Source organism: Pongo abelii, chromosome 3 (assembly GCF_028885655.2).
Source record: "Pongo abelii isolate AG06213 chromosome 3, NHGRI_mPonAbe1-v2.0_pri, whole genome shotgun sequence".
Lineage (NCBI taxonomy): Eukaryota > Metazoa > Chordata > Mammalia > Primates > Hominidae > Pongo > Pongo abelii.
This window is the reverse complement of record NC_071988.2, coordinates 131,638,371-131,756,757: the sequence shown is the minus strand read 5'-3', so window position 1 is coordinate 131,756,757 and position 118,387 is coordinate 131,638,371. Positions and strand designations below refer to the sequence as shown.

General features: G+C 39.1%; 1 protein-coding gene and 1 non-coding gene across 11 annotated transcripts; both read right to left on the bottom strand.

Moving 5' to 3' along the window:
* Positions 1-1,130: 1,130 nt before the first annotated feature.
* EGF (epidermal growth factor) lies at positions 1,131-106,614 on the bottom strand. Of its 10 annotated transcripts, XM_063723568.1 has the most exons (25): positions 78,152-78,373; positions 72,518-72,717; positions 70,228-70,409; positions 69,594-69,821; positions 68,343-68,545; positions 54,163-54,288; positions 52,632-52,754; positions 51,629-51,751; positions 50,302-50,427; positions 49,093-49,229; positions 44,416-44,564; positions 38,732-38,836; positions 37,302-37,525; positions 33,400-33,567; positions 32,564-32,713; positions 29,997-30,116; positions 25,666-25,782; positions 24,804-24,929; positions 20,159-20,281; positions 18,620-18,767; positions 13,565-13,732; positions 8,753-8,870; positions 5,156-5,237; positions 2,094-2,200; positions 1,131-2,008 (listed from the first exon to the last, which is right to left on the bottom strand). In XM_063723568.1, exons 1-25 carry the CDS (start codon positions 78,255-78,257, stop codon positions 1,955-1,957), a joined length of 3,513 nt encoding a protein of 1,170 aa, XP_063579638.1. In that variant the 5' UTR covers positions 78,258-78,373; the 3' UTR covers positions 1,131-1,954. The 10 variants fall into 10 exon arrangements, with proteins under 10 accessions (XP_063579638.1, XP_002815105.3, XP_054410286.1 ...); XM_002815059.5 differs by lacking the exon at positions 78,152-78,373 and adding an exon at positions 106,058-106,614 and having other exon boundaries at positions 1,131-2,200; XM_054554311.2 differs by having other exon boundaries at positions 1,131-2,200.
* On the bottom strand, positions 21,092-21,198 carry LOC112133173 (U6 spliceosomal RNA). The gene has a single exon (XR_002914860.1). It is a non-coding gene; the product is annotated as a U6 spliceosomal RNA (small nuclear RNA).
* Positions 106,615-118,387: the final 11,773 nt, after the last annotated feature.

The following is a 118,387-nucleotide window of genomic DNA, read 5'->3' as shown; positions in this document are numbered from 1 at the left end:
AGTTTCTAAGGTACCAGAGTCATTAAGAAGGAAACAAGGATTTTCTGGTACAAAGATAATGGTATATTATGGGTAGCTGTGGTCTCGTGTCATTTCTTTTGTCATCATTGAACCCCTAAAAGAAAGAGGTGCTAAAATACAAAAATGTAATCTAAACCCAAAAGTGAGCTTTTGGAGGAATAAAAAATATTCACACTTAGGGAAAGAAAACCTTGGGGGAAATTATGGTTATTATTTTTCTGAGGCCAGTGACTCAGCAGAAATAGACAAGTCTTCTGATTAATTGTCAATGAAAGCAAAACCAAATATAGAAAAATCTAAATTAGCTGGGCGAGGTATCATACTGAATAATTAACTAACATCCACAAACCTCAAGTCATCCTCCCATCACCAAATCTTTACCAAAATTCCTATAAAGTATCCATTTGAAAATAGGTACTTCAATTTCTTTTTATTCTGATGTCTTGTATCACCAAAGTCCAAGGAGTTGAGAAATGAAAGATAAACAAAGGGACTAGTTAATGCATAAACTGAATGATTCAAAGCCCCCAAAATTCAAAGTTACCATATCACGTTGTGTTATCTGTAGTAACAATATCTTGGCTGCAAGAAAAATATTTAATTAGAACACCATGTGAAATTTTAATCTATAGAGTTGTAGATTAAAAAAATTTTTTTAAGAGTTACAAGGCTGGGCACCGTGGCTAATGCTTGTAATCTAATACGTTGGAAGGCTGAAAGTCAATCACCATTCATTCTGCAAAATTGCCAGCATGACCTTGCTTGAGGCCAGGAGTTCAAGACCAGCCTGGGCAACATTGTGTGACTCCCATGTCTACAAAAAATAAAAATAAAAAACTTAGCCAGGCATGGTGGCCTGTGCCTGTGGTCCTAGTTACTCGGGAGGCTGAGGCAGGAGGACTGCTTGAGCCCAGGAGTTTGAGGCTGCACTGAGCTATGATTGTGCCATTGCACACTCCAGCCTGGATAACAGAGTGAGATCCTATCCTCTCTCCGGAAAAAAAAAAACGAAAAACAGAAACATCAGCAAGCTTGACAAATCATTTTGGTTCAACTCTAGTACTGCCTTAGACTATAATTAACTACTTAATCAGGCATACAATAAAATGTTTATGTTTTTTGGTGATTTTATTTAAATAATTAGAAGAAATTCATCATTGTCTATAATGAAAATAAATCAGGCAATTTACTTACAATCTTGTAACTGAAAATACATACAAATTCTGTGCAATCACACCAAGAGGGAAAATTCTGTAGGGGAAAAGGACAGTAATGACTGAGAAACCCCGAAGCCTCCTGTGTAATATTTTAAAAATAAAATGTTCTCATTCAAATATTTGTTTAAAAAAATAAGCCATCTAATTCTGAAGAAATCAGTTTCTAAATTACATTTTTCATTGATTCATTACAACTCATTTTGCAAAATCATCAGCATGGACCACGCCAATGAGGAGTTAAATGCCTACACTGTATCTTAACGGTATTGTAATATTCCAATCATTTCATGAAATTGATATAAATGTTCTGTCCAGATCAAAGAAATTACTTTGTAACTGACCAAACCAGTGTGATTGTCTGCTTTAACCCCTAATTTCTTCTGGGGCTGCAGGAACAACAAAAACAAAAATCTATGTGTACTGACTGCTGAAGACAACACGATTTACAAAGCACTGTGGTCCTGATTTGGGTTTCTAATAAGTTACCTAGTGATTCTCCCAGTACTCTTAATTGGAAATAAGACTGCAGTGAGACTGCTTAAAAGAGCAAACAAAAGCACAACTACATATCTGTCTCCAGGCATTGAGTAGGTGATTAGTCGTAGAGATTGTGGAACCAAAACCTATAGTTTTCCTCTACTTTTGAAAGAAAAGATACTGTGCATCGACATAGTTCATTCTTCTTGACTTTCCTTTGAATTCCAGTTTTCACTGAGTCAGCTCCATTTGGTGTGGTGGGTCCAGGGCCCTTTGTTGCCATAATGGGTTAGCTGATAGGAGAGAATGGGGCTTCTCAACACCCCCTTCAAGGGGCTGTGTCCCATAGGAGGGCATATGAAAGCTTCGCTCCATTACCTGGGGACAGGAGCCGTTATCACTGGATACTGGAATCCAGCAGCCTTGCTCTGTGCCCATTCCACATAACTGGGGCTCCTGCCTCCATGAAGTTGGTTGCACTGACCCTATACGAAAGACAAAAGAAATTTCAATATTCATATCATTCACAATAGATAGGCAAGAGAGACCCTAAATGTAGTGGTTGAAGAACTGGCCTGAAAATGAGACACAAAGATAACCCATTTTCAAACTACTCTAGACACATTTTTTTCTTCTTCTTTTTTTTTTTTTTTTGATAAGCATCTCACTCTGTCATCCAGGCAGATTGTGCAGTGGCACAATCACAGCTCACCACAGCCTCTTCCTCCTAGCCTTAGGTGATCCTTCCACCTCAGCCTCCTGAGTAGCTAGGACTATCCGGCTAACTTTTGTATTTTTTGTAGAGACAGGGTTGCCATGTTGGCCAGGCTGGTTTTGAACTCCTGGGCTCAAGTGATTCGCCCACCTCAACCTCACAAAGTGCTAGAATTACAGGTATGAGACACCACGCCCCACCCTGGGCCCAATTTTTAAAAAATTAAAATAGGCCAGTGCAGGGGCTTATGTTTGTAACTCCAGCACTTTCAGAGGCTGAGGTGGGAGGATGGCTTGCACCCAAGGGTTCAAGACCAGCCTGGGTAACATAGGGAGTCTCCATCTCTACATAAAATAAAAAACTAGCTGGGTATGGTAGGGCACGCCTGTGGTCCCAGCTATTTAGGAGGCTGAGGTGGGAGGATTGCTTGAGCCTGGGAAGGCCAAGACAGCAATGAGCCATGACCAAGCCACTGCACTTTAGCCTGGATGACAGAGCAAGACCTTGACTTGAAAGAATTTTTTAAAAATTAAAACAGTCTTCGTTGGCATCTTAAAATTTTTTTTAAAAAATTAAAATAGTCTCGGTTGGTTGAGATGATTTAAAGAACTGTACTACCTGACACATTGCTCTTTAGCTTTTACTGTTTACTTCTGTCTCCCCATCTGGACCACAAATTACTTGAGAGTAGATAGAGCTCAGGTTTTTTGTTTTTTGTTTTTGAGACGGAGTCTCACTCTATCTTTGTTTTGAGATGGAGTCTCACTGGAGTGCAGTGTTGAGATCTCAGCTCACTGCAACCTCCATCTCCCAGGCTCAAGGGATCCTCCTACCTCAGCCTCCCAAGTAGCTGGGACTACAGGTGTGTGCCACCATGCCAGGCTAATTTTTGTACTTTTTGGTAGAGACAGCGTTCCACCATGTTGGCCAGGCTGGTCTGAAACTCCTGACCTCAAGTGATCTGCCCACCTTGGCCTCCCAAAGTGCTTGGATTACAGGTGTGAGCCACTGTGCCTGGTCTGAGTTCAGATTTTAGATGTATTTCTTTTCCTTTCCCCTGGCATAGTCAGCTGCCTCTAGCACGTACTCTGCACTTAACCTGTGTCAACTGATGTCAGCTGAGCTCGTGAAGATAGTTTTATGAAACTACACTAGTATTGTGTTGTAATGAGTTTTCCAGGAGCAGAGAAGAGACTGGCTCAGAGCCAAACTTGATCTTTTATTTCATTCCTCACTCAATCTCCCCCCACCCCAATCTCTATGCACATTTTCACTCCAGGCATTTATGAGACAGCTGGACATGATCGGGGATGTGATCACTCATGCTGGGAGACAGTTATATGCGTGGCCCACAGAGAATGGGTCAAATTGTTTGCAGTACAGTGCAGGGGGGAGAAAAAAAACAACAACAGCAAGAGAGACATTCTAATATATTCCTGAGTACTCAGCTAACTGTAATGAGTCCTTAGTTCTTTTCTAAGTTTAAACAAATTCCTGTAAAATCGTTGTGCTATTAGCTTGCAAAATTATATGTGCCTCTATAGTGGGTTACCATTAAAAGAAAGAATTATGAACTTTTAGCTGCTCAAGGAAAAGTAGTAACTACAAATATTCCATTACTTTTTAATAGTGCTACCAATAACAACAAGCACTGAAGCAAATTTTTGAAAATGCTGAATTTTTTCATTATCAGGGGAAAGTAATGATCCATACAAAAAACTATGTTATTGTAGTTTTCATATTCAATTCTTAAGTGTACCTTAATATCCAGGCCTTCTTCAAATTAGGTAATAAAGTTGTACTGAATTCAGTATGTGGGGTTTCATGGCAACATAGGTATGAGAAGGGAATTTAGAATGAGTTTTCCAAAACAAGAAGCCTATGTTCTTTCCAGAAAGAAATCTGAGGAGGAGGTTATGATAATAAGCACACTGAAGAAGGAAAAATATAGAAAATTTAATTGGAATTGATATTTCATTAGCTCCTTTCATTAGCAGAGGAACTGTTTTTGTTGGCTAAAAGTTTCTCTAAACCTTTCCAAAGGCTCACGACACAAAGGCCTGTGAAACAAAGTCCTCTGGCCTGTGAAACAAAACTCAATCTTATGAAAACCAAAATGTTGATCATAATACAACTCTTAAGGGTATCTAAGTTCATTTCTGTCTGAAGTAGACTGAGTTCCTGAGAACCTGGGTTGATTTTATGGTCTCTCCACAAGTGGATTGGCTGGACTTCACAGACAGCCAGGCGTCTGGCTAAGGTCATGCCCCTGATAAGACCTGAATACTCTGAAATCCCCAGGACAATCCTCAGATCAACTTAAATTTACAGAAACACTTCCCACTGGATGAACATGTTTTCTTGGAGCCATTTACAACTTAACTGGGACTATACCTACAGCTACCAGTATAGATCCTGGACCCTAAGAATGACCTCAAAACTCAATTCAAATCAAGGAGTCATCCATTGTGTTCTTGCTCAAAGTGCGAGAACACGGGCTGCCCTGTGACTAGAGTATTGAGTGAACATGGTAACCTCATATAAGATAGAACTCCAGTGAAAATCAGGTCCATGGCATTTCAATACAGCCCAGCTACTCACATAGCTTATACAATTTAGTTATTTTGTTTGTGTGTGTGTCTGGTTAAATGAGACTTTTCATTGAAAAACAGTCAGGATCTAAGTAAAAATAACCGTTCACCAGGAGCCAGGGATAAAAACTGACCAACATCTGCTGCCTGGCCATCCTCACCAGCCACTGGTTGACTCCCATTCCTGAGGTCTTTGTGTTCCTTTACAACCACAAACTGCAGACAACAAAAAGGAGGGAGAGAGGATATTGTTAAAATTCACAAATTATTTCAACGTACATTGAATCAAAGTCTATGGCTTTACGATGTTCATCCTATGGAAAGTGAAAGTCAGAAGAAAGGTCCTGTGAAGTTAGTCTTTCTAGCTAAAGAGAGATTCAACATTCAGTGAGGAGCTTTGTGTTACTTTCTCTTAAAGCAACTAGGCACTACCAATATGTTAACTGAAGAATCTATTCTAATTATGGAATCTCAGCTTTTAGGTCACGGATCCCTGGAGGCCACTGATTTACCGTAAGCAATCCAAGAATCCATAAGTATTCTAAGAACTGCCCATAGGCCAGGAAAATAATATCTCATATATGTGTGTGCTACAACTTTTCATACACACACATGTACACACACACACATTAATAACACTCATTTAAACATGCTACCAAGTTCTGAGTAATTTGGGGCCATTAAAGGTAGTAATAATTACTAGTGCAATGACAATTTTGCAAGCTGGTTGAACAGCCTAGGGACCTAGAATTTTAATAGGGAGGAACAGAAAACAACATTTCTCTTCAGTCAACAAAATGATTACTTTTGTCATTATTTGTATTATCAAAAATTGATTGGGCACTTGCAATGCAGGCTGACCAGAGTTCACTGGCTCACATTCACTTTAGATAGATTAGATATTAAAACAGATCCATGGTACAAAGAAAGAAAAGAAGTGACCCCATACAACAGGACAAAGGACATCATTTGGTGAAGTCCTTCCTTGTCAATCAGTAACCAGTGCAAGGACTGCCCCAAGGTTTTGGCCGATCAGGCTCCATTGGTTCAGAAATGGGCGCTCCACAGAAAGGAGCACACAACTCAGAAACAACAGAAAGAGGAGTAGAAAACAATCTCTTTGCCCATATTTTCCTTTGAGAAAGGTATAGAAAGGGATGATAACTGGGGTCAATTAGGGAGAAGACAGGGAAATGTTGGTAAGGGAAGGGTGAATCCACAGAACATGTATTTTCATTTTCTTATTTTTTATAATACGAACCATGCTTCATCTCCTCCTCATTGATGATCTCCTGCAGCAACACATTGCAAAATCAACACGCGACCCACTGTTTAAAGACACATGCCCATTATTTCTGTCTCAAGTCAAAATCCAACCCTCTGCACTGCAAATTTTCTAACCTCGTGCCTCTCTGCCAGAAGAACATAGGTCCCGAAATTCTGGGCTGAGGTGGGGAAAGGAGCTGATGGAACTAGATTTGTTTCTGCTGTTTCTTCTCCTAGTTTGAGCGTTCAGCTCTCTCCCACTCCCACTGATATCTACAGCAGCAGTTGCTATCAACGACAGTTATGACGGCTGTGGGGGACTGAGCTCGGCAGCCCCAGGCCTCCTAACATAGCTCTGAGCCAACAAGCTGCTCATGACAGCAGCAAATGCTTTTGATTTTTTAATAGACGTACACAGATTGTGTTTCTCCTTCATTCCCATGATGATGAATTAATGAGATGAATTAAACCTGCTACTCAAAACCTGAATGAAATACCATGTAGACTGACAAGTGACATCTGGGTAATTTAGAAGTTCACAAAGTCATGAGGCCTCAAAGAACCAACACATTCTAGAGCTTAGTCCTAGAATCACATACTTGTGGAATTGATAAAGACTGATAAAGACTGAAGGGATCTTAGAGATCATCTAATCCAAACCCCTTGTACTGAGCGGGGAGCAGAGGTCTGCATAGGTTAAAGGAATTGCTGAAGATTAGATAGCCAACTGGTGGGAGAGTAAGGCTAGAACTCACGTTCTTTCTCCTGTTTTAGAGACAAGGTCTCACTCTGTCACTCAGGCTGGAGTACAGTGGTGCTATCATAGCTCACTGCAACCTTGAACTCTCAGGTTCAAGTGACCCTCCTGCTTCAGCCTCTTGAGTACCTGGAACTGCAAGTGTGTACCACCACACCCAGCAAAGTTGTTTTTTTTTAAATCTTTTTAAAGAAATATGATCTTGCTATGTTGTCCAGGCTGTTCCCAAGCTCCTGGCCTCAAGCAATCCTGCCTTGGCCTCCCAAAGTGTGGGAATACAGGCGTGAGCAACCTTGCTCAGCCTCTATTTTTTTCCCCCATACTTGAGTCCAACCAAAAAATAAATAAATAAATAAGGAAACACTGAATGCCTATTACAGGTAGGAAAAGACGATCACCTGGTAGTCAAAAGCACAGTCACAGAAAAGCTACTTTCTGGGAATTCACAGTGAGATGGGAGCTGGGGAGTAAGGGTAATAATGTGGGAAGGACCCCAAACATTGCCTTTGCTCCTCCATAACCTCTCTCTAATAGCTCTTCCCTAAGGATTCAATCCTCCATGGACCTGCCATATATTCCAGTCTCTTCCACAATATATACCACAAGTAATGCCAACAGCACACACTGAATCAGTCATTAACTCTGACAGGTTTCTAGAAATGGAAATTCCCTTAACTGATTCAAGAATGTGTAGCCTGTTTCAAGACTGCCCTCTAGTGTTCCAAGATCAATTACTGAAGTGGTTGATTTATGAAGCATCTTGAACTTCCCAAACCTCTATGTTTTTTGGAAAATATCTAGGATTGTCAGATAAAATACAGAACCCAGTTAAATTTAACTTTGAATTTAAATTTGAACTTTCAGGTATAAGTATGAATTTAACTATGCATCCTATATTTTTATTTGTTAAATCTGGCAACTATTTTGCTACTGAAATTTAGGGAGTTGAAATGTATGTGAGAAAAGAAATATTAAGAAAACTAGAGCTGAGTGCAGTGGCTCATGCCTACAATTCCAGCACTTTGAGAGGCCCGGGCAGGTGGATTGCTTGAGCCCAAGAGTTTGAGACCAGCCTGGGCTACATGGTGAAACTCTGTCTCTACAAAAAATACAAAAATTGGCTGGGCGTGGTGGTGCGTGCTGGTAGTCCCAGCTATTTGGGAGGCTGAGCTGGGAGGATCATTTGAGCCCAGGAGTTCGAGGCTGCAGTGAGCAGTGAGTGGTTGGGCTACTGCACTCCAGCCTGGGCAACAGAGCAAGATCCTGTCCAAAAATAAATAAATAAATAAATAAATAAATAAGAAAGAAAAAGAAAAAGAAAAGAAAGAAAGAAAAGAAATTAGAAGCATAATCTTGGGTTTTTAAGACATCTATCTGGAATGTATCAACTAAAAATATGGAAAGTCTTACATAACACATACAAATCTAAGTTATAGAAAGAATCTACATGAAAGAAAAAAATTCCAAAAATTTATTGTGCCATTAAATTATGGTATTATTATAACTCATCTGATTCCTTTAGTTAACAACACAGTTCCCCCGCCCTCTCACCCAGGACCTCCCTAGCTGATGTGGTCTTGGCTAACATTGACACCAGCTGGAAGCTATAACTGATTCCAGTCATTCTGAACTCAGTGAAAAAATAGAAAAAATGAACAGGGTTTAATATCAAGCCAATTCCTTGCTTCATCTGCTTTGGTCACATTACCCAAGGTTGAGGGCAAGAGGACATCCCATCCTCAGTGTCAGCAGGCCTGCGACTCCTCACGTCTCTGCTCGACTCCTCATAAGGATTCTTTGAATTTTTCGATAGCAGCTTCTGAGTCCTGTGATAAAGCCAAAATTTGAGACAATCTCACAACAAAACAAAATACTCAGCCCACTCAGTGATGATCAGGGACAACTAACTGCTTTTGCTACTAAAATTTAAGTACTTGTGTGGGAGAGAAGAAATATGAAGATAACTAGGAACATAACTTTAGATGTTTAAGGCATTCTTTTCTGCAGAACTCAAAATACTTTCCAGATAGTGTTTCACTCTTTCCAAGTTTGTGTGAGGTAGAGGGTGTGTGTGTGTGTGTGTGTGTGTGTGTGTGTGTGCATGTATGCCCATGCATGTTGGGGGGGATAGCCTTGCATTCATTCATTCACAGGTATCTATTCAGTACTAACTATACCCCAGGCACTGTCCTAGTAGTGATGATATGCAATGAAAGAACAATTTACTAATTTTGCAGGGAGGAGTGGGGCAGTCTGTGGAAAAAATATCTCAGCAACTGTGTGAGGCAGACTATGTTAGCTCCATTTACAAGTGAAGCCACTGGGGCTTGGAAATGGCAGTGACTCACCTAAGGCACACGGCTACCAAGGGTAGTGTAAGAAGTGGGTCATAATGACACAAAGCTTAGGCTGCTCTTACTGGCCCACTGCAATCTCTCACTCATAAAGAAATTAGAGGCAAAAACAGAAGGAGTGGATGATCCAAGATAAGAAAATCTCATAGCGGCTAAGCCAGGAAATACACTAAGTATCTTGCTTCCGAATCCAGTTTTTTAGAGTACTGTCTTGTTTGACATTCAATGCTGAGTCTATACAGGGCACGGTGCCATTCACTAGGGGTGGGGGTGGGGAGATTTAGCATGGAGATGGATCCCCATCCTCAAAGCAGTAGCCTCTAGAGCGGTGCATCTGTGAGACTCCACAATAGCACCACTGTCCTGGGGCAGATAGGCAGCTTAATTGCCTCTAGGAATGCAACCCTCTGTCAAAAGCCCTACCTGGACATTCTGGGAAGAGTGATAAGGATAGGAGGGACTGCTGTGAATCTGGCATCACAGACAGTACCAAGAGATGGTATGGGTTATTATGTGTTTTAATCAAAGGCTTCAAAGAAAAAAATTGAAGCAAGTGGCTAATATAAACAATTCCAAAGTTGCAAAGGTACAACGTTATAATTTGTACCAGTCAGAATGGCTAATAATAAAAAGTAAAAAAAAAAAAAGATGCTGGTGAAATTTTGGAGAAAAGGAAACACTTATACACCGTTGGAGAAAGAGTAAATTAGTTCAACCATTATGGAAAGCGGTATGGGGATTTTTCAAAGATTTAACTGCAGAGCTACCCTTTGACCCAGCAATTCCATTACTGGGTATATACCCAGAGGAATATAAATCATTCTACCATAAAGACACATGGATGTCAATGGTGATAGCAGCACTGTTCGCAATAGCAAAGACACAGAATCAACCTAAATGCCCATCAATGACAGATTGGATAAAGAAAATATGGCACATACACACCGTGGAATACTATGCAACCATAAAAAGGAATGAGATCATGTCTTTTGTAGGAACATGGATGGAGCTGGAGGCTATTATCCTTAGCAAACTAACACAGGAACAGAAAACCAAATATCACATGTTCTAACTTATAAATGGGAGCTAAATGATGGGAACTCAGGAACACAAAGAAGGGAACAACAGACACTGGGGGCTACCTGAGGGTAGAGGGTGGGAGGAGGAACAGGAGCAGAAAACATAACCATTGGGTACTGGGCTTAATACCTGGGTGATGAAATAATCTGTACAACAAACCCCAGTGACACAAGTTTACCTGTGTAACAAACCTTCACATATACCCCTGAACCTAAAATAAAAGTAAAAAAAAAACCCACAAAAAAACAAAGTTATAGTTTGTGATGAAATACTTTCTGTTGATTTTCTTACAAGGGAGTCCTTCCAAGAAATCACATGTTGTAAACTAATAATATTAGAATACTTGAAAAATTTATTTAGTTTCACAAACATTCGTCTTTTTTGTTTTGTTTCTGAGACAGAATCTCGCTCTGTCACCCAGGCTGGAGAGCAGTGGTGCAATCACGGCTCACTGTAATCACCGCCTCCCTGGCTCAAGCGATCCTCCCACCTTAGCCTCCCAAGTAGGTGGTACTATAGCTGTGTGCCACCGTGCCTGGGTACTTTTTTGTAATTTTAGTAGAGGCAGGGTTTTGCCGTGGTGCCCAGGTTGGTTTGAACTCCTGGGCTCAAGCAATCTGCCTGCCTTGGCCTCCCAAAATGCTGGGATTATAGACATGAGCCACCACACCCAGCCCACAAACAATTAATCCTTTGAGAGTCCCAGAAGACAAACGGTATCAAACAAGCTAGACAAGACAGGCAAGGAATGGTATAAGGGAGGAAATAACTGATTTTAACCCTTTAAAGAAAAACATTTAGTATGTCTAACTTAAAAACTCAATGTTAGAGCTGTATTTGTTGGTACAGTTGAGTATGACATGGCAGTTTTAATTTGATCTTGTCAGAACTGATCTATAGTGCAAACGTAGTTATACACATAGCTGAAACTTTGCGGAGAGGTAAGCAGGTACACTGATCAGAATTGTTAGGTAAATAACCATAGATTCACTCAGAAAGAATTGTACAACTCTGGATGCATTTCAGTGAAGAGAAAAAGAAAGGGTTCTGACGAGCTTTCTTTTTGAAGGAATAGTCCTTTCACTTCTGATTTTAGGAGTATGAGAGTCTGAGGTTGAAGATACTCTTATATGTATGTAAAGTCTGTAGTCATCTTTCAGCTGAACTGGTCTTTGAATTCCAAGTTTAAAAAGCCAGCAATTTGCTGTTAGCTTTCAATCCAGATCTCTGAAAAATGCCAATAGAACATAGAACATACGGCATGCTATGTATGTCATAACACAACAAATAGGAAAAAACACTTAATAATTATGCCACGCATGAACTTAAGTTTCTAGTTTCCATTTTTTTTCCTGTCTTTTGGCAATGATCCAATGGGATGAACCATTGATCATTCAATATTCTTTCTACACATATCCAATATGTGTATATCTCATACATCTCATCTCTAGAAAAAGTAAAAGCACTGATGTTTCAGATATTGATTACACACCAGGCTAAAAGGTACAATGTTATCAATGGACTACTGAATTAAAATGTAAAGTTTGTGCCTAAGAATCTTGTCTCTCAAGAGGTGGTAGAAAAGGACTTAGAGCATATGACTCTTTTGGGGGAAGGTTACAGTTCATAAAAGATCAAAATGATAACAGATAGCATTTATTAATTCCTATACGCCAGACCTACACTAAAGCCTTTACTTAGGTTAACCCAATTAATCTCACAATAACCCTTGAGATAAGTACTATTCTTGTTCCTACTTTATAGCAAAGGAAATTAATGAATACAGAGGTTAGGACACATGTCTGGTGTTATTTAGACACTAACTTGGATGTGAACCTGTATAATCTGATTCCAGAGCCTGTGCTCTTAACCACTACACTAGGCTATAGCAGGATCTCTGATAAGTACATCTTGGCTGATACGTTGAATTTTCCAGAACACAAGACAGTTGCCTCTTGAGTGGTTGTGTAGTACCCGTAAATGTGGTTAAATTTTTATCCACAGATGGTGGCAGATGTTTTGTACATTCTCAGAGAACTGGGACCTATTAGTCCAGTGGCTCTTAGGTCCTCCAGCCATGAAATTATAAGATTGAACTAGATAATTCCATAAAGTCCCCTTCAGCCCTAAAGTTTTAGGACCCACTGATTTTGTACAGCACAAACTATAACCGTACCTAAAATGCTTTTCAATATTGATGATAATAGAGGAAGCTGTCCTACTTTCTAAGAAAACAGAAAACGAGCAGTGTGATGCCCGTGCCTGCACCCCAATGTAGTGTTAGTTTTAAAGAATTAAATGTATAAATGTTATTGTTCTACAGTTTTTAATTGTTAACATGAAATTATTAAAAGCACAAAATCTGAGGACCAGAAATTTCCTTCCAAATTAGGGAAGATAATGATTTTCTTTTATGACAGTTAATATTTTGTGGAAAATCAACTCAATGGAAGGCAGTCATGAAAAATTATAGTTATGCAGGCTATGGGGGGAGCATTTAATATTAAACAAAGAGAGTGGAACGCAAAACCATATTGTGATTGATAAATAACACATATACTATGCAGGTGTATGGACAGTGACTGGAATGGAACAAGGAAAAAGTAAAAGCACTGATGTTTCAGAGCAATGAAATCCTGAGCTAACAGTAAAAATTGTACTTTTTTCTTTTTTTTTTTTTTTGACATGGAGTCTTGCTCTATCGCCCAGGCTGGAGTGCAGTGGCATGATCTTGGCTCACTGCAACCCCTGCCTCCCAAGTTCAAGTGATTCTCATGCCTCAGCCTCCCGAGTAGCTGAGATTACCAGTGTGCATCACTACAACTGTTACTTTTTGCCTTTTTAGTGAAGACAGGGTTTGACCATGTTGGCCAGGCTGGTCTTGAACTCCTGACCTCAAGTGATCTGCCTGCCTTGGCCTCCCAAAGTGCTGGGATTGCAGGCATGGGTCACTGCACCCAGCCTATTTCACGTTTTAAATGTAGTATGTAGATGTACTATCTCACACATCTCATCTCAAGGAGGCAGGCATTCCCCTGGGAGGTCTTAGAAAGAGGTTTCCAGTACCAAAGGAAAGATAGGGTCACCTGTAGTAGTGGGCCCCCCACAGGCTCAGGAGGAGCAGCACGACAAGCACCACCACGCAGACAGCCACCACGGTGACCTTCCGCTGCTGCCCGTGGCCAGCGTGGCGCAGTTCCCACCACTTCAGGTCTCGGTACTGACATCGCTCCCCGATGTAGCCAACAACACAGCTGTGACAACACACAAACAGAGGTCATCAGAGATGCCTGGCCAAAAATGCTGATAGTTTTGACACTCAATATTCAGCTATCTCTCAACCTCTGCATTTCTAGACTCAGCTCTTGGGAAGCATATAGAAAATCTATCAGGGGTCAGTTGAAAGCGCTATGATTTACAAGTTAATGCAGCATGGACTTCTCCCTTTCGTCTGTTTGCTCTGGGATTTATGGGGGATTATTTGCATACTGCCTCTATAAGGCATTACAGGACATTGATTAAAGATCAGTTTCTGTTAGGCTAAAATCCTGAGGAGCCACCTTTTAAAACCAACACAAAGCAACTCTGCCCTAAGAGCCAAGGGAGTTTTGGAAACAAATGTTTGGCCAGATTGCAATGAGTATAGGTGAAAGGAAAGGAGAATTTGAAGGCAGAGTTCCTCACTCGAAACCAGGCTATAAAAGAAGAATGTGTGCAGTTTCTGAACAGAACACATAACCTAGTCTGCAGAGAAAACTTTTTTCCTTTAAAAAAAAAAAAATCACTACTAGTGCAAGGGAAGACCCAGTACAACATACATACAGGCATTTACCTATTTTCTTCAATGGGGGAGAAAGCTCTATGGAGGAAAAAGGGACGTTCACCTACGAACACCCTGCTGTCCCATTAGCGAAACTGTCACTAGAGTGAACTGCTGAACTTTTTTGAAGTAAATGAAGCAATGCTGCCATCTACCGGGAATGTGCATTTCTAGAAACGATTACGATCTCAGGTAAACATCTGTTTTCTATTATCCTTTGCAAAAGCATCAACTTTGAAAAACATCCTATTAAACACTCTGTAATGCCCACTTATTAAAAATTCCTCCCTTTGGGCCCTGGATCAACTATTTATTCATCCATGTCCTCACTTTATTCCAAAAGGACTTAAAGGAATAAAAATACAGAGAGCTGACACCAGTGCCCGTAGTGAGAAGAGGCAGCATGGAAAAAACACTGGACAAAGCTCCAGAAGATCTGGGCTCTAGGCCTGTCTCTACCTTTAGCTGGTCAGAGGGACTGGGTAACTCAGTCACAGAGGAAGGAGGGAAATGGATTAGTACTTGTTAACCATGGGCTCTAGGCCTGTCTCTACCTTTAACTGGTCAGAGGGACTGGGCAACTCACTCACAGAGGAAGGAGGGAAATGGATTAGTACTTGTTAACTATCTTGTGTGTTTGACATCCTGCTAGGCACTTTTACTCATTTTATTTTTGGTGGCATATTCCTGTATTATGGATAAGGAAACTGAGGCTCAAGGAGTTTGTACAACTTCACACAGCTATGAGTGACAGGTTTAACTCCAATGGTTCTCTGATTTCAAAGCCTGTTCTTTCCACTATACCATGCTGCTTCCAAAAAGAGTTTTATGCTCTATTTACCTCTGAAAAGCTATCTTCTGGAACTAACCATGCAAGAGATATCAGGATCTGAGTGCAGAAGCATAAAGGACCATCATTCTTGCAGGCTTTCTTGGATGCTGTTTTAATTCTAGCTATCTTTGGTTACAGCCATTTACTATCAATGCCTAGCAGCACCACTTTTAAACTGTTGGATGTTAATGGGCCACATCTCTGATCCTTTCAGAAAGTCTGGGGTCTTGAGGAATATGTCAGTCCCTTAGCCAAGAGTCCTGGAGATCCAAGTCAGCTGCAATAGTAGAGCCTCACTGAGTCTTAGAAGGCCCAGAATAGTCATTCAGCATTTTCCAGGGTGGGAGGGGGACACAGGATACTAGTTCTTTGGTTATGAATTAGTTCTTCTGTTAAACCAAACAAAAGATTCTCTGGCCAAATAAGTTTGCCTTTCCATAGTCAAATAATTTTGAGACATTATAGACTCAATACAGATAAACAAGGCTTATTTTATTTTATTTTATTTTTTTATGGACAGGGTCTCACTCTGTCGCCCAGGCTGGAGTGCAGTGGTGCCATCACAACTCATTGCAATCTCAGCTTCCTGGGCTCAAGCGATTTTTCCACCTCAGCCTCCCAAGTAGCTGGGAATACAGATGTGTGCCACCATACCTGGCTAACTTTGGGAGGCCCAGGCAGGCGGATCACGAGGTCAGGAGATGGAGACCATCCTGGCTAACATGGTGAAACCCCATCTCTACTAAAAATATAAAAAATGGTGGCAGGTACCTGTAGCCCCAGTTACTTGGGAGGCTGAGGCAGGAGAATGGTGTGAATCCGGGAGGCGGAGCTTGCGGTGAGCCGAGATTGCGCCACTGCCCTCCAGACTGGGTGACGGAGCGAGACTCCATCACAAAAAAAAGAAAAAAAAAAAAATCTGGTAGAGATGGAGTCTCACCATGTTACCTGGGCTGGTAAACAAGATTTTTTAATGTGTTGTGGTGTACTATGAATCAAGAATTGAAGGCTAGACAGAAGATTAGAAATTATGGTTTAGGAGTCACGCAGCTGGAGGCTACAGGATTCTGAACCTCCCTATACTGCTCCTAAGATCAATGCTTGAGATATTCTGTAGACCCTGCACTTGATGGATCAGCTGACACCACCTGGATCAATTAACTGGCTTATCTGAACTTACGGCCCCCACCCAGGAACTGACTCAGCGCAAGAAGACAGCTTCAACTCTCTATGATTTCATCCCTGACCCATCAGCACTCCCAGCTCACTGGCTTCCCCTAACCCACCAAGCTGTCCTTAAAAACTCTGCTCCCCGAATGTTCAGGGAGACCAATTTGAGTAATAATAAGATGATGGTCTCCTGAAAAAAAAAATTGAGGGTAGAGTATGATGCATCTCTCAACATGATTTGACCATACAGCCTGTTTTTAAAAAGTATTTCACAGGACTGATGTTGGGGGGTCTTGGTCTAAAGAAGACCTGTTCAGAAGGGTGTTTGGCTGAAAGAATGAACGAGGACATCCTCTGAGCCCAGAAGGTTTGGAGCTTCCTGAGCATCTCCAAACCAGGAAATCTTTGAGGAATACCTTGGGCATGGAGACTCCCAACTCTCACTTCCTCTGCATCACCCCGGGGGCACCCTGTGGTTTCTTGTGGCTGAGGGCAACTTTCAGTGCCTCTAAGAAAGGAAGGAAGAGCTGGGTCTTCCAAAACCTGCTTACAGCATGAAGAACACTCTGTACAGAATGACACCTGCCTAGGAAGTGTTTCTAATAAAAGTTGGACTGGTAAAGCACTTCCTAGAGACTTGTTATTATGGAATTAATAAAAGATAGGTGAGGTCATCAGGGCAGGAGGAGGCAAGGGTTGAATAGTTAATTAAACCACATTTTTATTAAATATACAATTTAAAAACAAGGTTATGATCCAGATTACTGTGAACTCTGGTAATATTTTAAATATTGCTTTAGGTTCAAGGTCCTTAAATTTGAGTCTTATCTCCAGTTTGTCATTTGTAGCAACTCATGTTTAAAACATTATCAGGGAAATATGATATTTTCATCAGGATTTAATGACAGAAAGAAAAGCAGTGTGCTAAAGAGTTCATCAATCATTTAATAAATGGATGCTATCAGATCCAAATGAAAACATTGTTCTAAATGCAGTATGTAACCCTGTAGTACCCTTTATATTATTATAATGATTTTTATAATCTAAAGTATCATGGAGGAAAACAACCGTGACCTAATACATTTGGGCATTTGTTTTTGTAATTTCATTATTTGGGATGATCAGAAACAATGAACAGGCAAAACCAATTAGATTCTTAACATTAAAACTAGCAATAACTATTGCAAATACCCAATTTATCGTAGGTTAGGAAATTATAGCATGTACATATGAATATGGAAACAGAATTCTATAAGGACTGAGTCATTTTTACTAGTATTCATGAGCAATTTTTCACTATTTTTGCCATGCGGACATGATTTCTAGTGCAAGGCCATAAACTCTGTCACAGAATATAGCTTACTCTTCCATGAATTTAGTTATCCTGTTCATTATTACTGATGAAATAAGAGAAGACTTTAAGGTTATAGTAGCTATTTGTGAGGATCAGACTATTTCATCACCCCTGCCTCAGGCACAGAGAAAATTATCAATGGATCAGGAGACTGACCCTGGGAGACCTATTAGTTTTTTGGTATCTATCAGTTTCCTCCTATTGCCTTGAAAATATGAAATGAATTAAAAGTAAAATTTGAGGCCGAACTGGCTATTGTGGGTTTGGGTTTTGTTAAAGGGTCCACAGGAAAGGTTTCGGAGTGAGCACAGTGGGATTGCCTCATAGTTTTAGGGCTTCCTCAAATCTCCTTTCCAGGTTGACACGTCACCCACTGTGAAACCCTCATGGGGGCAAAAAGGGAGCAAAAAGCAGCAGCTGCAGTATCAGCAATTGTTACTAAACAACAAAATGTAAAAGTCAACTGTTAGGAAGTGAAGAAAAAATATACATATGTTTAGTTTTGAAGAAAAATATTTTTGGACTCTGGCAAGAAGTCCAGTGTGAATATGTACCAAATTTTTGTAGATCCAGAAACAGATCACGGATGTTCACGCATAATATAAAGCACATTTGATTGAAAAAAAAAAGTTTTAAGGAATTATCTCACAAACCTAAGTTTTTCAACCAGGATGAGACATTTAATCCCTAGACTATACTAGTAGTAACATAAAATTATTTCAGTAAAAGGGGAAATCACCAACTCCTTAGATTTATACTTATCACCAGTAACTGGAAAGGGGCATCGTGATACACAAGGAGGATGCAACGAAGTGCACACACATGGTTCATATGTGTATGTTTATATTTTTCCAAAAGAATACCTAATTGCAGAAAAACATCCTGAGTGTAAATTTTACAAATTAGCTACAAGTTATGGACTGAATAGCATCTCTCTGTGCCATCAGCAAGACAGTTTAACTTACTTGCATGCATACTTGTCCAGTGCTTCAATATACATGCACACACCATCATGGAGGCAGTACCCATCGTGGGACAGGGGACATCCAGAGTCACTATTTCTTACAGAATAGTGGTGGTCATCTTCCCTGAGGTGAGGGGGTGGAGTAGAGTCTAAAAGAACCCAAGACATTACTTTTACTTTCTGAATGGATTAGTGTCTTTCAAGTATCAATATCAGGAACTAGTTTCTGTGAATAGTTTGTGACATAAATCTTTTAGTGACAGAAGAACTACTAGAAGGGACAACAGTTTCACTTTCCTAGCCAGACCTTAGTCATTCACTATGAAACCAGCCGTTCTTCCTTTGGGCTCAGTATTATCTGATATATAAAGCATATTGGAGGCAGGTAAAAGAACGCCCAGTCCTAAGTCGCTATGTGAACTCAGAGTCACTGATCTCATAAGAACAAACCTGTCACACACAAACATACATTAACCATGTGAAGTGACAGTTAGCTTCAAGGTCGCACTGAACAACTGGTAACTCTATGGTTTAAAACCTACCCATCAACGTGCAGTCCATTACCTCCAATATCCTGGAGTCTCAAAAATTTTTTTCTCACAGTGCTTTCTTCTAAAAACTAACTTTCAGAGGAGCCCTCAAGGACAAGACTATAGCAACTCTGACAGGAAGAAAATGTTCCCATAACAGAGGGCATGCCAAAATATAATAGTAAAGTCTCTTTTATTGAATGGTTCACTGCTCCTTAAAAGGTAAACGTGTGCAGCTGACTATATAAATATAAGCAGTTTTTCAATACCTTTAAGAAGAGCAAACTATTTGAGAAAAATAATATGCTAAAAAAAAAAAACAGAGACCAAGTAAGCACAAAATTTTTCTTCTTAGGATGTTTTCTGCTTATAGGGCTGACAGGTAAAAAGTGGGCAGTGATGGAAAAGACCCCCATTCTGGTCTCCAGGGTCTAGGTGAAGCCAGCTCCCCTTCTGGGGTGCTGATGGTGAGATGATACTGCTGTTATGGGAAGAAGATTCAGGAAGCAGGAGTCAACCATTATGAATATTGAAAAAAGAAAGAGAAGAGAGTTGGAGTTCTAATTCAGAACAAGAAATACTGAATTTTTAAAGTAATATTTTAAAATCCTTGAAAGTGATTTAAAATGCTGAGTCCAGACATTCTCACCGACCTGCCTAGCCCTGCAAAATTTATCCAGCAGCCCCACAAATCGACATTACAAATAGTGAGATTAGTTGCACAGTTAAAGAGAGACACCCATGTTCCCATCTTTATTGGACGGTGCGTAATAAAAAAGAATCTATTTTTAAAAATAATAAATTTAAACTTTAAAAAAGATGCTATTAAATTAAGCAAACTTGGACCATTTCAAATTCTCAAGCCCAGCATCGTCCTAATCAGGAAAGCCAGCTCTGCAGCCTGACTGAACTGAATGATTTTTAGAATCTCTAATGCAAATAGAGATTAGGGTATAGAATATCCCCGAGCCAAGTCCTTCCCCTTCACTGTAGACCACCCACCAACCTACCAGGGCAAATCAGTCCTGGTTCAGACAGGCGTCCATCACACATGCAGGTATAGCCTCCCTCTGTATTTGTGCAGTTGGCATTCTCTCCACAGCTGTGCACCCCCAGTTGGCACTCATCAATATCTGTCAGAAAAGACAGAGTAGGGGAGAGAAAAGTGGGGTACAGAAAAAGAGGGTTTTAGAGTTGGACAGCCTCTGGAAGAGGAGCTTCATCAGCTTCTGTCATGCTATATGTTCTCAGAGACCTATGCATTTTTAAAATTTTTTTTTATTATACTTGAAGTTCTAGGGTACATGTGCACAACGTGCAGGTTTGTTACATATGTATACATGCGCCATGTTGGTGTGCTGCACCCATTAACTCGTCATTTACATTAGGTATATCTCCTAACGCTATCCCTCCCCCCTCCCCCCACCCCACAACAGGCCCCGGTGTGTGATGTTCCCCACCCTGTGTCCATGTGTTCTCATTGTTCAATTCCCACGTATGAGTGAGAACATGCGGTGTTTGGTTTTTTGTCCTTGCGATAGTTTGCTGAGAATGATGGTTTCCAGGTTCATCCATGTCCCTACAAAGGACATGAACTCATCATTTTTTATGGTTGCACAGTATTCCATGGTGTATATGTGCCACATTTTTTAATCCAGTCTATCATTGTTGGACATTTGGGTTGGTTCCAAGTCTTTGCTATTGTGAATAGTGCCGCAATAAACATACGTGTGCATGTGTCTTTATAGAAGCGTGATTTATATTCCTTTGGGTATATACCCAGTAATGGGATGGCTGGGTCAAATGGTATTTCTAGTTCTAGATCCCTGAGGAATCACCACACTATCTTCCACAGTGGTTGAACTAGTTTACAGTCCCACCAACAGCGTAAAAGTGTTTCTATTTGTCCAGATCTTCTCCAGCATCTGTTGTTTCCTGACTTTAAAAATATGGAACGCTTCACGAATTTGCATGTCCTCCTTGCGCAGGGGCCATGCTCATCTTCTCTGTATCATTCCAATTTTAGTATATGTGCTGCCAAAGCGAGCACAGCCCTATGCATTTTTAGGTTTAAAGGGACTTTCATGAATGTTGGAGAGATGAACTAGGTCCTACAACGCAAGCCCATGCAGGTGTTGTTTTCCTTTTTTTCCATTCTCTCTCTCTCTCTCTTTTATTTATTTTTTTTTTGAAAGAATCTTGCTTGGTTGCTAAGGATGAGGTACAGTGGTGTGATCATGGCTCATTGTAGCCTTGACCTCCCAGGGTCAAGCAATTCTTCCAGCTCAACCCACCAAGTAGCTTGGACCACAGGCTTGCATCACCATGCTTGGTTAGTTCTTGTTTGCTTGTTTGTTTTTAAATTTTTTTTGTGGAGAACAGTGTTTCGCTATGTTGCCCAGGCTGTCTCAAACTCCTGGCCTCAAGTGATCCTCCTGCCTTGGCCTCCCAGAGTGTTGGGATTACAGGCATGAGCCACCACACCCAGCCCCATGCAGGTGTTCTAAGCTCCTGAGAGAGGCTGGAAGCTTTCTTCCTGCTTTGAAGGAAAGGAGACTTCCCAAAGTTGGAGATTAGTAAATGACCTCTAGGCAAACATTTAAAAGTTCAGATCCTAAAGATTCATACTTAACTTTTTTGAATAGACATCCTGTCATTGACATACATATTATATCAAATACAACAGTTTTGCTTTTTATATAAGAATAAACTATATCAGAAAAATCATGCTTTCTTTCCCGACAACCCACCCTTTTTTCTTTCTCAGCTACTGCCACCCTAACATTTAGGGCTTCTCTTCCTCCCGATTTTACATTACTGCAAGAACAGCCTTACTTATTCCTGGATCCCATGTTTCCTCCACACCATGCCTAAACACCAGTGCCACATTATTCTCCCTCCAGCACAACGATGATAAACCCATCATTGCACCACTTTACTCAAATGCTGCCAGTGGCTCTCTGTTGCCTAGAACTTTGCTGTCCAACTTCCTAGCCATCACCATATGAGACTATTGAGTACCCGAAATGCATCTAGTTCATATTGAGAAGTGCTGTGAGTATAAAACACACATTAGAGTTTGAAGACTTAGTACCAAAATAAAAAAGAATATTAAATATCTCAATAATTTTTACACTGATTATATATTAAAATGTTAATATTTTGGATATATTTGAATACATAAAATATTATTGCTAAAGTTCATTTCACCTGTTTCATTTTACAGTTGTAATGTGGTTAGTAGAAACTTAGGGACAACACTGACTGTCTGACCCTCAGCCAGTTTCACTGGAGAAGTGAAACCTCAGTGACTAACCCTCAGATTTTGGTCTTCCACAGAGGTAACCCAACCCATCTGTTACAGGCTGAAATGTGTCCCTGCCCCTCCAATTCATATGTTGAGCCCTAACTCCCAAAGTGACTGTATTTGAAGAAAGCGTCTACCAAGAGGAAAGTAAGGTTACATGGGGTCATAAGGGTGGGGTCCTAATCCAATAGCATCAGTGTCCTTAAAAGAAGAGGAAGAAAAAAACAAAAGAGGAAGAGAAACTAGAGCGTTCTCTCGCTCTCTGTCTCTCTTTCTCTCTCTCTCTCTCCACATCAAAGAGGAAAGGCCATGTGAGAACACAGTGAGCAGGTGGCCATCTGCAAGCCAGGAAGAGATCCTTCACCCAAAACCAAATCAGCCAGCACCTTGATCTGGGACTTCGAGCCTCCAGAACCATGAGAGGATATATTTCTGTTGCTTAAGCCATCCAGTCTAGGATATTTTGTTACGGCATACACTACCTTATCAGCCTTAGTTTCTGTTCTTCCCCTCATATTACCTGAACTTAGTGCTCAACTAGGCTACACTCTACCCTTAATGGCAGTCATGTGATCTGTTCATGCCTGGACTCCTCCCATCCCATTTCTGCAAATGAAATTACTTATCCCCCCATGCTCCTTCCAAAATGACACTTCCTCCCTGAAATCTTTCCCAATACCTCAAACAAATATTTCTCCCAGTTCTGGACTTTCATTGTGGTTTTTACTTCTCTTATGATGTGCACCCTTCTTCATCACTGATCACAGTTATATTTCTTTTGGGTCACATTTTCCTTGCAATCAAAGACTACCTTTCTCATCCTGATATTTCTCAGGGTTTCTAGTACTGTGGCCTTATTCTTAATAGGGGCCAATTAAATATTTAACACATTGAACTGCTATCCTGGATGGCCCAAACCGACTCTTTTATGAGTTCCTGTTATAATTTCAATAAACTATCACCTTGAGAGAAAGTTTTTCCGAAGCAAAGACAAAGATGTATGCTTGACCAAGAAACTCAACTACTCTTAATAATAAGAAGGATAACAATTTTACATAGCACTTTTTATGTGCCAGACAAGGTTCAAAGTATTATAACTACATATATATATATGGGGCAGGGAGAGAGAGTGAGAGTGAGATGGGGGAGAGAGAATAGAGGAGCAAGCCCATTGCTTTCATGGAGTCTGAGGAGTCCGTGCCAACCATGCAGGCACGGTGAGCACACCCCATTGCGTGCTCGATACTGGAAGGAGATGAGTTAGTAACAGTGTGAGAAACCAGAGCCTAACGAGTTTAAATATCCAAGAAGAGATACCTTCCTTTCTCTTCAAAGGAAATTAAATATGAAATCAGCTTGTCTAAATTATCTACGGGCCTGCTTAATTAGAGCAGTGACATTTTCCTGACTCACAGCCAAATATGTGCTTAAAAGAGTGTTTACAGATGTCTGTGGATTCCAAAAAACTAATCGAATAAAGGTCTGATTTAAATCAACCAGATTCAAAAGATTGATAGTTATGATTGATATTTCATCTTTAACCTTAACAAGTGGGAGAAAGCAGTATCATTTTAGTTTCTTATCAGTTTCTTACGTTTTCAGAAGGAGGGAAAGAAAATACTGAAAGAGAAGTTTTAAAGCGCTGTAAAACTTCAGATAATCACTTCACCGTGCCTCAGACGGCTTCAGGCAGGTTTTCACTTGTACGTGATGCGATGCTACTGACACCTGGAAACGTACGAGACATCCACGACGCAAACTCCCAATCCAACGTGCCACACCCAGACCTTGCCAGAGGACGGGGATTATGAAAGAGGGTTGAATCATTCTTTACTTGTATTGCAATGTCAGTGGCTTGACTCTCCCACCTATTGAACTTATCAAGAAATGTGAGAGGAGCCCTTTGACAAGCCACATCTCCTTTTCTTTATACACATAGCAGTGACTTCCAACAAACTGTCATCAGCTCTGCAGTTCACCACATTTCTCTTACCAAATTCACTGACAAGTAAATGCTGTCCAACTCCCCCCATGCTGGCCCAAGGTGGGAAGTATTGATGAGACACTGGTGTCACTCAAACCCCAGAAAGAATTAGAAAGGCAGAGGAGTAAGCAGCCTCCAAAGGGGCTTGAAGCTGACTAGGGCAGTAATAACACAAGGGCACAAACCTGAGTGTTCACCAAGAATGGAAATATGTCAGTTTGAGCAGGTTGCACAACTCTTTAAATCTTGACATGTGTGTCACCCCAATTATATCCTGTCTTCTCTCTGCTCACCGCACCCACACTGTTTCCCGATTTCTGAGGCCTGCCTCTGCCGTCCTCCCTCAGCACATGTGTCCTCTTACCAAGACAGTGAATCCCATCTCCTCGGTAGCCTTCTGAGCACCGGCAGACATAGCCCCCTTCGGTGTTGATGCACTTGGAGGAGGCAGGGGGGCACACTGGGACACCCATCTCACATTCATCTATATCTGTGGGCAAAATTATGAACTAGTGCAATATTTAGGCAATCCTGATATAAATGGGACTAGTTGGAAATAATAAGCATAATCGTATATTCAATTCTTATTCAGTCCTTTACAGGTGCTGTTTGCCAACATCATGCACGCCCTGCAGCTTGGACATAAAGTTCACAAGTTACTGCTGAATCAGTCTTTACAGAGTTCCCACCTATCTGATTAGGCAAATATGTAAATAAATCACTTTCTGCCAGAGTTTCAGACCATAAGGACTGAGATCTTTCCAGCAATCATTAAATTATAATTTTGAGGCTATTAATATAAAATAGGAACCTATCCATTAATCTATTCATTTGACTAAAACTTATGACCTAAGCTTCTGGGGCAAAAAACAAACAAAAAAAAAAGTTGTGTTTTCATTGGAATTGGTGAAGTCATAAACTTGACTTGAACTCAAATTCATGCTTCTAAAGCTAATTATAAATTCTTCCCCTTAATGTCAACTGCATATATTGCATAATCATAAAATTTTACTATAAACTCAGTGTAATATATTTGTGTAAATATATTTATATGTCTCATATTTTCTATGCATGTCATTCAATTTTTTTTTTTTAGCTAACATCAAATAACTTATTCAAATCTGCTGATTACATAAATCCTTCTGGAGTTTTTGAGTCAGAAAGAGCAGAAAAAATGTTTCTGGTTCAGTATTGTCCAAATATGTGTATTTGCCCTTTTCTCTTACCAGAACATAGTTTTCCGTCCCCAGCAAATCCTTTCAAACACTGACATGTGGCATCCTCTCCCTCTGAAATACACCGAGCATACGTGCTGCATCCCACAGGAGCACAGTCATCTTGATCTGCAAATAGCAAGAATCCTGTGCAGTTATTTCCAGACCTTAGAGAAGAAAATGGACTTTAATGTTCTGTTTCTGCAGAACAGTCCACCACTTCCTTTCCCAAGTTCTGGGACAGGTTAACCTCCAAATAGAAACACTTAGTTGACCTATAAACTGTATCTACATTAAAAGATCCATAGCTGGCTGGGTGCAGTGGTTCATGCTTGTAATTCCAGCACTTTGGGAGGCTGAGGATGGATTGCTTGAGCCCAGGAGTTCGAGACCAGCCTGGGCAACATGGTGAAACTCTGTCTCTACTGAAAATGTGGTGTATAGTCCCAGCTACTTGGGGGGCTGAGGTAGGAGAATCAGGAGGTTGATGCTGCAGTGAGCCAAGATGGTGCCACTGCACTCCAGCCTGGGTGACAAAGTGAGACACTGTCAAAAAAAAAACAAAAAAACAGAGAGATGCATAGTCCCAAAGTCCCATAGCCATGTTCTGTTTATGTGCTCTCATAGAACTTTAGTCTTAAAGCACTATCTGGTGTGTTCAAGGAACCCCATATGAACTTATTTATAATTTTTAAAAGCATTTGCAAATGTAAATTATAAAATTGCTAGAAGCAAATAGACTCAAATTTTAAAGGTCTGTTGCTTATTTTGAAACCTTCCAACCATTTTGACAACAAAAGGAGTCAATCTATTCTTATCCCCCAAAGACACACAGACTGATATTTAGCAAGTAGATCTGTGCACCAACATGGCAAAGAAATTCAATCATAAAAAGATTTACTGCCAATTTACTAATATCATATATAATAGAATATGTATGTCACAATGTGTGTTTATTATCAAGATTTATGTAGCGACTTGCACACCTCAAGGCACTTTTACAGAATCATGAACCATACAAGTTAAGTGCAGTAAATGGATCATTTCATTTCATACTCCATTGAAATGCAAGCGCCCTGGGGAACAGAGTTACATGTTGAACCATAAACATGAGCAGGTTTTTTTTTTTTTTCTCTTTACTTTACTTATGTATGTAATCATTCTCCAAATGCCACTCTGCCCTACCTTTTTGGAGTTGGGGGAATCTGACATACCACAGTAGGATATAATTTATCATCTGTCTATTCACTGGTAAGCTTGCTCATCTTAGTACAGAAGAGATTTTTTAAAAAGCCCTCCAAACTTGCCGATAAATTAAAGAAAGTTAAATAATCTAAGTAGGATTCAGGTGGCATGTGAATGCAGACATTGGGTAATTGAATTTGATTTGCTTAGCTACTTGAGCAAGAAGATTTCTCTTGTGGGAGCAGATGCCTTTCATGCTTGCTTGGTCATCTCCTGTCACTCATGACTCTTAGAGATGGATAAGATCAGACCAAATCAATTATCCATTTAATTCAGCATTTATTTGGAAGACTAGATCCCAAATCACAAGGCTGCTCAGAGTGTAGAGTGGACAGTATCCGATTACCCAAGATGTTTTAAATCACTTGCAGAATTATCTTAAATTAGAATATGATTCAGGATTTACTTGGTAACATGCAAACCCAAGGCAGCTGTGTGTAAAGAAAAGCAATAGTTATGCAGTTGTAGGAGGGACAGGCTACAGCCAAAGTTGTTGTTGTTGTTGTTTCTGCCACAAAGAAGCTCTGGAAGAAATAAATGCCGGTGTTCACATTCCTCTTCTCTAAAACAGCAGTGACAATTTCTGCCAGGTCTATTTTTCATGATGGTTCGAAGGACTAGAATAAAAAGTGACCTTAAAAAAAAACCCCTTTGATCAAGATATTTAATCAACTATTTGATCAAATACTCTTTGATGCATATTTCAATAAGGATGACAAAGAAAGATATTGTGATAATTTAAATAAGAATTAACCTTATCACACTAGCAGAGACTCCAGGTCCTGTTAGTAAAACTAATATAATTCATTTGAAAGTACCTACTATGTATTGGGCCTTCCTGAGAGGCAAAAATATAGTGGTGAAGAATAGGGCTCTGCTATTGACAAGGGCTCTGCTGTTTTGCATAATTAGTTATTGAAGTACAAATGTGATGAGTATGATCAAGGGGCAGAAGTGAGGTTCTGAGAGAGCTGTAATAGGCAGCCCTAGCCCAGTCAGGAACTAGGAAAGGCTTTCTGAGCCAGAGGGCGAAGGACACACAGGACTTTGAAGGGCTAAGAAACACACCATGGGCTGAGAAAACAACTAGCGCACGTGTCCGTGTCCATTAGAAACAAGGCCAGGATGAGGGAAGCAGGCCACAGAAAGCCGAAGGCAAGAGGGCTGGTGAGCCCTTGTTGAGGCTGGGGAGGTGTCTAAAGGTTGTTTCATACAGGGCCCAACAGGCCATGTTAAGAATTTTAGATTATACTCTAAAATCCTAATGTGGAGTTTTCACATTGTCTTTTAGCCACAGACACTTTCTTGATGTGAAATCTCACTCTGAAACAGAAATTAGACCCCCGAGCTTGACTTAGGTGGAAGTAAGACTTCACAAGCTAGGACAACACAGAACACAATCCAGGTATGGAAAGATGAGGGGTTTTTCACCAGGACAATCGGCTCCCTCTACTCTGCACTAGGCTCCAGGTATTAAGCTAAAATTCACAAATCCTTGGTCACTTAATCACTCCCCCATTCCCACCCATCTGTCATTTATCTTAGTCTTTCAGTCCCTCAACCATTAGTCTTTCAAAATATGCTCTATGAATCTCTAAGGGTTCCTGGTGACTTTGCAAAGGTTATCTACATCCCTAACATTGGTTTAAAGTATTTTATTCTTTCATGCTGTTTGTCTCCACATCTAACTATGGCCTTGAGGACTGGGATGGTATTTAGCTTATTGGTATCCCCAGCACTTAGCACAGTGTATGCCAAATAAATTGCCAAATAAAATGTTAATGAAGTTTTCCAGAACGTCTTATTTTCACGTGAATTAATTATTTGGTCATAATTTTCAAAAACCTTTGGTCAAGTCACTAACTTAATAGATCTCAGTCTCTCAGCTTTCACATCTGTGAACTGATTTGTAATGAGGATCAAATTAGAGATTACAGTTGACCCTTGAACAACATGGGTTTGAACTGCACAGGTCCACTTATACCTGGATTTTTTTCAACTGAACACAGATCAGTATTATTGGTGGGATGTGAAACCTACCTACACGGATGCCTGATGTTTTGTATACCTGGGTTCCATGGGGTGACTTTGGGACTTGCATATGTGCAGATTTTGATATACTTGGGAATCCTGGAATCAATCCCCTGTGGATACAGAGGGATGACTGTATATATAATCTAACGTTCTCTGCAAATGTTATTGTTAATTACTAAAATTATGAACCTCCTTATTTATATCTTACAAAAAAATCACACTGATAAGGTGAGGTAAGAGGTACCCAGAGCCACGTATATCAACAAAGTAGTTTGCAGACCACAAAAGTTGGGTAAAGCATCGCCTTAAATGTCCTAATGTGGAGTTTTGAAATCTTTTCCTTTTTTTTTTTTTTTTTTGCCACATACATCTTGTTAAAGTGTTACTTAGTAACACAAACAAATAAAATGTTTCAAAGTCAAATTGCACTGCTTGAAGGGCAGTGACCTAAAGTGAAAGGATAGGGTTTGCAGAAGCTCTAGGGCTGAGCTGAACCCAGCTGGAAAAACCACTGACCTCCTGAGTGAATATGGAACAAGAAAGAATTAGGTTCCCTAAAGCTGTTACATACTGAACACATGATTTGGCATTTTAGTGACAAATGTGCAACACAGAAGAAAAGAATTCCAACATTTGCTGTTTGTGGACTTTCTGCAGCAATTGAAGTGCTCAACCTATATTTGCTTATCAATTACTATCAACTTTTCAGGCTAATGGAAAAACAGCAAGGTGGACCAAATACCAAAAATATCAGGGGTGGGTGGAAATACATTCAAATATGTTGTCCTATGTTTTACTTTTCTTTCCAAGTTACTTTGTTTCTTCACAGAACAAAGACTCACATCCAAAGACTCTCAAGGTGTCCTGTTTATGTCCAGACTAATATGCAGCCATCTTTCTCAGGCACGTCATTCAGAAGAGACAGACTTGAGTCCAAGGTTTGGTTTCATTAGCCTTGTGTAGAACTTAGCCAATATTAAGTTAGAAAGGTAATTCAAAATTTCTCATTGGTAGGATGGAAACTGTTGGAACCAAAGGTATATTGGAGAACAAGTTATTCATACCTGACACCATGATTTCAGCCACTAGCATGTGTTGAGATTCTGTAATGTTATCTTCTGACACTCTAGTCTTGGACAAGATGTCCAATGGTGTTACTTGGTTCTTTTGATCAACTTCACCACCTATCGAAGGTCAACAGATGCAAATAAATTTAGCTTTTCTGTTTCAAAAAAAAGTTTGATTTCATTTATGTTTATGACTATTCATTGGTTGTGAGTTCAGACTCATTCTTACAGTAAGAGGATTCAGAAAAACTGTCAGGGTCTTGGTAATTTAGTAAACCTCACCCTACTATCCCACACCCTCTCATTTTCACTGAGCACTTAATGATTTGGGGGATAAGGAACCAGTACAGAAGAAAGATAGGACTCTTTCAGGTACTGGCAAAAAACAAAAGTAAAATACCAAAATCCTCAGGGACATAATCAGCTCATAATCACAGCCCACGGTTATTAAGGACAAAATAGATGATCTTCCCAACTTGTCTTCCATACACATTCTTCCTCCTTTATGCTGCTTTCATGCTTATTTTAGCCTGATTTTACCTACATCTTATAATATGAAAGGACATTAAAAAGTCATGATTTAATACAGGCATAAGATTCATGCACTGCCCACTCTCAGAACAGGGGAGAAATGGATTCTGTAAGACAGCAGTTTTCTAAACTGTGATCCACAGAACCCTGGGCTCATCCTTCAGAACGTCCCTAAAGTCATAATTCTTTTCATAATAATACTATAAAGTTAATTGCCTTTTTCCACCATGTTCACATTTGTACTGATATGGCAAAAGGAAAGTGGGCAACAGCTGATGTCTTAGTATGAAAAAAGGAAATGACAGCAAACTCTGCCAGTAGCTGAGCTCTTCACTGCCACACACTCATATTAAAAAAGAAAAGAAAAGGAAAGAAAAGAAAAAAGGCCGGGCACGGTGGCTCATTCCTATAATCCCAGCACTTTGGGAGGCCAAGGCGGGTGGATCACATGAGGCCAAGAGTTTGAGACCAGCCTGGCCAACATGGTGAAACTCTGTCTCTACTAAAAGTACAAAAATCAGCTGGGCATGATGGTGCATGCCTGTAATCCCAGCTACTCGGGAGGCTGAGGCAGGAGAATCTCTTGAACCCCAGAGGCAGAGGTTGCAGTGAGCTGAGATCATGCCACTGCACTCCAGCCTGGGTGACAGAGCAAGACCCTGTCTCAAAAAAAGAAAAAGAAAAAGAAAAGAAAAAAAAATTGGCTGGGCAGTGTAGCTTACACCTGTAATCCCAGCAGTTTGGGAGGCCGAAGTGGGAAGACCACTTGAGGCCAGAAGTTCAAGACCAGCCTAGGCAACATAGCATGACCTTGTCTCTACAAAAAATAAAAATAAAATAAAATAAATTAATAATTTAAATACATTAATAATAATTTAAATAAATTAAATAAAAATAAAAATAAATTAGCCAGGCATGGTGGTGCATGCCTGTGGTCCCAGCTACTAGGAGGCTAAGGTGGGGTCCCAGCTATTTGAGCCCAGGTGGGGCCAAGGCTGCAGTGAGCCATGATCATGCCACTATACTCCAGCCTGAGCAACAGAGGGAGACCCTGTCTCAAAAAATAAAAATAAAACCCAGTTTCACAAGAAGATTGTTGTGAATCAATAAGAATTATTAATTTTTAAAACTCTTGACCATTGACTACGCAGCTTTTTAACACTCTATGTAATAAAATAAGAAATACATACAAATTCTCTCAGTGCATACTAAAGTTATGATGGTTAGCTAGAGGAAAAACATAAGTAAATTCTGAATTGTGAGCTGAAACTAGCCTCTTTTTTTCATTGCATAACTTTTGTTTTGTTTATTTTTCATCAATCTGTCACTTTACTTATATTTACACCATGCCTACCAGATAAATATAAATTTTTTTAAAATTTAATAAAATGTAAATTATTTTTGGTATATTTCTTCTAGAAAGATATCAAGGGATGAATCCACAGATGCCCAGATTGTTTGGGTGCACATTCAAGGGAGGCAAATAAGTACTACTGGTTATACCTCACACTTGGTTTACTCTTCTTCATCAAAGTCATATCTAGTTTGTAAAAAAGTACATCACAAGCCTTCTCAGGCTGGATTTCCCACATTTGTTTGATATCCTGAAGTTATTTTCTATAAAGGACTTTGATTTTCTTATTAAGACTTGTCATGTGATAAGAGATCATACACTACTCCCTCTAAAATTGAGGACATAAAACTTCTAAACAAAATATCGCTGAACATTTTTGTGAGGTGATAACATTTTGACATTTATTTCCAAGCCTGGGACCCACTCCACTATAAATGGGGAGGTGGAGGGCTTGGAGCTTAAGACTATTACCACTAGAGGTCAATTGAATTTTGCCTGTAATAAGGAACTCAAAACTCAGCAGAAGAGAACAAATAAACAAACAAATTCTTAGCATTCCTAAAAACAGGAGAACTTTTAACATCCAAAATATTCAAAATCAGCAAAAGCATAGAGATTGATGTACAGCTGTATTTCTGAGCCAAGGTTAGGTAATTTGCCACATAATTTATTATATTACCTGCCAACAGCTGATGACCATCCAGAGCCAGACACGTTTTCCCATCTGAGGCTTTCATAAAACCTTCACGACACGAACACCAAGCAGTTCCAAGCATCTCTTTGCAAATATGTTCACAGCCTCCGTTTTGATATAAGCAGGGATCTGCTCCTAGTAGAGAAAAGAAACAAATTCACAAGTGGGTTTGAAGATGAAAAGGATGCCATTAATGCAAGTCTACAGCTTGCTTTTAGGGAGCTACAGCTTTTAGAGAGAGAAACGCAGTGTGTCTAAACAGAGGGTATATCAATAGCTATTTCAGAAGAGCTCCCCCAAGGAGCCACTGATTCTAAGATAAGCCCAGAATGTTATTACCTTATTAGTACTGAGTATAGCCAGCACTTTTTTCAAGAAGCTCTTTAGTCAAATGTGATTCTTATTTCCTGACTCATCATCTAGTCAAACTGACAAAGAGCAATTCAGAAAGAAGAGCTACTATAAAATGTGAAATGCCTTTTCCATTTGCTCACTCCTCAGGGGTATGGAAAGGTCCAAGTGTCGACAGAAGCTTCCACTGCCAGTGTCTAAATTGCCTGCCTTAACCCAAGGCTCTTTGAAATGCAGCAGGTAAGTAAAAGTTGTTCAAGAAAAGAGATGAAATTGGAGGGATAAAGCCCCAATTACCAAACTACCAGATTGTCTTAAACAAACCTAAATCTTAGAAAATCTTAACATCTACACAGTTAATGAAAGTTACAAAATCCCCTCCACCCCCACCCCAACTGCATGACATCAAACAATTAAAACAGTTGCAGATTCCAGCCAAGGAAAGACTGTGTAACATCTCCAGTATGTACCTGGTTTTGCCAATGGATGAACCACAACCAGTGATGAGGGCTTCAGCATGCTGCCTTGGAGACGTACTCTATCTTTGCCAGTCCTCTTGTTTACTCTCATTACTGATGGCATAGCCCAATCTGAGAACCACACATAATCCTCAAACACGGCTACAGCAAATGGGTGACCTGGAAACAATTCAAGTTTGTTAAATACACCTTCTTTGTCTTTGCAATGACTATTTACGAAAGGACAAGGCTTGAAATTTACATAACATTCCTACACTAAATCAACTCTTTAGCTACTCAGCAAGTTATGAGTGAGCCACCGACTTACACACCTGCCTCAAGGAGAGCCCATATGAGGAAGGAACGTCACCTTAGAACGGTAGCATAGTGGCATGAGGTCCCAGCAAGGCCCACTATCACCCAGCACTTGCAGAGTGAGAGAATGTGGGCTGATTGTCTTCCTAGCACCATGAAGGAGGCAAAGGTGGAACTTTCCTTGTTTAGTACATCTGTCACTATTTATAGACTAAACTCGAGTAACTTATCTTACAACTCCTTGCCTTAGGTTCCTACTCTTTTGAGCAGCAGTAATAAGCAGTGGATCAAATTCACAGGTTGTTGTAAGGATTTTTCAAAATTTGAGGTAATTGTATAAGAGTCTCCCCACATTCCCATCTCCACCAACACATTTGCCTGCATTAGTCCCCCACCTTCTTTCCCCTCTCTCCTTATTTAATATTGACCTGCGCCCCTGATGTCACCCTTCCTGCCTTCTCTAGGGCCTGGATCCATCAACAATCACCCCTTTCTCTTACATCTTCCCTCTCTTCATTCCACTAGCTTTGTTCCCTCTGTCTACTATATCCTCTCTCCCATCTTCATTTCCTCATACCCATGACCCCTCTAGCTCCTCTTTGTCTCTTTCCTTCCCTTTTTAGCCAAGTTTTTCAAAGAGTCATTTATTATCTGCTGCCTCCATTTTCATGCCTCCTACTAACAGTAAGTGGGCATCTTTCTGAGCCCACCTTCACCAAACCTACCTCTCTGTGCCACTGGAACTGCTCTGAAAAGGCATGCAAGCATTGAATACACAAGGGAATGTTTTACCATTCTATCTCAGGTGGTTAGAGACTAAAGCTAAGGAGGCTCAAGTTGGATGTTTTAATCAAGGCTACTCACATTCCCACAGACCACTCTTTCTGTAAACGAGCAATGGATTTGACAGATTAGAATGAATGTCTTCCCCTACTGGTGGCAAACTCAAATAACTTGTTTGGGTTACAATGAGTCTCCACTTATCATTGTTGATCAGGGTCATTAAGATTCATTCTAGTCTCTGGCCCTTTGTCCCAAATTAAAGCCTTAAGTACAGCAAGGGAATTTTTAACATAGCTATAGTTCTTTTTTATCACAGTGAAAAAGCATAACAGAAAACTTAACATCTCAAACCATTTCTAAGTTCAGTAGTGTTAAGTACATTCATACATTGTTGTACAACCAATCTCCAGAATTTTTTCATCTTGCAAAACTGAAACTCTATGTCCATTAAACCACTTCTCATTCCCTCTCCCACATCCCCTGGAAACCACCATTCTCCTTTCTTTTCCTATGAATTTGGCTACTCTAGATACCTCAAATAATTGGAATTGTACAGTACGTGTCTTTTTGTGACTAGCTTATTTCGCTTGGCATAATGTCCTCAGGAATTAATCCATGTTAAAGCACATGTTAGAATTAGCTATAGTGTTTAAACAAATACCCCACACTAGACATAATCTTTCTTATTTTTTGTTTACAGAAGAACCACAATTAATTGCATTTTAAATTAAGAATATCTTCAACCTTTTAAAATACATTTTTAATGTACAAACAATATTATATGTTTTTATTGTGTACAACATGATGTTTTAAAATATATATACATTGTGGAATGGCTGAATCTAGCCAATTAACAAATGCATTACCTCAGTTATCATTTTTGTGGTAACAGCACATAACATCCACTCTTAGAAATCCTGAACTGGCAGCTGGGAAGCCACCACATATATACCAGTAGATGGCACTGTAATAATGGGAATGTTACTTACATAATTTAATATAAAATTATTTGATAATGGCCTTCAACAGTCAGTTGTATTAGTCATATAATATAGTAGCAATATAAATGATATACAAAGTATCTGCTATGCCTTTTGGTTTAAAATATGGTGTTGTCACATTCTGGTTAGAAATTTTCAAATTCCTTTCTACATTTTTATGTCAAAGATACAATTTTACATTTATTTGGGTGATGTATTTTTTGGTTTTTGTTTTTTTGAGACGGTCTCACTCTGTCACCCAGGCTGGAGTACAGTTGCACAATCACGGCTCACTACAGCCTCAACCTCCCAGGCTCAAGTGATCTTTTCACCTCAGCCGCCTGAGTAGCAGAGGGATTACAGGCACTCACCACCATGCCCAGCTAATTTTTGTGTTTTTAGTGGAGACAGAGTTTCGCCATGTTGTCCAGGCTGGACTCGAACTCCTGGGCTCTAGTGATCCTCCCACCTTGGCCTCCCAAAGTGCTGGGATTACAGGTGTGAGCCACCATGCCCAGCCTGGATGATTTTTTTTTTAAATAATGTATGTGTTCTGCACTAGATTCCTTGGCTTTACAGATATCATATTTGTTTTACCCTCCACTGTATCTTCAGTTCCTGTAATGTGTCAATAAACACCCCTGAAGTAAATGGATGATAAAGTCTAAGGTTGTGCATAAGCATATCACTTATTGTGAAGGATATCTTTGATTTTAGAGAATCTTAGAAATACATAAAATTTTAAATTATACTTATCTTGAGCCAAAGAGAATGGGCAAAATAGGTATCTTACACAGATTATTAGTTTGTTAGCTTCTTCCTAAATGAGAGAAACCATGTTTTTTCATCTTCCCAACCAATTTCTAACTCTCCAAAGCATCTTCAGCACTTCCCTGGCTCTCATTTTCTATATGCAATCTGTTACAAAATCCTCTTAATTTTTTATGCACAATAATTTTTAATACCATAATCCTTCATTCCATTTTTAAACGACAATGTTCAAACTCAGGCCATCACCAGTTGTTGCCTGGACAACCACTATAGGCTTCTAACAGATTTCCTTCTCTCCAAATTCCAATCGAACTCCTATACTTTACCTAAGCAGCTATCCAGAGATGCCAACCTTAACATATACATTTTATGTGCAAGAACATTCAATGCCTGTCTACTAAATTCAGAATTTAAGTTTAGTCGACATATCCTGACAGTACTAACATACAAAGACCAATTTTTGCAGCCTTATAATCTTTTGTCATCATCTATTTACCACAAGGCCCAGTTTAAATACCGTCTTTGTACATTCCTGGAGTCAAAATAAATTTCCCACTGCTTATTTCATAGCCATTTTGTACTTCTTTTAACAGCTGGCATGAGCTACAATGTTTTAAAGATATTTATGAAAATATATGACACCCCATGTAAAATCTGAAAGTAATAGGGGAGGAAACTATATTAATCTTTGCACGTTATCAACTGACATTCATTCATGCCTAAAAGTGCCTACAATATCGCTGTTGTGAAACAACTTTTCTAAAACGTAAGAAATGAAAACAGCTGAACCAAGTTCTTATTCCTCAAGGAGTTTAGAAAATTTTAATATTTTCATTCTGATTTTGGGACTTCTTGGAAAGAGAAATGATTATGCAACACTATTTTTTACCCAGTATTCCAATGTTAAGGTAAGCCTTGCAGTTCATGATTCCCTGGAGAAGTCTGTCTCTATTCCATATTCACCCATACGGCTAAGTGGTATGTGTGTGTGTGTAAACATATTTTGTATTTAACACTCATAAACACTCAGTCAAGATGAAGAAATCACCCATCCCAAAGCCTCACCTACATCATTCTGGGTAAGTCTTCGGCGTTTTGAACCATCCAGATTGGCCATTTCAATCACAGACTGCTTGGCATCGCACCAATACAACTTGTCAGTTAAGAAGTCAATCGTTATTCCACTGGGCCAGATTAGATCAGAGCTGGCTATAACCAGTCGGCCAAGGCCTTGGAGGGAAGAACTTTCAATTCGTGGATTAATCCCTGTATCAGTCCAGAATAATCTCCTTTAATCAAGAAAGCACACAACAAATAATATCTTTATGAAATAAATTATTCTGTTCTTTCATCATTGAAAATATCAATGTAAATTACTTCATGATATACTAAAGTGGTACACTAAGGAATACAGAAGAAGAGCTAGCACTGTATGTTAGGCAAATAATTTTGAAACGCAGAGCAATTAACTTGTCTACGTAAAACATCTTCGAAAAGAAATGTTGAATTAAAGCTCAGATCATTAGATTAAAAAAGAAATTAGTTTAAAAATTGCAATATATGACTAATCAAATAGTCATGAGTAAATAGGCTTGAGTAAAATATTCTTGAATTAGCATTTTGTACTGCAAAAAGGCAATGAAATCTTGCTAGCCTGTTCTTCTGTTATGCATATGTAAAATTCACTGCATTTGTAAAACTACAACATAAAGGAAAGATCATATTTATCTGTTACCCAGTTTTATGCAATGTACTCTATTAACTCAGTTAATTTCAACTTCCATAAATCAGGTGCTGGGCACATTTTTTTTGAAGTCAATATGGTTCATATTTTTTTTATTGGCCTATTTAGAAATGGTTACATTCTCACAGTTTTAATCATTTGGCTGGCTCCAAATCAATTATCAACTACTATCCATATATTATCTCCCATAAATCATTGTGAAATTTCCAGTGTAAATAAGATAGGGTTGGTTTTTATCTTTGTTTTTTAACAACTAGGAAGAAATTCTTTATTGTCCTTAAATCTCTAATCAGTAAACGAAAATGTGTCACTGACTCACAATTAACAGCATAGTCTTCTAACCTTTCACAATTTCCGTTTTCTGTCATCTAAAATCTAGGAATGACCTATATCTTATGATTTTTCTAAACGGAATCCACAAGTCATATAATCCAAATATCCTTTTCTGCTCAGTAAACAACAATGCAAATTTTTAAAGAAAATAGATGAATGAGCTTGAGTCTAGTCGGTTAATGAATTACAGTGCATTTTTCTTTCAAAAACAAATTGAATTTATTTAAAAGAGCATATTAACAATAAAATTATTATACGAGAATAGAAAATCAAGACATTAAAAGCATGAGGAATTCATGCTGAAGATTTGAACAACTTGCATGGATTTTCTTGGTTTCTGGTTTTGGACACTAGCATATCAACCATGAACTGTCACATGATCTCTGCAGAGCAGTGCCTTATTTTTACAAATACCTACTTGGCCATTGGATGAACAGCAATTCCTCGTGGTTGAGAGATGTTCTCCTTCATGATTATTTTGGAACGTTTTCCATTTAAATCACTCCTTCCAATCAGAGATTTCCTAAAATATGTGCAAAATAAGTGAGTTTGTTATAACAACTTTACTTTTCAGACAAAAATACTCCCTTCTCCTCTTTCTGAAATGCAAGGATAGGCATTCTAAACCAGCTCCTATTTCTCTCTGTTTCTCTCTCCCTCTCTCTTACTCTTTCTCTCTCCCCCACCCACAAACAAAGTAGCAGCAATAAGCCCACAAATTTTATATTTTTAAGCACTTTTAATTAGCATCCCAATATTTATTCCAGGTAATGAAAATACACAATGAGAGGACAAGGTAAAAAGATTGTGTCAGTGGCTGGGTGAGGACATTCTCTTTATAAATTTCAATCTTCTGCTGAAACCAATGGAAGCCAGAAGCAAAGAGACTGTTAGCCTCATGGGATCATGAAGAGGAGGGAGACAAGCCAGTACAAAGACAGTAGGTGGAGATTTACATTGGCTTTAATTTTCTTCCATTTAATTCCAAGACAAATGGGAGTACAATTGCCCCTCGGCATCTGTGGGGGATTGGTACCAGAACTCTCCAAGGATGCTCAATTCCCCGATATAAAATGGCACAGTATTTGGATACAATCTATGTACATTCTCCTGTATACTTCAAATCATCTCTAGATTACTTATACCTAATGTAATGTAAATGCTATGTAAATATAGTCATAAGTTATTGTTTTTTATTTGTATTATTTTTTATGACTGTATTCTTATTTTTAATTTAATTTAATTTTTGAATATTTTTGATCCAAGGTTGGTTGAATCCTCAGATGTGGAGCCTGTAAATAAACAGGGCCAATGGTACTGAAATATTACTTGCTAATCTTTACATTAAATAACCCAATGGAATCTAGCAGGGTAGAAAATTCTTATTTCCTGATTTTTCTATTTATTTGTCAAACAAATATTTACTGAGCACCAACTGTGTGTCAGGGATTGGTCTAAGCATTGGAGATACAATAGTAAATAAAGCCCTGTCTCTGTCCTTATAGAGCTCACAGTTCAACAGGAACAGAGGGAGAGGGAGGCAGAGGTGGGAGGGGAAGAGAAAGGGTTAGGTGGACTGGACAGGGAGGGGAAGAAAAGGTGGAGGGAAAGGGAAGGAGGAGAGGTCGGGGGAAGTAAGAGGGGAAAGAGGGAGAGGGGATTACAACACAGCACATGAAAGCACATGCTGAGAAGAAGGATGTAAAGAATGTAATTGGAAGACTCAGGGAGGGTGACAGCGTGGGTAGCCCAGCCAAGCAGGGATCAGAGAAGGATTCCTGAAGATAATAACAAACGAAGATGAGAAGCAGGCAGCCAGGCAAAGGTGGGTAGGGATGAAAAGAGTACCCTAAGCAAGGGAATGTACATATACAAGTTCTAAAGTACAGGACCTAAAGAATGTGGGGCAGTTATATTTGCACTTTAGAAAGTTTGCTGTGGCTTTAGTGTGAAAGGGAGAGGCAGGCAGGAGATGATAGTGAGGAGATAAAACAGTGGCAGGAGAAATGGAGAAAATTGGATGGATTTAAATGCTAAACATGACTCTATAGCATCCCTGCCCCCTTCAGGAGCAAACAAGGGACGATCAGCAGCTTCTTGGAGCAGGCAGGACCACAGGCAGAGGGGATATAAACAGGGCTAAGAATAGCCTCCCTTTCCCTATGTACTGCCAGCTTTCCCTGTTTCCCTGCTGCAAACCAGAATATATAACCACCTTTAATTCATTCAATAAACATCTGTTAAAGGCCTCTCACCTTGCTCTTGAGGGCAAGGTCTGCATGAAACAAGCCTGCCTAGAAACACAAGGTAGGGCCATTCCCTGCTCCTGATTTTACAAAATGCTAAGGAGACCTTCTCTGGTGGCTGGTTCACCAACTATTTTCTAGGTGCTATGTAGGGAACAGGACTCTATGCACAGGGCTCTATGCACAGGACCGTATTCACAGGCAGTATGCAGAAGAGAGGTGAAGGTAAAACTGGCTCAGTAACTATGCTGGGTTGGGAACACTTTGCAAACTACCAATTAAAGGCAGTGGAGAATTTGAAACCATTTCTACTCCAGTGCCACTTTAAAAAGATAATTTTACTCCCGGATGAAGTGGTCATAGGAAGGATACTGGTGGGTGGAAGATATTTTTGAACTTAATGTGTCAAGTTCTGTTCTCAGACACAACTGTCACTGTGTCTCTCCCCTTGGTGGGAGGAAAGAAATTCTGAGGCCACTTGCTTGTGACCAGGGGAGATGAAACTGTCAATTCTGATCTCATGACGATCTCTAATCATCTTAGAGATGAGAGACATCATCTCTAAATTCTGTTTCGGGCAGGAATTAAGTGATGAGACGAGAACGACATAAGCTCCTGACTGTGCAGCTGTCTCAAGGCAGGATTGCTGGAATTTACTTTTAAAGCTCCCCCAAGGTGTTCACCTAATATACTTCTATTTGATTCAGCTAGAGAGCAAATCTCAAACTCCAGTGTTGGTAATGAGAAACCAAAGACCAGCAGGGATATTTGGGTTCATGGGAGTTCAAGCATCACCTTTAATCTAGTGGTGTGTCCTTCTCTCTCTAACCATTATCTAATCGTCCCAGTGCCACTGAGATCCTCCAAGAGAAAAACTCACCCTCCTTCTAGGGTAAGTGGTGTCCATCAAGAACCCTAGAAGAGTGAATTTTTTTACCTCATATTAGTTTTTGTTACCTCAAAAGAATGAGTAAATAGATACTTATAATTTTACCCTCTTGATTCTTTACTAGGCAATTGACTTTAGGAATCAGTATTCCTTGATACTAAATAACAGCATTACCATTGGAATTTTCAATGTGCTTCCTTCCTACATTTAGATGTTAATTTGAATCTGTCTTTTCCTAGGCCAAAAAGGAACTGCAAGCATCCCACTTTGCCTCTTTTGATTGGCTAAGAGTTACCATGTGATCTAATATTATGAGATAGGAATCTCAGTTATTTACATCCAATTTCTAGGTAATATTAAGGTTTCCAAACCATAAACCTCTCATTTCCAGACAAATTAAAGGTTTTCTTTTAGCAGCTGCCTTTAGAGCCAGGAGGACTTAAGAAGGGCTTGTTATTACTGAAGCCAATGAACTGCGGAATTTAGGGTCTGATTCTCCAGGAAACAGTGGTGCCTGTCTATCTCCTGAACGCATTGCCTCTGCAGTCGGTACCATGGTGCTATTAATCAAACAGTGTTAAAATTAGAGGTCCCTTGTGAATGTGGGGAAATATGAGAAGACTTGGCATCCTTAGTGGACCCGAGAGTGGTTGACATCTGCCATTTTGATCATCGTTTACCCTTCTGAGAACAACCATGTACAGCTCTGTTATTATACACAGCTGACATTTAAAATATTCTTTTAAGTAGGTTCAACACAGAGGAGGTCATTATTAAGATTTTTATAATTATTACAACTGAAGTTGATTTTAATTTGTCACATGACTCTGAGTCAACCATATGTTAAATCCACACTGGTTTGGGGTAGTGGTACATCTCTGTGACTATTAAGAGAATATGCTTTGCAAATGGCCATCTTTGAGTTCCAATTACAGATCCACATGGTACTTGTTGACTGCTTGACCTTGGGAAAGTTATTTTACCTCTCCAATTATCAATTTTCTTAATCTTTAAACTGGAGATAACAAAACTTACCTTTGGGGATTTAATAGTGTCATGGACATAAAGCACAGTATCTGGCGCGTTGCAATTACTCAGTAAATAAATACTCAAATAATAAAGAAATGAAGGTATGATTAGATGAACAAATGAATGAATGAAAGAAAATATGCTCACCTTGGATGTAAAATGACCATATTATTGGTAACTGATAACCATATCATACAGATAACCACATCAACAGATTTTTTTTTTTTTTTTTTTTTTTTGAGATGGTGTCTCGCTCTGCCACCCAGGCTGGAGTGCAGTGGCGCGATCTCCACTCACTGCAAGCTCCACCTTCCGGGTTCACACCATTCTCCTGCCTCAGCCTCCCGAGTAGCTGGGACTACAGGCGCCCACCACCCACCCGGCTAATTTTTTGTATTTTTAGTAGAGACAGGGTTTCACCGTGTTAGCCAGGATGGTCTCGATCTCCTGACCTTGTGATCTGCCTGCCTCGGCCTCCCAAAGTGCATCAACAGATTTTTAAAAACCTGTTTCCCATGGATTATCCTGATTAAAAGAGATATTCTGGGACATAAAATGCCTACCCCCAAGCATAGAAACCCATTCCCTGGGACTTCTCCTTCTTTGTTGAAACTGCTGATTTCACAGAGGTTAAACCATCATTCTCCCTTATTTTACTTTTACTTGGTTGCATTGGTACCAGATGTTCAGGATGGCCACCATTTCACTTTCTGGCTTTCGGTTACTCTGAGAATATATCTCAGAGTACATCGCATCTCTAATATTATTTTGTGAGGGGTCTATCGTTAGCAGCTTCTCTTACAGTTCTGTAAGGAAGTGGGATCTCATTCGCACACATAAGGGATACAGCCACTTCCTTCCTGCTTCCTGCCATTCAGTTCTGAGGTTCACGCAGGCCGCATACACACCAAGTACAGTAGCCCTTCCTGCAGCTCTGAGAGTGGGGTTTCACAACTGCACTCTGGTTCTGTTTTTTCCCACCATAGGGAAACAAAGAGCATCCCTCTTATCTCATGCACTTTCCTCACAACTCCAGCTGAAGTTCTCCTCCCTCCTTCATGCTTGTTTAACAGGGAGTCAACATTCTAGTCCAAGATTTGTCACTTGCATGTCGAAGCTCATTCCATGGCGGCTCCCTTTGGGAGTGTACACCTGTCATTTGGCAATTATTTGTGTGTGGCCCTATGACATTTCTTGAACTGCTATTTAGACCAAGAATTTGTATTAATTATTTTGCTGGGGAAATATACCTCATCTCCCCAGCTAAACTAAGAACTGACTGAAAAGATGGAGCACATCTTAGGCTCCTCTGTATCTCCCATGTGACTTAGGAGAAAGTCTTATTTCCATAGCAGATGCTCCGAGAATGCTTATTGCTTATATTCAGACAGGTTTTGAGTTTCCCTGATAACAAAAGCCTGAACTGCCAAAACACAGACTACTTTTTTTTTTATTATTATATTTTAAGTTCTGGGATACATGTGCAGAACGTGCAGGTTTGTTACATAGATATACATGTGCCATGGTGGTTTGCTACACCCATCAACCTGTCATCTACATTAGGTATTTCTCCTAAAGCCATCCCTCCCCTTGCCACCCACCCTCCGAAAGGCCCCGGTGTGTGATGTTCCCCTCCCTCTGTCCATGTGTTCTCATTATTCAACTCCCACTTATGAGTGAGAACATGCGTTGTTTGGTTTTCTGTTCCTAACACAGGCTACTTTGTTGGTCTTCAAAATCCTCCCACACACACAGATGCAATCTTGATGAAAGGAGGAAGTGGAGGGAGTGTGGACCGCAATGGTGGCCTCTTTTCTCCAATCCCAACCAAATGCCCAGCAACATTTTTCTGTGTTCAAAGTGGAGGATGAAGCCAATAGTATTACCTATCCCATCACTCCCATCCCACACAGCTTAAAACTAAAGCAGAAAACATACCCTCTGTCTGTCCAATAGAATCTGCGGCCAATCCAGTCCACAGCAAGACCTTCCGGCACATCTACTCCTTCCTCAATAAGCCTTTCTCGCTGGGAACCATCCATATTAGCTCTCTCTATCCACTTCAGGGCTGTATGGGCAAAGTATATCTACAAAAGAGAACACAGGCATTTCTGGTTTTTTTTTAAACTAATGTGGAATATATACAAATGGCACTAGGCTTTAGGTTGTACAGGGTGTTAAGAGCTTGACTTTGGAGATAGGCACATCTGCAACTAAATTCGAACTAGGCTGCTTCCCAGATACGTGTAACCTTAAGCAAGTTATTCAGTGTCTTAGAATCTTAGTTTCCTCATCAGTAAAATGAGGAGAATAATATCAAGCTTATTAGGTAGGTAGGTAGGTAGGTAAGTAGGTAGGTATATAGATAGATAGATAAATGTATATAGATATAAATATATATGTATATTTATATCTCCTTAGCCATGTATCTGGTACATATTGCTATTGCTATTGGTATTGCTATAGATAGATAGAGAGATAGATAGATAGATAGGTCTCCTTAGCCATGTATCTGGCACATATTGCTACTGCTATTGGTAATTTATTAACCCTTGATCATTGGTCAATTACATAGCCATCATGCTTGAACTACCATGACTTCTGAAAGGGGGCAATGATTTGCAATTAATGAGGGCTACAAGCTGGGCTCAGTCTGTAGCATCCCACTTCACTGCAAGTCAAGAGACACTTAGTCACTGCAGGTCAAAACTGGTTCCCAGTTTTATCACTTACTTGCTTGATTGCTTGGATAAATTCTTTAACCTCAATTTTCTCAACTGTAAAAATGAGGAAGTTAGACTAGGTATTTGCTAAAGTTCCTTTAGTCTCTAACCTTATATTCAATCAGATGCCACACAATGACATTTCGGTTGATGACGAACTGCTTATACAATGGTGATTCCGTAAGATGATAATGGAACTGAAAAATTTCTATCACCTAGTGACATTGTAGCATTCAAATGTCATAGTGAAATTACCTTTTTTTAATAAGTTTAGTGTAGCCTAAATGTTCAGTGTTTGTCTACAGCAATGTACAGTAATGTCCTAAGCCTTCACATTAATTTACCACTCACTTACTGACTCATCCAGTGCAACTTCCAGTTCTGCAAGCTTCATTCATGGTAAGTGCCCTACAAAGGTGTATCATTTAAAAATATCCCTTATGCCATATTTTTTACTGTACCTTTTCTATGTTTAGATACACAAATTTTTACTATTGTGTTACAATACTGCTTACAGTATTCAGCATAGTAACATCCGCACAGGTTTGTAGCCTAGGAGCAAGAAGCTAGACCATATAGCTTAGGTGAGTGTAGCTTACACCATCTAAGTTTGTGTAAGTGCACTCTACGATGTTTGCACAATGACAAAATTGCCTAATGACACGCCTGTCATTAGTGATGCATGACTGTAATTTCATTTTAATTCATCCATCTTGTTCAACAGAAGATTTCTTGTCAATGCAAAGTTCTTTTTCAGTCTAGTATGCAGCCTATCACACAGGTACAAGAATTTCCATAAGACTGTTTAAAAATGACCCAAAGCAATATACAGAATACAATGCAATTCTTATCAAATTACCAATATCATTCTTCACAGAATTAGAAAAAGCAATCCTAAAATTCACATGGAACCAAAAATAAGCCTGAAGAGCACAGACAATCCTAAGCAAAAAGAAATAAAGCTGAAGGCACCATAGTACCTGACTTTATACTATTATAAGGCTGTAGTAACCCAAACAGTATGGTACTAGTATAAAAACAGACACATAAGCCAATGGAATGGAATAGAGAACCCAGATGTAAGTCATATGCCTACAACCAACTGATCTTTGACAAAGTCCACAAAAATATACGTTGGGGAAAGGATATCTTATTCAACAAATTGTGCTGGGGAAATTGGAGTGCCATAAATGGTAGAATGAAGCTGGACTCTTGTCTCTCACCATATAAAAAATTAACTCAAGATGGATTAAACACTTAGTTGTAAGCCTGAAACTATAAAAATCCTAGAAGAAGACCTAAAAGAAACTCTTCTGGACCTAGGCAAAGAAATCATGACTAAGCCCTCAAAAGGAAATGCAACAAAAACAAAGATAGACAAATGGGAATTAATTAAACTAAAAAGCTTCTGCACAGCAAAAGAAATAATCAACAGAGTAAACAGATAACCTACAGTATGGGAGAAAACACTTGCAAACAATGCAGTTCACAAAGGGCTAATATCCAGAATCTATAAGGAACTCAAACAACCCAAGAAGAAAAAAACAAATAACCCCATTGAAAGGTGGGTAAAGGACAAAACAGACATTTTTCAAAAGAAGACATACAAGCAGCCTACAAACATATGAAAAAATGCTTAACATCACTAGTCATCAGAGAAATGAAAATCAAAATCACAATGAGACATCATCTTACACCCATCAGAATGACTATTATTAAAAAGTCAAAAAACAACAGATGTTGGCATGGATGTGAAGAAAAAAACAACTCTTATACATTGTTGGTGGGAATGTAAATTTGCAATCTTCTAGAGAAAAAGTATGGTGATTTCTCAAGAGCTAAAAATAGAATGACTTTTTAATCTGGCAATCCCACTACTGGCTATCTACCCAATGGAAAAGAAAGTATTATATCAAAAAGACACCTGCACTTGTATGTTTATCACAGCACTATTCATAATAGCAAAGTCATGGAATCAATCTAAGTGTCCATCAAGGGATGAGTGGATTTTTAAAATGTGTCATATATATACAATGGAATACTGCTCATAAAAAAGAATGAAATCATTATGAGCAGCAACATGGATGGAATTGGAAGCCATTATACTAAGTGAAATGACTCAAATAGAAAATCAAAAATTGCATGTTCTCACCTATAAGTGAGAGCTGAACAATGGGTACACATGGACATACAGAGTGGAATAACAGATATTGGAGACTGCAAGGGTAGGAGGGTGCGGGGGGGGGGTAACAGATGAAATACTACCTATGGGAACAATGTTCACTATTCAGGTGATGGGTAAATTAAAAGCCCAGACTTCACCACTACACAATCTATCCATGTAAGACAACTGTACTTGTACCTCTAAACCTATAAAAATTTAAAAATATATATATATGTATATATTTTAAAAGCTATGGGTCAGTTGATAATTTAATGAAAGCATTGTAGAATTTTAACTGTGAGTACACATATGTACATAAACTTACAATCAATAATGAGACTATTCAGAAAGTGGTAAGTCGTTAAATAATGGGTTACTCTTCTTTCTAAATGAAATAGAAAAGGTTATGTTTCATAAATACAAATAGGGGTACTTCACTCCACTGGCACTGTGCTTCTCAAACTCTAACGTGCATAAGAATCACCTGAGAATATTGTTAAAGTGCAGATACTGATTTAGTGGTCAGGGGTGGAACCTGGAGGACTGCAGTTCTAATAATCTCCAGGTGTTGTTGACACTGCTGGCTCAAAGATCACAATTTGAGTAGCAAGAAAATAAGAAAATTAACCCAAGAAACAAAAACCAGCCACCTGACTTAAAATTCATTCTAGGTCTCCATGTTCACTTGTAAGAATACTGATTCTGCAGGAATAAAACTAGTTTGGTAATAAATGAATCTTGAACTGCCTTTTTTCTATTAATTATTTTTTTCTGTTATTATAACTGTTCTATGGAGCCATATAGATTCAGGTCAGGGAAAAGAAAGAATTGTTTGCTAGTGTTCAATTGCAAAACTTTAATTTGCAAAAATACTTCTATTCGGCTACCAATCCATACCTATTATAGAATCAATTTGCTTCACTTTGTTTCTTTTGGCCATTTACCAGACTGCTTCAAATCAGGAAGAAACAAAAGCCCAAAGTTTGAAAGTCTAGGAACTAATGTACCACATAGTAATGACTAAATAATTATGCAGGATAATTAATAACTATATAAATTTATCATTATTGGGTGATTAATCTCTAAAAGACACTGTAACATCATTTCAAGCACATTCTAACCTAGCACAGATACAACTAAGAAATTAGAGATCAAATGGCCAGCCGATACAGAAATTCTAAGTTACACACAAAACTCATACAAAATGTTTATGTAAATAATGTTATTAGTTAGATTGTCATTCTCACATGAGCTATAAAACTTACGTTCCCTGATTTTCATGGTTAAGAGGTCACTGAATCTCCTCCCCCAAAAGACATATGTAAAACATAAATTACTAATCCATACTTCCTATGCCCCAAACTCAACCTCCCACTCCTCTCACTACCAGCAAGTAATAAAAAACCTGGTTATGAAGCTCCTTCTATAAGCATGACACTGTGCTAGTCTCCCATCCTCATCTCCAAAGAGGAAACTAAACTGAAAATCCTGTGTGATCTTTTCCAACAAAACGGCTAATCGCAGCGAGGACTAGGGTAGCATTATGACGGCAAGAAAGTCCTTAAAATTTCTCAAGTGTTACTCCAATATCTATATTTAACTTGTTCTGTGCCTAATCATTCAGAGCTTAGCAGAGGATTTTCAAGTAGGCCAGGTCATTTGTTAGGATAAAATCCTCTACTCTGTCCTTAAAGCATGTCCACATCTGTTCAAGTAACAAAACCATACCTTATTTTCCACAGGGTCATGATCTAGGGCATAAACCGTTCCCATCTGCTGGCTGAGCAGAGTTCCATAGTCTGTTCCATCAAAATGCATGTGTCGAATATCTTGAGAATTGGCAAACAGCAAAAATGGTTGTGGTCCTGTTAACCAAATTTCAAATATGGCTGAATTTAAAACTTGCCTTAGAAGCTAAGAGGCATCTCTGACTCTTCCCTTTCACTGTACCTTTTTACCCAATTTCTACAGTGCTTGTTTTCTTAATTTCCCTCTAGTGTGGTATAGGTGAAGACAGGCAAGAGGATGTCCTCTTCCAGGAGGTGACATATTGCCAGAATTTCATCTCTGGCTTCTTCCCTCTCCAGATATTTGCTTTTAAAAGCTACTTACTTACAGAAAGAGACAGCGTTAAATAACCAACACTATAGCTAAATGATGCAAGTCTTAGGGTTACACATCTTGATTCACACATACTGAAACACTAATATTAGTAGATTGTATACTTTCATGTCTGAATAAGTAACTTTCCCTGGCCTGGGCACTTCTTAAAGGGAGGCACAATGATTTCAGTTAATAGCAAGACCCTTGATAATTTTAAGGATTTAGATTATGCTATATTAATGAAGGCCCTGAGAAGTTAACAGTATTGGGGTCTCACTAGGGCAAGGTGTACAGGATTATCATTACATGATAGCATTATGAACCTTCAGGAGATATTAAATCAATTTGGTATAAATCTAGAATTTCCATGGCTGTTGAAGGATGCAAGAGAGGTAATATCAGAAGACAAAAAAATAGCTGAAGCATACAACTTTATATTGAATTTTGACATAAAAAGGACAGAATTTGTCAGTGTTACGATTATATTCACTAGAGAGATAAAAATCAAATCAATCAACAAATACTTATTAAATGCCTCTTAACTATAAAGTGTTTTAAGACTATTCTTGTCATGACTTTCTCATATACTAAAAATATCCTATCTGATATTATGGCAAATCTTTGCTGGATGCTAATTAAGAATAGAAATAGTCTTTAAAAGCCTGGTTACTAGTTATATTGTTATTACTCATATTATTCATATTTACAATGTGATTTGTTTTTATCCATTTCAAAAATACAAAACCATAAGCAGTTAACTTTCCATCTTTCTAAACAAAAGGTTTTCATGACTCTTTTTTCAGGGACACAGTTCCAGACAACCACAGCACTAACCTGAAGCTGCACAGCTTTTTTTATCCAGTTGTAGGTCATACCCAGGAAAGCAATCACATTCCCAGGATACTGGGCTGAGAGGAATGCAGAGCTGGCTACATCCACCATTATCAGGTGAGGAACAACCTACAAAAACAATTGCTTGGTAATGATGCTATGTTATCCAAAATATAATTATTTTTCATCAAAGGATGGGGGCGAGCCAACCATTTGTTGATTTTTTTTTTTTTTTTTTTTTTTTTGAGATGGAGTTTCACTCTCACCCAGGCTGGAGTGCAATGGCGCTCTCTCAGCTCATTGCAACCTCTGCCTCCCGAGTTCAAGCAATTATCCTGCCTCAGCTTCCCAAGTAGCTGGGATTACAGGCACCCGCCACCATGCCTGGCTAATTTTTGTATTTTTAGTAGAGACAGGGTTTCACCATGTTGGCCAGGCTGGTCTCAAACTCCTGAACTCAGGAGATCTATCTGCCTCAGCCTCCCAAAATGCTAGGATTACAGGCATAAGCCACTGCACTCAGCCCATATGTTGATTTTTTAAAACATTTCCACAATCATTCATATGGCTGCAGTCAAGGTTATTTTTCAGAGATAAAAATCAAAATGTCACAGTACCCTCCTTCCCTATAACCCAACATCTTGGATGATAATCCTTCACATTCCAGTGGCCCTTGTCCTCTTATTCTACCAATGAGTTCAGCTGCAAGTGCACTGGCAGCTGTCTTGAATGAAAAATCCATTTGATGAGTTTGGCAGCTGGTCTAACTCTTCCTAGTAATTTTTTTCTCTCACACATTTTTAGCTGCTTGGCTTTGTTTTATTAGAAAATCAAAAAAACACACACAATTCTTCCGCTAATTCTGAGTTACATCCAGTTATCTATATACTTAAGTCTCTATGAAGATAAAAGTAGAGAGGTGTTTATTAGGTGCAAGAAACAGACTAAGCACTCAGCATCTGAAGTCTCGTTTAATCGAGGTGGCAAGTATCAGTATCTCTGCAGTTGAAGAAACAAAGACCAAGAGAGGGCAAGTATCTAGACCAAAATCAAAACTGCTAGTAACTGGTAATGCTACCTCAGGGCTGTCAAGCCTCAAAGCCCTTGCTCATAACCACTACACTATGCTGTCTAAACAAAAACAAAAACAAAAAAGCCAAAAACCCAAAAATACTAAATTTAAATCTATGTTAATCTGTTGTATCAACATCTTTCAGTATACAATATTGGAAAATCGATTCTTCTTTGACAACAAGGTCAATTTTTAGATGTCACTGAGAAAATGTATGTTTTCAAACAAACAAAAGGTAAATAAAGCAAACAAACTCACCGCTACATGTTTTCCCATCTCTCTCAAGCACCGAGCCTTCAGGACAGAAACATAAGGGACCTTCTGATGTCAGAACACAGTCATGGCTGCATTCAGACACATTGCTTGGACAGGAAACAAGTTCTAATTAATAAAGAACAAGGTCAAGATTAGTGTTAAATCAGGTTTGCAAAAATTTATTGCAATCAGTTGCTAATATTGCCAGGTGATCCTCCTGCCTTGACCTCCCAAAGTGTTGGGATTACAGGTGTGAGCCACTGTGCCTAGCCTTAATTTTTTAATGTATAATAATGGTATTGTGGTTATGCCTGAAAACTAACTGGACATTAAATGATAGGAAGGAATTATAGTTAAGTTTTTTAGATACAATAATGTATCATGATTATGTTTTTTACATGCCTATCCTTTAGAGATATACAATGAAATGTAGTACCCAATAGTTATTTTTAAAAATTAAAAAATTAAAATAAAAAAGAGACAATGAAATATAAGGTAATACAGACAAAGAAACAGGAAAATACCTATAATAAATAGATTATAGATGATTTGTTTCCCAACCTTAGAGGTTCTGATTTGATAGGTCTGGGGTAGAGTCCAGTCATCCATGGTTTTTGTTTTGTTTTGCTTTTTGAGACAGGGTCTCACTCCATCACCCAGGCTGAAGTACAGTGGCTTGATTTCAGCTCACTGCAGCCTCCTCCTCCCGGTTCAAGTGATCCTTCTGCCTCAGCCTTCTCAGTAGCTGGAACCACTGGCGTGGGCCAACATGCCTGGCTAATTTTTTTTTTTTTTTTTTTTTTTGTATTTTTAGTAGAGATAGGGTCTCACCATGTTGCCCAGGCTGGCAGTCATCCATGTTTTAAAAAGCCAAACAAAATAAAACTCCAAGATAATTATGATGCACACTGCTGATTGAAGATCACCAGCCCAGATCATAGCCACCTTAGAAACATATTGAAAATGAAGAATACTAATGCAATAAATACTTGTTGCTATGACTTACGATGACATCGTTTCCCATCAGGAAGCAGAACAAATCCTACAGGGCATGTGCAGTAATAGGATCCAGGGGTGTTTTTACACCCAAGAGTACAGCCATGATTCCAAAAAGCACATTCATTAACATCTGCACAATGACAATAGCACAATACATTCAAATGGCTATTCTTGAAAATAAATTGTGCTATCACTAATAAGTCATCACAACGCAGGGTATCTCACATTTGTATATGCTGTAATTGATCATGGAAAGTCTGTTTTCCATACTTTAGCAAAGGGTAAAATAAGTCAGTTAAATGATGATAAAAGCCATTTCTATTCTGTCACATTTTATGCTTTTGTTTTCCCTGAGATAGAATCTGGTTCTGTCTCCCAGGCTGGAGTGCAATGCCACGATCTCAGCTCACTGCAACCTCTGCTTCCCAAGCTCAAGTGATCCTCCCACCTCAGCCTCCTGAGTAGCTGGGACTACAAGTGCACACCAAAACACTCAGCTAATTTTTGTATATTTTGTAGACATGGGATTTTGCTACACTGCTCAGGCTGATCTTGAACTCCGGGACTCAAGTGATCTGCCCGCCTTAGCTTCCCAAAGCGCTGGGATTACGAGTGTGAGTCACCACGCCTGGCCCAGCTTATACTTTCAAATACAGATTTTCATATTAGAATAACCCTTGGAAAAAAGGCAGCATTATTTCCCCTGAAAAGATATAGCATGCCATTTAAGTTAAGGACTCTTGAAAGCTCTTTACAAGCTTAGGACATTTCCTATTGTGCTCTTCACCCTTCAAGACTGAACAGAGCCCTTTCCCTAAACGTGGAAACCTTCTCCAGCAGTTTTATTCTGGCTGAAGCCCTAGCCTTCCAGCTCACTATCTCTATGCCATGGCTTTCACCCATTGGTCCCATGTAAGCAGGGGGTTATAATTAACAGGCAGGTGCTAGATTTACCTGAGGTCTCACTCCAGCTAATTCCACTGGATGTGTGCTGCAGCTATTGGATTCTTTTCATCACTAAACTACTGCACCTTCCAGGAAAAAGGACATAGTATTTCTCCTGAGTTCATTGCACTTGGTCCAGAATCTCAAAACAGGAGGATCCCTAGACAAACCAGCCTGGTTCAGTTTCCCAGGCTTCCTACTAGATCTTCTTGGGATAAGATAGGAGTCACATACTCTTTGAGACTCTTACGATCCCTATGAAACCACTCCCCTAAAAATGTACACATACTGAAATTGTGCACACAAACGCAGAGGCTGGTAGAATCCACTTAGAGAATCCCTGCCTTATATCAACCCCTAAGCATCCTCTCAGAGTGTTTGATCTAGAAACACAAGATATGAAGATAGGAAAGTATTAATAAAGGCTTTACAAACAAGAAAAAATAAATAAAAAATAGTCTTCAGGGGTAGCGCGGGGGACAGGGAGAATGGACTTGAAGTTGGTTTTCCACTGAGGCTCTGGCTGGCCCACTGAGGACAAGCCGCTGGCTCAGTTGAGCATTCCTCCCCTCAAGCAGCAACTCTTCCATTACCTTCACAGTACTTCCGGTCTCGACTTAGGGCGTATCCCTCTGCACACGTGCACAAGTGTGACTGGGGGTCTTGCCCACACACAGTGCTGCTGCAGTTTCCTTTCCTCAATTTGCGAAGTTTCTGCTCTAAAAGAGAAGATGCTTTATTTGGAGTGGGGCCGTGTTTTGACAGAGGACACTGCTAAATCTCTTACTGATTCTTAAGAGGTCTTACCTCCCTACAACGTCTGCAGCTGCATCTCTCATGGAGGCAAACTTAGCCAGAGCTCAGATTCCCCAGCATCCCAAAGCCCACTTTTTTCTCCAATTGTATTACTTCTCCAAAACCTCTCAGGATTGGGCATCCTGATTAGCTGGAGATGTCATTTCTTAGGTTGCAAATACTAAACACTACTTATTAGCTTTTTCATTCTAATTTACTTTTATCACAAAAAAGCACACAAATTCTGCAAATGAAATAATCTGCTTAAGAAATAAAAAGAGATTCAAACCTAAGAATACTTTTTTTTTTTTTTTTTTTTTTTGAGACACGGTCTCCCTCTGTCACCCAGGCTGGAGTGCAGTGGCACGATCTTGGCTCACTGCAACCTCAGCCTTCTGTGTTCAAGCAGTTCTCCTGCCTTGGCCTCCTAAGTAGCTGGGATTACAGGTGCAAACCACCACACCCAGCTAATTTTTGTATTTTTAGTAGAGACAGGGTTGGCCAGGCTGGTCTCGAACTCCTGACCTCAAGTGATCTGTCCACCTCAGCCTCCCAAAGTGTTGGGATTACAGGCATGAGCCACCGTGCCTGGCCAAGAATACTTTTTAAGTGTAATATTTATAGGTTAGATATGTAAGCTACTTAGCGGTTTTTAATATCATTATTTAATGAACATCTTTCAGACTCAATATATATCATTGCCATATCTCTGCTCCTCAAATTTCTGAAGTTATTGCTGCCAGTGTCCCATGTGTTCCAAATATTCCATAATAAACAGTAAAATCTGCTCAGTGAGTTGGGTGTTTGGGTTGAATTAGCCAGCTATATTGAACAAGTGGTCAATTTTGTACCATTGATTTTCAGAGCCAGAATCAAGGGCTAAACTAGTAACACCTACAGTTGGCCCTCCGTATCTGTGGATTCAACCAACTTAGGACTGAAAATATTTGGGAAAAAAATTCCACAAAGTGAAGTTCCAAAAAGCAAAACATGAATTTGCCACATGCCAAGCACTATGTTGAATTCACAGGAATGAAGTGATGTAGGCATTGTATTAGGTATTATAAGTAATTTGGAGATGATTTAAAGTATATGGGAGGATGTGGCTAGGTTATATACAAATACACCGTTTTATATTAGGGACTTAAGCATCTGCAGATTTGGGTAGCTTACCAATCCCCCACAGATACTGAGGTACAACTGCATATCTCTTTCCAAAAAGTTAATGAGATTTTTGTCTCTTTTGCACCCTATTTTTTGCCCATTTTAAAAACAATAGGACCACTGTGACATACTATGAGAAATACAGGAGTAAGCCTGAGCGTAAGGGCAGATACCTAGAATGCAGGTAGATACAGAGGCCAGAGGTCTGGCAAGAGATGAAGGATGAGGAAAACTATTGGGGTCATGGATTCTGAAGCAATGGCATTGTTAAAATCAGCTAGAGCTGATATATCATGGGAAAAGCTGAGGACCTGAGGAAAGGACTGCTGAGAACACCACCATTGCTGGGAAGAACACAGGAAACTCAAATCAGCAAGAGCCTGAGCAAAGTGGGCAGAGGGCCTGAGACTGTTCTCCAAATAGGCTTGGTTTCTCTGATCTGTTTATCTACTAATAAAGAAGTCTCCTCTGTCTGTACCCATTTCCTTCTACTTCAAATCTCAAAAGATAAAATTTCAACACATTTAATTAAATGGTCAAATTGGCTTTTATTTGGGATTCATGAATTGGGAAACATCTTGTCTAAAAATAGACAGATGCTACACTGGCTGTGGCAGCACATTCAGTTTTGTGATATCGCTTGAGCATGATACATATAGTTGACTGGTTAACATCAGTTTACTTCAGGTTACTTTCCTCGTAAAAGTTAAACCAGATGGGATTTCCTTATGATACCAATTAAAGCTGACCTGTTTGAGGATTTGGCTATCATCTCTCTCCTGATCCCTCAGGGGGTCAGATAAACAAGTTAGTTTTGGTTTGTTGATGTGGAATCTTAGCATGAGTGACTTAATTTTGGTTTGGTCTGTTGGGGCCTATTGCAGGAGCTCAGTCCAAATCAGTTGCCTCCCATAAATTTTATTTAACATCAGTAGACATGACCAATAACAGTAAGATTCAGTAGAAACATATTCTTGCTCCCTTGAAAATGTCCCTAGTGTACATTGAGATAACCGGAGAGTATGCCACCCTCAGAGATTCTAATTTGGTATATCAGAGGCTCAGGAATCTGCATTTTTACAGAATCAGGAGTGATTATGATGTCAGGAGGCTGCTTCACACCACACTTTAAGAAACACTGGCCTAATGTACTAGTGAAACATTACACCTTCATCTTAGTTACAAGTAATTACTTTTAGCTAGTCTGTGTTATTTCCTTAGTTATTTTAAACCTGTTTTTTCAAATCTCTACAAAATTAAATGCAAAATCAGTCTTGTCAACTTTCAATACCATTGCAGTATTACCTGCTAAATCAGTTAAGATTTATATTGAATGGTCTTATGGACAACTGATTCCAAAAATTTTATTTCTTGCCTATGATCTTTATGCCAATTATACATGTATAGTTACATTATTTTTCATGTTCTATATGCTTCACTTAAACTATCAAAATTTTAAGCAAAATTAAAAATAAAATGGCCTAAATTTTAAAAGTAAATGACTAAAATTAGAAACTTGTAAATATTGCAGACAAAATTCATCCACTTTAAATTTCTTTTTAAAAAGCAGTAATGTGTTTAACTTTTATTTTTACAAACTTTACAAGTTAACAACAACAAAAATCCAGGAAGGTTTGAGTTGGCCTTTTAATAGCACTGAAATGCTACAGTTTCTCGAGGTAACAAAAAATTGAAACATTATGCTTCTTATAAAAAATCTTTCCTTTGCCCTATAAAAATCTTTCCAAACTCAGCATGCTGGATGATTACTGGATTACGAATCAGGAAAACTGAATTTTGTCTTGGTTCTTCCTTTTACAGCACATCACTTTATCTCTTTGACCTAAGTTTCCTAATTCACAAAATAAACTTGTTGAAATAGATATTCGCTGAGATCCCTCTTTTAAAAAAATTCTATAGTTATAAACAGAATTAAATGTTGGTGATAAATTCTTCTGAGTTTATACCTTTAAAGATTATCAAACCTTAATTACTGCTTATAGTATGGTAACAGAGAATCAAACTATCTAATGAAGAAAACAACTATTGTCTCAGGCGTAGAAAATGCTTTGTTCTTCTAGATCCAGTATATATTTTTCTTTTTTCCCATACCTTTCTACTACCTCTCACCTGGATTTGTATCTATTCTTATCACGATCATCCCATTGTCACCACCACAATTATGTATATGCATCTTTTTTCCATTGATAAACTTCTGAGGATAAGGCATGTGCCCTAGTCACATTTATAGTCCCAGTAACACCTAGCATGGTGCCTTTTACAACACAGGCATCCAGTAAACATCTAATACATCCACAAAAAAACCCTGTGATCATGTCACCTGCAACCTAACTCCCTATTTGTTTTTTCCTCAAAGTTCCAATCAACCTTAGAGCTAGCACTCAAAACAGTTTGTCACAAGATGTTAGCCAGTACTTTTTCCACTATACCATGCTGCTGATGGCTTTTAGTGATGCTTATTAACAATATACATCACTCTTCAATAATGGACATAGGCAGGAAAGAAATCACTATTCTCCTCTGCCTAGTTGTGCTGATGACGTGACCTGAATTCAGACACTAAACACTTTAAAAGGTCATTTTAGGTGGTGGCACAACACAGAGGATTGAGGATTATATTTTCTTTAATCTCCTTAATCTTCTGCTGTTCTTTAGCTTCAAAATAGGCCAAAGCCAGCCTGAGAATGCTGCTGCTGACCTCAGATAACACTCCTTCTCAGAGCTGAGCAATGAGGCTTAATTACCTCTGAGATCAATTAAAGCTCCTAATCATGGAGTTTAATGTCCACCACCAACTGCACCTTCAATAACTGCCTGGCTAGCACGCAGGCACTCATGAGCTTTACTATAGCCCAGTAAATCTGTAGATTTTACCCTGGCCCAGTTCTGAAACAATGCACTTGGGATTTGCCTTTCCTGTTTTTTTCCACTGATCACATCTTTGTCTACCTCAAATTCCATGTAAGACTCACCTCATCAACAAAGCCTTTCTAGTCTCTTCCATTCAAACCCATTAACTTTGGTCATTCTAAAGTCATAACTAAATATTTGGCATCCCCAATATTTAGCACATAACAATAAAAATTTTGAATAACACCTTGTAAAGTATTTATATTATCACATTTCATTTTCATAACAAGCCCTTGAGCTATGCAGAGCAAGTATCATCTTCCATTTTACAATTAGGAAATAGTGCCTTGTTAAGGATCACATAGAAAATAGGGTGTAGAACTGGGATGCTATTCCAAGCCCTTTGACTGTAACCCCCCTCTTTTTACCAGATATGTAAAATTCTATGTGTGTGTGTTTATATTTATGCATTTGTATAAATATAAACATGCACATAAAATATGTTAGTTTTATGAAATGTCTATAAAAACCTGGTTATATTCTTGCTTCATTTGTTTATTGTCTTCATCATTAATGAGTTCTCAATAATGACTGCCTCAACTTCCTCAAAAAACTTCTCAAACTGAACAGTATAGAAGTTCACTGTTGTCAGTAATAGAAATACAAGGAAGAAAATACAAGAATGGCCATTCTGTGCTATTGGAATCCCTAATTACAGTAAAAAAAGAAAAAAGTCACCTAGCCAGAATTTAGCCACTTGGTATCATAGCCATCTGTACCCTTTTAGGAATCAAAAAGTAAATGAATCAACAAACTTAAAGCACTTTAAAAATAATGTTTTTGGCCAGGTGCAGTGGCTCACACCTGTAATCCCAGCACTTTGGGAGGCCAAGGTGGGCAGATCACCTGAGGCCAGGAGTTGGAGACCAGCCTGGCCAACATGGTGAAACCCCGTCTCTACTAAAAATACAAAAATTAGCCAGGTGTGGTGGCACGCACCTGTAGTCCCAGCTTCTTGGGAGGCTGAGACATGAGAATTGCTTGAACCTGGGAGGCGGAGGTTGCAGTGAGCCGAGATCATGCCACTACACTCCAGCATGGGTGACAGAGTGAGACTTCGTCTCAAAATAAATAAATAAATAAATAAATAAAATGCTTTTAACTCTTAGAAGAGCCCTTCAGGCCCATTGAGTCTTTTCTTATTGTACCCTCATTTCTGGCAGTTTGGTTGCCCATAGCAGGAAGATGGAAAATACAAGGTATGACATGTGTACAACTATTATGTATCCATAATTAAAAATACATTTTAAAAAGACAAGGTGTATATGCCTCCACTCCCATTGTCACCACCGCACCCCACCCATATTCACCAATGGTAGAAGTGGCTGTGTGAGTCCAGTGTTCTTTCTTACTAAGCCCAGATGTAGCCTTAACCTTGCATTCCAGGCTGCCAGTGTCAATGGCTGCAAGACAGTTGGTAATTTCCCACACAGACTAGAAACTCCAGGTCAGGGTTCCTTCCAGAGAAAGATAGTACAATTTGAGTATCAAAATGGTAATAATTACAGTGAATAAAAATGTCAATTATTTTTAAGAATCCATGACTTTATAGAGATGATTAAAGAAAAAGTGACCTTTGGAGGATACTGGAGGGTTAGGACACTAACTCTTTATTTTGAAAACAGGTAAATTAAGAAATAGGATCGAACACTGAATTTACCTTTCCTATAAAAGCTCCTCCTCCTCAGGACAATCATATATCTGATTTGGAAAGGCTCCTCTTTGTATAAGAATCCCAGCTAATATATGCATAAACAGTGATAGAATTAGAATGTCATTGCTTTGAACCTCTAATAAAAAATGGCTCCATGCAATGATAATCAATAGCTTCTAAAACCATTAAGCAAAAGGCTGATGGGGAACTTGCAGTGGCTGGACCAGGCTGGTGACTTCTGAAATGCTAATTAATTTTGAACATCACAAAAAAGAATAAGAACCAGCCCCGTGTGCCTTTTAATGTGGTACAAAGGGGAAGCTTACAGAACCACCTGCAGTGCCACCCATAAAGCATTCTTGCAAACAATCTGATTCTGATCAGATTTCTAAGCCTAAACTACCAGTTTATAGATAACAAGGAAATTAGAGAAACATGTTAAATGACACATGGGGATATAATCTGCAAGATCCAGAAAGTGAAAAATCCTACAGGACTAATGATCTGGTTTCCTGAACAAACAAGTGGCAAGAAAAAGCCTCAGGTTAGAAAATAAACAGAGGCCACAGCCAAGCATGTGAAAACCTGCAACATGTGAGAGCCAGCAGCAAGAAAGAAAACATAAAAGTGATAAAGAGCAATTTCAAGTATTTAAAAGACATTTCAAATGGCAGCCATTTGGTGTCAGGGCAAACCCAGCTTTGCCCCAAACCAGCCCTATGCTTGCTGCAATGGCATGTATCCTTGTAAATGTGACTCTAGTCACTAAGAAAATGTCAGTAACTATAAATGATGCTAAGAAAATATAGCAATACATATTTTACTAATATTTCCATGAAGAATAACAGAATTTTATGTGTTTAAACTAATAATTTAAAATTATATGAATTAAATTTTATCTTTCTAGGATGATTCTTTTCCAGTTGTTTCAAAATAACCAAGATTTTATAGTAGACACTCCGGCAACAAAATAATCAAAATGAATTAGACTCCCACCTTGGCAATTTTAGCTATACTAATTGCTTCCAGAAGCAAGTGCATTTCCAGCTGGAGATAATTCTCCTTCATGAACTCACAGGATTAAATTCAGCCATCTTTTTGTGCATGAAATGAATGTAAAGCATTTTACACAGTGTTAGTAATAAACAACCTTCATTTCCCAAAGAATATGCTTTTGAAGCTCTCTTATAGCTTAAAACTGAAATCTACATTTAAAGGATACAGAAAAAAGCAAAAATATTTGGACGTTTTACAACATAATATCTATGAGCAATAAAGTAGTTGTAAAATCCCCAGATGTTGAACTTGAAATAATTGTCATTAAGATGTGTACAAAAATGTTCCCACACTATTTCTGAGATTTGTATAATAGTGTAGGTATCAGGGCAGCCAGAATATCTGGCTAATAAGTTTAATCATGCCAACAAAAAATGTGAGATTCATTCTGTGCCTGTTTTCGGATAGCCGGAGAGAAGTAAGAGAGAAAGAGAAAGATTTTAAGTTTCTGAAATGGAAAAAAAAAATTAAAGAAAAATGTAAAAAGAGAGAGAGAAATAGGGTTTTGACTCCATGATCTGTGCAAACTGAAGCACTTAACTACCAGGAGGCCATGGATAAATAATGATATGCTGAATTACAAGCTTTCTCAAAACAAATAAGGTACATCTAAAACATGAAATGATAGATAATAGAGTGTATTTGGAGAGCAGCATGTTATCAGTCTGCCTGGTTTCAAATCCCAATTCCACCACCCTGTGACCTTCAACAGGCTATTGTAACATCTCTAAACCTCAGAACTTTTAATTTATAATATTACACTAATTATCACACTTAATTAATAGAGCTGTTGTAAAGATTAAGTGAGATATTATAAGGAAAGCCCTTAAATTATCACAAGAACAGATAATTTTGTACCCATGCAATAATTATGGCATCTCTATGAGCCAAGAAGTTGCATGCACTTAGATAGGTTATTTCAAATTCTAATTGAAACAAACAAACAACAACAACAAAAACCTATGTACTCAGATATTATGTATATTTAAAACTTATTCGTTATTATATTATTTAGGAGATAGAGTGCCAAAGAATTTTTTTTCATTTGGTTTTTTTTTTTTTTTTTGGTGGGGGGGTGGGGTTTGACACAGAGTCTTGCTCTGTTGCCCAGACTACAGTGCAGTGGCCCGATCTTGGCTCACTGAAACCTCTGCCCCCTGAGTTCAACTGGTTCTCCTGTCTCAGCCTCCCAAATAGCTGGGATTACAGGCGGATGCCACCACACCCAGCTAATTTTTGTGTTTTATTTTATTTTATTTTATTTTTTAGTAGAGACAGGGTTTCACCATGTTGGCCAGGCTGGCCTTGAACTCCTGACCTCAAGTGATCCACCCACCTTGGCCTCCCAAGGTGCTGGGATTACAGGTATGAGCCACCGTGCCTGGCTTGCTTGTTTTTTCAACTCTTGTTTCTTAAAGTTGTTTAGGCATTGGGAATGCAATGGAAAGTTGTATTCTCTGTCCTCCAAGGACTAAGGAATATAAAAAGACAGACAACTCCAGCAAAGCATGGTAAGTGTCATATGATTAGGGAAATTCTCTGAGAACACATTCCCTGAGAATACCTTCTCTGGAACAGCTAACTTAGGCTCACAGTGGATCAAGGAAGGTGTTCCTGAAGGAAGTCATGTTGGAGCTGTTTCTCAGAGGATGAGGAGAGACAGCCGGTAAAGGGACGGAGATGGCCAGTTCCTGAGCATGCAGACTGGGCTGCAGGAGAGAGCAAGTGTGCCTCATGAAAGGAAAGTACATCTTTGAGAATGGTTGCAACAGAGAATGTAATATAAACAAGGGTGAGAGAAGAAGCTGAGAAATGAGCAGAAGGCTTGGTGAGCCCAAGGAAGAGGCTTCACTTTAATTATTGGTGATTAGGAATTGTCAGCAGATTTTAATCAAAGAGTGACATGACTGGGACTTCTTTTTTGAGGGATTATGCTCCCTGCAGCAGAGAAAATGGAGACAGGGATACTAGTCAGGAGGATGCTGGAGAGAGAAACCTGCAGGAAGGGCAGAGTGGTTAGATCGTAAGGGGTAGAATTGTTGGGATGCAGAGACTGATTTCGTGGGATGAGAGTAAGGAAGATGAAGGAACAGGCAACTTCTTGGTTTCTGCTTTGGGAGACGCGGTGGAGAGTGATGCCATTCATTGGGTTGATGACACTAGAGGGAGAGGAGCTGGGGAAGGGGGAGGTGAAAGTTGGTAGGTTAGTTATTTTCTTTGAGCCTGAAACACTTGCAAGAAATCCAAGTAGACATGCTTACAAGGCAGATAATTATAAGGGCCTTGATAAGGATATTTTTACTGAGCCCAAATACATGCATTTTATGTGCCCACTACAGGACCCGGAGCTTGGAAGGTGCAGACAGCAAGCAAGCATGGCCCAGAAGAAGGACTAGGGCAACTGCTCTTCAGGAAACTGGTCAGATCATCAGAAAACGGCCTGATGGTGAAACTGTGGCTCTATTACTTTGACTTGGGATGCAGCATGCAGACATATCTGCAGCATGAAGCTCCTCTAGAACCAGACAACCTGAATCTACAAGGTAAGGACTTGTTCAAACCAACAAATCAATCTTCCGTGTGAAGCTCTGTGGCTTTGCCTTTGTAAGCCCTTCCCTTGCCTTGGCCAGACAGTCTTCACCAGAGCTGCTCCTTTTTGTATATTATGAATAAATTCCCATGTTTTAAGTCAATTATCACTGTAGTTTATAGCAGATCTTTGCAGCTTGACACTCATTATGCCTGAGTCCTTTTTTTAAAAAAATTTGTCTAGAGCTCAAAAAAAAAAAAGGGGGCCTGAACTACAAATAATAGATTCAAGAGTCCTGTGGGCTGTTGCATAGGAATGACATGGGTTGTGTCAACTTTAGAGAGTAATAATGCACACAACCGTATGAATAGTTCTGAGAAATTCCACTCAAGAAAAAACTCATTCAACTTTATTGAACACACCATCTCTAAATCACTTGGCCCCGAAAGTTTTTTTTCCCCTAAGTAACCTCATTAAATCCCATAGAACTAGAGTTCTGAGGCCAGGCATGGTGGCTCAAGCCTGTAATGCCAGCACTTTGGGAGGCTGAGGCAGGTGGATCACCTGAGGTCAAGAGTTTAAGACCAGCCTGGCCAATATCGTGAAACCCTGTCTGTACTAAAAATACAAATTAGCTGGGCGTGGTGGTGGGTGCCTGTAATCCCAGTGACTCGGGAGGCTGAGGCAGAGAGAATTGCTTAAAACCCAAGAGGCGGAGGTTGCAGTGAGCTGAGATTACGCCACTGCACTCCAGCCTTAGTGATAGAGCGAGACTCTGTCTCAAAAAAAAAAAAAAAAAAAAAACTAGAGTTTTGTAGAACATGCTTTGACAAATGATAGCTTAGGCATTTTGCAAGAAGTAAGTTTATTCATACTCATATTTGTATAAATATTTATATTTTATAAGAAAAAGAATATCAACCAGATTATATGATTTTTCTGTTATTTCTTCATTGAAGTAGTTTTACTACTAAATGTTTTGTAAAGCAAAGTACCACTTTCCAGATCACCAGAGGAGCTGCAATTTAGGCATAATATCCATGAGGAACTAACCAGCCTCTAGAGAAGTATGTCTTTACATCTGAAGGATGGGCTGGGCACAGTGGCTCATGCCTGTAACCCCAGCACTTTGGGAGGCTGAGGCAGGCAGATCGCTTGAGCTCAGGAGTTTGAGACCAGCCGGGGTAATATGGTGAAACCCCACCTCTACCAAAAATACAACAAAATTAGCCAGGTGTGGTGATGCACGACTGTAATCCCAGCTACTCGGCAGGCTGAGGCAGGAGGATTGCTTGATGCCAGGAGATGGAGGTTGCAGTGAGCCGAGATCGCACATTGCACTCCAGCCTGGGCAACAGAGCCAGACTTCATCCCCCTAAAAAAAAAAAAAAATCTTAAAGATGTCAAACACATTGAAAACCTGATAAAATTTATATACCATCTCGCTAGGTGGAACAGTGCATATTTTCATCTAACCCATAAAATCAAGAGATCCACAGACTCTACATCACAGGTAAAGAGCTCTTGCTTTCTAAGACACTAAAACAATTTAAACCTAATCAATAATGGGCAAAGTAACAGTGCCCCTGAAATCAAAAGTCCTTTGCCTGTGGAGTATGTGTGAAGTGCATCCTTTGGTCAGTAACTGGAGCCAATCTCCAATGCCAACTCTCTTCCAGGTTCCAGATTTGTCTGTGGCTCTGCAGCTGGCAGAGGCTTTCCAATCAAATTCTATTACTTGCCACATTGTTTGGGGCCGCTCTTTAGTGAATCATTGTAGATTTTCTTCTGAAATTCATGCTTTCAGTTATCCTATTTGAACTGCCTGTCACAGAAGCTGAGTAGTGAGGGGCTCTGAAGAGACAATACATTTATGGTAGAAAGAACACTAAACTGAGAGACTGATGATAGGAAAATCTCCCCCACATTCATCATTAACTAGCTATGTGATCATGGAAAAGGTGCTCTATTTCTTCAGGTTTCTCAATGACAAAATAAGCAAAATTATTCCTACCCTTCCTGTCTCACAACATTGCTGTGACAAACCAATAAACTAAAGCCCATGAAAACACTTTGAAAATTCTGAGGTTACATATAAATGTAAGAGAGGGTGATGATGATGGCAGACATATCTCTAATTATTATGAATGGGACTCAGTAAATACTTATTCATAATGGTCCTTGGTTATGATTTTGTTGTGAGTCATCACCACTCAGACAATGAGTTGTATGTGAAGACAGCTTGAGTTGAAATTTCCCATGGAAGGTATGTGGCAGTGTATCAGATTCACTACCTTTATATGTAGACTATCTACACTACCATTATGGGTTCACCCATCTACTTTATAGCATTACCACTAGGTTGTTGTTATTTAATGTGGTGCTAGAACCCACAGTTGAACTGTTTCCCACAACTCTTGCTTTGTGAATTCAAGTGAGATTGTGCCACGGCACTCCAGCCTGGGCGACAGAGCAAGACTCCATCTTAAAAAAAAAAAAAAAAAAAGAAAGTAGAAGATATAAACAATTCTATCTCTGTTTCTGCACTTCAGAGGGCTATTTAAGGCTAACATTAAATATATTTTAAAACCTTCTTGAAATAAAACTTTTACATAAAGGTGAGATGTTAGCGTCACATCATTTATGATGTACATTGAGCAGCCTAACGATTATAACAAATTTTTAAAAACCTGACAACTTTTTTTTCTGTAGGCCCCTTGTGGTATTTCATAAAAGCATAACAACTTTTTTTTTTATTTTAATTTGAGACAGAGTCTCACTCTGTTACCCAGTCTGGAGTGTAGTGAAACGATCTTGGCTCACTGTGGCCTCTGCCTCCTGGGTTCAAGTGATCCTCCTGCCTCAGCCTCCCGAATAGCTGGGACTACAGGCATGCGCCACCATGCCTGGCTAATTTTTGTATTTTTAGTAGAGACAGGGTTTTGCCACGTTGGCCAGACTGGTCTCGAACTCGACCTCAAGTGATCTATCTACCTCGGCCTCCCAAAGTGCTGGGATTACAGGCCTGACAACTTTTTAAAAACAATTACATGCTATAGAATTCAAACACAGAAGACTATATTTAGAAGTGGAAATTTGGGACTGTGACTAGATTCAGTCAATCACTAATTCTTTTTACTAATATTTACCATCTAAAATTAATTTATTTATAAATATCTACTGTATATACGGTGGCTAAAAAAAACCCAAACAAAATAGACATAGTTTCTACCTGTGTGGCACTTACAATCAAATGGGAGAGAGAATCCAAAAAGAAAGCAAATGACTATGTAGTTACACCTTGTGATGAGCTCAGTGAAAGGTGTACTATGAAAAAAGTAAGAGGTGAAGGGGCCTATTTTGATTGGCTTATCAGAGAAGACCTATCTAAGCACATGACATTTAAGCTCAGAACTGAAGAGAAGTCTAAGCCAAGGAAGAGTGACTGCAAAACCCTAAAGGAATGAAGGAGATTAGCATGTTTGAGAAGTTATAGCAAGACTTGCACTAAATTTTAGTGAGGGATCACTAGAGCAGGTTGGTCAAATATTGATGAGACTGGTAAAATGCTGAACTTCAACCTAAGTGCAAAGAAAAGCTTTTGAAGGATTTTATGTAGGGGAGTGAATGGATCAGATTCAGAAAACAGAAGGATCAGTTGAGTGGCTACTATAGTAGGCCAAACAAAAAGTACCTGTCTGCTTAGACTATGGCAGTGGCAGTAGAGAAGAGAAGTGGACATCTGAAATGTATTTAGAAGGTAGAATGGAATGGATTCGGTGTTGGATTAGAAATTGGGGGTGAGACAGGGGGAAAAATCGAAGATGGCCCTGTAAGATCCCAGAATATGCCACTCCAAAATGGGAAGGATTGTTGAGCTTCAAACAATTAAAAAGAAAGAGATGCAGAAAAGCTCTATTTGCCTAAACGCAAGACATAGATTTACGAAGACAATAGGTACCCCCTCTCTACCAAGAATAACAAAAGTTAACCACTGAAGACAACTTTAGATCCTTACGGCCTGGCAATGGCTGCAGAGGTACCTGGCAATGGCTGCAGAGGTACCTACCTGCAAGGTAGCTACATTAAGCTTTATTAACTAGCATTTATCTGCCATTTATTTGCCTTCCCCCAAGTTGCTGCTCATAGAAACTCAAAGTTATTTTCCTCTGTCTTGTCACTTCTCTAAAAATTTACTGTTCTTTATTAAAGATACCATATAAACTGGCATTTAAAGCCACCTCTTTGAGAGCTATTCATTCCCCAGGTTTCTCCCATGTATATATAAAATGTACATGTTAATCCATTTCTATTTGTTTTTCTTTCTTTCTTTCTTTCGTTTTTGTAGAGACAGAGTCTTGCTGTGTTGTCCAGGCTGGTCTCCAACTCCTGGCCTCAAGCAATCCTTCCACCTCAGCCTTCCAAAATGTGGAGATTACAAGTGTGAGCCACCATGCCTGGCCTTCTATTTGTTTTTTTTTTCTGGTTAATCTGTCTTTTCTTACAGGGGTCTATTATAACTAAGATACATGAGGGTTGAAGAAAAAAATTTTTTTCCCCTACAACCCCTCATTGTCTGGCTCAAGCAGGTGAACGGGTGGGAACTATGTGTCAGGCCCTGTGCAAGGTCAGTGATGACTCACCAGGCTCCCAAGCATCATCTTCTGCCTTGGGTTGTGCGAGTGGATGCACTACTTTCAGTTCACCAGGTGGTACAAATGATGAATGGAGGTTAATTCTAACCATGTCCTTCCCAGTGTGTTTGTTGGCTATCCAAATTGTCTTCGTTTTCCATGTTGAATAGAAGATATGGTCACCAAAAAGGGACATTGCAAACAAATTGTGCCTAAAAAGCAACCACAAAAGAAAAAAGAACAGAGCATTTGTTCCTTGGCTTATTAGAATTTCACTTCATTTCAATTTATTGTCTAAGTTTTAACCACCTACGTTTTCAATTGTTTCTCATTTAAGTTTAGAAAAGTATATTAAGTTTAAAATTTTATTTATCTCCTCATACTCTGAGCTAATAAGATATAATTTCTAGCTCCAGATCCATTGTCTCATTCTTCTTTTAGTCATCCAACAAGTGTGATGAAAATGGGGAAGAAAATAGGAACAGGGTAAGAGTGGGTTTCTAGTGACATCAATTTCACATGACAAATTTCTGCCTCTTGCCACAAAGATGGAAAGTCAGTTGCTGGCATGATAGCAAACCAATGAAAGATAAAAATATGTAACATAATAATTCCAAAAAGAATAACTATGGTCAACATGTGAGAACTTATTATGTGCCAAATATTCTGTTAATTATTTTTGTTTGTATTCATTTACTTTCCCTTCACAATAATCCCAAGAGACTGATACTATGATTATCCTCACATTAAAGGAAACTGAGGATAAGAGAAGTTATAGAACCTACTCAAAGTCACTCATCTAACAGATGGTAAATCTGGAGCTTGAACTCAAGTCTTTTTTTTTTTTGAGACAGAGTCTCGCTCTGTCGCCCAGGCTGGAGTGCGGTGGCACGATCTTGGCTCACTGCAAGCTCCGCCTCCTGGGTTCTCGCCATTCTCCTGCCTCAGCTTCCTGAATAGCTGGGACTACAGGCGCCTGCCACCACGCCCGGCTAATTTTTTGTATTTTTAGTAGAGACGGGGTTTCACCGTGTTAGCCAGGATGGTCTTGATCTCCTGACCTCGTGATCTGCCTGCCTCGGCCTCTTGAAGTGCTGGGATTACAGATGTGAGCCGCCGCGCCCGGCCAAACTCAAGTCTTTTGGATTCAAAATCTATGGCCTAAACCACTATACCAGTTCCATTGACAAAAGTAAAATTAATTTATCTTGTGGACTTCAAATGACAATTGTTTTATTTTATACCAAGAGTAAAACTTACTGTGTTGGATGTTTACTAATGTGGACAGAACCTCCATCATAATCACAGGAGCAAATAAGAGAATTGCTTCCTTCTCTGTTGTACTGAATCCAAAACAGCCGCTTCTCAAGCACATCCAATGACACAGCTGTTATTTTCTCTGATGTCTCCAGCAGAGCCCTCACTTCCACACCATCGAGATCTGCTCTATAAAGGCTTCCAGCCACCTCTGAAGACCAAAATATAAACCTGAGGGCAAACACATTACATAGACCCAAAAATGAATGTATAGTGCCTTAAATGGCCAACTCTCTCAATGTTTCAGCAGCTCCTTCACAGGGCAAGTTTGACTATTTTGAATGAAAATTTATTCAACAAGTAAACACTGCCCTATTGTAGACATTACAGGTGATTTCAAGTTAGAAAGGGAATTATGCCTCTATAGCAGAAAACCATGATAGTTAGGAATATTTATGGGGGGATCCTGTCTCAGTTGAAATGCAGGCAACTGTCCTATAGAAAATGGTGCCTGTGTGCTGCAAAAGAGGGCTTTGGTCTCAGTGAGAGGATCCCTTTGAATTTAAAATGTTATAATTCTATCAATCTTCACTAGATTTGTAAATATATTTCAATGTCTGAATACAGCAGAATTTACCTTTCTACTGGATCAACTGCTATATTTGCAGGATATTTTAAAGCACTTAAAAGAACGTGGGAATTATTTCCTTTCATATCTGTTACTGTAATGATTCCTTCCTGATGATTTGACCAAATAACTTCTTCATTTATCCAATTTATTGCCATTCCAGAAACATTTTTCTCTATATTACATACTCTCTGCAAAATCAAATTTTAAAATTGTTATTAATACTTCCCCCATTCACAACAAAATTATTTTAATTTATATAAAAAGTCTATTCTTTTAAGTATTTGTCATCTTTACGCATTTCCAAAATTGTTTAAATAATAAAATAGTCACAGATATGGTGCCTTTGTTTTGATGCAGCATTTACCTCCTCCGGCCCCTAAGTAAATATTTCTGGAAATAGTATTTATATCATAGCTTTGAAACTAAAAATTATCCTACACACTATTTAAATTAGGAAGCCAACGATAATGTATTGATCATTTCAACTATAGTAATGGTGAAATTTTGATGCAACCGTAAAGACAGCTTATTTAATTCCATTTGCTAATGGAAATTTCCGGATCTTCAACTGATCAATTCCAAGCTATGCAAGATTTCCTTGGAGTCTGAGCTTACAGACATGAACTCGATGAATTTCTCATTGTGGCCTTTATTCTTCTGGCCCTCCTCCTCCAATAGGCCCCTTCCTTTCCATAGTCCTTCATGCCGTCACACTGTGACCAGAATAGCAGAGTGTCTTTTTAGGCACCTTGGGCTGTATTCCCAACTCTTTCATGATAAAAATGCCCAACCAAAACTTTTCGTATCTTTATTTCAGCCATGGGCAAGTAAGCTGGTCTTCTGGGGGAATGGAGGTTGCGAGGTGGGCAGAAGCCCCAATTTGTACTGTTAAAGATTTTCACGGTGTAAATATTCTACCACGGCAGACGTCCAGCCACCCAGGCGACATCACTGAAATCAGAGTTGGGCTGAAATTGCATAATCTCATAAGCCTGTGCTATTTCTACATTTCATACAAAGAAATCTAGCCAACTTATTTTACCATTGAAAATAATGACCAAAACCACAATTACCTTTGTGCCAACCCATTCCATTCATAAATTAGCTCACCCAGGTAAACTGTTTGCATTTTAACAGTTGTCCTTTATAAACAATGTTTTAACCCAAAGGAAGGAATATAAGGATGGAATTTTAGGCATCAGGCTGATCCTTTCCTAATGGCTTGATATAAATTCACAACGATTTTAAGTTTTTCCATGTTCTTGATAGGAAACCCTTCAGATTCTTAGACTCAAGAGTTTGAAACTATACTACCAGATGTCTGGAGGATAATGAGTAGCCATCCTTGTTAAAAGTGAGATTAGCAAGTATTGGAGACGTGATAAAACAGATTAGCACCTAATTGAAGCTTTTAAGAATAATTGGAAAGAGAAAGATTTGGCTAAAAAACAAAAAATATTGTGGACTTTGCGTTGAGAATCAACTCTTGAAGTTTCTCTAGTCATGTGCTCTTTGTAATCCATCACCAAATTGAGAGAAACATTCCTCCTGGGACTCATGTAAGGGTTCTACCAGCTAAAAAGAAAGATTAAGGATCTTTTGTATGTACTTGAAGCAAAGTACTTATCTGTCATCTGCTATATTATTTTTTTTCCTGAGTGCAAGCTCTGTGAGAATAAAAAGAAGAAAATTTTTCTTTCTACATGTCAGGTGCCAAAACCCATGACAGAGATTTTATACAGATAAAACAGAGTGTCTCAACTTCAGCGCTATTGACATTTGGGGCTTGACAATTCTTTATTCTGGGGCTGTTCTGCGTAGTGTGAGATGTTTTGCAGCATCCCAGGCCTTTACCCACTAGATGCCTGTATCGTCTCCACCTTCCTACCTCACATACTTGTGACAACCAAAAATGTTTCCAGACACTGCCAATTGTTCCCTCAGGGAAAAATTGCCCCCCACCTGAGAACTACTGGGGTACCTTACAAATAGCAAGAAATAATCCTGCAAATAATCTATCTTAATCATAAAATGGTGATCTGACTTAATAAACTCAGATATTTTCAAAATTACATTCATATCCTCACTTTCTCATTTTGGGGCTTCTGAAATATCAATGTGTGAATTTATTCAAGAATATACACCACAGATGTAGATTAAATAAATGCCTATATTTGGCAGACACACATTTGAACTGTTATATAATTTTCATTTATCTATACATTAAGAATTCAATATATTATATTTGTCAGCCTGTACAAACACAGCTCAAACACTGTAGGTAATGGTATTTTACCTCTTGCCTTGACCCGTTCAGAAAAACTCTTTGCAAAAATTGTCTTTCTAAATCCACCCAATAGATTCTTTTCTCATTATAATGAAAATCCATGATCACTGAGACACCAGCATCCACCACCAATTGCTCATAATTGGTTCCTTCTGTGTCAATCCTAAAGATACTATTTCCATGGGAGAAAATTAAGAAGGGTGCAGGACCTGGGTGGGAAGAAAGACACCAAACTGTATACTTTTAATATTTTATCTCATTTAAACAAAATACTTCCCAATGACAACCAACACAAGCAGAAATAATTTTTAATTACTGGTTTTCTGTTTAAAATAAAGTCTATTTATAGATAATAAAGAATTCCTGTAGATATTCACACTCCATTTTGTAAATTGTCTTCTCCACAAACTGATTATAAGACATGAACATTGATAAATTATGAAAAATGAACTCTCTGAAGAGAAAGACACTTTTACTCTTTATCCATAAAATACCTTTTTATGTTCAAAAAGGAACCACCCACCATATTCTATTGTGGAAAGGATTTATATAAGTGTAAAATTTAATTATGTAAATTAGAACTAAAATTACAAATATTATCATTTTGGAAATGGACTCCTTGGGTCTTACCTATGACCAGAGCCTTCAGCATAATGACCTAGAAGACGATGGTGAAAACTAAAAGGTCTTATGTGGAAGCAGGAAAAATTGAAATGCGTTTCAATTTCAGAATCCTGTAAAGGTTCTGAAATATTTCGACCCTGTTAGCTTTACCACATAAATACAGGATGCCCAAATAAATTTGAATTCCATATATATTGCATGGGACATACACTAAAAATTTGTTCTCTATTTACCTGAAATTCAAATTTGACTGGGCACTTTGCATTTTTATTTGCTAAATCTGGTTGGCAAACCTCACTGGATTTCTTGGTGCCTGTAGGGCCTTGCTTTGTACCCTAATCCTGTACCTGGGGTCCTCTCCTGTTCTAGGTGATGGCCACCTACCAACTTTGATGCCCCAATATTCAATATCTACTTGGGAACCTGATCCCTTCTTGGGAAACCTCACCACTAATTACTGACACACACAGCTTGCCTTTGATGCTCTGAGATGACACCAGAGGATGAAATTAGTTACATCAAGTCAAGTTAGTTTCCTTGGTCTCTCTCTCTTGACCAAGTGTGAGGAGGCTTGGGCCGCTCTGCCTTTAGAAAATGACAGAGTCACTGGGGTAAGTGGGGAACAGAGGGGAATTCTAACATATTCTTGCTTCTGTGCTGGGCTTACTCCATTCTGTTTTATCATCAAAAGTAATACCTTAATATGACTTAATAAATGTGTTTATTGTAAGCATTGAACAGAATGATGGGTTAACATCCTTTCACTCAGGGACTATGTTCTAGAGTCAGAAAACATTAACTCCACTTTGGAGAGTACATTGAATTAAAGCTACAAGAGGGTTGGTGCTTCCAAGATAGCCAAATAGGAACAGCTCAGGTCTACAGCTCCCAGCAAGATCGACGCAGAAGATGGGTGATTTCTGCATTTCCAACTGAGGTACCTGGTTCATCTCACTGGGACGTGTTGGACAGTGGGTGCAGCCCACGGAGGGCGAGCTGAAGCAGGGCGGGGTGTTGCTGCATGCGGGAAGTACAAGGGGTCGGGGGATTTCCCTTTCCTAGCCAGGGGAAGTCGTGAGTGCCTGTGCCTGGAGGAACTGTACACTCTTGTCCAAATACTGCGCTTTTCCCATGGTCTTTGCAACCAGCAGGCCAGGAGGTTCCCTCCTCTGCCTGGCTCGGCTGGTCCCATACCCACGGAGCCTTGCTCACTGCTAGCACAGCTGTCTGAGATCAACCTGGGATGCTAAAGCTCGGTGGAGGGAGGGACGCCACCATTGCTTAGGCTTGAGTAGGTAGTTCTATGCTCACAGTGTAAACAAAGAGGCAGGGAAGCTCGAACTGGGCAGAGCCCACCGCAGCTCAACAAGGCCTACTGCCCCTCTAGATTCCACCTCTGGAGGCAGGGCATATCTGAACAAAAGGCAGCAGACAGCTTCTACAGACTTAAACATCCCTGCCTGACAACTCTGAAGAGAGCAGTGGTTCTCCCAGCACAGCGTTCGAGATCCATTAACAGACACACTGCCTCCTCAAGTGAGTCCCTGAGCCTGTGTAGCCTCACTGAGAGACACCTCCTAGTAGGGGCCAACAGACACCTCATACAGGCAAGTGCCCCTCTGGGACAAAGCTTCCAGAGGAAAAACCAGGCAGCAATATTTGCTCTTCTGCAGCCTCCACTGGTGATACCCAAGCAAACAAGGTCTGGAGTGGACCTCCAGCAAACTCCAACAGACCTGCAGCTGAGTGGCCTGTCTGTTAGAAGGAAAACTAACAAACAGAAAGGAATAGCATCAACATCAACAGAAAGGACATCCACATCAAAACCCCATCCATAGGTCACCAACATCAAAGACCAAAAGTAGATAAAACCGCTAAGATGGGAAGAAACCAGAGCAGAAAGGCTGAAAATTCCAAAAACCAGAATGCCTCTTCTTTTCCAAAGGAACACAATTCCTTGCCAGCAAGGGAACAAAACTGGACAAAGAATGAGTTTGACAAGTTGACAGAAGTAGGCTTCAGAAGATCAGTAATAACAAACTTCTCCAAGCTAAAGGAGCATGTTCTAACCCATTGCAAGGAAGCTAAAAACCTTGAAAAAAGGTTAGATGAATGGATAACTAGAATCAACAGTGTAGAGAAGAGCTTAAATGACCTGATGGAGCTGAAAACCACAGCACAGGAACTTTGTGATACATGTACAAGCTTCAATAGTCAATTCAATCGAGCGGAAGAAAGGATGTCAGCAATTGAAGATCAAATTAATGAAATAAAGCAAGAAGACGAGATTAGAGAGAAAAGAGTGAAAAGAAACAAACAAAGCCTCCAAGAAATATGGAACTATGTGAAAAGACCAAATCTACATTTGACTGGTGTACCTGAAAGTGACGGGGAGAATAGAACCAAGTTAGAAAACACTCTTCGGTATATTATCCAGGAGAATATCCCCAACCCAGCAAGGCAGGCCAACATTCAAATTCAGGAAATACAGAGAACACCTCAAAGATACTCCTCGAGAAGCGCAACCCCAAGACACATAATTATCAGATTCACCAAGGTTGAAATGAAGGAAAAAATGTTAAGGGCAGCCAGAGAGAAAGGTCGAGTTATCCACAAAGGGAAGCCCATCAGACTAACAGCAGATCTCTCTGCAGAAACTCTACAGCCAGAAGAGAGTGGGGGCCAATATTCAACATTCTTAAAGAAAAGAATTTTCAAACCAAAATTTCATATCCAGCTAAACTAAGCTGCATAAGTGAAGGAGAAATAAAATCCTTTAAAGACAAGCAAATGCTGAGAGATTTTGTCACCACCAGGCCTGCCTTACAAGAGCTCCTGAAAGAAGCACTAAATATGGAAAGGAAGAACGGGTACCAGCCACTGCAAAAACATGTCAAATGGTAAAGACCATGGACGCTATGAAGAAACTGCATCAATTACCAGGCGAAGAACCAGTTAGCATCATAATGACAGGATCAAATTCACACATAACAATATTAACCTTAAATGTAAATGGGCTAAATGCCCCAATTAAAAGACACAGACTGGCAAATTGGATAAAGAGTCAAGACCATCAGTGTGCTGTATTCAGGAGGCCCATCTCATGTGCAAAGACACACATAGGCTCAAAATAAAGGGATGGAGGAAGATCTACCAAGCAAATGGAAAGCAAAAAAAAAAAAAAAAAGCAGGGATTGCAATCCTGGTCTCTGATAAACAGACTTTAGACCAACAAAGATCAAAAGAGACAAAGAAGGCCATTACATAATGGTAAAGGGATCAATGCAACAAGAAGAGCTAACTATCCTAAATATATATGCACCTAATACAGGAGCACCCAGATTCATAAAGCAAGTTCTTAGAGACCTACAAAGAGACTTAGACTCCCACACAATAAAAGTGGGAGACAGTAACACCCCACTGTCAATATTAGACAGATCAACGAGAAAGAAAATTAACAAGGATATTCACGACTTGAACTCAGCTCTGGACCAAGCAGACCTAATAGACATCTACAGAACTCTCCACTCCAAATCAACAGAATACACATTCTTCTCAGCATCGCATCACATCACACTTATTCTAAAATTGGACACGTAATTGGAAGTAAAACACTCCTCAGCAAATGCAAAAGAACAGAAATCGTAAAAAACAGTCTCTCAGACCACAGTCCAATCAAATTAGAACTCAGGATTAAGAAACTCACTCAAAACCCCACAACTACATGGAAACTGAGCAACCTTCTCCTGAATGACTACTGGGTAAATAACGGAATTAAGGGAGAAATAAATAAGTTATTTGAAACCAATGAGAACAAAGACACAATGTACCAGAATCTCTGAGACACAGCTAAAGCAGTGTTTATATGGAAATTTATACACTAAATGCCCACAGGAGAAAGCAAAAAATATCTAAAATCGACACCCTAACATCACAATTAAAAGAACTAGTGAAGCAAGAGCAAACAAATTCAAAAGTTAGCAGAAGACAAGAAATAACTAAGATCAGAGCAAAACTGAAGGAGATAGAGATGTGAAAAACTCTTTAAAAAATTAATGAACCAAGGAACTCGTTTTTTTGAAAAGATTAACAAAATAGACTGCTAGCCAGACTAATAAAGAAGAAAAGCAAGAAGAATCAAATAGACACAATAAAAAATAATAAAGGGGATATCACCACCAATCCCACAGAAATACAAACTACTGTTAGAGAATACTATAAACACCTCTGCAAATAAACTACAAAATCTGGAAGAAATGGATAAATTCCTGGACACATACCCCCTCCCAAGACTAAACCAGGAAGAAGTTGAATCTCTGAATAGACCAATAACAGGCTCTGAAATTGAGGCAATAATTAATAGCTTACTAACCATAAAAAGTCCAGGACCAGACGGATTCACAGCTGAACTCTATCAGAGGTACAAAGAGGAGCTGGTACCATTCCTTCTGAAACTATTCCAATCAACAGAAAAAGAGAGAATCCTCCCTAACTCATTTTATGAGGCCAGCATCATCCTGATATCAAAACCTGGCAGAGACACAACAAAAAAAGAGAATTTTAGGCCAATATCCCTGAAGAACATTGACATGAAAATCCTCAATAAAACACTGGCAAACTTGATCCAGCAGCACATCAAAAAGCTTATCCACCACGACCGAGTTGGCTTCACCCCTGAGATGCAAGACTGGTTCAACATACGCAAATCAATAAACATAATCCGCTACAGCTCCCAGCGCGAGCGACGCAGAAGACGGGTGATTTCTGCATTTCCATCTGAGGTACCGTGTTCATCTCACTAGGGAGTGCCAGACAGTGGGCGCAGGTCAGTGGGTGAGCGCACCGTGCGCCAGCCGAAGCAGGGGCGAGGCATTGCCTCACTCGGGAAGCACAAGGGGTCAGGGAGTTCCCTTTCCAGGGGTGACAGACAGCACCTGGAAAATCGGGCCACTCTCACCCGAATACTGTGCTTTTCCGACGGGCTTAGGAAACGGTGCCCCAGGAGAGTATAGCCCGCACCTGGCTCAGGGGGTCCTACGCCCACGGAGTCTCGCTGATTGCTAGCACAGCAGTCTGAGATCAAACAGCAAGTCGGCAGCGAGGCTGGGGGAGGGGCGCCCGCCATTGCCCAGACTCGCTTAGGTAAACAAAGCAGCCTGGAAGCTTGAACTGGGTGGAGCCCACCACAGCTCAAGGAGGCCTGCCTGCCTCTGTAGGCTCCACCTCTGGGGGCAGGGCACAGACAAACAAAAAGACAGCAGTAACCTCTGCAGACTTAAATGTCCCTGTCTGACAGCTGTGAGGAGAGCAGTGGTTCTCCCAGCACGCAGCTGGAGATCTGAGAACGGGCTGACTGCCTCCTCAAGTGGGTCCCTGACCCCTGACCCCCGAGCAGCCTAACTGGGAGGCACCCCCCAGCAGGGGCAGACTCACACCTCACACGGCCGGCCAGGTACTCCAACAGACCTGCAGCTGAGGGTTCTGTCTGTTAGAAGGCAAACTAACAGAAAGGACATCCACACCAAAAACCCATCTGTACATCACCATCATCAAAGACCAAAAGTAGATAAAACCACAAAGATGGGGAAAAAACAGAGCAGAAAAACTGGAAATTCTAAAAACCAGAGTACCTCTCCTCCTCCAAAGGAACGCAGTTCCTCACCAGCAACGGAACAAAGCTGGACGGAGAATGACTTTGACGAGCTGAGAGAAGAAGGCTTCAGACGATCAAATTACTCCGAGCTACGGGAGGATATTCAATCCAAAGGCAAAGAAGTTGAAAACTTTGAAAAAAATTTAGAAGAATGTATAACTAGAATAACCAATACAGAGAAGTGCTTAAAGGAGCTGATGGAGCTGAAAACCAAGGCTCGAGAACTACGTGAAGAATGCAGAAGCCTCAGGAGCCGATGCGATCAAATGGAAGAAAGGGTATCAGCCCTGGAAGATGAAATGAATGAAATGAAGCGAGAAGGGAAGTTTAGAGAAAAAAGAATAAAAAGAAACGAGCAAAGCCTCCAAGAAATGTGGGACTATGTGAAAAGACCAAATCTACGTCTGATTGGTGTACCTGAAAGTGACGGGGAGAATGGAAACAAGTTGGAAAACACTCTGCAGGATATTATCCAGGAGAACTTCCCCAATCTAGCAAGGCAGGCCAACATTCAGATTCAGGAAATACAGAGAACGCCACAAAGATACTCTTCGAGAAGAGCAACTCCAAGACACATAATTGTCAGATTCACCAAAGTTGAAATGAAGGAAAAAATGTTAAGGGCAGCCAGAGAGAAAGGACGGGTTACCATCAAAGGGAAGCCCATCAGACTAACAGCGGATCTCTCAGCAGAAACCCTACAAGCCAGAAGAGAGTGGGGGCCAATATTCAACATTCTTAAAGAAAAGAATTTTCAACCCAGAATTTCATATCCTGCCAAACTAAGCTTCATAAGTGAAGGAGAAATAAAATACTTTACAGACAAGCAAATGCTGAGAGATTTTGTCACCACCAGGCCTGCCCTAAAAGAGCTCTTGAAGGAAGCGCTAAACATGGAAAGGCACAACCGGTACCAGCCACTGCAAAATCATACCGAAATGTAAAGACCATTGAGACTAGGAACAGACTGCATCAACTAACGAGCAAAACATCGAGCTAACATCATAATGACAGGATCAAATTCACACATAACAATATTAACTTTAAATGTAAATGGACTAAATGGTCCAATTAAAAGACACAGACTGGCAAATTGGATAAAGACTCAAGACCCATCAGTGTGCTGTATTCAGGAAACCCATCTCACGTGCAGAGACACACATAGGCTCAAAATAAAAGGATGGAGGAAGATCTACCAAGCAAATGGAAAACAAAAAAAAGCAGGGGTTGCAATCCTAGTCTCTGATAAAACAGACTTTAAACCAACAAAGATCAAAAGAGACAAAGAAGGCCATTACATAATGGTAAAGGGATTAATTCAACAAGAAGAGCTAACTATCCTAAATATATATGCACCCAATACAGGAGCACCCAGATTCATAAAGCAAGTCCTGAGTGACCTACAAAGAGACTTAGACTCCCACACATTAATAATGGGAGACTTTAACACCCCACTGTCAACATTAGACAGATCAACGAGACAGAAAGTCAACAAGGATACCCAGGAATTGAACTCAGCTCTGCACCAAGCAGACCTAATAGACATCTACAGAACTCTCCACCCCAAATCAAGAGAATATACATTTTTTTCAGCACCACACCACACCTATTCCAAAATTGACCATATCCTTGGAAGTAAAGCTCTCCTCAATAAATGTAAAAGAACAGAAATTGTAACAAACTGTCTCTCAGATCACAGTGCAATCAAGCTAGAACTCAGGATTAAGAATCTCACTCAAAACCGCTCAACTACATGGAAACTGAACAACCTGCTCCTGAATGACTACTGGGTACATAACGAAATGAAGGCAGAAATAAAGATGTTCTTTGAAACCAACGAGAACCAAGACACAACATACCAGAATCTCTGGGATGCATTCAAAGCAGTGTGTAGAGGGAAATTTATAGCACTAAATGCCCACAAGAGAAAGCAGGAAAGATTCAAAATTGACACCCTAACATCACAATTAAAAGAACTAGAAAAGCAAGAGCAAACACATTCAAAAGCTAGCAGAAGGCAAGAAATAACTAAAATCAGAGCAGAACTGAAGGAAATAGAGACACAAAAAACCCTTCAAAAAATAAATGAATCCAGGAGCTGGTTTTTTGAAAGGATCAACAAAATTGATAGACCACTAGCAAGATTAATAAAGAAAAAAAGAGAGAAGAATCAAATAGATGCAATAAAAAATGATAAAGGGGATATCACCACCGATCCCACAGAAATACAAACTACCATCAGAGAATATTACAAACACCTCTATGCAAATAAACTAGAAAATCGAGAAGAAATGGATAAATTCCTCAACACATACACCCTCCCAAGACTAAACCAAGAAGAAGTTCAATCTCTGAATAGACCAATAACAGGAGCTGAAATTATGGCAATAATCAATAGCTTACCAACCAAAAAAAGTCCAGGACCAGATGGGTTCACAGCCGAATTCTACCAGAGGTACAAGGAGGAGCTGGTACCATTCCTTCTGAAACTATTCCAATCAATAGAAAAAGAGGGAATCCTCCCTAACTCATTTTATGAGGCCAGCATCATCCTGATACCAAAGCCTGGCAGAGACACAACAAAAAAAGAGAATTTTAGACCAATATCCTTGATGAACATTGATGCAAAAATCCTCAATAAGATACTGGCAAACAGAATCCAGCAGCACATCAAAAAGCTTATCCACCATGATCAAGTGGGCTTCATCCCTGGGATGCAAGGCTGGTTCAATATACGCAAATCAATAAATGTAATCCAGCATATAAACAGAACCAAAGACAAAAACCACATGATTATCTCAATAGATGCAGAAAAGGCCTTTGACAAAATTCAACAACCCTTCATGCTAAAAACTCTCAATAAATTAGGAATTGATGGGACGTATCTCAAAATAATAAGCGCTATTTATGACAAACCCACAGCCAATATCATACTGAATGGGCAAAAACTGAAAGCATTCCCTTTGAAAACTGGCACAAGACAGGGATGCCCTCTCTCACCACTTCTATTCAACATAGTGTTGGAAGTTCTGGCCAGGGCAATTAGGCAGGAGAAGGAAATCAAGGGTATTCAATTAGGAAAAGAGGAAGTCAAATTGTCCCTGTTTGCAGATGACATGATAGTATATCTAGAAAACCCCATTGTCTCAGCCCAAAATCTCCTTAAGCTGATAAGCAACTTCAGCAAAGTCTCAGGATACAAAATCAATGTGCAAAAATCACAGGCATTCTTATACATCAATAACAGACAAACAGAGAGCCAAATCATGAGTGAACTCCCATTCACAATTGCTTCAAAGAGAATAAAATACCTAGGAATCCAACTTACAAGGGATGTGAAAGACCTCTTCAAGGAGAACTACAAACCACTGCTCAATGAAATAAAAGAGGATACAAACAAATGGAAGAACATTCCATGCTCATGGGTAGGAAGAATCAATATCATGAAAATGGCCATCCTTCCCAAGGTAATTTACAGATTCAATGCCATCCCCATCAAGCTACCAATGACTTTCTTCACAGAATTGGAAAAAACTACTTTAAAGTTCATATGGAACCAAAAAAGAGCCCGCATCGCCAAGTCAATCCTAAGCCAAAAGAACAAAGCTGGAGGCATCACGCTACCTGACTTCAAACTATACTACAAGGCTACAGTAACCAAAACAGCATGGTACTGGTACCAAAACAGAGATATAGATCAATGGAACAGAACAGAGCCCTCAGAAATAATGCCACATATCTACAACTATCTGATCTTTGACAAACCTGAGAAAAACAAGAAATGGGGAAAGGATTCCCTATTTAATAAATGGTGCTGGGAAAACTGGCTAGCCATATGTAGAAAGCTGAAACTGGATCCTTTCCTTACACCTTATACAAAAATCAATTCAAGATGGATTAAAGACTTAAATGTTAGACCTAAAACCATAAAAACCCTAGAAGAAAACCTAGGCAATACCATTCAGGACATAGGCATGGGCAAGGACTTCATGTCTCAAACACCAAAAGCAATGGCAACAAAAGCCAAAATTGACAAATGGGATCTAATTAAACTAAAGAGCTTCTGCACAGCAAAGGAAACTACCATCAGAGTGAACAGGCAACCTACAAAATGGGAGAAAATTTTCGCAACCTACTCATCTGACAAAGGGCTAATATCCAGAATCTACAATGAACTCCAACAAATTTACAAGAAAAAAACAAACAACCCCATCAAAAAGTGGGCGAAGGACATGAACAGACACTTCTCAAAAGAAGACATTTATGCAGCCAAAAGACACATGAAAAAATGCTCACCATCACTGGCCATCAGAGAAATGCAAATCAAAACCACAATGAGATACCATCTCACACCAGTTAGAATGGCGATCATTAAAAAGTCAGGAAACAACAGGTGCTGGAGAGGATGTGGAGAAATAGGAACACTTTTACACTGTTGGTGGGACTGTAAACTAGTTCAACCCTTGTGGAAGTCAGTGTGGCGATTCCTCAGGGATCTAGAACTAGAAATTCCATTCGACCCAGCCATCCCATTACTGGGTATATACCCAAAGGACTATAAATCATGCTGCTATAAAGACACATGCACACGTATGTTTATTGCGGCATTATTCACAATAGCAAAGACTTGGAACCAACCCAAATGTCCAACAATGATAGACTGGATTAAGAAAATGTGGCACATCTACACCATGGAATACTATGCAGCCATAAGAAATGATGAGTTCATGTCCTTTGTAGGGACATGGATGAAATTGGAAATCATCATTCTCAGTAAACTATCGCAAGAACAAAAAACCAAACACCGCATATTCTCACTCATAGGTGGGAATTGAACAATGAGAACACATGGACACAGGAAGGGGAACATCACACTTCAGGGACTGTTGTGGGTTGGGGGGAGGGGGAAGGGATAACATTGGGAGATATACCTAATGCTAGATGACGAGTTGGTGGGTGCAGTGCACCAGCATGGCACATGTATACATATGTAACTTACCTGCACATTGGGCACATGTACCATAAAACCTAAAGTATAATAATAATAATAATAATAATAATAATAATAATAATAATAATAAAATCAGTATATCTTTATAAAAAAAAAAAATAAATAAACATAATCCATCACATAAACAGAACCAATGACAAAAACCACATGATTATCTCAATAGATGCAGAAAAGGCCTTCAATAAAATTCAACACCATTTCATGCTAAAAACTCTCAATAAACTAGGTATTGATGGAACGTATCTCAAAATAATAAAAGCTACTTATGACAAACCCACTGTCAATATCATACTGAATGGGAGAAAAAAGGAAGCATTCCCTTTGAACACCGGTACAAGACAAGGATGCCGTCTCTCACCACTCCTATTCAACATAGTATTGGAAGTTCTGGCCAGGGCAATCAGGCAAGAGGAAGAAATTAAGGGTATTCAATTAGGAAAAAGGGACGTCAAATTTTCTCTGTTTGCAGATGACATGACTGTATATTTAGAAAACCCCATCGTCTCAACCCAAGATCTCCTCAAGCTGATAAGCAACTTCAGCAAAATCTCAGGATAAAAAATCAATGTGCAAAAATCACCAGCATTCCTACACACCAATAACAGACAGAGAGCCAAATCATGAGTGAACTCCCACTCACAATTACTACAAAGATAATAAAATACCTAGGAATCCAACTTATAAGGGATGTGAAGATCCTCTTCAAGGAGAACTACAAGCCACTGCTCAAGGAAATAAAAGAGGACACAAACAAATGGAAGAACATTCCATGCTCATGGATAGGAAGAATCAATATTGTGAAAATGGCCATACTGCCAAAGTAATTTATAAATTCAATGCTATCCCCATCAAGCTACCACTGACTTTCTTCACAGAATTGGAAAAAACTACTTTAAAGTTCATATGGAACCAAAAAAGAGCCCCCCTATACCCAAGAAAATCCTAAGCAAAAAGAACAAAGCTGGAGGCATCACACTACCTTACTTCAAAATACACTACAAGGCTACAGTAACCAAAACAGCATAGTACTGGTACCAAAACAAATATATAGACCCATGGAACAGAAATGACACCACACATCTACAACCATCTGATCTTTGACAAGCCTGACAAAAACGAGCAATAGGGAAAGGATTCCCTTTTTAATAAACGGTGCTGGGAAAACTGGCTAGGCATATGTAGAAAGCTGAAACTGGATCCCTTCCTTACACCTTACACAAAAATTTACTCCAGATTGATTAAAGACTTAAATGTAAGACCTAAAACCATAAAAACCCTAGAAGAAAACCTAGGCAATACCATTCAGGACATAGGCATGGGCAAAGACTTCATGACTAAAATACAAGAAGCAATGGCAACAAAAGCCAAAATAGACAAATGGGATCTAATTAAACTAAAGAGCTTCCGCACAGCAAAAGAAACTATCATCAGAGTGAACAGGCAACCTACAGAATGGGAGAAAATTTTTGCAATCTACTCATCTGACAAAGGACTCATATCTAGAATATACAAAGAACTTAAACAAATTTACAAGAAAAAAAACAAACAACCCCTTCAAAAAGTGGACAAAGGATATAAACAGACACTTCCCAAAAGACCACATTTATTCAGCCAAGAGACACCTGAAAAAATGCTCGTCATCACTGGTCATCAGAGAAATGCAAATCAAAACCACAGTGAGATACCATCTTACGCCAGTTAGAATGGCGATCATTAAAAAGTCAGGAAACAACAGATGTTGGAGAGGATGTGGAGAAATAGGAACACTTTTACACTGTTGGTGGGAGTGTAAATTAGTTCAACCATTGTGGAAGACAGTGTGGCAATTTCTCAAGGATCTAGAACTAGAAATACCATTTGACCCAGCAATCCCATTACTGGATATATACCAAAAGGATTACAAATCATGCTACTATACAGACACATGCACACATATGTTTATTGTGGCACTATTCACAATAGCAAAGACTTGGAACCAACCCAAATATCTATCGATAATAGACTGGATAAAGAAAATGTGGCACACATACACCGTGGAATACTATGCTGCCATAAAAAAGGATGAGTTCATGTCCTTTGCAGGGACATGGTTGAAGCTGGAAACCATCATTCTCAGCAAACTATCACAAAGACAGAAAACCAAACACTGCATGTTCTCACTCATAAGTGGGAGTTCAACAATGAGAACACATGGACACAGGGAGGAGAACATCACACACCGGGGCCTGTTGGGAGGTGGGGGGCTGGTAGAGGGATAGCGTTGGGAGAAATACCTAATGTAAATGACGAGTTGATGGGTGCAGCAAACTAACATGGCACATATATACCCACGTAACAAACCTGCACATTGTGCACATGTACAGTAGAACTTGAACTATATAAAAAAAATGCTACAAGAGTCTGGGAGAACTGTAAGATCAAGAGAGTTTGAAATAGGTGCCAGGATAAATGTCTAAGAGAATTCACCCAAATTATTATTCCCAGATCTTTGCTACAATACAAGCCCCACTATGCAGACACGTAGTGACGGCCCATGCTCCATTGCAGTTGTAGAATCACGTAGGCATCTTGGGAAAAAGGGAAAGGGTACCAGACAGAAAGCCAGAGGCCTGGTTTCCAGTCCTGGCCCCACTAGCTTCGCTTCTCTGGACATCTCACAGGATCTCCCCTGCCTGTATCAGAGGATTATTATGGGAAAAAAATGAAATTATAGATGTGAAATATTTTATTAATTGTGGAGGACTACATGTATATCATTTGCCATTGCTTTTTGCCAGAACCAAGTTTTCACTACATAGGTTGTGCAACTGCTTGGATTTGAACCCAGGGACTGGAACATTGGTATAACTTGTCTCTAATAACTTGTCTCTAATACAGCAATTCATCATGGAGAAAACGAAGACACTAGGAAGAGACACCTTAAACTCATAGCTACTAATTCGTGGGGCAAAGATTACCACGGACATCTAGATTTATTTCTAAGAGTTCTCTGCTATGTGTATCATGCATGCTCTATAGTCTATGCTGAATAAATGTATTCAATACATATCGTTAATTTCCTAATGTATTGACATATTGGTGAGATCAATAAAATATTTTATTTATTAAAAAATATTGGGTCGGGCGCAGTGGCTCACGCCAGTAATCCCAGCACTTTGGGAGGCCAAGGCAGGCGGATCACGAGGTCAGGACATCGAGACCTTCCTGGCTAACACGGTGAAACCCCGTCTCTACTAAAAATACAAAAAAAAAAAAAAAAAAAAAATTAGCTGGGCATGGTGGCAGGCACCTGTAGTCCCAGCTACTCTGGAGGCTGAGGCAGGACAATGGTGTGAACCCGGGTAGCAGAGCTTGCAGTGAGCCAAGATCATGCCACTGCACTCCAGCCTGGGCGACAAAGCAATACTCCGTCTCAAAAAAAAAAAAAAATATATATATATATATATGTATATATATATATTACTAAATGGGAGGTTTTCATGTAAAAAAAAAGAGAAAGAAAAGGCTCTTTAAACATTTTAATATTCCTTACCACATAACACAGTACAATCCTCTGTACATAATAGGCACCCAAAATTTTTGAATAAATCAGTAAACTAATGAAAAAATAATTGTGTTCTGTTTATTTGAGCTTTTACTAATAGGAACAAAGCCATAGAAACAGATATATCAAATTAATAAAAGATGGGTCTAGTCAATGGTAGTTATTTTACTAACAGCAATAATAATAACAAATTTTTACATCCTGACCTCATTTATCCTCAACATAACACCATGAACCAATAAACCAATAAGTCAAAGGGAAAAGAGAAATCTCAAGAATTTTTAAATTCATAAAGCACAAATTATAGCACTAACTACTGTAACTTTCAAAAAAATAGAGTAATTATAAAACTACAAAATCAAGGTATAAATAATTAATACTTTTTATCTTCAGATTTTGCCCATCTAAGGGCTAATCATAGCATACAGTTCCTAGCAACTGGGAAGACACTTGACATTTTCAAATTGTTTCCCAAAATTGTTTGTTTAAAAGAATCACCCAGAGTACCTCTCTGTGAGTGAATGTTCCTATTTTTTGCGGATCCCTACTCTACTCTTGAGATTCCAGTTAATCCAGCAGAGCTGGGCTGAGGGCTATGCTTTTTTCTTTTTCTTTTTCTTTTTTTTTTTTTTTTTTTTTGACCAGGCACTCCATGTGATTCTCAGGTCTTGGTGAACCGGGAAAACATGGATCTAATTATGAGGAAATTCAATGATGTTTCCCAAAGTCCCACCACTAGTAGGTGGTAGACTTGGAATTAGAATCCAGGTACTGCGCTCGCAATCTAGTGCACTCGCAATCTAGTACACTTCCAAATCTACCCTGCCTTGGTCTGGGTTGTCACATGTCAAGATATTACAATCTTCATTTTCTTTGCATAACCAATTGTAATTCCATTCCCTCAGAGCACCGTTTATTTTTCCTACGCTGTCAACATCATTTTATGTAAACCAGAGCCCAGGCTATATTTGTAAGAATGTAATAAAACATAATTTTAAAGAAAATGAAACACTTTGAGAATTAGGCTTTGTGAATAATGATTACAGATGTGAAAGTATTTTATTAATTATGGAGGACTACATGTATATCATTTGCCATTATTGTGTTCTACCAATGGACATGATAAATATGGTAATGCTTTTTCAGACTTGTCAAGGACTCTGTAAACACTGATATGTGGTACAGTCTGTGGATTTGAATGTCAGCAAGGTGTGCATGTTTGAACAGCTAAAGCTTTCCCATGTCAAAACCTACAACATTTGTTTTGGGTGCAGTTCAGTAATGGGGGAAGTACACAGAAAATGAAACATCATTTCTAGGGAACACAAACCTTAAGGCAGCAAACAGCAAGTCAGTTAGAACCTCTGACTTCTCAACCTAGGGATTAGTAGGGGATCTTCAGGAATTAGAAAGTTCAGAATGTTTGGAGCACATTGAAGATGTTCATCAGTGACTACAAAGAACTATGACTACATAGCACAGAAGTCAGTGATGAAAAGCAGGCTTTGCTTGAAGTAGGAGGCAGAAACAGAACATTTCATAACACACACACCTCCATCCTCTGTGAGTCTGAGGGAGTGCCCCACACAGGTAAGTGAGAAGAGACATTACCTGTCTTCTGCAGGCCTTGGGGGCAAACACTCATGAGAGCTAGTTAACACATAAATGATAACCACAACCAGATTAACAAGAAATCCTAGTTGTCTATCAGGTGAACACTGCCACCTGCCCTCACTACCATAGGTTTCTTGCCCTAAATCTAGAGACAGACTGAAAGCTCACAAGATGAAGAGAGTGCAAAGGGAGCTTCTGGACCTCAAAAACTTCAGTGACACCATGAGAAAAGAATGTGGCTCTAAGCTAATGGACCTACATAAGGAAGGCTGAGGCCTCCTCACACTGCTCTCACAGAAAGTCCCTGAGAAGAGTCATTTATTACTACTCCCCAGGGGCTGACTTAAATGACAGCTTGAGTTTTATGAAGTACAGAACGTTTTATTCACTCTGAAAAACTATCTCATCTCCTCTTCAGTTACGGTACTTAAAAGAGCACTGTATTAGTCCATTTTCACACTGCTATAAAGAAATACCCAAGACTGGGTAACTTACAAAGGAAGAGGTTTAATTGACTGACAGCTCCACACAGCTGGTGAGGCCTCAGGAAACTTACAATCATGGCGGAAGGCAAAGTGGAAGCAAGGACCTTCTTCACATGTGGCAGGAGCGAGAAGAGACAGCAAAGCGGTGAAGCCCCTTATAAAACCATCAGATCTCGTGAGAACTCACTCACTATCTCGAGAACACCATTGGGGAAACCGCCCCCATGATCCAATCACTTCCCACCAGGTCTCTCCCTCAACACCTGGGGATTACAATTCAAGATGGAATTTGAGTGGGGACACACAGCCAACCATATCAAGCACAAATTTCTTTTCACGGCTTTCTTCTCAGTTTATTCATCTATGTCAAAATTCACGTCAAGTGACACAGAGAAGCCAGATGATTTAAAAATAATACACCCAGAAAGAAGAGCCAGGAGATTTGAATTTAAGTCTTAATTCCATTAAAAAAATGCTCTGGAACTCATTTTGCTTCACCAAAATTGTGAATGAAGATTGCCTAGAGTAGTGATAGAAATGTGTCATCCAGAGCAGAAAACAGCCCCTACCTACCCGCAACCACATTTACTTGTAAACTGAAGAGGCTTACTTCCCAGCTCCTCAGGATATTAATTGAGACTAGCAAGTTCTGCAACATGAAACTTGTTTTGTTTTGTTTTCAACAGGACTTCTCAGTCTTTAATGTGCTATTCCACACTCTAACACTCTAACAGGGTGGGTGGTGAATTTCATCAGAATAATTATAGTCAACATATTGTGTGTTGTCTCTGGGGTAGCATATTGAATGCATTATTTCATTTAATTGGAGAACACTAGGAGGTAAATGCTCTCAACATCTCTATTTTACAGAAGAAGAAAGGAAAGTTTCAAGCAATTAACTTGCTACAAGTCACAAGGCCAATAAATAGCGGGGTAGGGGTATAAAGCTATGCCTTTCTCATCACAGATCCTAGCTTTTAAAGACCAAGCTATACTGCTTATCTGAATGTACTAGAAATTGTTCAGTGTGTTTTAGTTCAGTTGTGTCAAGGAACCCACACCAGGAAACACTGTTCTAGGCATATTCACCATAAGGTTGGATTCCCTAGATCCATCTTCCAGAATTAATTATAAAGCAGGTCCCTTTAAATAGATTCCTATAATTACGTCACCTGAATAATTTTATATCTACTTCTATAATATATTGCATTTGTAAACAAAAAATAAAATTCTAAGCCTCCCAACCAACTGAATAGACCCCTCCTCTCAGCCAAGGGCATTTCAAAGTCAACCTGAAAAACTAGTTCAGGTCATGATGGGAAGTGAGGGTGGGACATGCCTTATTACGCCCTCCTCCCATTGGAATTCAGGCACAGCTGACCAGCATTAACATTAAAAGAAAGATCTTAAGACTGACAAAACAGACTTTTTGTAGCAATAAGACAACCAAATTCCAGCCTGACTCTAGTATAGCATCACATGACAAATAGCAGATCCTGAAGGAAATCAAAATATTTTATCCCAAAATATATTTCTTTGACATGTTTTGAAATGGTCCTGCAAAGCTGTCTCTTGTTGTGAAAATCTACATTCTGCAGATAATCCCCATTCATTTCTAGGTCTTTCCCCTGACCCAGGAGAGAATTAACTAAGAGTCTGGCACCTTTTTAGATCTTATAAGAGCTCTGAAGCCTGCTACCTGGAGGCTTCATCTGCATAATAAAACCTTGGTCTCCACAACCCCTTATCTTAACCCAGACATTCCTTTCTACTGATTCCAGGTCCTTAGATGATAAGTCTTTTAATTAATTGCCAATCAGAAAATCTTTGAAAAATTTTCTGTGACCTGGAGACTACCCCCACCCTACCCTACTCTTTGAGTTGTCCCACCTTTCCTGATCAAACTAATGTATATCTTACATGTATTGATTGATGTTTATTATTTTGCTTATAGATGTCTAATTGGTCCAACACCCTTTGTTGAAAAAGACTGGGCTTTCACCATTAAATTGCTTTAACATCTTTGTTAAATATCAAATGAGTGTACTTGTGTGAGTCCATTTCTGAACTTTCTCTTCTGTTCTATTAATTTATGTGTCTATCCCTTATCCAATACTACAGATCATTATAACTTTTAAAACTCATAATAATTCAGTTTTGCAGAACAGTGAACCGTTATAATGTTCCTGTGCTGTAGGTAATTCCTCATCCTAAGTAAGAATGTTTAAACACCCCTCAGCTTTTCAACACAAATTATGCTCAATTTTATTTAAAGTCTACCATTACTAGACTAGAATGAATTTACCAACATTAAAGCATTAGAAAAGTTTTTCCAAATGTTTCACACACACACACACGGCAAAATTCAGAAATTACTATCCTGATCTGTCTACTGAGTTTTGCATCTACTTTTGGACATGTCTTTTTTTTTTTTTTTTTGAGATGGAGTCTCGCTTTGTCACCCAGGCTGGAGTGCAGTGGCACAATCTCCGCTCACTGCAAACTCTGCCTCCCGGGTTCGCGCCGTTCTGCCTCAGCCTCCCGAGTAGCTGGGACCACAAGCGCCCGCCACCACGCCCGGCTATTTTTTGTGTTTTTAGTAGAGAAAGGGTTTCACCGTGTTAGCCAGGATGGTCTCGATCTCCTGACCTCGTGATCCGCCCGCTTCGGCCTCCCAAAGTGCTAGGATTACAGGCGTGAGCCACTGCGCCCGGCCTGGACATGTCTTTGGTGGACATCTCCAGTTGGGAATGTCCCACAGTCCCAAAAGTCCCCCTGCATGTTAAAAATTGAGATTACATAACACCTTCTGATTAGTTTGCATTTACTGAAAAACTTGAATTTGATAAAAAATCTAGTTTAAAGACCAACATGTTTTGATATTTGGTTTTTGACAGCTTTTTTAAACAAAAATAATTTTTCACAATTATGTCTATATCAAATGAAATAAATGCATCATTGGCTGTATTTACAAAATCACAAAATTTACTTTTTAATCACATCCCTCAATTATTCACAAATTTTGTTGAATTAGACCAGCAAATTTCTATCTTTCTAGATTTTAAACAGTAAATGAAAACTAACCAGAAGGTATTGCATTTTATGTTTTTAACAAGTGGATTTAAAAGGACAAAAACTCTGTATTTGGAAGATTTTAAAAAATAGCTTAGAATGCTGTTTGTAAATGTTTTAAAAGCACAGACACAAGAATTTTTAACAGGTGACATTGGCATTGATTCAACAATAAAATCACATAACAATGGAAATATCTCCAACATCTATCTTCAAACTGCTCTCTTCCTACACAAATTTCTTATAATTAGTGGTCACTTTCTCAGTTGTTAAAACGTCACCTATAACTTGGATAAAGTTTTGTTGTTTTAGTTACTTTTTGGGTAGCATGCTACTGACATCTATCTGTAATCACAAAAATTAAAAAAAAAGCGAAAAATTGTTAAACACTTGCCCTTTTCTTTTTCTTCTTTTAAAGACGGCGTCTCAGCTGGGTGCAGTGGCTCACACCTGTAATCCCAGCACTTTGGGAGGCTGAGGCAGGCGGATCACGAGGTCAGGAGATCGAGACCACCCTGGCTAACTCGGTGAAACCCCATCTCTACTAAAAATACAAAAAAAAATTAGCCGGGCATGGTGGCGGGCGCCTGTAGTCCCATCTACTCTGGAGGCTGAGGCAGGAGAATGGCATGAACCCGAGAGGCGGAGCTTGCAGTGAGACGAGATAGCACCACTGCACTCCAGCTTGGGCGACAGAGCGAGACTCCATCTCAAAAAAAAAAAGACAGCGTCTCACTCTGTTGCCCAGGCTGGAGTGTAGTAGCACAATCCTAGCTCACTGCAGCCTTGAACTCCTGGGCTCAAGAGATCCTCCCGCCTCAGCCTTCTGAAAAGCTAAGACTACAGTCACATACCACCATGCCCAGCTAAGTTTTTAAGTTATTTGTAGAGATAAGGTCTCCTATGTTGCCTAGGCTGGTCACAAAATCTAGCCTCAAGCAGTCCTCCTGCTTGTGACATTTGACGTTTTGTGACATGTGACATTTGACTGTTCTATTAAGTGCTTTGCTTCAAGATACTTTGTGGAAAGTGAGTAAGACAAATATTTTTATGATTACTTCCCATCCAATACAAAGTATTGTAAAGAGACTAGTCTTGTTTTATAGGAATAACTACATCAATGACGTTCCATAATGCTTGATGCAATTCCAGTTTCAACTTCTTTGCCACACATCTTGCTGTGAAGGCTGTGGTGTTCTCTGTGATCTCACCAAGAATGCTTTTTGTTTGATGTTCTAGTAAATGCAGTGGCTGTACCACTGCTGAATATACTTATACTATTTTTTTCATAGAACATTTTTTGATATATAAAAAAGTCATTTCTGACTTCCGAGAACTTTCACTGAGAAAATTTCTTTTCTGTTGCATTTTTCCTTTACTCTCTCATAGAAAAGAATGATAGTTCTCTGAGCATTTCGTTGTTGAGGTAATTATGATAGTGGCTGAAATTACTGGCACTGGAGACGGAGTACTCATGTTGACTCTTTATTGGCTCCAATACTATAGGCAGTGTGGCCTTCAGTACATGACTTAACCTCTCCATGTCTTGGTTTCTTCATCTGCAAAAAAAAAATGGGAATAATAGTAATACTTACCTCAGAGATTGTTAAAAAGAATAAGTAAAGTAATTCATGTAAAGTGCTTAGAATCTTGTCTGACACATAGTGAGTTCCCAGTAAATGTTGGCTATTACTTTCTAGAAAATAACCATATGCTGTGATATATTAGAAACACCTTTACTTTCATTCAACAGTATAATTGCTTAGTACTTACTTCATCACATTTTCATTGATTCTTTCTGTACAGTTTTCAGCAGTATTTGTTTACAAAGGAACACATTTTAACTTGTTGTCATGTGGTTTTTCATGTATTATTTTAGCAATATTTTACCACCACAGGAAGCAGGAAGAACAAGTGTTTCACCAATAATATCGGGCTTTTCCTCTTTTGCCGTAATGTAAGAAACCTCAAGAGAGGCTTCTGACTTTTTTCATTAAGCTTAGTAAGTAGAGTCTTCTTAACTATCATAACTTTGAACACAACTGTAAAAATTATAAAAAATCATTTTCAGATCCTGGATACTCATTTACAAATATCTTGCTTGTCCTGATGGCTTCATGTTACCATTAGCTAACATCTTCCCAGGTACACTTTACAATTTTTGTGAGGTTCGTCGCTAATAATAACAATTGTAAATCCATTTTTCAGGCTGTCTTCTTGTTAATTTCTCTTTTTAACTTTTTTTTTGGTCAGATCTACGGAGATTTACATTGCTTTCAGCTCTTACGTAGCCAACAAAAAGCTCATCCTAGGAATAAGAAAGGTGTCAAGGCTGCCCTTTCCTCATTATTCTCAGGTTTGCAATATTAGTGTTGTCTGCAATCTTTAGTTTCTTTGTAGGAAGGCGTCTGAGCCACTTGTTGAATTTTGTAAGAGTTAGTTTTGATAAAACCAAATAAGAGGATCCGTAAGTCATCAGGTAAACTGCTGACTGAGCTCTGGAGCCCCATTGCCCTGTCAGGGAACCCTGTGTATGTGGATCAGTGATGTCTCCACTATCAGCCCAAGCACCTAGCATCCAATAAATACTTGCTGACTTGATTTGAGTTAATTCATGGATGTAATTTATATAAAAGGAAATTTCATTTATTCAATCCTACTTTCAAAGTGCTTTCAACATAGAGAACTAGATATATTAAGAAAGTTTTCCTAAACCAACTTAAAACTATTAATTTTTTTTGCTAGAAAGAACTAATAAAATCATTACATTGATGGACTTTCAACAATCAGTCTTGGGAGGTGTCATGTGCATTGTAAATTTCGCAGAATAAGAGTCTAGGGTCCTGAGCTATATTCTCATAGGACCTGAGAAGCTACTTCATCTATCTGGATCTCAGCCTCTCATCCATAATAAGAAGCAGTTGGGCTAAATGATCTTGAAGGTCCTCTGTAATCTGACCTTTATCAATTTAATTCATATTCTGTATGCACTAAAGAATTCAATAACTTTCTTGTTTGTGGCACTTTGGCAAGGAGGCTTAAAATTGTAGTAAATTCCTACATAAATATTATTCACCATAACCTCTACTTTCTGTGAATTGTTTCCTTCTCTGTTTCTTGGAACTTCAAATATGAAATCAATAACGTGTCATAGGCCAGGCGTGGTGGCTCACACCTATAATCCCAGCACTTTGGGAGGCCAAAGTGGGTGGCTTTCTTGGGCCCAGGAGTTCAAGACCAGCCTGGGCAACATGGCAAAATCCTGTCTCTACTAAAAATACAGAAATTAGTTGGGTGTGCTGATGTACACCTGTAGTTCCAGCTACTCAGGAAGCTGATGTGGAAGCATCACCTGAGCTCAGGAAGTCAAGGCTGCAGTGTGCCTTGATTGTGCCATTGCCCTCCAGCCTGGGTGACAAGAGTGAGACCCTGTCTCAAAAAATAATAAAAATAATTTAAAAATATATCATCATGAGTCCTACTAAATGAAGTAAAACAATAACTTAAAACAAATAACTTCCCCCTAAGTGACACTGAACACTAAACTTTCTAAAGGAATTCTAAAAATTAATCTACTGATTAAATCTATAAAAAAATTATTGGAGGTACAAAATTTGGTGTAAGTCTCATTTATACTGAATACAATTATCTTCTCTCTTTTTTAACCAGCTTTAAATTTAGTTTCTCAAATTGCAAGGATAAATACATAAATATTTGCCTATAGATACTATATCCTGAGTGTTCTAGACAAATAGATAAAAATGAGGTAAAATTAAGAAGTGTTGGCATATTGATATTTCCTGAGCCCAGTTGCACTGTTCTCATTAATCCTACACTGGTCATTAAGTTCTGGGCCCTACCTATACACCTATATAGCTATAAGTACAGCTATATAAATATACAGAAAAAATATTTTATATAATTCTCTTGAAGACATATGTAACGAATAGCAAGATTAACTATTTAAAAAAATAATTAATGGGGAGTTTTGTCATATGTTAGGATAATAAAAAGGATAATTTTTTAAAAATCACAAAGAACCTGCTGGTTAAGATGGTTTTTAGGACTTAGCTCATCCCAGGAAACCGACTTCTCTAAGCATTGTTGAAAATTTGAAGAAACAGGTATTAGAAAAATTAGATAAGGCAAAGATGTTTCTAATATGTCTCATTTATGGTTTTTGGTAGAGAGTAATAGCCAATATTTGCTGATAACTCACTGTGTCAGCTAAGATTCTAAGCACTTTACAAGAATTAATCCATTTAGTACTCATAGCAATCTAAGAGGTAGGTATTAACAGCTTGTATCAGCTCCAGAATTAGACCCTATCAATTTCAAAAGCTGAGGCCTAATATGACATGCCAGACATAGGGTGTTGACCAAATATGAGAGAACTTCTTCTTGCAAAGTAAGGCAACAAGCAAATGTAACACTAGAACCATCTGCCCAAAACTGCTCCATTTTTGCCTGTGTGACAAGATCAACTCACTGTATAAAGAACCAACCAGAATTCACTCTGCTTAAAATGTATCCTTTGTTCAAAATGGCACTGCATCTCTTGGAAGTAATAAACCCGGTAACTTCGTATGTGTCAACATAGCTCATGTTAAAGAGGATGTCATGCGCTATGTGTTTCTATTAGCTCCTGTCTCAGAAGACAACATGTCAGTATTGAAAGACAGTCACTTATCCTCTTGTAGGTGTCCATGATTGGGTGCTTTTTAATGGATTGAAATCCTAGATGAACATTTTTCTTCATATACCTCATTTTTTCCCACTTACATGAAATCTTTGCCATGATTCATTAGAATAACCAGGAGAGATAAAAGTTCCAGTAGGTTTTTCAAATTTGTCTTCCAAAAAATAATAAGCCTTTTGATCCACTTAGAGCATTGAACATTCTAAACAATGTTGCTTGAATCTAAAAGATATAGTGGGTAAATTAACATTAATGACAATAACCTTTGCAATTTCCCTGCACAGCAAGGAGAAGTTAATTTCCTTTGTGTTGAAAATCTTACAGTAAACAGAGTAATTATGCACTTCAGAGGAAGGGAGAAAAACACCAGAAGACCCTTGGTAGCTTCAACCCTTCAGCATGTTTTTAAACCTCGTAAGGGAAGTCCTGGGCTGGAAGAGCAGAGGATTGGTATCAACCGGCATGTATTATGACAATGTTCAGTTTGACTAATCTGTTTTTGACCTGTTTGTACAAGAATGGTGTATGTGAAAAAGAAAGATCCTTCTTCAAGCTTTTAAAATTTTAGCCAGAAAAGTGTTGGAGTGAATGAAATAAAACACTGTTTCTCAACTGATACACTATGTGCTGAAGAACAAGGCTGCTGCCATGATGCTGTTGCAACTATCTGTATCCTAGCAACCACCCACCCACAGAAAGAACCACCTCATGGATGTAATTCCCTTACTACACACAAAGCTGGTCCATAGCACCCTGGGAAGCTAGTCTAAATGGAGGAAGGAGGCAGTGCTTTTCTCCAAAAGGACTCTTAACATCACTGGCAAGAAGCTTTGCAAATAACTTAGTGCCTACCATGAATCACTGTCATAGCAGTTGACTGGCTCTCAAATACCTTCACACACACACACAAATTCCAGCGTACTGAATGTCCTAGGAAATACTTGGGAAACCCAGATACTGAGAGGCATTAGTATGTTTGGCCAACTTGGGAGAATCAGAAAATCAAGTCAGAATAAAAAAAAAAAAAAAAAAAAGAACAGACGTTCACACCAATTCAGATTCCAGACAGCAAGGTCAACAGGTGATGAGAGCAGAAGTTTCTGCCTTGTATTTGGCTAAAACAACTGAAGTTTCTATACATTTGCTAATTCCCAGAATTGAGGAGAAAGCTCTGGAAGATGCTGTTAAGAAATAGAACATCTCCTAAAGAAAGACATATTGACAAGCATTATTCCACAATTGCCTTTGGAAGTTATTAACTTTGGCCATGTAAAACAAGAGAGTAAAACATTTTCAGAGATAGTAAGATCTTTCAAGAAGTGTAAAGATCCCTTCTGTTCAGTGCAATTTTTTCTTCTTCTACACCTGGCAATAATAGTGTTCATCCTTCCAGACCTGACTCTCAGTCATCTTGTCATGAGCCCCAGCAAACAGGACAGCTGGGAAGGGCCTGGGATGGCCGTGTTCACAGCCACCTCAATGGTAATAAAGAATCTCTACAAAGTGAATCTATGTTCTTAGTTCACCTAATATCTAGGCAATTTTTCCTTCATGGTGAACAATATTAGCATTCTGGAGGAAAGCACTGGCCTGTAGGCAAGAAGTAAATAGACAATGGGGACAATTACATTCCAATGGTCAGGATCTCTGTAGTTGCTGTTGTTGTTTCTGGTTCTTTCTTAAAGTTAATTCTAATTCTCACATGAGAAACTATAACATAACAAGAATAATATTTTGTTTACTAGCTCTAGGATGGCCCAAATTTGGAGTAATAATTAAACTAAGCACTAAACTGCTTCCTGGAATTTAAAATTTCTTGAAAAAGATTTAGGAATCCTTTAAAAGAATGTGATTTCTTTCTTTAAAACTGACCTAGACCTTTCTGAGAGATTCCAGGGCCTGCCTCTCTTATCCTCGCCCCATCAAGTGCTCTCCTCTGTTCTCGACCTCTGGCCACACCAATGAGAGAAAGTGATTTCCTTCTTAAAAACTGACCATTTTGAAAACGCTCTCCAAAGCAGTCATTTCCAGCTATTGAGGATAGTTATTGAGTCTTTAATTGTTTTGTTTGCAATAAGTTTATAAAAACTACTTCTGTACAATAATTGCTAAAATAGCTTAGATCAGGCAATTTATATTGGAAAGTTGCTAGGTTCTCCTAGTTTCCTCTATTGTAATCAAAGTGACAAAAAGTTTAAGGACTTTGAACAGATTTTAGAAGACTTATTTTCCAGGTAAGAAATCTTTGTTACCTTTCATCTGAGGTTCAATGTTTGGCTTTTTAACTCTGTATGGATTAAAAAACAACTTATAAATTGATCTATATGAATTTGTTAAATGAAACCTACGCATCAATGATAAAAATAAAAGACATTGTACTGATTCACAAGCCAAACTATTTGATGCTCCCAATAGCAGACCACTGACTGACTAGGGAATATTCTGAGCATACTTCTCTATTTACAGATGTGTATAGTTTACACTTGACCTGACCAGTCAGTAACTACTAAATAAGGGCACATTTCTTTTTTATAGTGAAATTTTTTGGACCATGCCACCACAAGCAAATTGCTGGAAATTAGCTGCCTTTAAAATCCTCCCACCCTAGACCTTTCTGAGAGATTCCGGGGCCTACCTCTCTCATCCTCACCCCATCGAGAGCTCTCCTCTGATCTCCTTGATCTCTGGCCACACCAATGTGAGGCCACAGCGCTCCTGGAAGTAGGTCCCCCCTACCTGTCACTCATGTACCATTTCACCTGAGCACAAGTGAGATCAATCTCTAACTTTTACTAAAGTCCTCTTTAAGGATTGTGGATAATGGAGGAGGACAACCTATATTATAGCTCACAATCACTGGCCCTGACCAGACCTGTTAAAGTCTCTTTTCAAGTCAGTGCCCTGCCTTTCTTATGACTTGTGTCCACCAAGCCAAAGTAAGGGCACTCCCCAGCCCCGAAGTGCTGTAGTGCCTTCCCACACTCAGAATACAGGACAGAGAGAGATACAGACAGAGGGAGAGAGAGATATGAGAGAGAGAGAGAGAGAAGCATGCATTCCTAATACCTGGGACTGCCTACAAGAATCTTCACTTCTGTCTCAAAATTAACATCTCCCATTATAGAAGGAAAAGGAAAATGATTTGAAACCAGCAGCCAGAAATTCTCAAAGGAGTACACAACTATTTTTGTTTAGCAAAACACATCAGTGCACTATTTAATAGTTTTTTAAAGTTATTTTCATTTAAAAAGGCAGGTCGCGGATATGATCAGAAAAGCAAAATTGGAGGAAGAAGAAATCTAAAATGTTCTGCAGAAGGATGTGGATTGTCTGAAGTAGATTAAGGAGGCCCAGAAAAGGGGCCAAGGTGCAGGTCAGTATCACTGTGGGAGAAAGGGGCTTTGGCTCATGTGGTGGAAGACTAAGGCCCAAGAAAAAGAGATGCCTGGCAAGTCCCTTCCACAGATGACCTTGTGTCACTTTTAGGAACAGGAATGAAAAATGTTTTACTTTGTTGTTGGAAGTGCTGGGATGTAAGCAGCCCCTGCCCCTGCCCCAACCCTCCCAACAGCAAACCCTCAGGTAAAGTCTGTCCCCTCGCAGCTCATAACAATGGTTTCCTCGTTCTTTCAAGAAGTAAGTGAGACAGGGTGGTGGCTGGTGTGAGGTGGTGAAGTATGGGAAAGGGACAGTACATGAGGACAGCGAGACACACAGTAGATGGATCATTCAGTAGGAGGCCCAGAAGGGACACATAGCCTTGCCTTACTCATCACAGCCCCCACCTCCAGCATCTTCCAAGACAGAGGAGAGAGACACTGGGTTTCCCAGAACATATGATGGAGGTGCAGGTCACTTTAATTTAAATAGATGCTGAGCCCAGCAAGCCACAGGACCTGGGCATTTCTCAAACTCCATGTCCCCCTCAGGAACATCATCTGGCCTTCCACTCCTTCTGGAAGAATCTCAGCACAACCACATGCATTTCTGTTTCTACCATTACACACTCTGAGAAAAGTCATTCGCTATGAATAATCCACCTTTACTTGAAATTAAAGAAAAGAAAAAACACACTAGCAATCAAGAGAAAGGAACAGAACTTATAGTGAAGAAAAGGTAAACGTTTATTCTACCATTTCACTTATTTTCTAAAACTATCTTCCAAGGAGGGTGTATATCACATAGAGGCTATGTAAGATGGTTTGCTATTGTGTAGAAAGAAAATATTTGTTGTGTAATGTTCATTACATACACATGTTCATGTGTACAGTGTACATATTACATGTATGTAATTGATAAATAAATGTGTTTATTAGAAGCATATGCTTACATTTTAATTATTTTACTGATGGAACGGAGTCTGGAGACTGCTGATTTAATAAACCAACTGAGGCCAGTCGTGGTGGCTCATGCCTGTAATCCCAGCACTTTGGGAGGCTGAGGCGGGCTGATCACTTGAGGTCAGGAGTTCGAGACCAGCCTGGCCAACATGATGAAACCTCTACTAAAAATACAAAAATTAGCAGGTGTGGTGGCGCATGCCTGTAATCCCAACTACTCAGGAGGCTGAGGCAGGAGAATTGCTCAAACGGAGGTTGCAGTGAGCCAAGATCATGCCACTGTACTCCAGCCTGGGAAACAGAGCAAAACCCGTCTCAAAAAATAAAAATAAAAAACCAACTGATCACATGGGATCAATAGAAGCCCAAACCTCACCATCACACAATATCCCCTTGTAACAAACCTCCACGTGTACACCTGAATGTAAAGTAAAAATCGAAATTTAAAAAAAAGACAAAAACTAAAAGCTAAAAATCCTCCAACCAACCATACTACCCAAGGAATAATTTGAAATGGATTTTCATAAAGGCAGATTTGTAAATTATAAAGTAAGGTTTTTAATTTACTTGAGCCAAATTATTACTCTGTTTACTTTTGATGGAAACAATCAATTACTTGCTCTACCCTGAACACAAGCAACTTCTAAATTGAATGTCAAATATTTGGACAAGCTCAAATTAGCCCCAAAATGTAAATTAACTGAGAAAACTAATTTACCATTTTTATATGCTTTTAATAGCTTTAAAAATCCTCAAGGGAAGGGTTCACACATGGGCAAAAATATGCAAAAAATTGAAATAATCACTATCACTTTCATGTGGCTTGTTTTTGCTGCTGTTAAAATAAGATTATTACCTGTAAGAAACCTGACAAACAGACTTAATTTGCAATGAATGAAATTTTTTATCAGTTGGTATAAGAAAAAGACAAACACCAAAGCCACAGTTCCACAAACGTACTTACTCAAGTTGATATGTTTTTGTATTTTTAATAAACATTTCTTCTGATTACAAAAATATGAGTTGTGTATTTTAAAATTATTTTGACTATAATTTTTAATGTTGTAGAACTATTATTGGGTTTTTCAATATGGCATTTTGTCATGTATAAAAAATGTTCAATGATTATAGGCGAAACCCAGCCACATTTAGAAAATACTATTACATTCATAAAAATAATTTTTAAAACAACAAAAACATTAATAGAATCTCAGGTTTATCAAGTGTTTGTTGTATGCCAAGCTCTGTTTTGTGCACTTTACATATATTAGCTCAGTGGTTCTAACCCAGGCTGTTGGTTAGAATCACCACGAGAACATTAAAAAAAAAAATGAGGCCTAGATTCCACTCCCAGAAGAGACTCTGATCCAGACTGCCTGGCGTGGCCACCCAGACATTCGTGATTCTAATGTGCAGCCAGCATTGAAAATGAATACATTAACGCAATATTGACAAGAGTCCTCAGAAGAGGGTACAATTATCTTCATTTTAGGGTAAGGAAAATGAGACACACAGTTCACAAGCAGCAGAAATGGGATTTGAACCCAGGCAAGCAATCTGTCTCCAAGATTTATGCTTCTTTACCACTAAGCTCAATGACCAAACACCACTGAATATTTGGAGGATAGTTTCACTGCCGTTAGGAAAAAAAAAAAAAAATCGCATAACCCTGGCTGAGAAAACAAACAAGCTCCTGGTCTCAAAATTACTCTGGTTTGCACATGACTGGGACACTGACCACGCCTTAGCTGGTATTGAAATCAGTGATTTCACTGTTTACTACTAAAAGTGATCTACCCAGGTGGATAACTTAGTGCCACCCCAGGATCCCTCCTGCAGCTGGGAGGCTGTACTTCTTCCTTACCTTTATTACCAAAAAAGTTCATATAAATAATGCAGGTACAGAAGCCAAACAGGAACAGTCTCTTTTTCAACTGTTATTTGTCCTCCAGGGTAAATAGCCTTGAAGGTTCAGAAACCACTTGCCAGCAGTTTTCTTTCCTGCTCTCCTCGCCTGCTGTAGCTCAAGTAGACGCTAACAGAATACTCAGTTAAAAGGAGGGAGAGGGAGGGGAATAGAAAGAAACCTAATTGTGTTGCTATCACTTGGTTTATCTGGCCAGCAGTCACATGAGTAACAATCTTGCATAAGTTTACCTGAATACTGTTAGACCATAAAGCATTCTTCCTGCTGGGTCAGGTGGCTGCAGAGGTGATCTGTCTCAATGCCAAGGGCAAGAAATAAGGCAAGTAGAATTTAAATGAGGGAAAAATAGATGATGGCACCATATCTATTTAGAGAGGGGAAAGAAATACTATCCTCTGAAATGCACACAGTGACAGAGGGTGACCCAGGGAGTTATCAGCTAACATGAGACCAGGAGTGTAAAGTATGGGATTTAAACCAGTGACTTGCAAGAAATGAGGAAGCAGAGAGGCAGGGAGTCCCAAAGTGCCATCCACACATTCCACACTCCATGGATATGTGCCGTGTCACTGCACTGTTCAAATACGGCATCTCATCGTATGACTTGATCAAAGAGATGTAGCCAAGACGTGGAGCCCAAGAGGACATTTATTGAGCATACTCTGCTAAGCACCATGCTTTGGTACATGCTAGCTTATCTCATGTGATTCCCCACAAAAAAATCCTAAAAGCAGTGGGCGAGGGTATTACTTCCCAGAGATATTCTAAGGTAACTCAGCTATTAAGTTGGTAGCATGGATATGAAATGAGGCTTGTTTGTTTCTAAAACCTGTGGTTCCTTCCACTCTACGACACAGTCTCCCCAACTCCTTGTTTCTATCCTGGGTTTCATGTTTATTGGGTACAACCTACCTCAATGAAGGCACTTCTGAGCCACCAGAGGTGGCGAGGAAAACAAGGCATAGACTTGCTTGCCAGCAGGAATCAGACTATTCTGAGATCCTAGAGCCATCCATAAAAGCTCATTTTTGTAATTTCTTGGGTTCTGCTTCAGCAACCTGGGTTCTTCTTTCCTAGCTTCTGGCTGCCTGATAGATTGGCCCAACCATCACCCCTCACATCCCATGCAAATGACAGTGCCCAACTCTAGATATTTGCCAACGATTCCACGGAAAATTCTCCCACCCCAAAGAGAGTCCAGTCCATTTGACATAACTGTATACACAAGTTTTACTTCTGCCTCCAACAGCTGAGTCTAAGGTTCATGGGGCCATTTTTGTCATTTGTCACCCTCTTTTTGTTGCTGTTCTCTAGGACTATGTCATTAGCAGATCAGAGAAAGACACCTCATTCATACACAAGAATTTGCTGAGTACACACTATGGAAGCAGGAATGTCGTAGGTGCTGGGAACATAGAGATCACTAGGATTAAGTCTTTATTTCAAATACCCTAGAGTTCTGCTCACCTGTTACAAGGAGTGCTACCTGAGAACAGAGTCCAGAGATTCTGAGCAAAAGCACCTGATTTCCTCATCGGGAACTTCCTTAATGGGAGAGCCAGGACAGCAGCCTAGCTTTGGCAGGTTGGCTCCTTTCTGCTCTCTTTGTTCAAACTATTGCCTATTGTGTACTGTCTTCCATAGGTATCTCTTCTGGAAACTGTACTGTGTTTTCCCCCTCGATCTACCTCTTTTTGAAAGCCAGACCCCATCTCAAAAGGGCAAGCTGATAAAAATGGAATGTCGGGGCAGCTCATACCCTCTCATCGATGGAGGCGGCTGCCGTGTCTAAGCAGCAGGTTGGAGACCCACCCAAGGATTAAATAAATGAATTAACAGTTAGAGAGAGAATGTTTTTCAGGCAATATCCTTTGGCAGCATTGTAATTCGCATTCAGTCAAGCTCCCATTTCCCCTTGGCGAAAAATCCATTTAATACGAGAGGACGGTGTGGCTTATTTACCCATTGTCATATTTGGCAGTTCTCAAAGTTGCAATGCACCTGTTACTAAAACTCCGGAGTTGTGTCAGAGCCTCAGAAACAGTAAGAGTGGGGAGAAAGTGAAGGAGGTTGAAATTGAAATTTAGGTTAATTTTCACAGTTACCTTTGTTCACAGTTCCCTTTCCATTTTTCACTAATTTTTAGCAACTTCTGAATTCTTACACTAAGTTATCAGAAGGAAGGATTTTTTTCTTTGTGGCTTAAGAGTTTCAAACAGACAAACAAAAAATCAACCATCTGTTTCCCTAATTTCCAAGCCAATCAGCCAGGTGTTAATTACTCCTCTTGTCAGAGTAAAAGCTGAAGCTTCCATGAAATGTTCTGCTAGTTTAAAATGAGGCATATTCATTTACTTATTCACAGAAGTACAGTTTGAGAGTTATGAATTTTTATAGTTGGTAGCAGATTAGCTCTAATTGCCAGTAAGAAAATAAACATGCATCAGAAAACAAAAATTAAGCAACTATACATACCCAAAGACAAACTTTTTTAAATGCCTAAGTATATCAGATTGAACCAACAGGGATGTGGGGGCAGTTTCCTGGAGACCTGGAGCTCCTTTTCACTGGAGTACTTACCCACACAAGTAGAATTCCCATTTCCTGAGAGAGTACCTTCAGGACAGCTCCAGTGCTGCGGTGCTGAGAGACTAACAAAACTAAATTTTAAAACTACTGGCAACAGAATGATAAGAGTGAGCAGCATAATCTTGATGAATTTGAACTTTCAAAAGAAAACAGCTTGATTTTGCTGGAGCATGGCCCAGGCAAGGTGAGTATGACTAACCCCAGATGCGGCTGCCCGAGCGGGGGCCTCAGCCCTGGGGCATCTTTTACTCTCCTGTTGTGCTGTTGTCCTCCAAGCTCTTTCTTCAACTGAGAGACCTTCTGAATGCAGCCTGCCAAGGGAAGCCACAGGAAGGATTTCTTTATCTATGTTTCTTTGGAGGCCAGTAAGAAATACCTGACACCCTTATGACAAATTTCACAGAGTTTAACAGCCCTGCTCTGGCTGACTTCACTGTGACAGACAGAGCAAGGCAAAGGCTTAGAGAGGAAAAAGAAAGGAAGAACTGATGGAAAGTTCCAGCCACAACCCTTGGATTGGGGCTGAAAGAAGAAATATGGAGATAGGATTCCTCTCCCAACACAGTTTCTCTTTTTGAAAAGTGGAATGACTCAGCTTTGCTTTTTAAAGCTCTTCAGGCTCCACCTCCTTTCCTTTAGTGACACTTGAGTGAGCCTCTGTTTGCAAATGAGAATGTGGGCAATTCCTCCACACAGGAAAGTAGGGATGGCTGCCAAAGAGGAGATAATTTGCTACTCACCATAAATATCCTGGGCAGAACTGGGAGAGAGGAGTTGGGGGCTGTGGAGGTGCTCGTGGTGAATGGCAGGAACTGCTAAATATTGGCTATGTTTTAATGTCTGGAAGGATGGAGACAAAATTAAACCATGCAGTATAAGTCAATAATGAGCAGCACTGCTGATTGTTTGGATTGATAATAATTGATCATTCACATGAGCAATAGTAAAGATAGTTCACCTTCAGCCCATTATTTGAAAGAAATGTCAATACCAGTGCACATTCCAGGAGCTTTATCTTATTTTTCTCTTTCTCCTGTATAGTTTATAGCGGAATTTGAAAGATTATTCTTTCCAAATCAAAGGGAAATCCCTGAGGCCAAATGAACAGATACAGTATGCACAGACACCTTTTCTTTCAGCATGAGCATGATAAAACATCACGAGGGGCCAGGAGTGCAGAGAAAGGAGTGGATTGTTATTATAGGGCCGTTGGAAAAAATAAGCTAACAGTGCAAAAGCTGGGAAGCACTGGAAATCCAGCACAGAGGAATGCTGTTCCTTCTCAGATAATTTAGGCTATTTTTTTCACATCTCTGTGATAGAAAATAAGAACTGGACGTATCTGTTAGCAGTCTCCTCAACCACTTTCTACTTGGAGCCACAGCAGTTATTTCTTCAGAAGTACAACTAGGGCCCAAAAATACCCAGAAGGCAAATAACTTATAGCAGATTTGATGCGCAATGGAAATTTCTGTCAGTTTACTCCATCCTGGAAAATGGACTTTCATTTAAGTTACCCTGAGGTAGTGTTCCAAGTGCTAGTCAAAATGTACGTAAAAGCAATAGTCACAAAAACAACCCTCACACTAGCTAGCGAACACCCCATTACAGAGGAGAACAGACTAACTCTAAGCCTTTTACTCATACTTAATTATGTCCTGATTATTCTCCAAAGACTGGGTCACTTTCCTGAAACAGCTTAAGTCAGGATTTCTCCTATTTCAGCCAGCCTCTGCCAGGCAGCTCTGAACCCTTACAGGAGAAACAGACCCTGGGGAAGGGGGAAAGAGAAGTCCTTTGGGTGGATATGTGGAATATTCCATTGCTTTCTGGACTCAGTCAGACTCAAGACTCATAATGAGCATCCTACAAATAACCTGCACTGACTCTTGAAGTTACTAACTTTATTAATAAGCTTCCCTTTCAGCACAATACATTGCCAGCATCCCAGATGACAGCAATGGAAGGGGCTTAGAGAACAATCAAGCATCAAGCTGTGTCAGTGGAGTAGAGTGGAGAGAATGATATGAAGACAAACATGAAATGATCCACAGCTCTGTTCTGTTTGGATTTGGAATCTCTCATATTATTTTTGGTTGGAAAAAGGTTTGCTTTCTTAATTACATGTCACCTGGGCTAATGTCATTAATGTTGAGTACAAGCCCCCTAGGAGATGACGGAGTCAACAGAGGTATAGCAGATGCTATGGCTGATGACTGATGATGAAAATCAATCCCAGCTAATTCATCATCTACAGTTGCCCGGATAGCAAAATCATAGGACAGAGCTACCCAACTAAGAAGGATTTCTGGAGATATTTAATAAGTTTATATTCTGGCAGGGCGTGGTGGCTCATGCCTGTAATCCCAGCACTTTGGGAGGCCAAGGTGAGCAGATCACACTTCAGGAGATCTAGACCATCCTGGCTAACACGGTGAAACCCCATCTCTACTAAAAATACAAAAAATTAGCCAGGCGTGGTGGCACATGCCTATAGTCCCAGCTATTCATGAGGCTGAGGCAAGAGAATCGCTGGAACCCAGGAGGCGGAGGTTGCAGTGAGCCGATAATGCGTCACTGCATTCCAGCCTGGGCGACAGAGCAAGACTCTATCTCAAAAAATAAATAAATAAATAAGTTTATGTTCCTACTTCTAGATAAAACTGAACCTTTCTTGCACTCAAGAAAGGTTGAAATAAACTCTTTATTTTAAAATTGACAAGAAATGCACTATAACTTGTAAATTTGAGCTGCCAAATATGTATTAATTTCTGGAATTGAGTTAAAGTTAACTAATTCATTCATTAATTAAACAGCTATATGTGATAGGGCACTGTCTGGAGTACAAGAAACAGAAGTCATGGTCCTTAACATCAAGAGCTTGCTGAGGTTGATTAACAGCAACAACAGAGAGTATGAGTATGAGCTAATGAATGACCAGCCGCCAAGTATGTGACTGGTCACATACTGGGTGTCAGGAAAGAAGGAGGGGAGCTGCAATATACTTTGGACTACAGCATGCAGTGTGAAGCTCTGTGGAGTAATTAGGATGCCTCAGAAGGACATAGAGAAGGAGAAGGGTCATGCTGACAGGATGTGGAACAGGAATGGACAAAAACTTTTTTTCTATTTAATAGTTCCTTAGATCCTGAAGGGACACAGCTGGGTGGGGGAAACCCTGTTGGCAGGTCAGTAAGAAAGTTAGACATTAATAGCAAGGAGATAGCTCTGAATGGTTATAAGTGTGAGTGGACAGCAATAGGTGGAAGGGACAATTGGGACACATATTTATGTATGCTAGTTATAAAATTCTAACTTTTCTGATGAAATTTCCTCATTGAAACACAGGGCACCTAATTCTCCTGGGTTATGTATTTACTGTGCTCAGCACCTCTTACTAATCATTGCCACCACCACACCATCAACAGATTACCTCCTTAATTACAGCATGCCTCTTCATCATTCTCCCAGGTATTTTGGTTTCTAAAAATGTAAAGGTTTAGGGAAAGAATTCTGGATTTCCCAAAACAATCTTTCCCCAGCCTTCAATTCTGCTCAACCTATAAGAAGTACAGTACCATTAAATGAAGAGCACTTCAAGTGATCTACAAGGCTTGACAAGAGAACTAGAGATACTGTAAACTACATATAATGAAACACTACTTGCTGGAAGTAATGAAAATGCAAACCACTATTTGCAGCTCTTATTATATGTATAAAACTGTGAATCAGGCTGGGCACGCTGGCTCACGCCTGTAATCCCAACTCTTTGGGAGGCTGAGATGGGTGGATCACAAGGTCAGAAGTTCAAGACCAGCCTGGCCAATATGGTGAAACTCCATCTCTACTAAAACAAAACAAAACAGAACAAAACAAAACAAAACAAAAAACTGTGAATTAGTATCCTCTTTGCTTGCCACTCAAAACTGGAAAGACGTATAAAATAGATGGTGGAGAGAAAATACTTGAGTTGGTGACATATAGATTATTTCAATTTTAAATACCAGAGAAACAAAATAAATTAAGTTGCTTTCCTCTGGTTTTCCCAGCCTGATTTCTAATTAAGATGCATTCTTTTTCATTTTCATTGAAGTAAAATTTATATAAAGTGAATAGATCTTAAGTGTACAATCTGATGAGCTGTGATAAATGTATATATGGACTTCATCAATACCTCAAACTGTCTTTTTAAAAACACCATTTTTGGTAGAAATTTCCAAGCATAGAACATTTCCTTTATCGTCAAAATTTTCCATATACTCCTTCCAGTGAATACTACTCATAGGTAACCATTGTTCTTCTTTCTCTCATCATAGATAAGTTTTGTGTGTTCTTGAATTTTATATAAAGGCAATCATACAGTACGTTCAACTTTGGGTCTAGCTTCTTTTGTTTAACATAATGTTTTTGAGACTTATGTAGGTTGTGCATATCAGTACTTTATTCTTTTTTATTGCTGGGAAGTATTTTTGTATGAATATAGTACAATTTGTTTATCTATTCTCTTGTTCATGAACCTTTGGATCATTTCCAGGTTTGGCTCAATGAATGTTTTCATTTCTCAACAGTTAATACCTAATTACTAGTTCATAGGGTAGATACATGTTTAACTTCATAAGTAACTGCCAAATATTTTTCCGAGGTGGCTGTTCCATTTTACACCCTCCCCAGCAATGTATGTGAGATCCACTGTTCCATGTCTTCACCCACATTTGGTATTGTTAGTCTTTTAAATGTTAACCGTTTTTGTACATGTGACATAACACATTGCAATTTTAATTTGCCTTTTCCTAATGACTAATGGTATTGACCATCTTTTTTTGTGTTAATTGATCATTCATATATCCTCTTTTGTAAGACATCTCTTCAAACCTTTTGCCTATGTTTATTGTATTGTTCGAAGTTTCATTACTGATTTGTAGAAGTTCTTTATATATAATCTAGATTCAAATTCTTTGTCAAATCTTTGTGTTACAAATATTTTTTCTACTTTGGGGCTTATGTATTCCTTTTCTTTTTTTAAGAAAAGGTCTCACTCTATTGCCTAGGTTGGAGTATAGTGGCACAATCATAGCTCATTGCAACATCAAATTTCAAGCAATCCTCTTGCCTCAGTCCGTCAAGTAGCTAGGATTATAGGTGCACACCACTATGTCTGGCTAGTATTTTTATTTTTTGTAGAGATGGGGGTCTCACTATGTTGCCCAGGCTGGTCTCAAACTCCTGGCTTCAAGCAATCCTCCCACCTTGACCTCCCAAAATGTTGGGATTACAGGCATAAGCCGCCACACCTGCCCTCTATTTTCTTCATGGTGTCTTTTTTTTTCCAATAGGTTTTTGGGGCATAGTTGGTGTTTGGTTACATGAATAAGTTCTTTAGTGGTTATTTCTGAGATTTTGGTGCACCTGAGCAGTGTGCACTGTACCCAATGTGCAGTCTTTTATCCCTCATATCCTTCCCACACTTTTCCCCAGGTCCCCAAAGTCCGTTGTATCATTCTTATGCCTTTGTGTCCTCATAGCTTAGCTCCCACTTATGAGTGAGAACATACAATGTTTGGTTTTCCATTTCTGAGTTACTTCACTTAAAATAATGGTTTCCACTTTCACCCAGGTTGTTGCAAATGCCATTATTTCGTTCCTTTTTATGGCTGAGTAGTATTCCGTGGTATATATGTACCACATTTTCTTTATCCACTTGTTGATTGATGGGTATTTGGGCTGGTTCCATATTTTTGCAATTGCAAATTGTGCTGCTACAAACATGTGTGTACAAGTGTCTTTTTTGTATAATGACTTCTTTTCATCTGGGTAGATACCCAGGAGTGGAATTGCTACCTCAAATGGTAGACTTACTTTTAGTTCTTTAAAGAATCTCCACACTGTTTTCCATGGTTTACATTCTCACCAACAGCATAAAAATGTTCCCTTTTCACCACATCTGCTCCAACATCCAGTATTTTTTTTATTATGGCCATTCTTATAGGAGTAAGGTGGTATCTCATTGTGGTTTTGATTTGCATTTCCCTGATAATTAGAGATGTTGAGCATTTTTTCATATGTTTGTTGGCCACTTATATATCATCTTTTGAGAACTGTGCATTCATGTCCTTAGCTCACTTTTTGATGGGATTGTTTGTGTGTTTGTTTGTTTGTTTGTTTCTTGCGGATTTGCTTGAGTTCCTTGTAGATTCTGGATATTAGTCCTTTGTTGGATGTACAGATTGTGAAGATTTTCTCCCACTCTGTGGGTTATCTATTTACTCTGCCAATTATTTCTGTTGCTGTACAGAAGCTTTTTATTTTAGTTAAGTCCCATTTATTTACCTTTGTTTTTGTTCCACTTGCTTTTGCGTTCTTGGTCATGAAGTCTCTGCCTAAGCCAAAGTCTAGAAGGGTTTTTCCAGTGTTATCTTCTATAATTCTTATGGTTTCAGATCTTAGATTTAAGTCTTTGATCATCTTGACTTGATTTTTATATAAGATGAGAGATGAGGATCCAGTTTCATTCTTTTGCATGTGGCTTGCCAATTATCCCAGCACCATTTGTTGAATAGGATGTCCTTTCCCCACTTTATGTTTTTGTTTGCTTTGTCAAAGATCAGTTGACTGTAAGTATTTGGGTTTATTTCTGGGTTCTCTATTCTGTTCCATTGGTCTATGTGCCTGTTTTTATACCAGTACCATGCTGTTTTGGTGACTATGGCCTTACATTATAGTTTCAAGTTGGGTAATGTGATGCCTCCTGATTTGTTCTTTTTGTCCAGTGTTGCTTTGGCTATGTGGACTCTTTTTTGTTTCATATGAATTTCATGATTGTTTTTTCTAGTTCTGTGAAAAATGACTGTTGTATTTTGATGGGAATTGCATTGAATTTGTAGATTGTTTTTGGCAGTATGGTCATTTTCACAATATGGATTCTACCCCGCCATGAGCAGGGATTTTGTTTCCGTTTGTTTGTGTCATCTATGATTTCTTTCAGCAGTGTCTTGTAGTTTTCCTTGTAGAAGTCTTTCACCTTCTTGGTTAAGTATATTCCTCTGTATTGTATTTTTTTCAAGCTATTGTAAAAGGAGTTGAGTTCTTCATTTGAATCTCAGCTTGGCCGCTGTTGGTGTATAACAGGGCTACTGATTTGTGTACATTGATTTTGTATCCTGAAACTTTGCTGAATTCATTTACCAGTCCTAGGAGCTCTTTGGATGAGTCATTAGAGTTTTCTAGGTACAGGATCATGTCATGAGCAAGCAGCAAGAGTTTGACTTCCTCTTTACTGATTTGGATGCCTTTATTTCTTTCTCTTGTCTGATTGCTCTGGCTAGGACCATAGTGCCTTTTGATAAGCAGGTGACTTTAATTTTGATAAAGTTCAACTTATCATTTTTTTCTTTTGTGATTAGCATTTTTTGTGTTCTCTTTAGTGGTGATTTTTGAGATTTTGGTGCACCCTTCACCTAAGCAGTGTACACTGTACCCAATGGGAATTGCATTGAATTAATAGATTTTGCAGAAATAATAATAAATCATTTTATTTTTTTCTAGGTACTTTTGAAGTTTTTGCTTTTTGTGTTTGGGTTTGTGATTCATATTAATTAATGTTTGTATATTATGTAAAGTTGAAGTTGAAGGGTTTTTTTCTCCATTTAGATATTCAATTGCTTCAATGTCATTTTATGAAGAGAGTTTTCTTTCCTCGTGAATTGCTTTGACACTTACTGAAAAATCATTTGACCATCTATGTGTGGGTCTATTTTCAGACTTGATTTGTTGACTGCTTTGTCTGTCCTCATGCCAATACCATATGGTCTTGATTACTATTGCTTGTAGTAAATCTTTAAAATCTTGTAGGGTGCATCCTCAGACTTTGCTGTTGTTGTTTTTCAAGACTATTTTTGGCTATTCTTGGTTCTTTATATTTCCATATACATTTTAAAATTAGTTTGTTAATTTCTACCAAAAATTTATTTTGGAGTTTTGATTGGGATGTCAATGAATATATAGTCCAATTTGGGAAGAACAATCTTAACAATATTGAGTCTCCCAGCCTGTAAACATAGCATGTTTCTCCATTTATATAGATCTTCTTTAATTTCTCTCATCAATATTTTTGACTGTTTAGTGTAGAGCTTTACACATCTTTTGTTAAATTTATTTTTGTTTTGTGTTTTTTGGATGCTTTTATAGATAGGATACTTCTATTAGTTTTATATTCCAATTTTTTGCTGGTGTTTTATATAAATAAAATTGAGTTTTGTATATGAGCCTTGCATCTTTCCACCTTGCTAAATACTTCATTATGTCTGGAGTTTGTTTATTGAGTCCAAAGGCTAATATTTCTCCCACAATACCAGAGATAAAATAAAAATAATAGAATAAAATGCCTATCTGGGTTTTTCAAATATCAGCCACCTTCATTTGCCATCATTCAGGACCCACCACAAGGAAGAAGATTGAGGAAGAAAAACATTATCTAACCTTGATGAAAGTAGGCATTAACCCCATTTATGGAAGATAAATCTGAGGTTAGAAAAGTTAAAGAAGGCTCCACATGGTGACTCACACCTGTAATTCCAGCACTTTGGGAGGCCAAAGCAGAAGAACTGCTTAAAGCCAGGAGTTGGAGACCAGCCTAGGCAACAGAGCGAGACCCTGTCTCTACAAAACAATTTTTTTAATTAGCTGGGAGTGGTGGTGGTATATGTACCTGTAGTCCCAGCTACTCGAGAGGCTGAGGTGGGAGGATCTCTTGAGCCCAGAGGCTGCACTGAGCTATGATTGTGCCACTACATTTCAACCCAGACAATAGCGCAAGACTATGTCTCAAAACAGAAAAGATAAGGAATTTGCCCAGAGTCTCACAACTGTCTCTAGTACATGAACCTAAAACACACTCTTTTTTAAGGTTTATTTTATTTCACTAATAATGTTATAATGAGCACCCATTCCCCCATGCTTGCTCCTAAGACCATCCCATCCATTTTTCCTGGTTTTACAAACTTATTTGGTGTTCCCCTGCATTTAAAATTCTGTGTGTAAGGTATATCTGGCTGCTGCTGAATGCCATAATTTGTGTTGTTTGAGAAATGAAGTATTCTTCTTCAGTGATCCATAAAGATGTCCCTGGCAATAATAAGAAAAAGAGGCGCCATGAAATTAAATAAACAGATGCCCTGATCTTCAAGGAAGTTTAAATCAGTACTCAAGACTGGAAAATCAAATAAGAACGTAAGAAAGAAAACAACCCCAAGAATGAATGTAAGTGAGTGTCTTACTTGTGGACTAGCCAATAAATGGTGTTATTCCCAATTTTACACAAAGATTTTAAGTATTTTGGAGGGAGAAGAAAGAAAGAGATTTAGCCACTTTTGCTAAGACTAAAAGTGATCATGAGGCAATTTTAAAAACACCAGATCTCAGATCCTGTCACTTGATTTAAATCAATGTCATGGAAGGGGTCTATTCTCTCTGAGGTCACCTATGGCTCCAATTTCCCTAAGTGCTTTCACATATATATTTTAGCCATTTCATGAAATGCATCTGCTAAATCAGGAATAATAAAACAACGCAACTCTGGCACTGTGCAGATGAAATCGCTTATGTAAGGTATTTTTTTAAACTATACCTCAGAATCTGACTGCTTTATTTATTAAGAGGAAAGTTATGTTGTTTCCAAGAAGTTTGGGAACCAGTTGTAATTTTCTTTTATTTTTTATTTCTAGAAACAAGGTCTCACTCTGTGGTCCAGGCTGGAGTGCAGTGGTACAATCACAGCCCATGACAGCCTCAACCCCTCAAGGGCTCCTCCCGCCTCAGCCTTCCAAATAGCTAGGACTACAGGCACATGCCACCTGGCTCATTTTAAAAATATTTTGTGGAGATGGGGTTCGCCATGTTGCCCAGGCTGGTCTCAGACTTCTGGGCTCAAGCAACCTTCCTACCTCAGCCTCCCAAAGTGCTGGGATTACAGGCGTGACCCATCTCACTGGCCATAATCTTCATTTTTAATCCTCTCAAGTGTTGGAGATTATGAAGTAAAATGAGATCTAACATGCATATACACAAGCAAAATTACAGCCTTAGCCCTCTCACGTATGCTGTGGCAAAAAGAAGAATGGAAATAATCATACCTGAGGCTTGGGCCACAGTGTGTTCAAAATGTGACTTAGAGAAGAGGGGATCTACCTTAAAATTATGACCAAAGGGCCAGGCATGATGGCTCACACTTGTAATCCCAGCACTTTAGGAGGCCGAGGCAGGCGGATCACTTGAGGTCTGGAATTCAAGACCAGCCTGACCAACCTGGTGAGATCCTATCTCTAATAAAAATACAAAAATTAGCCAGGTGTGGTGGAGGGTGCTGTAATCCCAGCCACTTGGGAGGCCAAAGCAGAAGAATCGCTTGAAACCAGGAGGCAGAGGTTGCAGTGAGCCGAGATCACGCCACTGCACTCCAGGCTGGACGACAGAGCAAGACTCCGTCACAATTAGAAAAAAAAAATTATGACCAAAATGAAGACAACTGAGGTTTGTGATTGCATGGCCCATTCATAACATGAAGATTTTGGCACAATTCCTGGATTATATTCTTATTCTGTATGTTAAGAAATGATATATTTTATTTCTCACCAGTTGATAAATGGTTAGTTAATGTGGCACATATGTTGATCTTGTATCAAAATAAGTTTGACCTTTAAAAGCCAACTTGTATTTGGTATAGCCCTTCCAGCAAGCTATGTGGCAACACATTTTAGTCATAAAAATATTCATAGGTGTTGACCATGTAATCTCACTCCTGGCAATTCTCCCTAAAGGAATAATCTCTCCACTATAAAAAGAAATTCTAATCATACAAATATATATTGTAATGTTATTCACAGTAGTAAACATTTAAAACCATTTTCAATTACAATTAGAGAAACGGTTAAGACATTGTTATAAGAACATGAAACAGTCATTAAAAGGGAAGTGTTTACCACAATATTAATAGAAAAAATACAAAATCATATCTACTCTACAATTATATTATTTTTTATTTTCATATACATGGATAAGAAACAGAAAAAATGAAAATAGTTTATTTGAATAGGTAGTCAGATTACGGGCTTTTTCCTTTTAGATTTAAATTTTTGTTATTTAAAGTTGTAATTTTAGGCAAAGCGCAGTGGCTCATGCCTATAATCCTAGCACTTTGGGAGGCTGAAGCAGGCAGATCACTTGTGGTCAGGAGTTTGAGACCAGCCTGGTCAACATGACAAAACCCCGTCGCTTTAAAAATACAAAAGCTAGCCAGGCGTGGTGGTGCACCTGTAATTCCAGCTACTCAGGAGGCTGAGGCGTGAGAATCGCTTGAATGGGGAGACAGAGGTTGCAGTGGGCCAAGATCGTGCCACTGCATTCCAGCCTGGGTGACAGAGCGAGACTATCTCAAAGCAAAAAAAAAAAGGCATAATTTTAATGAGACTTATGAAGCCATCCACTGACCTTCAGGTGAAGACACTGTATTCGGTTCTCTTATAGCCTAAAGCCCCTCTCCTCAAGTCTGCTGCCTATGATGGTGCTCCCCTGCCTTCCATTCCGATTCAGAAGTTTTCAGCTCTATCAGACCCAATTCCCCCACTAATATCCCAAAATGACATTGACAGATAATAACCTCCCTGCCCACATATTTTTTTAAAATCAACATAATTATTAATTGTATTATAAATGAGAAATAAAAAGAAAGTAAATCAACATATGTGTATAAATATATAAATGTTTGGGCATGATTATACTAGGGAAGACCCATTGAAAGTGTCAAAAACTTACCAAGGTAGGTGGATCACTGTGAATTCAAAAGCTACCAATATAGATAGAATGGATTAACATCTCAAATACTGTAATTGGTCTTGCCATCAGGGGCTCAACTTTCCAAAGGGTGAACAGCTCTTAGGAACAGTTCAAAACAAATCAAAGTACAGCCTTTCTTCCATTTACATAGTGTCGTAAAAGATTCCCTGTACCTAAAACCGTGTAAAAAATACATTGTGTTTATACGTAAAAAGAGTTAGTCTCTAGGCTAGTAATTGTTAACCATGACTGCATATTGAAACAGCCCAGGAAGCCTTCAATGCTCCAGATGCATAGGACTCAACCCAGTCAGTTCAATCACACCTTCTGGGAGGGGGACCCATGAACCAGTGTCTTTGCATCACCTGGAGCTGGTTATATGGGACTCTCAGGCCCCATATAAGACCTGAAGAATTAGAATCTTCATTACATAAATATAAGTAAATAGAAAGTATGTTATAATATTCAATAATACAGTAGGGAAATTATAATAAA

Bases quoted from the DNA above. Each gene is read 5' to 3' on its own strand.
- EGF (XM_002815059.5), bottom strand. From the start codon at position 106,184: ATGCTGCTCACTCTTATCATTCTGTTGCCAGTAGTTTTAAAATTTAGT. The intron at 69,822-70,227 runs GTAAATTCTGCT...GTTTGCCCTCAG, and splicing joins GCAGTTGATCCAGTAGAAAG to GTTTATATTTTGGTCTTCAG. The intron at 25,783-29,996 runs GTATGAATAACT...TGCTATTTGCAG, and splicing joins GGCTGAAATCATGGTGTCAG to ATCAAGATGACTGTGCTCCT.